Genomic DNA, 144179 nt, shown 5'->3' on the forward strand with positions numbered 1-144179 from the left:
TGCCTATTAGAATAATTACTAGTACAGTAGATTGAAATGTTTGTCTAGCAGTAACGGCTAGGTTGCAACCTTTGTAAGAGACTGATTCTTCAAATGAACTTTCATCTGATATTTGTTAGGTCTTCCCTGTTTTGTACCCAGTGAATCTGTGAGGCCGCACCCTCTCCATACCCTCATGAGCCTGTGAGCCCACACCCTTTGTATACCCTAATGAACCTGTGAGGCCACACCCTTTCATATCGTACTGCACCTGTGAGGCTGCATCCCTATCATTCCCCAGTGAAACTGTGAGGTCACACCCCTTTTGTACCTCTGGTGAACCTGCAAGACTATTCGCCCTTTACATTGATGCAAAACTATAAAGGCTCACCGCACCATACCTCTGTGAACGTGGAAAACCACTTCCTTGTTGTACCACTGTGAAACCACGACCTCATCAAATCTATGTTAACCTATATAGCCACACCCCATCATTTCTAGGTGAACCAGTGAGTTTGTGCCTCTAATACCATAGTGAACCTGCGAGACCATCCCTTGTAAGGCCACACCCCTTTTACACCATTTTGAACCTATAAAGCCAAACATCTGTCATACATGTGAGACCATTGCTGCGCTGCACCGATGTGAACCTGTGAACCCAATCCAGCCTTTGTAAACCTGTAAATGGTTGCCCTTGTTATGCTGTCAATTTTGCTGGAGACCAGCAGAAGTATGTATTGCTGAGAAGATTATTGATAAACATAATATATTTAATAAAATGTCATTGAGCTTCACATATCTACATATATTGTTAGAGTTTGTTTTGCTTTTAGACATGAAAAGATTATGCCAAGGTTAAGCAAACCACTTTGTGAAGTCAAATGCAGGTATGTTTTTTGCAGGTAAAAATACTATATATCTAGGCTAATATCATAGCAAATGAATTTTTTCTGTAATAAGAAATAAAATTTATAAGCACAGAGTTCATTTGATAAACACTATGGTCACAGCATATCCTAAAACTCACTTTACACTTCATGACATTGTTTCATCAGTAGATTTTGGAGTAACATAGAGTTGCCTGTATATTCTATGGGATTACTTTTACATAGCCTGTACAACTTGCGCAGTGATGAACCTATGCAGTTTATTCCTATAACTAATATTGTAATCAACTACAATGTTATAAAGGCTATAAAACAACATAAAAAAGCCATAAAATTGTAATGGAAAAGTTTATTCAAAATGAACTGAGATTCATTTCATAAGACAGCTTGTAAAGTCCAACTTATTATATATTAAAATTAATGCTATAAAATGGAGGTAGAAATATTATACTACAGCTATCGTATTACAGTCTGATAACTATATATATGATACACGATGCCTGATTTCTATTCACAGTTGTGTCAGATACTCAGCAAGTTGGTTTCAGATTTTACATCGACAGGGTGAGGCTCTGGGTCAGTGTTTGGTTTGGACTTCTCATGGACATTACTGTTCTCAGATTGTCGGCTGTTGGCTGAAACTTCATGTTTTAATATACTTTTCTTTTTATCATCTTTGGCTTTAGATGTTTTTGTTTGTTCTTCTACATTCTCAGACTGTTTCGTATTTGAAGATTCTGGAACATCCTTTGGTTTTTCCGTACTGAGTTGATCAAGGGAAGACGATTTACTCTTAGACTTATGTTTGTTAAGTTTATGTGGTCGCTTGTTTTTCTTCTCTTCTGATTTGAATGACTGATTTCGTTTAATCTCATCATTTCGTTTCTGAAGACGCTCCTGTCTGTCTTCTGCTGACTTTCGGAATCCGAATACATCTTCGGAACTTTGGCCGGATCCTGGACTACTTGACTCGACATCAGATGTTGCGAGAGTTTTGGTGCTGTTGTGGGAGTCGTATGCCCTGTGTCTATAATTTAAATTTTGCATGAATTGTAAAATGTGAAGCATTGTAGACCTATGCTTTAGACTGTAGGTAATCTTCTTACGAACTTCTGTTACCTACTTGATGCCTTTCTGAGAACATGTGAGAAAATTAGCTAAGTAGCCCTCCGTTCTTTGATTATATTAAAGTTGACACTTTGCACATGCACCATTATCATTAATTCAACTGTTTATAGATGTCTATTTTTTTCAAGTCTAATTTTGTGCTGACATATCAGATGAGAAAATATTGCAAGATAAAACAGCTGATTTCCAAAATTATAACTATTCAAATTTGATGAAGTAAACTATGAAATGAAATCATTCAAAGAAGTTTTTCTCCAACTATTTTTCTTTGGTAAAAAAATTCTAAATATGTTAAAATTATTTGTTATTAAGTAGTTTAACGAGAATAATTTATGTGCCATTGTTGTACATTATTGAATTCTTCTGAAGGTGCTCTTTAGCATTCATATCGGTTATATAGCCAATACTATCTTTGATAGACATTCATAGATTTATCAAATAATGCTATAATATTCTGTATACATTCATGTTTATAACTGTGATACTCATTAAGAACTATAGCTAATTGTATGATATTTAAATGTACATGTATATTAGTAACTCAAACTTTAGTGACTCTGATAGCTCTATGAGTAATGATAGCTCTATGAGTGATGATAGCTCTATGAGTGATGACCACTCTACTAACAGTAGTGCGAGTGCCGCTGAATAAAACCATCAAGTAAAAGTTATATATTTTTTACATTCTATGGTTTCTTTGATTAGCACAGTATTAGATTGCCAAGGAGTTGCTCTCTCTCTCTCTCTCTCTCTCTCTCTCTCTCTCTCTCTCTCAGTTCATGATACGCATATACTTCACCTTTTATTCCTTGTTGTACAAACAGCTATTGCAATGACAACAGCTATGATAATCGCTCCTCCTGCAATTGAGAGGCCAATCACGAGAGATAGGTCTAAAACAAAAGCCAATGAGTGTAACATTGGAGGGCTTTAGGAAGCATGATTGGCTTGTCTGGTGTACGAGTACAGTTTAAATGAGAGAGTGGCAGGTCTGTCATAGTTAAACAACAAAATAGAGTGAGTGGCAGGTCTGTCTTAGTGAATCTACAGAGTAGGGTGGCAGGTCTGTCATAGTAAAACAAAAAATAGAGTGGCAGGTCTGTCATAGGGAAATTTGAGAATAGAGTGAGTGGCAGGTCTGTCATAGTAAAACTTAAGAGCCGAAGAAGTGGCAGGTCTGTCATAGTGAAATTTGAGAATCGAGTGAGTGGCAGGTCTGTTATAGTGAAACAACAGAATAGAGTCAGTCAACTGTGTGTGCTATAGGAACTATAACTCACTAAATTAACTATACTCTCTACTATAACTATATTTGCTATATCCGTAGCAAATCATGCTATCTGGTTCAGGATGAAATAGTGTAATTTTTTGTTTGATGATTGAAGGTTTTAGTTTAATAAAATTTATTTCTTTTAATTTAACTTTTAGAACAAAGTTTTTCAATTCTAAATTTATAGTTCATATTCTCAACACATACCACTATTTTTTTCAGGCTGATTCATATCCTTTCTAGAAGTTTCTTGAATCCCACTAGTTATGCTCTCATCGACAGACGTTGTACTGGTTAGGGCTGGTGATAACGAAGTAGTTGTTAAAGCTGTTGGGCTCACAGAAGGGGAAGTAATCTCTGCAAATATTGTTATAAAATGAACAAAAGAAAGATTCATTGAGACTTGAAACATTGTTCTTGCAATAATGGAAACAGGAAACAGTGACGCCTGAATTGATAATAATATTTATTTTGTAATTCTCAAACAAATTTTGCATGTACTCAGGAGGTAACTTCTGAGATCTAATTTTTCATCAGCAAATTAAAATTTATTGCTCAACTATACAATTATAGGTATCCATAAATAGCCTACATAGTCATCTGGAACTAGTGGGAGTTATCAGCTCTTGCTGCCATGTTGAGTGATGTATTTAGAAAAAAGACTTATATGTGCTATCTTGCCATGTGAGCCCAGTTGATATATTAGAAATATTTATTTTATTATTTTATGCGCCACTCTGTATCATGTTGTTACAAAGCACCCACTTTAGTGGATTGCTATTACTGTAGTGCAACAACACTATTTCTATTATGGTAATGAAAACATATCATAGTACATTACGGTTGTTATTCAACAAGCAAGTATATCATACCAGTCCACTCCACTGTTGTTACACCAAATGATACTATATCAAAACATATTCTACATGTGAGTATATCGTCAGTTGATAATGTCCTTACAACACATGGCAGCATATCGTAAGATGCAAATGCCATCAGCCCAGTTTTATGATAAAGATGACAACACATAAAACACTGCAAATAGGTTGTAAAGGTGCCAACACATATAGCTACCTTTAAAGCTTCTTCTCTTCATGAGAAATTCTAACGCATTTATTTCAATAACAATACTATAATTATCATTAGTACTATTGTGCAGCTTTGGCCGGATGTTAAAACGTTATATGCTCACAGCCAATGAACATAGATAGACACCACCCCTTTCAAAATATTTGTTAAACCCAGCAGAGACCTTTGTTGTTGCGATATCACTGGTGGTGAGTGTACTTAGAGTTACATATCTAACAACAGTGACAAGACAACAGCACTTCATGCTGAACAACCAGAAGAGACTTAATAACATACAGCAAACTGTTATTATTGTTCTGGTGATTTACATTATCTTATTATTGTTTTATTACTGCTATCCTGGCAGTCTAGTGTAGATGTCTATGAGAGATTGTCAGTTGTTATAACTATCTGTACAATTATTCTGAGAAGAAGGAAGTTGATAGAGTTATTATTAGATACTATTATTATTATTATTATTAGTAGTAGTTATTAGAGTATTGATCTCCAAAGTCGAATGTAACGAGTTAGAGTCTCATTGCATACAATATTTTATCTCAATCTCCAACCCTGGCAGTAAATGAATAGACGGATACTACTCTTATTATCTGTCACTATTATTTATACCTATGTACATATAGATGTCAGTGTATAATTCTATGTAGCTGTTAGTGAATAACTCTATGTAGCTGTTAGTGTATAACTCTATGTAGCTGTTAGTGTATAATTTTATGTAGCTACTAGGGTGTAACTCTATGTAGCTGCTAGTGTATAACTCTATGTACCTGTTAGTATATAACTTTTTGTAGCTATTGATGTATAACTCTATGTAACTGCTAGTGTATAAATTTATATAGCTGTTAGTATATAACTCTATGTGGCTGGTAGTGTATAACTCTATGTAAATACTAGTGTATAACCCCATGTAACTGTTAGTGTATAACTCAAAGTAACTGTTAGTGTATAACTTTATGTAGCTGTTAGTATATAACTTTTTGTAGCTATTAATGTATAACTCTATGTAACTGCTAGTGTATAAATTTATGTAGCTGTTAGTATATAACTTTATGTAGCTGCTAGTGTATAACTCTATGTAGATGCTAGTGTATAACTCTATGTAACTGTTAGTGTATAGCTCTATGTAGCTGCTAGTATATAACTCTATGTAGCTGTTAGTGTATAACTCTATGTAGCTGTTAGTGTATAACTCTATGTAGCTGTTGGTGTATAACTCTATGTAGCTGCTAGTGTAAAGCTCTATGTAGCTGTTGGTGTATAACTCTATGTAGCTGTTAGTGTATAACTCTATGTAGCTATTAATATATAACTCTATGTAGCTGCTAGTGTATAATTTTATGTAGCTGTTAGTGTATAACTTTATGTAACTGTTAGTGTATAACTCTATGTAGCTGTTAGTGTATAACTCTATGTATTTCCTTTCTTGTTGCATCTTATTATAGAAAGGAAATGTCATATGTAAAACATAATGGCACATAGTTATCTTATTGTAAAACCATATTATGTCTAATAATACATTGTAATGGTATTATCATTATATATGTTTGCCCTTCCTATAATATTAGCAGCTGATGAACTTTAGTGCTATATTATGCAATATAATAAGCTATTGCCATTTTGTCCACTCTGGCAACAATTTTTAATTGTTTATAATTTTTATTGCAGTTTTTATAGCAAAAAAACACTATAAATGTGAATAATAGCTATAATATGTTTTTTTATATAATACATGTGTAGTTGTTCATTTAATTATGGCAAAGATATATATTTCACATCTTTTAAGCTTGAAGGCAAAAGATTTAATCTGGAACAAACGCTTTTGTTTTGAAGCTGTCAGCACTTACTTATGAAGGTTTGCATCCGTATTCTTATTTGCTTATAATTCAACTCACCATCTACACAACTGTAGGCAATGGATGCAAACGTAGCGTTTTTACGAGGACTTTCCGGGCACTCAATTGACTTCAATGGAATGTCTATAATGCTGGAAAGCAGGCACATCGACTGTCCATTACAGGAGTTGAGAATGGTCTCAGCCGTAGCCAGGCTCTCTGAACACAAGATGCTGTCAGGACAGCAGTCTTCTACGCAGCTCGCAGTGTTCACTCCGTAACTTATCTCATCATGCACCTAAAAATTGTTTGATAAAGTTGGATCATCTGGCTTTTCATCAGCGAACAGCTACATCAATGAACCCTGACATTTCAAACATGATCTCCATGAGTTTATTGAAAACAGAAGCTGTACATGCTGATGGCTCCCCTGTATGGAATTGCTTCAAGCTTGTTTGAACCTAATAGTGAGAGAACATTCAGGACCATGGAAATACAGTTAAATCATTTTCTTCTTAACTGGATGTCATCTTAGTTTAACTGACTCTGATGCATTTGATGACAAACAGAATCTTTTTTGAGCATACATACACTTTGTCTCCTATTAAACTGCCAGTTCATTAAAACTATTATATATATCTGCAGAAGCACCTTCACTGCTCATTGTGCCACTAAAGAGTGTCAGGTGAAATGACTACATTCACAATTAGGTATTCTGGAATAATAATGTGTGGTTGATTGGTGCAGATGTGAAGGTGAAAGTTGGGAGTTCTAATCCCAAATGATGCAATCCTTTTTTACAACCTTTTGTTGTGACTTTAGCCGGATGGGACCCCTATAATTGTAGGTAAGATTTTTCTAAACCACTAGAGTAATATCTATAATTATGTACAATTATTCCACACATTCAGTGGGTGGTGAGCTGGTGCAGCTGCTAAAATGTTGGTCTACCAAGCTGAGTGTTGTGGGTTCAATTCCCACCCTATGCAATATCTTTTTATAATTTTCAACTGTGGCGAGTATAGACACTGTTCCCATTATAGCCAATATACATCGGCCGATATACAGTTATTGTAGCTGTAGGATTAACATAATATTAACAGAAGGATAATGAATTGAACAATGACAAGTAATGCTTGTGCTCGTCTTGGTTAGAAACTGTAACCAATTTTTTGTCATTCTATTAATACATGACACTCTACTACTAGACTTATGACCCACCATGAGTAGGACTGGTCACCACTCCCTGCCCTACTTTATATGAATATATGTTTATAATTACTAGACAACCATTTGGGTGTTTGCCTTTGGAGACAGTATTAAATTGATTTGGAAGGTTATCTGTGTCTGCAGCACTTCACACATAATGCCATAAACCGAATATAGGCTTTTTCGTAGAAAGCTCTTAGCATTTATTTTCAAGTAAACATGAATTTAGCAAAATGACATTATTAAGTTCACGAACTGAATATTACTAACATTTAAATGGATAATATTTAAAATTTTTATGTCACCTCAAATTGCTGGCACAGGTAGTTTTACTGGAGTCAAAGTAAACTGTTGCATAATCAAATTTTAAAAAAATTTGTATCTCTATACTTTAAAATTTTAAAACAATATGTGCATTTTTCCGAACTGTTATTTTTTCAAGAAAGACATACTAGATACTAACAATAACTAATTAAAGTATTACTGTCTTTAAAATTAACTAACATAAAGTTTTTAGAAGACAAAAGTAACTTTTACCAAAGCAAAAATTTAAAGTTACTAAAACACTGTTTTAGAAGCAAATACTTGCCAGAAATTCTTCAGAAATGAACAAAAACAACTTACTAGAATTTTCTTTGGTGATTGGCAACTGAGTGTCTGAGCATAGACTTCTGAAGTGAGACAGATCACAAATTCTTTAGCATTTGTGGACATCAAAGCGGTAACTGCAATGAACACGATGTAGACTACCATTACTATTCATGGCTAAATTACAAACCTTCCTAGATAAAGCTGGTGATTTTCAGACATCCAGCTTTCAAAGTTTTACTGAACAGTTTTTACAGAAGCAGTTTTTTACACGAGATGACCCAAATCTGTTAATAAAGAAAACATAAAAAACTAGAAATAATATAAAATGCATGAAGTAGCAGCTCCTTTAGACTTTGTCTAGTCTAATATATATTAATATAGCCTACTTTGTCATTGTGTGTCTGTCTGTTAGTCCGTCTATTAGTCTGTCTGTTAGTCTGTCTGTTAGTCCATCCGTTAGTCCATCCATTAGTCCATCTGTTTGTCCGCCTGTTAGTCCGTCTGTTAGTCCGTCTGTTGGTTCGTCCGTTAGTCCGTCCATTGGTCCGTCTGTTTGTCCACCTGTTAGTCTGTCTATTAGTCCGTCCATTAGTCCGTCCATTAGTCCATCTGTTAGTCCGTCCATTAGTCCGTCTGTTAGTCCATCTGTTAGTCCGTCTATTAGTCTGTCTGTTAGTCCATCTGTTAATCTGTCTGTTAATCCGTCTATTAATCCGTCTGTTAGTCCGTCCGTTAGTCCACATATTTTGATCGATTTCATCCCAACTTCACACGCATATGCTCTGTACTTTGAATCAGGCCGTTAAACATTTTAGTTTTAATAATTTATCTGATTTCCGAGAATCGGTCTTTTAAACATCCACCTGCAGGCTTCCGATTAAAGCTGAAAAAAGTCGAGGGCATTACCAGGTTTACCGATCATGTTTAGTAAATTACATTGAGTATTTCTATCACTCCTAACTTTGATTCTAAGTATTGCAAAATCTACACTGTTCTTCACATGTCTTAAAAACAAAGAAAACGTTTTTATTTATTATTATTGCGCTGCTATAGTTTTTATTTTTATTTTTTTTATGCAAGGTATTTGTTTTAATGTTGAGTTAGCAGTTCTCGCTTGTCTGAAGCACACTGGCTGAGTTATTTAGCTCTCACCCTCAAACAAAAAACTCTGCAATATTTGACAAGCTACACGTGCATCGCATATAGCAAATACAACAAAACGCACAATACACAATGATGACTCAGCAGTTTCAACATTTAATGCAGAATATATTTTTGATGGAAATCCAAAACTAGTTACTTCACACGCAAAAGTGTTTTATTTGTGGCTCCTAACTTATTAACAGTCTTTGATTTAAAGGCTACTGACACATGTTGCAATGAAGCGTGTAATTATATCATAGTATGTATGGAGCCATTCCATTGAAGATCAGGAGGATGTCTGCTTAAATTACTGCAAGCAGAGGTTGTGCATGTTTTTAAGAATATTTTTGTACTACCAAAGGCTCAGTGCTCTTGGCTAGACATGCTGAGTCGAGTGGCAAGAGAGCCTCAACAACTGGAGGCATGTCCAGTTACAGAGAGCAGTTTAAGGCTGGATGTCCTTCCTGTCACCACCAGTGGCCTTTGTCAAGAATTAAACCCCAACCTGTTGTTTGTAGATCATGTGATCTAAACCACTAGACCACGGCAGCTCTCTGTTGTGGTATAAGTTGTAATACATAACAGTTGACTTCACTAATGGCCAGATAGGTTGATAAAAAACTACATCTCTAAAAATGTCCCATGTTTAATCATAAAATCTTTTGCCTCCACTAATTCTCTATAGCATCATTGGCACCACTCTTTCATACACGCACACACTTAGACCAATACGCATGGCAGATGCGGCAATATTTGAGAACTTTTAAAACTTGAAGTAGAAATGCAAAAGTTCAAACCACTAAACATCTGAACTCACTCGAGGTGTTTACCAAAATGACAGAGGGTCTGTTTACTGAGGCTTCAGCCCTCTGATGAAACACAATTAAAACTTATCTCATTCTCCTTGCCTCACTGCTCTCATTGTTATACCTGCCTCTCTTAGCTTCGATAAGCTGATTTGAAAGCTCTAGTTGTGATCATTCATAGGTATTAAGAGATTTCAAATGAGTTTGATTGAAATTGTGAGACCTCCTTTCTGCTATTTTCCCATCAGTAAAACTGATATGTAGTTTGGAAGTTAGAATAGTAAATGTTGTTATATGTTAAATACAAATCAATTTTCTGATCAGACTTTTTGATACTCTGGCAATGCCGGGTAGCACATATAGTATACATATATATATATATACATATATACCTATATATATTTTTCAAAGTTTGTCATCGTATGTGTATTTGTAGGATTGATTGTCCAGCTACAATTATAGACCCTGTTGCTATCATGTTTTCAGCTTCGCACAGCTTTGAGTTTACAAGATTCAATTCTACAAACTGGAATAGATTTAAAGTCATCTAAAGCAGGTAAAGGCCTAGGAATTGTACTAGCACTCAAAATATACCATAATAGGGTCGTGAGATCACTCCTACTGTCAGTCATTCACATTTCTTTAATTCGAGCCTATTTTGATGTGATTTACAGTGAAGGTCAAACACACTTGATAAACTATTAAAGTCAACGTTTAGTTTAATGATGGTTGAAGTTTTACAGTGCAATTCAATTATATTTGTAGATAAAAGGAATTTTCTAGAACATTTTTAGAAGGAATGAATATAACTCAAATGAATGGCTAAAACTAAATCATATGTAACGCAAAGCTGTGACACAGATGTATAGTTTTTATGTAAAACTTGAGATATCGAGAGGTCGCAGTGGCCCTCCGCATTGTCATATCGTTGTAATATTTATGTCTTTTGTTTAAACTTTGATGCGTTCCACTGAAGCTCAGGCAATACCTCTACAATAATCGAGCAGCCTGCCATTGTCATCAGTTAAATGCAGACGCATCCGTCAAAGAGTGAGAGTTGAGTCATTGTTTGTTTAATAAGCCAGTTTGAAAGGCAGGACAATCATTAAGGCTCATGCGCTGAAAAGCTTTCAAACGAGATGAATAGCATCGATAACCGCCGAGCCACCTAGTAAACTCCTTCGACTGCAAACAATATCTCTCTATTGTTAATCCAAACAAGACCTCAATTATAAACCAAGACTTTAATAATAACTCAAACAACTAAAGACTAACTAAAATTACAGAGGCTGTGTAGGGCGTCCCCTTATTGCGTTATGTGATTAACTTTGGTTTCATTGTCTAAATATTAAGCTCAAGAAGCTGACAGAAGCAGTTGTCGATCTTGTACTGATTGTATTCTTATGTATTCTCCAAACAGTAACTTAAACTTACTGAGAGTTCTACAAATAAATACCTCTGAAAGCTTGATTACTTTAGTTTGTGCATCTATTAGGTTGCCAACAGAGTGAGTTGAAAAGATACTTGCTTGAAATATGATGCTGAAAGACTTTTCAAAATTAGATCAAAAACCACAGAAAATGCATCAAGCCTTTCTACAACTTCAAATTTAGTAGGCTCCCCTATATGAAATGGTCATCTATAGCATGGGCGCCACAAAGATAGACATTATAAAGCTACCATAAATCGTCAACAAGTTCCAATCACTTTTGGTAGATAACTTTTATTCCTTATAAACTTACAGAAAAAATCAAACACTACAAAACTGCGACAACTGATAGAAATTAATTCTTAAAGCTCAGCACTGTTGACTGTAAGAATTCATTTTATGTACATTTCTTGTATAAAAAAGTATAAGAGTATGACTCAAAGAAGAGTATGCTTGTACCTGCAGTAATAGCCAAAACTAACCCTAAGAGTAAATTCAAACCATCTCTTTAACACTTGGAAGCCTTGGGCTGAAACATTTGGGGAGTTGCTTTCCCACCTGATTCTACGTCCGAGTAAACTCGGTTTTGTAGTTTCACTTTTTTTCCACATTTCTAATTTATGTAGAATTGCAAAATTTTGGTTGCTCTATGCATGACTCTATGCATAACTCTATGCATAATATGTTGCAAACTTAATTTCAAAGTTTTAAGTCAATTGGTTTATCAGTTCTAGAGATATCACTAAAATACCGAAGGAACTTCTTACTGACTGACACATGGCTGTTTATCAATTTCGATAATTTTTGGTATTGTTTCTTAACATAGAATGTTTTCGATGTTTTAAGAGCAAAACATACAAAATGTTTACTTTTGTTTGTTTTTCATCATTATAGATAGAAAATATTTTAATAAAATTAAACATGATCTATATATACCTATTTTTATTTATAGTATGCAGTATACAGTACAGTTTATGGTGTAAAATGTTAAAAAAATACTTTACCAAAACTGTTTTCTAGCCTTGGAACAGATTAAAATTTACATTTATCAATTTTAATAGGAAAAATAGTTTTGGATCTTGAACAACTCGGTTTTCGAACAACCTGCTGGAATGGATCATGTTCGAGAACCGAGGTTCCACTGTATTGCTCACATATGAAAAGCACTTCTAACTGACCGAGAAATGAAAAATGGCTGTTGACAGAAAGTTAGTTTCTAATGAATCACTGGATGAAATTCTATGTAAAAAAGGATCGAAAATAGACAAAGCTTAAAAACTTCTCCTCATCAACAAAAGCTTCACATTAAAACTGTTCGCTTTGCTATTCATAATAAGTATTACTCTCTATCAGAGTCGACGTATTGCAATCATATTTCTTCAGCTATCTCTAAAACATATCTTACATGAAAGAGTGTGAAACAAAAAACTGTTCACTCTATTTGATTTGTTTTATGGAGTTCTGCAAGCTTAGATCTTTGACGTGATATTCAGTTCAAAGGAATTTGGCTATTGCAAGTGCTTTAACCGTCGATAGAAATTTGTTAATACAGTCCGAGCCCAGGGACTCAATTGTATGTGCAAGACTGGGCTTCAAATTGTTACGATATTCTAACACTTCTGCAGCTTGCCAAATCCAGATCACATCCAATGTTTGTCAGAAATACTATTCTTCAATCTAAATACAGACTTTAGCTAGAGTTCTCTTTTTGGTCGCTTATCGCCGGTTCACACTATATCGCCGTTTGTCAGCGTTTTCCTTTCGGCGTTCATCGTCGATTATGTGAGCAGTGAATTGATGGCATCGCGGATACGTCAGAGAGGTTTGCAGCTGTCAAACTTTCCCGATAGTTCGCCGAGCATCGACAACCGCCTTTCAAATGTGAACCATTTCAGCGATGGTAATTTGCTGTCGCGGACAGAGTGATTTATTTATATCCGTTTATGATAGTCGCTGCGGGACTAGTTTTTAATTCCATCAAACAAAGAGGTTTCTTCGCAAAAATTAAAAAAGATAAATGAGAACACTATGTCATGGAGTATTTCATGATGCAAACACAGATGGGTATGTGATAGTGTGAACTTGGTTATCTTCGACGATCACCGAAGTATTGTGGCATCAACGCCAAAATACGGCGATGTAGTGTGAACCAGCCTTGACCGGCCACCAGAGCATGACTAAAACCCTGATGTAACAAGTAGTGCTGAGCTGTGGCGAGCAGGAACTGAGTCTACATGCCATATGTAAAACAACCTGGCGTCACCTTTCAATTAATGACACCTAGTAGGAGTCAGAATAATCAATATAATTACTATCCAACTCTTAGTGTAGCCTGACAAAGGTATTGTAAAGTGTTTCACTCACCTTAGCAAGTACATAATAAAACGTTGTTCATTAACCTGCTGTGCATTTACATCGCTCTAAAGTCATATTTGGTATTTACTTTCTAAACATTGCCTCTTTGCAGGACCTTTGTGTAATAGTAATTGTTTTACATAATTGTACAGTGAGAACTTAACAAAGGCTTTATCTCGTTGTTTGTCTGTTAGCTGGTTGAGTAAGACCCAAGGCTTTTTCAAATGAAAATCTTAGTATAAGCAGTTAGATTGCTGGCAAATCTTTTGGTTAAGTTTTCCTAGCAAAAAGCATTTTGAGCTTTTGTAATATACTTCTTTGGTGAACATTTTTTTCTTTTTTACAACTTATTCTTTTATCTTTCTTATTCTTATTCTTTTATCGCTGAAATAATTTTTCATATCTCCTCTATAGAATAGGGATACTATGCAAAGTAGATCAGGGTTTATCAATAGTAATTTGGGGGAGATAGATATATTGTGGCGAACGTTGCATTCACTTTATTTACTCCTATATGCCTTATACTGTCTTGTCCTTTTAAATATCGTGATTCGTCTCCCCTGTCTGCTGTATATGCTTATTTCTTATTACTCTGTACGTTTTTAATCGGCGACGCCAATAATTATTTAATCGTACTTATACTTCTTTTTATATTATTATTATATTCAGTTTCGACTGTGTGCTATGTTTTTACTTGTTTTTGTACATATCCACCTTCCTTTTATATGGTAGTAAATTGGGTGACTTGGCAAGATGGGCCAGGCTCCCAGTGGAGTTGTGAATGCTTCTGTTGTACATTGATTGTGGCGCTTACAGTCAAATACAAACTTATTCACTTTGAACTCATACACTCTTTCTTTGCCTGAAACAGGGGTGGATTGCAGTAGCCAGTTAAGGGAAGGCGCCTGACCTTGACACTATTTATACTTTCCCAAATGTAACCAAATATGTAATCTGAGCTAATACAAATGCAACAGTACAGCTTCAAATATTTCATATGTTATTTTTCAATGCCATAATAAAAATAAATTTGATACAAACTATGTGATAGTCAGCTAAAACCTTTCAAGCTATATGATAGGTGAGCATTCCAAAAGCTCCAGAAGGCATTTGTAGGATGAATGATTCTGACTGGCTTTCTGACTAAACGTGCTGACGCCCTTATATGGGATCAATGAACCATCAATGTATAGTTGTGTGTAAAATAAACTTTGATGGTAAACTAAAATTCTCATTTACAGCACTGTTACTCATTGTGAACTTCACCAATAGCAATAAATTATATATTAAATTAATTTTCATTTTGTTTTAATTTTAAGTATGCCAACCAAACAGCAGTAAAATTATTTTTTGAATGATCAAGGCTAAATTCTGAACACTCAAACGTTTAATGGTTGCAGATAATACAAGGCGTAACATATTTAGCAATGCTTACAAAACTAGACTTTGGAAATAAAAAAATTATTTTTATAAATTTTAGAAACAAGAAATCATGTCATGAAACCTGGTGATATGTAATCTAATTCTTTGTATTACCCTGGTTTGAGAAATTGCATCATAGTAGTTCAATTTGAGTGCAACTGACACATTAGTTGATGGAATATTCTGGATCTTAAAAAAAGTTTGAATTTAATGGTATATAACTTGTGTTTGCTTATAGTAACGAAGACGGGAACAACAAATTATGAATATGTTTGAGAAATTTGTTCGATAAACGGTTGGGCTCCAGTTTATATTGCATACCCCTGTATATACCCTATTTGATTAGTTTTTGATCAATACATAAAGATAAGATTATAAAACAGAACAAGGTATTCTTAACGCATGATGACAGGTTCCGTTATCGTAACGTATGAATCACCTTTGTAGTTGAACCGCTTGTCGAAAGCTTTTCTCTTTGCAAGTACAATATTTGTCTAAAAAGAACTTCTCGGAGGTGAAATGTTTGTTTAAGGGAGTAGCAGACGCCTTGACCCAAGCAACTCAGATTAATTGAGCTTCTCTTGTTCAAACGGTTTTGTTTGAACAGTGATTATTTTTTATGATACCTACTATGATAGGGTTAACATATATATATACAGCATGGTCATTTGTTTCTTTTGAAATAGTAGGTATTTTTGTAGTAGTGAAATTTTTTTTCACATTCTAGGCATTGAAGAATATCATTGCAAGATCTGAACTTGGCAACCAAAGTTTGGATTTCATTGGCTTTAAGACAGACAGCATGCCCAACATAATAATAAATGTCAAATGTTTTTCCATATCTCGCTAGTAAATAAGCTAAGATGTAACAACTTCAAAGAATTTTCACTGCTCTCTGACATTAGATTACGAATACGGATGTTCCAAGTGTATACAAGAAATAGCTGTTAAACACAAACCATTTTAGACCAACAGCATGGTGTTGTCTCTATTGAGTTTTTAACAGAGTCACTAACCTGTATATAGAACTAGCCAAGTCCATACTGCTAGCTCCATGCTGTCCCAGGTGCTGTCTGACAAACATTCGTTAGGTGATCAACTACATCAACATGGTAAAAGATTGTCCAACAGTTCGTGGAGCGAGAATTTACAATGAAGCATTCATGATCGTCCTGCGCTCGACTACATGTGAATAAAGGTTTATTCAAACTGTTAATAGCCCAAGTGTTTCTAGTCTAGAAACTTGTCATTGTGTATGACTATCACTACCTGTCCTATTGATTTACTTAGACTAAAGGATCTGATACGCTGTGAGCGTGACTACAAGCTAAATGCAATGGGCTCAGTAAATACTGCTGCAGTTGATGTACAGCTCAATATGACTCATCAGTACTTAATTCTATGACTTGCACAGTACATAATTCTATTGCTCTTACAAAGCATAGTTCTATTGCTCACACAGTGCATAAGTCTATGACTTACACAGTGTATAATTTTATGACTTATTTATTGCATAATTCTATGGCTCACATAGTACATATTTTTATGACTAACACAGTGTATAATTCTATGACTCATTCATTACATGATTCTATGGCTCACACGAGACATAATTCTATGACTCACACAATGCATAACGCTATGGCTCACATAGTACATAATTCTATGACTCAAATGGTGTTTAATTTTATGACTTATGCAGTGCATCATTCAATGACTCAAACAGAGCGCCTCAGCTCTACACAGTTATTATTATAGCCTCCTGTGATCCATAGTGGTATTTTATAATCTATACATAAGACAAGCTGTATCAACTCACACTTCCTGATCCTGTACCATCGCATAGGCTGCTTTCATCGAGATTAATCAATATGCTTGAATTATGTGCATTATTGGTTTTAATTTACTGTTAGCTTAAAGACAACTCAATCCAGCGAGTGTCAAAGTGTCTATATAGTTTTATTAGATTAAATATTTGTAGACTTTCTGAACAAAATAAGATCAAAGGCATTACTGCTCACAGTCTTTGCTTTTGTCTGAACTTTGAAATTTGATAATGTTAAACTATACCAAACTTTAATAATATCTATTTGATTATTATCTCACTAGCTCTAGCCAAACTGGTGCTCTAAATTTATTCAATGCATGCTGGAAGAAAACAGTGAGATCACGCAAAAAGTATGTGATATAAGGTATGCGACAAGAATGCTTTTAACCCTGCAAGTATTATTAGCAAGATAGCTAGCTAGCGCTTGCAAAATGTTTGAACAAATTTTTAATGACATGGGTCGGTAATATCATGGGGAGATTATTAAACACACACTGACGCACCTATACCGTACATGTGCAGTACATTATACGGTATATGTACAGTACATTGTACTTGCCAATACGTACACGCATGCACTTTCTTGGTAGTTGTTTGCACTTTACCGGCGTTTAACTCTAAGCGCGTTCTAGCTTTAGTTCTAAAATCGTAACGACTATTGGCAATATCATTATCGAAATCAAATCGTCACGCCAATGATCGCACAGTTTAGAAAACGAAACTGTCATGGCGCCGAAAACAAATCAGCTTCGCTTTGTGCAGCTTTGAATGAACGTCTGAAGTTTTTTGGAATAACTATTATTCTGAAATGGACGAAACTATACCAAAATCGGTAATTCCAATTTCAAAAAATGTTGTTCAGATGATGCAAAATAGATTAGAAGAGGTCGAAGATTCAGCCACTCAATTAACCCAGGTACTTTGTTTTTAAATATTGTTTATACCAATTATTATTACTAGCTTCCGCTTCCTTTATTAACTTATTTAAAGAAAGTCATCAAGTTTTTATTTGATTGCTGTGCTATAAGGTAATATTAATTGATACTCTGTTGAATTCCATTGAATATTTTTTTCTCCTTGTATCCATCTTTTGAACAATCCCTGTATAATTCTTCAGTATATTGACTTTACATTTACACGAAACCAAAGGTTTACCCGATGAATCTGGTATTATGTAATCTTTTAAAGTTTTGGATTGAAAGTGCTATGCCGAAATCTACTCGGCTGCCTCCAAATTGAATACTAAAACCGGTAAATCTCGGTACCAAATATAACGACCAAAACTAAGTGTGGATAAGGATGTTTAGCAGGCGTTATATCGTGCAAGAGCAACTCTTACTCTTACAAGAGCAATCAACTTACAGAGACTCTTATTCTGTTGCAGGAAATAGTTGCAGCAAAGCAGAGTAATTCTTCAGATCGTCTGTCTATTCTCCTGTCAAAGGTTTGTTACATCACAAAGTGGCTTCTAGGCTTTATGTGCCTTAACCTAAAATTAAAGTCTACAATTATAAAATGAATTAATGTGGATCAACATTATGAAATTTGTGGAAAACATTTACTATGGTAAAGAGTGATTACAAAAATGATTTATTGGTTTATGTGCATACCGTAAAACATTCATTTGAACGCCAACCCTCCCCTTATAGTGGCGCTTTATTAGAGTTGACATTCAAATAAAGGGTGGTGTCATATTTTGCAAACACCTCGTCTAAACTTTGATAAAATAAATTTAGCCCTTTCATGGGCGAACCGAATGTCGCCTAAATTTTGCACTCTCCTTCGGGCGGTGCGACATTAACCCTTTTGTATGCAAGAAATCTACCAACTCGCCTTCAATTTGTTGTAGATCTCTAAATAAATATGCATTTGGTTGCTTAGTAATACTTCTAGCAGTTGATATCTATTGCTTGCAATTAACTTATGATGATCTTATAGCCTGTGTTGCAATTTGTTGGAGCTTCAAAGTTTTTCATTTCATTTTAAATTTGAAGGCATATTTTCGTTTTATAACTACATTTAACAAGGTTGCATAAAAGCTCATTACATTCATTGATATGTTTGCTACAGTTTGCAGCCAAAACTGGCTTTTTATGTGCCATAAAAAAGGAGTTACGAGTGTCAGTTCATTGTAAGCCAAGTTCAGATTACCGCAATGATGCTATCAAATAATATGCTATAAATCTGCAAATTTACAAGTTATATAATAATAATCTATCAAAATCTACAAATAAATATTCAAAAACAAGTAGTATAAACACACCATATTTATAGGACATTCAGAAACGAAAACTAACATTTTTAAAACGAAAATATTAGTAGCATTTGCTCAGCCAGTTATTTTCTGATTGTTGTTTTCATTTGGAACCATTTCATATTTTTCTGGCGGGCTGTTCAATACCTTTCACAGTGTCGTCTGACCTCAACTCTTTTTGTGCACAACTGAGCTAGTTGATATTAGTGCCCAAACAATTTTTTTGGCAGAGCAAAACTTTTACATGATGCCATTTAGAATATACACTTCTCATGCAAATAAAGTGAAACCATGTGTAATCAAATTCGCCTCAAATGTTAACCTCAAAATATATAGTGGTGCCCATTCCATCGTAAATGCTAAACAATTTTTCACATTTGTCGAAGTATCAAGACTGTGTTAAACAAGGAAATACTATTAGCCTAGTACAGTTATTAATTATTTCTATTGTGTTGCGTTCAAAGATTTAATGAAAAACCGTAAAGCTTTAGAGTTGGAAAGCAGACTTCGACGCCAACAGAAACAACGAACAAATTAATTGTTATTGATGTAATCGAGTCATTATTAGAATGGTTTTGTGGACACTTTTCTGCTTATTACTTGCAACATTTATGGGCTCGTATGGGTTCACAAAGATCAAGAATATCAAATACTGGCAGTCAAATAGAAGGGGTGTTTAAATAAAGGGTGGTGCTCTATTTTTCAACTTTTCTCTTATAGTGGCATTCAAATAGAGGTTTTATGGTAAGTTATATAAGAGTCAATGTAATATATGAGTTTAGCTGCTCTACTGTTCCACTCTTCATTTACAGCATTAGCTTGTAATTTCTATATTTTGTATGTGATAATTGTACAATATAACATGAACTGATGATTGTGGTAACTAGTGGTGACTAAAGAACAGAGATCAGTACAAATTAATCTGCCTACAGCGCAGACACCATATCGCTTGCAGCTGTGTCTGCGAAGTGGGTATATTGCGGCCATCACGACCAAAGTGTGCTACTACTGTAAATGACCTTTTTTACAATCTACCCGACAGGCCAGGGTTGACACAACAAATCAAATGTTTAGATCATTGATTTCAATCATGATTTTTTCAGGAAAAAATCATGACTTTATTTTTTCATAATTATGCAAAAATCAGGGTTTTGTAATAAACATAGTTGTTTTGATGTGGGTGTAACAAATCTGTAAACACTCTTCTGGCAATAATTAACAAGTGTAATGGAAATGGAATGGGAATGTAATGGAAATAATTGACTGCTCATTATAACTAACTGTTCGTTCAACGGTAAGAAATTAAAGTATGCCAATTCTTGATAATGAAAAAGTTTCAACTTCTAAAGTGAGAATGGCAAGATTGCATGATGATATTAACGAAAATTGATGGTAGCCTTTATGGGATGAGTTGCTCTTTATGGGATTGTCTGCCCTTCATGGGATTGTCTGCTCTTTACGGAATGGTCTGCCTCTTATAGGGTGTTCTGCTCTTTATAGAATAATCTGTTCTTTATGGAATAATTTTCTCTTTATTGGATGTTCTGCTTTTATTGGATATTCTGCTCTTAATGGGATGTTCTGCTCTTTATGGGATGTTCTGCTCTTTATGGAATGCTCTGCCTTTTATGGGGTGTTCTGACCTGTTTGGGATGTTCTGCTCTTAAAAGTTGACTTGCAACAAAATTCACATTACAGTTATTTGGTATCAAAAGATTCACCATGTCTTACTCTGTTTTGTTGTAGGTGCCACATATGTGGAAATGTGATTACAAGCTCTTAAAAGCTCAAAAACGAAAAGCCGCCGTAGATTGGAATCTCTTTATTTCTCTGGCGTGGTCATGAAATTTGGTTATCGTCTTGTCACGTGATGTTCTCCCGTGAATTGAACGGGCAATAAAAATCTCAATATAAAACTTATCGTAGCACTAGTTTATGACAAACACTTCGGGTTTCACCGAAGACTGTATCAAATATAGATGCTCGCTACTTTACAGTTTTGTTTCAGTTTGGTCTAATCGGCAAGTCGTAATCTGATCATGTGACCCAATACTTCGCAAATAATTTCTGGAGCACTTTTCGATTGTCACAACTGGCCAACAGACTCATCATGATTATCAGACAATGATATGTAATCCTTCAAGCTAAGGCTAGAAAATTAAACAAATTTTTACGGTAAGTTATAAGATATCAGTGCTAAAAATGACAGCATTAAAATGACGATAAAACAGACGCGTAAGAACAATAGACATGGTTTTATTGAATGCGTGAAGTATATTTGTGAAAATATTTCGACGAATAAGGTTGCATGAAAGTGTAAACAGAAACCAGTCAATGTATATATATGAGTGCAGGCTATGACTGTTCCACAAGACAAAAAGTCTTTGGAATCATATTTGGGGGTTGTTGGATATCTAGCAAAATTTGTACCAAAGTTGTCTGAATTGACTGCCCCATTGTGACAGGTGTGCAAGAAAATTGTTCAGTTTTGTATATATACATACATATATATATATATATATATATATATACCCATATTTCCGAGTTAGGAGTTGAATAAATATATACCAGTTAGGAGGTTGCGGAATATAAGGGATTAGGAGTTAACGCAAATATATATGGGTAAGCCTCCTATATGGTCTAATTTATCTACATTGTAGATATATATATATATATTTATTCACCTCCTAATTATTATATATTTTTATGGAAATTTTAGGAGAATATGGTATCATACAACATATATTCATCGCCTTATCATACTTTGTATATATGCATACTAGAAAAACTGTCAAAACTTGGAGAATGTCTAGATGGTTGTTGTAAATTACATATCAATTTGAAGGTAAAATAATTCATACCTCAATGAGTAAGCAAAAATAATGATTACCAGCGCATATTGCTACAAATTACACATAAATTAGAATGTTACCATTGTAACTTATGTAATAGTTACAATGGAAACATTACATAGCTTGGCATAGCTTACATACCCTTTAGTAAGATGCCGTAACTTATATCATTTAGGAGTTTGCTATAACTTGTTTCTTTTAGAAGCTGCTCTGATTTACATATAATAAAGTATGTTGCTATAACTTATAGATCATTTGAGAAATTGATATAATTTGAATTTCACATAGTTGGTAGCAATTATCTATATATCAGTTAGGAGGCTGCTATGGATTATATATTAATTAGGAGGCAGCTGATATTTATATATCATTTAGGAGGTTGCTATAACTTACATATCATTGCAGAGGCTGCTATGAGTTACATATAATTTAGGATGTTGCTATCACTTATAGATCACCTAAGACCTTGCTATAATTTGAAATTTCCATAGTTGGTAGCTATTATTTATATATCAGTTAGGAGGCTGCTATGGATTATATATTAATCAGGAGGCTGCTGATATTTATATATCATTTAGGAGGTTGCTATAACTTACATATCATTGCAGAGGCTGCTATGAGTTACATATAATTTAGGATGTTGCTATCACTTGTAGATCACCTAAGACCTTGCTATAATTTGAATTTTCCATAGTTGATAGCTATTATTTATATATCAGTTAGGAGGCTGCTATGGATTATATATTAATTAGGAGGCTGCTGATATTTATATATCATTTAGGAGGTTGCTATAACTTACATATCATTGCAGAGGCTGGTATGAGTTACATATGATTTAAGATGATGCTGTGACTTATAGTGTAGATCACCTAAGACCTTGCTATAATTTGAATTTTCCATAGTTGATAGCTATTATTTATATATCAGTTAGGAGGCTGCTATGGATTATATATTAATTAGGAGGCTGCTGATATTTATATATCATTTAGGAGGTTGCTATATCTTACATATCATTGCAGAGGTTGCTATGAGTTACATAGAATTTAGGATGTTGCTATGACTTATAGATCACATAAGAGTTTACTAGAATTTGAATTTCACATAGTTGGTAGCTACTATTTATATATCAGTTAGGAGGCTGCAATGAATTATATATTACTTAGAAAGCTGGTGCTATTTGTATATCATTTAAGAGGTTGCTATAATTCACATATCATTGCAGAGGTGCCATGTGTTACACATAATTTGGGATGTTGCTATCACTTATAGATCAACTAAGAGTCTGCTATAATTTGAATTTCATATAGTTGGTAGCTACAGTACTATTTATATATCAGTTAAGAGGCTGCTATGAAATATATATTAATTAGGAGGCTGCTGATATTTATATATCATTTAGGAGGTTGCTATATCTTACATATCATTGCAGAGGTTGCTATGAGTTACATAGAATTTAGGATGTTGCTATGACTTATAGATCACATAAGAGTTTACTACAATTTGAATTTCATATAGTTGGTAACTACTATTTATATATCAGTTAAGAGGCTGCTATGAATTATATATTAATTAGGAGGCTGCTGCTATTCATATATCAATTAGGAGGTTGCTATAACTTACATATCATTGCAGAGGCTGCTATGGGTTACATATAATTTAGGATGTTGCTATCACTTATAGATCACCTAAGACCTTGCTATAATTTGAATTTTCCATAGTTGATAGATATTATCTATATATCATTTAGTAGGCTGCAATGAATTATATATAAATTAGGAGGCTGCTGCTATTTTTACATCATTTAGGAGGTTGCGATAACTTACATATCATTGCAGAGGTTGCTATGAGTTACATAGAATTTAGGATGCTGCTATGACTTATAGATCACATAAGAGTTTACTATAACTTGAATTTCATATAGATGGTAGCTACTATTTATATATCAGTTAGGAGGCTGCAATGAATTATATATTAATTAGGAGGCTGCTGCTATTTATATATCATTTAAGAGGTTTCTATAACTTACATATCATTGCAGAGGCTGCTATGGGTTACATATAATTTAGGATGCTGCTATCACTTATAGAACGCCTGAGAGTTTGCTATAATTTGAATTTCATATAGTTGGTAGCTACAGTACTATTTATATATCAGTTAGGAGACTGCTATGAATTATATATTAACTAGGTGGCTGCTGCTATTTATATATCATTTAGGAGGTTGCTATAACTTACATATCATTGCAGTGGTTGCTATGGGTTACATAGAATTTAGGATGTTGCTATGACTTATAGATCACAAAAAGAGTTTACTATAATTTGAATTTTATATAGTTGGTAGCTACTATTTATATATCAGTTAGGAGGCTGCAATGAATTATATAGTAATTAGGAAGCTGCTGTTATTTATATATCATTTAGGAGGTTGCTATAACTTACATATCAATGCAGAGGTACCATGGCTTACATATAATTTGGGATGTTGCTATCACTTATAGATCAACTAAGAGTCTGCTATAATCTGTACAATAAAACAACAATCTGTATAAAACAAAAATAATTGTTGTTAGAACCTACATATTGTATAGTATGTTAAACTTTAACGTAGGAATCAATAAATTTTGTATTTAAAACAACAACAGCCACCATGCTTGATACTAAAAAATTTAACTAGTCAAGTACCATAGAATGGTCGTTGCTTAGTCACCAAACGGAGTAAATTTATTCAGACGTCAAGTTTAATGCGATATTACAAACGCCTCAACAACAAGAAGACCCTGCTGCCAGTTTAATTTTGCAGCTTCTTGAGTAAGTTGTGGGCTCGGGCATAAGTCATCATTATAATTTTCAAACACCAATTTCTTTTAACAGTATACAGCTCTGGCATTTTTGGTAGTTTGCCTCAATCTTCCGATCATGGCTTTTTGAACTCTCAATTTTCTTTTAGGCTGCATAACTTTCTGCTCACTAATATAAACGAATAATGTAACTCAATATTTGTAAATATGGTCTATGTTATAGTTTCTTATTCAGTCACATATCGCTGCTGCACTGCATACAAAAACTTAAAAAAAATTAGTTGGTAACAATGCATGGACGCAACTCAGTTACTGTGATTGCTAAAATGAAACACACACATTTTTGCTTGCTGTGCATATTATCTACAGTAATAATATGAATTACTTGCACAACATACTTAGTTACTCAATCTAACATACAATAACAGCAATGTCTTTCTATTCATCTTAAGCCACTCTTAGAACGTTAAGTAAAAACATTTCCCCACTCGGGAATGGAGTGTCAGGTTGCAAAACCTGCGCAATACCACAGCACCATAAATTGGGTAGATTCCAAACAAGCCCATTGTGCCTATGTAGAATCCAGGGAAAAACTTAATGTCACATAGAGAGCCAATAAAAATACAATAACATTCTATCTTGAGGGCATTTTCGTTTTTCAAAACTTCTTTCTTACTGCAATTTATTGTTAGCAATGATCAGTCGGGCTGGACCCAGCACAGTACCAAATTTTTTCTAACTTTAGATCTCTTGACTTTGGGTGGTTTTATTGATCAATAGTAATACTGAGTGCTATTATTCACATTTTACCAGTAATAATAATGCCCTGAAATGTCAAGAAATTGATAGAACATTCTACTCAGACACATTCACTTAAATTTGGAAAATGACCCAAAAAGATATATTTCTCATTGAGTAGTGAACTTCTGATTGTTTTTAGTCAAGCACAGCGTTCTAAGTAATTTTTTGGGCTTGTCGGTTTGACAGTAAGTTGTCAGTAGACTGGCTGCTGCGGCATATTTCCTTATATTTAGTTTTTCTTTAAAAGAATTATTATAATTTATCTTAGAGCTTGTTTCTTGAATAATACATCATAGTGTACAGTGCAGTACAACAGATAATATCTATTGTCGGTATTGTATTATCTATCATAGTCATTGTTTTATGCACATTTTCTGTACATAAAATAATAGCTAAGACTGCTTGATACAAAATAACTATACAAGTGCATTACTGCGGAGTTGGTCTCTTTTAGTCTTCAAAAAGAGCACATTTATTGACAAATACAACGCAATGATAATAAGAAGGTTCAACAACATAAAAAATTCAGCTGGCATTTTTTCTCGCAGCCTTCTTTAGCAAGTTGTTGGCTCGAGCCCGAATCACTGTAACACTTCTGTTAGGCAGCGTTGAGTGTTTAGCATCCGACACTGATCTTGTTGGCAGTTTGCCTGATTTTTCAGTCCAGTACTTGTCAAATTCTGCTATTTCCTCTGCACTTTACCGTTTTCTGCTGACTGAAATAGTAAATAATGTGAATTATCATTTATAAAAATCTGATAAGCTATGGCTTTGATGAATCACATATCATTGCTCAGCTCCATTCAAAAGTTAAATAAGCTGGTTTACGTGCTGCAAGTCAAAACAGAATTGATGGTTTCTAAGATACAAGTGAACAATAAGGACATTAATGCTCGTTAGTGTAATTTCTCATTTATTAATATAATACTTAACCAATGTATTGTTATTCAAAACACACATATACTGTAGAAGGTTCTTTGATGACCACTTCTATATACTACTTTAGTAGCTAATTATGAAACTAAACGGTGTGCCACTTGCATGCATGCGATAGAGCAGTTTGGATTTCTATTTGTTTCAAATTATTAGAGAAATGATCAGGATTAACATTTATTGAGCAGTCTCAATGGCCAGTGTTCAGAACGATTGCTGCTAAGCTTAGTGTGACCTGACTGGGTAGCTATTTATTGAGTCATTAATTAGGCTAATACTTGGCCTATGGGGTCAAGCAATGTGGTTAAACACCATTGTTCAGGTGTTCATTGAAACCACTAATGCCTAGATTGCTCTAGATACCTAAATGCCTCTGACTAGGAGAGCTATGTTTTGTAACCTGACAGCAGCAGAACACAAAGACTAGTGTCAGAATTTATGTAGGCAACGAATTTGACTGAAATACTTGAAAAGTTAGACACCTTTATTTTTTCTACTGCATTTGAGCTACAGCAAAATAATCACGCTTGGTTCCCTAGTACATTGTGTTAGTTTAAAGCCACTTATCATAGCATCACCCACATTTAATCTGATGTCTGAAAATCACTCTTCGGTGTTGATAATCCATGTATGTCACTCTGCACTTATTTAAAATCAATGCATTTTTGATTAGATGCTACTACACAAAGAGAAATATACCCTTGGGTTCTTTTTTTAAATTCATGCATTAGTGATTTGCAAATATATGAAAGCAGAGCCTTTTTTAAAACTAAAATCTTGTTGCGTCAATATTTGCAAAGTTATGCTTGCTATTTTAACCTTGACCCAAAACTCCAATATTATAACATTCTGAAATACAGCTAAATTGACATAAGGTAGAATCTTAATTTGAAGGCCATGTTCATTCGAGTGCTATTCTAGAAGTGTTGAAAACTAGAGTGTCACCCTTTAATTGACAACCACATCCAGCTGACTGCGACTTCAACGTTCTTTGATCTTTGGATCCGATTTTGGACAGGATGGATAGAAAAATGTTGACAAATTTTTACTAACAATGACTCAGTTACAACAATAGCAATTAATACTTTTGTCAATGCATATTGAAGCGAGTTTTCTAACTTCTAAGCTTTACTGTGTTTTCGTTAAAGCTTTGAAAGCAGCACCGTGGAAATAATTAATAACTCTACCAGGCTGATAATAATTTTATTGTTTAAGCGGCCTTGATAGTTCGGCATATATGAAAAAACGGTTTAGCAAATATGATGAAATCTTTACTACTATTTGAGGCTAAAATTTTTTGCACATGCTACAGCATTAGAATAAGCAGTTAACGATGGCATTTTGCAAGCTCAACGCCCAGTGTATATGTTAACACTGGATCACAGCTTAGTTTGTGTGTTATATAGTTTTTATGTGTTTTTTTCAAAAGAAGTAACGTTCACTTGAACGGTGGCGTTTTATCTTTAACAGTCATCTATTATAGTACAGGTCTAGTAGAGGGGCGTTTAAATGAATGGGGATTCAATTAGAGATTACATAATATTTTATTAACCCTTTCACCGCTGCATGCACATTTAGGCGAAATCAATGGACGACCGGCATATGTGCATGTTGCGAATTTCCTGGCAATTGCGTAGTAACTTAATTTTATTATTCGTTGACAACATAACTAACAGTCTTTAAGACTTTTTATGGTATTAACAGTGTTGTCCAAAAGTTTCCCTGTGAAATTACCCTAAACTCACGAAGCAATTTTAAATTTTTGTTTAGGACTTTTCAACATAAAAAGAAACATTTGTTCTTTCTGATTTTCGAAATATTTAGTGCTATTATAGCTTTCGCAAGTACATCCAGAATTGAAAGCAGATAATTACTTATGTTGATAACATTATTGATGATTGTTGATGACTGACGGATTAAGATTTTAGTGATTACACATATAATTAAAGTAGCAGCTCCAATAGTGACTCCAATGGTGGTCAAAGTAATAGTTTTTGTAAGAGTAAGGAACATGGTAGAGCATTGTTTTTTGAGATTCGAAGGGATCGTAGCTTCACATAGCATTAGCAATGCACAAAGTAGGAATGCATTAAGTTTTTTGAATAGTACTATTTTTTAACGTGTTGGAAAAATAAAATCTATAACAAAAAGGTTTTAGATAGAGTTGAAGCTAATAAAGATTGAACATATATTATGAAGCACAATCGACAATTTTTGCCACTATAATTGGAAGGGTTAAAAAATGCAGTGCCATGGCATTCAAACATAGATTTTATAGTAATATTATTTCTTATAAATTTTTTGAAATAAAACTTTTATTAATGTGGCACGCTCTTGTGGAAACTAACCGTTAATCAGCAACATACCCCCTTCAAGAAAGCGTCCAGCTGTGCTTCGTACCATTTTCCATCTGGTGGATATAGTGCTTGGATGCGGTGACCAGGTTTCTACCAAAATAAGCAAAACAATTTTAATAGCCCAAACAGATGTTATGCAGATTAAAAAGTGATGCAAAAGATACCTGTTGTTTTTAGGTTTTTCAGCAAACCCGTGTCCCTACCTCCCATTACTAAAATTCTATGAAGCTGTAATATTTTATCTCATGCGATATTCTTCTACAAAATTGAAACATAGGTTTTAAAGCTTCAACAATTTAAAGGATTTCATTTACTCCAGTCACTTACTTATGACTCAGCCTCTAGTTTAAATCCGTATCAAATTACGACTAAAATGCATCAACTTGTTAATTACAATGAAAATAATACATTATCATAACTTTATACTGCCCTAAGCAAGCAAAACGCCCTATCTGAAAAGTTTTTCAAAATTCACTTTTTTGTGCTTATATGTAATTTAGGTTGAGATCTAACATGTCTCGAAATTTCATATATCTGAGACCACCAGAAATAGCACTTTTCACAATGTGCAAAACGCCCTATCCACATTTACCACACATAAAGTGGCAATCAAAGCGCTCTATCTGCAGATACAGCGTTTTGATTGGCCTGAACATACACAAAGTTGGACATTATGAGCAGCATTATGTAATCAAAGAGTATATAAACAAAGGGAAGCGAAACTGAAGCATATATATTTGGTTGTTTCAAGGCAGCTCATACAAGCTAGTGCACTTCTAAGTGCTCAATCTTATTGCTATATTTTTTATCATAATATATTTATTATGACAAGACGATATCTAAGTGACAAAAGTTTCGATTTAAAGATCCGACTCAGAGATTTGATGAAAAATTTGTTTTAATTACATGTCCATTTGAAGGTTTTGCTTTTTTAAAATACTAACATTATTGCACTCATTTGTTTGCTTTAAATTATTTTTAATAAAAGCGTTTGATCTTTTTTAAACTACTATTTTACTTATTCCTTTCATTTCATGACATCTGGTTTGAAGGATACCTAGATCTTTGATCATCTCTTAACTTTTGAGCTAAATATGGCTATTACAGGGTTTTAATCCATGTGTTGACTGGATGAGTAATAGGAATTGCAACATATATCATTTTGTTGACTAATTGCGGGTTAATATCAGAATTTAAACTTGTAATCCTTTGATAATCCAGTCATGACAAATGGTCTTGTGGCAAACTAACAATGAGAAACCAGTCCAATTAAGCAATCAAAAGGCCCTATCTGCAGTGATAGGGCGTTTTGATTGCCTAGTGCCAGCTTGGTAAATTGTCAATTTAAGCAAACAAAATGCCCTAAGTGAAATAACTCCTTTGATTTTAAAGTTTCACGAAAAAAAAATTCAGTAAAGATTGTTGGATATCTCACCATAATAAATAAAAAAAACAACTAAAATACTGCTAATACTGATGCCAGGCTTGACCAAAACGCGTTTGTGCTTGTGCTGAACAATTTACAAATATCAAGATACAGCGTTTTGCTTGCTCAGGGCAGTATAGTATGGGCTACTAATAGTTCTGCCTGTTTGGTGCTATCAATCAGCTAACACTACTAATCAGAATAAAAAGCATCCATAATTATTTTAATGTTTTTTAAAAAGTTACAAAAGTTAGGAGCATCGACAGAGTCACAGATATTCATCAATTGCTGGCTACTGTGCTATATGTTACCATAACTATTTAAATGTGTGTCGGTTAATCTCACAAAGCTACCCTTGTGTATAATTACAAAGTTATCATTTTATGAAAATTAGTAATAATTTCATTCTTTTAGCATTATAAAGTTGGGGTTTCTTGACCTTTTTAACTTGACAATATTACGATCTTGCAATTAAGGCAGTAAAATCCAAATCCAAATTAGCTGCGAAAACCTATGCATTGTTGTTTGCCGTCGCAATTTGATGACATGAGTAAGTTGCTTAGATATAGTATTTAAAGTGGCTCGCCCTAAAGGTCAAAAATGGCCACTACCGGTCTAACCTTTCGCATTGGTATTGAGGCGAAGTAAAATACTTTTTCATGATGCCTTTTCACCATAATATGGTACAATTAATTCAATGACAAAATTGGCAAAAATAATATAAAACAATTGTGACAAACAAATATACCAATTGTGACATGATTAGTCTGCTCTTCTGCTGCTGCAAAACCCTAAATGGCTAGACGCGTGAAAAAAGCAAAATGTTTAGCGGCTACAATCTCGCTAGAAGGTTGAACTTATGTGATAAGTCTTTAGGTTGTGTAGGAATGAGAGGTTGGCTTGTTTCTTACAATCTATTTAATCAATTGACTAGCATGCAAGAAGATAGCAAGCCATGCCACATTAGGAGAATGAGTCACTTTAAGCACAAACCACAATTGCATAAGTACATAGGTCATTTCTGCTAGTGAGAAGACCTTGGAGAATAAGACCACATTATGCAATTCTGTGAAGATTTTATTACTGCAGTTATACTTGTGCTGCAATATTTCTAATAGAGTGAAAAGCAAATGAGCTGCCCAACCACAACCTCCTTCATTATAAAGTTACAAAGAATAGGAATAACAACAATAGCTTTCATTTGGAGGCTGAGGCTATTGAGAAGTAGAAAGTGAATTAGCTAAGCAGGCAATAGTAGAACACACATAATAAGAGCATAGGCATCATGATTGATGTGTATGCAGGCAATGAATTTATGTACAATTTCACTACCAAATATTTTAGTAAAGCTAGACACCTTTGGCTAAAGAGTGCTAGATATAGGTCAAAACAAGCCAGTGACAAATCTCATGTTATGCATCCTTGTTTGGACACTTTATTTCTAAAGTGTTTAATGCATTGGAAGTTTAACATAAAAGTGTGCCAAGAATGCACAAAGAACATTGACAGCAATAACTGCATAGTACTGACAGCAATAACTGAATAGAACATGATGTTTAATTAAAATGTAACATAAAAATAAACGTTTTATTTTGTTTTGGTAAGCTTGCAGCAAAAATGTTTGCTGTGCACATAAAATATTGTTTTGCTCCAAATACTTTACAAACAAGTAATAATAACTTTATTGATGCAAATTGTACTGAAATTATATTTGCTACGAGCACCAATGGAAGTCAAAATAAGTAATACAATTCTTACAGACCTTATAAAAACAATGGCCTTTGCTGCTACAGAAAAGTGAGTAGACCCATAGGAAGAGAAGTATATGTTCTTATACTGCTAAAACTACCTTTGGTTCAGAAATGAGATTTGAAAAGAGCAATGAATTATTATAAGCATTGGCAAAATGTTTGGGATGGATAGGAAACAAAGCTGGGTATTGCACATGCTGGTAATTTAGCTAATGTAAATAGATTTCATACACTACCTAATTGAAAGCATCAATGCAAAATCTAAATACATGCAAATACTTACTAGCCATAGTACAGAGTGACCTTTTAATGTTTGTCAACATAACATCCGTACCGCTTTGAGCATCTTGAAATTATATTAAAGTTGCTTTCATTATGAGCTCCCTTTGACATTTTAAAGTATTAAAATGGGCAAATACAAGTTGCATTTTCAGAGAACTTTTAAATTCAAGTCATATGCCACAAAAAGTTCCTCTGCATTGTTTGTAGTATATTCTAAAAGTGCTAACACTACATTTGTTTTAAATTTTAAAGTTGACACAAATAATTGAGCAAATTATGTAGCTTATTAGTAAAACTTTTGTTAACATTAGCAAACAAACTGCATACATGCTGCCCGATACCGAAGGCCAAAAATAATAATATATATTGCTATTTATATTTTAACCAATAATTTTGCAGTTTTGTTATTGTACAGCAATTTGTATAAAACCTACTGTATTTCAGGTTTGAGTAACTATGAGTTTTAGTAGTGTTCTGGCCCTTCCTATCGCGTGTTTTCAACATTTTGAGGTAATAATTAAAAGCCATGAGTTGAATTGCGCAACTTCAGCAGCATCTTATATATATATATATCATTCGCCAAACTCCTTGTCTTGAATCATCAAAGTTCACTAAATCATTCAAAAGGAAATACATACACTTGTATCTCTAATTCTTTTATAGCTTTACCCTTTTACTGGCACCCATGTACAAACTACGCTACCGGCCTACTGCCAGCCATTTCACTGAAAATTGCCAATTTAGCTTCATGATATGTACATGAAGCATGTATACTATTTTGTTTCAACTTCAAAGTTTATCTATAAACTTTTTGTAATATATTTTATTTTGCTAAAATGTTAACATATAGTGCTATGCAAAAATCAATGTACCTTCACTTTGTGCATTGCTAAAGCTATGTGAAGCTACAATCGCTACGAAGCTAAAACGATGCTCTACAATGTCCCTTACACTTAAAAAAACTATTATTTTCACTATCATCAGAGTCACTGCTGCTAATTTAATTATCTGTGTAATCACAAAAATCTGAATTTGAATTGACTATAGTGTCATCAACATACATGTAAGTAATTATATGTTTTCTGACTTGCGCGATACTTAACAAAACTTACACAAAAAATGTCCATTTTTATTTTGGAAATTCTCAAAAAAAAACTTGAAACTGCTTGGTTATCTTAGACTAATCTATTAGAGAAATATTAGAACCACACTGACAATACCATCAAAGTTTTAAAATCATCTGTTATGTTTTTAACGAATAATAAAATTAGGTGACCACGCAATTGTTGGAAAATTCACAAAAATGTGCATACGGCAGTTGCTGATAGATTTAGCATAAATTCGCATACGGCAGGGTAAGAGTAAAAACCAACAAAACATTTGTCAATCTCCTGCCTCTAAACATGATATCTCAAATCTGATAATTACTCTCAGTGTTGACTGAGTAACTAAAAGTGGTAATGAGTAACCATGGAAAACTATTCATTTTATATAATTATGCAATTGCTCAGCAATTGCAACCATGACTCATAAAGACTAAGAAGAGCAATACTAAATCTCTTTGCTATACTACATTCCTTTGATTGGTGTGCGCTATTTACATTATCTCATCTGCCAATAATAGATGAATAGAACACAAAACTGGCATAATGGTTTATGTAAGCGTTTAAATAATACAATGCCTGTAAAAATTAACAACTTTTTTTACTGAAGCTATGGCTATATCAAATTATTACACTAATTTTTGGCTCGCATGTATAATGTGCTATTTTACAGCAACTTATTGCAATATCGCATACCTTTAATTTGATGTCTGCAAATCGGTCTTTGGTGTGGGCCATCAATGCTTCTCATCCAGCAGTTATCTATAACTAAAGCGTCATTGATTATTTGCAACTATACAAAGAAAAACTACTTTTGGGCATGCTGTTACATTCTTACGTCAGGTATACATTTGCTAGTTACAGTAAAACTTTGTACAGTATATTTTGTGTTGGTGAATTTAAAGTTTTGCTTATCATAGTGACTTTGCCAAAACGTCAAACTTTACTACATTTCAAAATACAACCTTACTGGTATAATGTTTTATAGTTTGTAATCTATAATTATGTATATGTTAAAAAATATTATAAATTTCGGTAGATGAAACCTTGATTATTTTGACATATTTTTTATTCAAACCAACGTGTAATTAGCAACATACCTTTTCTAGAAAAGAACATCCAACTTTGTCTAATACTCTCTGCCATCTGATATATATGCCATCTTGGCAACAATGCTTACCAAGTTTCTACAAAAATGAAAAGATAATTCAAATAGCATAAACAGATATACAAACCAAAATGAATGCAAAATACACATTTTAGTTCACTGGTTAGGTTTTTTTTGGCAAACTTGAATGTCTGCCTCCTACTACTGAAGCTCTATAAAACAGCTAAGCTCTTAATTACTACACAATTACTACACAAGATTCAAACTAAATACTAAAAGTTTCAAAATTCAAAGGCTGCATATACCCACTTACTTGCTTATGCCTATGCATGTACTACTATTACTTACAAAATCATAACTGAAATACGCAAACTCTCACTATTCATGATAACAATAATACAATTACTTTATGATCATGTTATTCTAATAACAGTTTTGACTGTTGGTAGAACCACATTAATAACGTTACTTATCATTATAAAAAACATCAAAAATTATAATAATAATAACTGAAAATAGATTAAAGTTGGAGAATTAACTGATTCACTAAAATAACTATTAATTGTCAGCTGGCGTGTCTGTGTTGATGTCACAAAACTGAACATTCGTGTAACAATAATAAAGTCAAAAATTAGGACTTTACAAAAAGTTTTGATTTTTTGCTTTTTGGTAATATAATGCTGACCTTTCTTGACTTTTCTATGCAGAACAATATCAGCAGTTGGATGACATAAACGGATGTAAAAAATATATCAAACGTGTTCTGTGCTACATTCCTTAAAAATTATAATAATTGAAACATACCTTTTTCACGCTAGTCCTATTTCAATATCAAATAAAATTTATACTGCTTTTCTACAACTGTATGTTTCAAGTAAATAAACTGTAAATTGACTAAAATAGCATGAACAACTTACCGAATGTGACTTGCTCCCTTACATGTAGTCATTCTGCTGCTACCAAGCTCTAGTAGACTACATGGGTGAAGAACTAATAGTCCTAACAGCCACAGCAACATTATAACAGCCACATCTCTCTAGCTGTTATATACTGTGGTTATACTTTTGCCACTTTACTTCAATAAATTTAAAAAATCAATTCTTCGACTAAAAAACCATCTCTCAGGTATTGCGTTTGGATGCAAAGTTTCAAAAAAAGATTTATTTTGTGGCTGGATGCAACGGCATCGAAAATATGAATTGTACTGATTATAGACTTATTTAAACTTTTACTACAGCCATGCTTAAACATCAGTTGAAACCATAATGTGCAATTATTGTGAATTTTCACAAAAAAGAGCAGATCAATGAGAAACCTTGCAAAAAAAGGGAGTGCTTAAATGGCAGTCTTGAAAACTATAAAGAGGGTCAGCAAATAAATTGTAATGTATTGTAGTTTGTTAATATACAACTTTATTTCTCAAATCTAATAAAGCTATCATGAATATTAGCAAAACTGACTGTATCCGACATAGCTGCTAATTCTTTGTATTTGCTGATGCTTAGTCATAAACTTATTGCAATGTTTTTAAATAGATTGTGTTATTACCTGAAACGATACCAAAACAGTTAAAAGTAAGAATGTTTTAAAATTGATATATGCCTCCTAGTTCCATATATAAGAGCCTCCTAGGGTTTATAATTTATTGATAGAAAATTACACATTTTTGTTGGAGTTGTCTCCTCTTTTCCATATATATGAATATAGATATATAAGGCGATTATGGGAATCATGTTTAAAATACTTCTATAGGGTTGTTAAGCACTATAAACACTGCTAGAATTAGGAGGCTCCCTGGACGCCTCCTAATTTTTCAGAGCCTCCTAACATGGATTATATATTGATAGAAGCCTCCTAGTTGGGAAATATAGTTCTATATATATATATATATATATATATATATATATATATATATATATATATATATATATATATATATATATATATATATATATATATATATATATATATATATATATATATATATATATATATACTCATGCTACAGACAGTACTGTTTCGGCTATTGAAGCCTCATCAGTGCAGCTCAGAGCTTAGGCAAGGGACACAAATCCCATTACCCATGAGAGTTGACTTCCTGCCACGAAACAACTAAGTTGCCTCGCAGACTTTAAGAAAGTCAATGTGCTGGCACCAAAGTGCTCAAATCACAAAAGTGATGTGCTTTGCACAAAGGCTAATAGTGCCGCACCTCTCACAGAGTGCTCAACCAAACCGAAGTGAGGGAGCATATACTCATGCTACAGACAGTACTGTTTCGGCTATTGAATCCTCATCAGTGCAGCTCAGAGCTTAGGCAAGGGACACAAATCCCATTACCCATGTGAGTATATATATACATATATATATATGTATATATATATATATATATATATATATATATATATATATATATATATATATATATATATATATATATATGTATATATACAAGAGCCTCTATATATAGAGGCCTTGGAATAAGGTTGCATGAAAGTGTAAACAGAAACCATCTAACACAGCTACGTCACATTTGAGCCGTTTTGGAAAGGGAATCCAAACTACGGCGGTCTCGTGTGGCTGCGATTAACTGATCATTTTTGAGCTTTTAAGAGCTTGTAATCACATTCCCACATATTTTGCACCTACAACACAACAGAGTAAGACATGGTGAATCTTTTCATATCAAATAACTGTAATGTGAATTTTGTTGCAAGTCAACCTTTAATGAGATACTATCAACATGGATCTCCTTCGGAAAGGCGAAAAACAAAGCTTGAAAAACCATTCCAACTCTTTAGTGCATATTAGTTTCCTTTATTAAGAGGGGCCACTGTAAGTCACTGTTTCTGTTGCTCAACAAGGTCAGCAAAGCTGTGGATGTACCAGGCAACATTAGCTTTTCAATAAATCAATTTGAAGGTTGGCAGCAAGGTTTTATTTGTCCCCATCTAGATGCAAGCCTTCAACACGGTGCTAAGACTATACAGGCGGTGAACACTAACCAATAGACATTGTACAGGTTCAAAAAACGGAGCGAGGAGCACTTGTGGGTGACCGTTGCAAATTGACTGAGAATATTTCTCCGAAAACCAGAAGAGACTTCTGGTTTTCAATAGAATCAATGTATGCTTTTGAGCACCTTTAAGGAGACGGTAGTGTGAATTGTCTGTGACATTGTCTTGTGTTCTTGTGTAAATTTAGATGGGTGCTAGTTTTTTGATCGTGTAGGCTGTCGAAAGAGAAAGCTCCCTTTTAGGTGATTAATTGGGACAAAGTGATAATATAAAATATATTTCGCTAAAGAACCGTGACCAGACTTTTGACCAAAAGTCACTTGGCAGAAGTACAATGGGCTGATGGACATTTGCCCTAATGAGAGTTTGGCCAAATGGACATTTAGCTGAGGGGCGCTTTGCTGAAAAAGTGTAGTTCGAGCCAATACTTTTGAATCAGTTCTCACAATCAATACAGACGGTTCCCAACTTACGAACGAGTTACGTTCCGAACGATTGTTCGTAAGGTGAATTTGTTCGTAAGTTGCTTCAGTGCTATATTTTGTATTATAATTTATGTATAAGGCCTATATAAGTATATTGAAGGTCTATATAAGTATGTTTAAGGCTTGTATAAGTAACCTGTATTGGTTTGTACTGAAAAAAAATTTAACAAAATGGAGATAATACTTTGGTGGACGCCGGGCCATGACACTGCATTTCTTATTTATTGTATGTCTTGTCCTTTTTATTATATTGTTGTTTTAATCGTTATGCTATCACTTATCATTGTTGTCTTATTTTTTGTATGTGTTGTCCGTTTATTATGTTGTTGTTTCACTCGTTATGCTATTGTTATATCTGATATACTGCCATAACACTATCACTTATCGTCACTTATATTGTTGTCATACCAACGGCGCTAGCGGTCCTATTTATTCACCTTGTTAGCCGGTGTTCTTGCCGTTAGCCGGAACGGTTGATATTATTGTATATAAATGAGTGCGCTCATTTAGTTGAGCAGAGCAGATAGCCGTACGCTCCTCGGCTAGTGAATTTTCCTTTGCTAATTAAAAGCTGAATGAAACTACACGCACTCTCTTATCTTTATTTATTAGTATAGATCGTGCCAAGTAAAGGCCGGCAAATCCCTTTACAATACGTATGTAAAGTTCAAACAACTAACTCGAAAGTTATTCGAGTTACGAACAAAATACATACGTTCGTATGTACCGTTGTTCGTAACTCGAATGTTCGTAAGTAGGGAACCGTCTGTACTTTTAAAGTATATTGTGAGAACTGATTTGATTAAGATTTTTATTGCAGAAAGGAACTTCAATAGAAAAGCAAGAGTTACTAAAATTAAATATCCATATATTCAATTTTATTGTAGTTCAATGTAGAAAAAGTAAAAAAAGCGAAAGATTTAAACATTGTGAACAATTGCTCTCAGAAATGGCATAAAACTTATATTTCTTGATAAAAGATCCAAGCCTCATATTCAAGATATTTTTGTTTAACTATTAAACAATAACTTTCCTCCTTGTGTAATCGGTATAATTTTATGGTCTGTAAATAAAAATATTCGTAAAGTCCAATGGTTATATTAAGCCAAATTTCCGTTAGGCCAAATTTTTATTGAGCCAAATAAACATCGGTCAAAAGTCCTGGTACCTAAAGAACAGTGACCGAAATGGCAATATAAATGTAAGATACCAGATCATCTAAGTATTCTTTCAAGTGTCTTAAGATTTTCAACATTATAGTTAAGCTTGCAAGATTAGACATGTGATGCAATGCTGTTAGCTGGAAACATTGTCATTAAAGTAACTCAACGTCTGTTATGTATTTACGCTCATTTTAGACGCAGAGCATGGAATCAGTTCTTCAGACTCTTAAACTTAATTTTGTAAACCTCTCAACACTCACACGGCAGCCCTCTGACCTCGAGCAGAAGCTTGTTGAGATGACTGATGTTTACACAGAAGAGCTCAAGAAGGTCACCTCAGGTCAGTAGCATGCTGAGGATACTGTGTATAAACCTTGACATATAAAGTTGTTCAGTACTGGCATGTTTCATATGCTGTGACCTTGATATGTTGAGACCTTGATATGTTGAGGCCTTCATATGTTGAGACCTTCATATGTTGAGACCTTCATATGTTGGAGCAGATGAAGAATAAATTGTATTTGTTTGACTCAACCCAGAGCTCGACAGATAATTATAAATAATTACATATAGTATTGAAGTAAACGTATATATGAAGCTACATCAAAATTAAACCATAACTGCCACGTACAACTTATATCGTATTTTCTAGGTAAATCAGACCCGCTGATTTCGATTTGTACTCAAAATAATGATTGGTCCGCTAACTTTCAAAGGCTTTTTTACAGCGTTTCAATATCTGTCTAGAAAACAACACCATCGGCACAACAAGCTCTGCCCATAAATATTTGACGTAGCCTAGCTTTTTAGGAGCGGAAGTTAGGGATGTTTAGTTTGAATTAGAATGATAGAGATGGGTGACTTAAAACCCATTATTATCTAAATTCAGCCTTCAAAATAATCTCAGTCTTGTCTAAAAGGTAGATACGCTGTTTAACATTGCATATTTAAAAATGAGCTCAAAAATGTGTGATAACGACGCTGTCAAAATCGCGCTTTTTTGAGCGCATTTTTCTCGCCGTTTAGGCTATTAAACATCCAGTAACATGCTACGAGCAATTTTAAATAGTTTATCTACCTTTCCTAAAAGACTGAGAAGATTTTGAAAGCTGAATTTAGATAATAATGGGTTTTAAGACACCCATCTCTATCATTCTAAATCGGACTAAACATCCCTAACATCCGTTCCTGAAAAGCTAGGCTACGTCAAATATTTATGGGCGGAGCTTGTTGTGCTGATGGTGTTGTTTTCTAGACGGATATTAAAACGCTGTAAAAAAGCCTTTGAAAGTTAGCGGACCAATCATTATTTTGAGTACAAATCGAAATCAGCGGGTCTGATTTACCTAGAAAATACGATATAAGTTGTACGTGGCAGTTATGGTTTAATTTTGATGTAGCTTCATATATACGTTTACTTCAATACTATATGTAATTATTTATAATTATCTGTCGAGCTCTGGGTTGAGTCAAACAAATACAATGGATTCTTCATCTGCTCCAACATATGAAGGTCTCAACATATGAAGGTCTCAACATATGAAGGTCTCAACATATGAAGGTCTCAACATATGAAGGTCTCAACATATCAAGGTCTCAACATATGAAGGTCTCAACATATCAAGGTCTCAACATATCAAGGTCTCAACATATGAAGGTCTCAACATATGAAGGTCTCAACATATGAAGGTCTCAACATATGAAGGTCTCAACATATCAAGGTCTCAACATATGAAGGTCTCAACATATGAAGGTCTCAACATATCAAGGTCTCAACATATCAAGGTCTCAACATATCAAGGTCTCAACATATCAAGGTCTCAACATATCAAGGTCTCAACATATCAAGGTCTCAACATATCAAGGTCTCAACATATCAAGGTCTCAACATATCAAGGTCTCAACATATCAAGGTCTCAACATATCAAGGTGTAGGAACTAATTCAATAAGATAATAATTAGTAAAATTTGTCACATTTCCTTACAGATATGCGAACAGAAGTGTAGGCCTGAATATGTGTGGGCTCAGTGGTAGAGTGAGTGGCAAAAGTACGTGGCAGAACTTACACTAGCATACACTTACATACACTAACATACACTTACATACACTAACATACATTGACTTACACTAATCTACACTAACATACAATAAATTGCATAGCATACACTAATTTATGCTAAATGTGATATAATTTAATTATTGTTTATTTTTATTTTCTACGAACTCGTTTGCTGACAAGACAGAATTGTTTTGAGAAATTTCTGAGAGCGTAGCCTCAGAGCCTATGCTTTAAATTATTTCCTATACTAGCTATGCTACCCGGCGTTGCCCGAGTAATAAAAAAGTCTTTGGTCAGAAATTTGATTTGTATTTAACATATAATAACATTTGCCATTCTAACTTTCAAGCTACATATCATGAGAAAAGTGCTTTCTGTAATAGAAATAAATTAAGCGAGAAAATAAAAGCAGCTGTAAAGGTTTTCAAACTTTGTCAAACAACTTTTAAACTTCATATCATGAGGAAAATGTTTCATGCAGGTCAAATAAAAAAAACGACTATAAAAGGGTTTAGATGTAAATGTGAAATAGTTAGCAAGTACTAGCTAAATTAAATCGGTTTTGCTACGATTATAATAAAAGATGATTCGGTAATGATACAATTAATACGAACTGAGAAAATAAAATAAAAATCCTGAATATGTAGAATTAATATTAGCAATTCTTGCATAGAAGTGTGTGTCTAAAAAGGTTACTGTTCTACCAGAAGCTATCCATCAAAACTTTGAATACGACGATACGGAGACAATATAATGGTCTGCGCGAGAAGAATTGGCCTTGACCCCAGATATAGTGATTGAACCTTACGAAAAATATTTCTTAATAGGGAAATCGTAAAACGTGGCCGCATCGGTAAAATAATTAGCTATATTTATAGCCGGGATAATAGACAGATCCATTTACTTTGAGAAATATATATATAGATTGAGGCAATGTGCATATGTATGTGCAGCACTATTATATTGTAACTTGTATTGCGCAGTACTTTATACACATTACATACTCTAGTTCACAGTACACCTTGGATTGTATTCATATCAGACTATGATATAGTAAATAGTTTATGTATCAATTCAACAGCGTGTGTGTGTTTGCTGTGTCTCACAAAACACAGTTAGAGGTTGAGATAAATTATTGCTATAAACACGATTTATGACTCGCAACATTTGGTTTGGTAGACCAGCGCTCAAACACCCGTGCCAATCGACCACCGTCTGGTATTTTAAAATATTTGTGCAGATTCCCTGTGCTTTATAGACACACCTTACGCTTATGGCGCACCAGACTGCAAGGGTACAAGCAAGTACGTTTGTTCACGTGTGCCACTATTCAGCAATTAGATAGGAAAAATTATAGAATCTACAAAGGCTACAAAGGCTCTATCTATACAGTTTTGGCCCAAATTTAATTAACCTTGTTTGAAAACAACAACCTACTAAATTTTTTCCTGTTCAAAAATGCTTAAAGAGTCTTCTTAGCAAATTGTTATACAATGTATTGCATCTACTGCGTTGGAATTTGCCCCAATCTTACTACTGTATTGTGTGTACAGAGAATTTTACTACTGTATTGTGTGTACAGAGACTGTTACTACTGTATTGTGTGTACAGAGAATGCACATCTGAAGACTGACAAGCAGGAGTTGAATGAAAAGCGTCAGCAGACAGAGTTAGACCTGCAGAGAGTTAGGATAACTCTGGAACAATTGAAGAGTATTCAGGTAGAGATGGATTTATTATCCTGTCTTTGTCATAAACATGTCTTAGTACTAAAATTAGTACTAGTTTTAGTACTAGTACTAGTTTTAGTACTAGTCCTAGTACTATCTCTCAGTACATAGTATTGAGACATAGTACTAGGACTTGTCTCTATCGGGAGGTGGTATTGTCTCCCCCTATGATATGACTATGATATATATATGTAGTACTATGATATATGTACTGCATATATCATAATCACAAGAGTGAACAAGAATCTCATCAATCGGCCGATTAAGATTGTTACTGCTACGTCCGCAGCAATTCATCAAGGCGCGTATGAAACGTAAAATTAAAACTCATTAAGTCAAATAATGTGTAAATATCATAGACGAATGGATAGATCTTTCAGGACAGCCTTGTATCAAGCTGCGTCCATTGTGAATCGTAGGCATCTGTCTACAATTCAACTCAGCAACCATGAGCAGGTACCGTTAACTCCGAATATGATGCTGGCAGAGAAATTGGAGGCAACACCACCTCCCCCTAGAGACTTCAACGCAGATACTGCAAGCTGCGTTGGAGACTAGTTCAAGCACATGCTGAGGAGTTTTGGAGTCGATTGAAGAGAATATTTGGACAACATTACGAGTATTCGAGTGGAAAACGTCCTGAGAGAATTTAAAAGTTGGACACGTAGTTAAGATTGTAGAATTAGACCAACCAGGAAACTGCTGGAGATCAGCAGTTTGTCATGAACAAGACGGCTCAGTAAGGAAGGCTGCAGGGAGAGTAGCCACTAGGATGTTAGATGGTGAAGGTCAGTCTATGGCAAAGCCTACAGTGCTCCAAAAGCCAGTACAGAAACTAGTCAAACTCTTGTGATAATATCTAGTTATGTATATATTTGACTTCATTTCTTTTAGTTTTTAGCAGCTTAGTGCTCAGTCATTAGAGTATGTGCTTTTGATGTATGTATTTCTTTTGATCTTCCACCATGTATTCATCTAGTTCTGTCTAGTTTAATTTGGTTGTACCGAAAATTTTCGGTACATCTTTTTATTTTAGTCAAAACGCACCTGAGGAGTGCGTTGCACGAAACAGATTTGTGGCGATTTTAAGGAAAATTTACTTTCTTAATATTTTTTCTATTATTTCATACTCCACTAATTATATTTTAGGTTTTTAGTGTGGAGTTCTCTTTTTATACGCTTTTGCACCTGCTTTTAGTTACTATTGAATAATATATATTGTATATATTCAATATTATAGCATACACCGTAACACCACTATTTGAATGCCATGGTGCTCTATTTTTCAACCCTGCACATGTAGTGGCGTTATATTAGAGGTGATGTTCAAACAGAGGGTGATGTTGTATTTTTCAAATAGCTCGTCAAAAATTTGGTAAGCAAAATTTAACACATTTGCGGGCGAAGCAAATGCCACCTATATTTTACACTCTCCTTCGAGTGGAGCGACACTTACCCTTTTGGATGCGATAAATCTGCTATAACTTACCTTAAACTTGTCGTAGATCTCTAAGTAAATATTCATTAAAAAGCTGAAAAATATCTCTACCGGTTCATATCTATTGCTTGCAATTAACAACACTGTTACATAAAAGCTCATTGCATTCATTGATATGTTTACTATAGTTGCTTTTTATGTGCAATAAAAGAGTAGTTATGAGTGTCAATCCATTGTAAGCCGAGAGAAGATAACCATAAAGTGCTTTTAAATAATATGCTATAAATCTGCAAATTTATAAGTTATGTAATAATAATCTATCAAATGCTTCAGATATATTCAAAGACCAGTGACATAAACGAACCATACTTATATTACATGCAGAAACAAAAATGAACATTTTTGAAACAAGAATATTTGCATCGTTTGCTCGGCCAGTTGCGTTCTGATCGTTGCTTTCGATGAAACGAAGATTTTCTGGCTGTTTAATACCTTCCACAATGTTTTCTGACCTCAATACTTTTTCTGCACTGCTGAACTAGTCGATATTAGTGTCTAAAGAATATTATTAGCAGAGCAAAGCTCAAATGTGTTGCAATTTGCACAAATAATGATAAGCTTTCAGCTACATGTGCACTATACACAACATTTAGCTACATGTGCACTATACACAACATTTAGCTACATGTGCACTATACACAACATTTAGCTACATGTGCACTGTACACAACATTTAGCTACATGTGCACTGTACACATCATTTAGCTACATGTGCACTATACACAACATTTAGCTACATGTGCACTGTACACAACATTTAGCTACATGTGCATTATACACAACATTTAGCCACATGTGCACTGTACACAACATTTAGCTACATGTACACTGTACACAACATTTAGCCAAAAACTAGTCATTCATATACCATCGTAAATGTAAACCATTTTTCACATATGTCAAAGTATCACGACCGTGTTCAACGAGGACCTACTATTAGTCTGATACAGTTATTAATTATTTCTATGGCCTTGTTTTCAAAGTTTTAATGAAACGCTTTGAAGTTGGAAAATGTACTTCGATAGGACAGAAACAACGAAAGTATTAATTGTTATTGATGTAACTGAGGCATTATTAGTAGGATTTTGTGGACACTTTTTTGCTGATAACTTTCTATTGTGGGTTCGTAAAAATCAAAGATTGTGAAAGTGGTGGTCTAATAGAGGTGGGGTTCGATTAAAGGCGGCGTTCAATTAGAGGTTTTACAGTGTATGCCAATTTAGGTAAGACATGTGCTTTGATGTGAGCTTTTTAAGGGAATCTTATCCTAAATTATAAAATTATTGCGAAAATGAAATTATTCAAGAATGGGAGATATTTTTGTTGATTAATGTTGTGGTATTTCCATTAGAGCTTATATATAAATAGTGAGCGGGGCTGTTTGCTTGGAAACTAGCGAACTGAGAAAACGAAGTGTATAAGGGAGCTTGCCAAGCTCCCTTATACACTTCCGTCGGTCCCGGGACTCTGTGCACTATACAGCTTTAGCTAGCAAACATGCAATTAGCTGGTGTTATGGCATAGTGCCGTGACCATGGCCGGCGAGGTCGACCCTACGAGCGCCGGCCGATATGAGTCTACCAAGTCACGCTAGAAGATTCGGCTGACTCGACAGACCGAAGGAAACAAAGAGATCGCGGGAACTGATAGAGAAGGGGATATATATACGTATATACATATATATTTATAATTAAATAAATATCTTATTGTGGCTAAACACTCAGTGTGTTTATTTGTGTTGCTGTCTTGTGGAGAGTAAAAGAACGTGCAGTTTCCTTTACAGTTGCTCAGTCAAAATGGATCTGTTCACTTTACTTGCTGCTGATCATGTATTTGATTACTAAAAGAATTCTTGCAAAGTATCAAAGTTATTTACCAGGAGGCAAAAGTTATGAACTTTATATTATATTTTAAATCTATATGTTGTTAAACTTTCATTTGCCTGATTGTATTGCCCAAACCTGGTGATGTTGTTATTCATTCAACTAGTTTTGAACTTTTGTATTGATTACTTGCATTTTTAAAAAACTTCAGGTAGTGTTGTGGTTGAAAGTCAAGTCTCAAAGTGAATAAGGTTTATTACAACCACACACATCAGTAAAGTCATAACCTCTCTAAAGTTCAAAGTCCTAGCAATGTTTTCACATTGCTAGGAAATGAAAATGTTTCATTTCATGAAAATGTTTCCTAGCAATGTTTTCACATTGCTAAAATACATATAGAAGGCGTGTTCTGTACGCAATTCAAATTAGAAATCTTAAATTTGAACTCTCCAAGAGAATTTAAGCCTTCGAAGTGGTTTTTGTTAATGTGCTAAGCCTTTTTGCTAGACAGAAAAGGATGATGCGATTCAAGCTGAGAGAAAGAGAGTGGAGAGTCTATTGAAAAAAGTTGCGGAACTTGATCTTCAACTCGCCGAGGAAAGACAACTCAGGTATGTATTATCTGCCGGTGGATGTTACGGTATTTCTCCTTACTGACTATAATGCATTCGTTTACTCTATCCACTTGAGCCTGCTATAGAGTTTCCTGTAGGATATTTTACTTGTTATTTTGTTATGCAGTCGTCATTCATCCTTATTCAGCAACTATGATACTAAATTTGATGGTTTTTATATGTAGGGGTGATAAAGGTTTTATAAACTTTACACAGCAATACTTTTTTATACTTCTATTTAGTCCAATGTCGTATTTAGATTTGTGTTTCTGTGTCTGCCCTCTATGGGATTGTCTGCCCTTTATGCAATAGTATGCCCTTTATGGGATGGTCTGTCCTTTATGGGATTGTCTGCTCTTTATGGGGTGATATGTCCATAGTGAGATGCCTTGCTTTTTATATAGTAAATCATTAAAACATGCACTATTTTCGTGCACGATTCGTATGCATTCATATGTACCGATGTATGACCTGCAGCTTTTTGTTAAACCTTTTATATTGCATGGTAGAAACATTTTTTTAAATATAACGTAATATGCTGAAAGTTTAGTACTGTAAGTCGAGGATTGACTGTATTCACACAACTTTGTTACAGAAACTAAGAATTGTGCAGTAATTAACTTGGCTGACTTTTGAACTATTGCAGTAAGGATAGTATATTGCTTGTATTGATGGAATGGGATGTGTACTTGACTTAAATTCATTAGCCCTATGTTCCTGCAAGATGAGATGTGGTAACTATGTACCCAACCATTTTTGTCGTATTTATTATTTCATAACAAATACTAGGCTATTTTGAGCAAAGCTCTACAGGAGCCATAAATACAAGAGAATGATGCGATCCTCATGCATTGCTGGTAGCATAAAGTTTTCGTTTAGCTGGCTCTGTCACTTTTCTGTTCCGATGACCTGCGATACTCCTCATATGTAAGCATGCTGAATAATTGTTGATCATCCATCAGCAACTTGCTCGCTCGGGAGTAAAATGAATAGTTATAAAATTGTATATTGTATTATAAAATATGTTTAGACTGTACTGTTGTCACACCTCCTATATTTTTAAAGTTATATTACTGCTTTTAAAAATGATGGTCAGATAGTGTAGAACAGGAACTGCTACTCAACAATAGACCACAGAACTTGTGCAAACAAATTTCCTACGAAAGTTATTAACCTTCATACTTGCCTTTGTGTAGTCATTTTTAATTACTAACTTCTTGTCACTGCTATTCTGTGCAAAGGAATAATAAGTCTAACGCAATAACCTTTCCTATTAACTACTGTGTACTAGTCTATCATATTTACTACTGTATACTAGTCCATCATATTTACTACTGTATACTAGTCCATCATATTTATTACTGTATACTAGTCTATAATATTTATTACTGTATACTAGTCTATAATATTTACTACTGTATACTAGTCCATCATATTTACTACTGTGTACTAGTCTATCATATTTACTACTGTATACTAGTGTATCATATTTACTACTGTATACTAGTCTGTAATATTTATTACTGTATACTAGTCTATCATATTTACTACTGTATACTAGTCTATTATATTTACTACTGTATACTAGTCTATCATGTTTACTACTGTGTACTAGTATATCATATTTACTATTGTGTACTAGTCTATCATATTTACTAAAACCTACTTTGTTGCAGATTTGGTTTAGATCGAGCGAATTCAGAACTTGGTCAGAAATTGGATGAGATGGGTTTGCTTCTGAAACAAGAACATTTAGAGGTATTACCCATACAATCCTTGTCTTTAAACTAATTCAGTTGTATCATCTCTTATATTAAACAAAGACTCACTCTATCTGTGTTTACACTGCAGCTCCACTGGTCACAAGTTTACGAACTCACTTTATTACTAGAATTTATGTATTGTTCGCTATTCAACAGTATTACCACCTTTATACCCACTAACTGTTCATCAAGTTCCCATGTTTCTCGCTCAAATAGCTGCTATCTGTCTAACATTGGTAGTAGCTCATCTATTTACCTATTCACCATGGCAACCATTGAACGAAGGGCTCACCGCAGAAAACAATTCTTTAGGGGACAGATGCTAAGTCCTCCATAGTAACTGTTCTGCTTTACTGTATCATGTTCTAATATAGCTGATATCATTATTCAATCTTTTCATCGGCTCCAATTACTGCATTTTTAGACTCAAAACTTCACTGGCGACTTTATTAAAATGAAAAAAGATTATACCAAGAAGTGTGAAGAACTGAAAGAGGAGAGAAACAAACAAAAGGAGATGGAGACTGAGATGATTACAGTCTGTCAAGAGCTTGGTATTTCTATGAACTCTTTATTCTGAATAACTTGGTTGCATGTTCTGTGTGTTGTTTTTGGGAGTCTACCCTTTATATCAACACTAGCTAAATGTACCGCGCTGCATGGGTAATAAATAAAGTTTTGCATGGGAAATCAACATTTATTTACCATCTAACATATAAATGAACGTGTTTATTTCTGTGTTTGCTATAAGTTTAATTAAATTTATGTTATATACACATATATTTATAGCACTTTGGGGAAGTCCGGGCAGGTATTTTTCGTGTACTAAAATCTTTCTTTTAATAAGTTAGTTTAACCGTGGAGCGAAGGTATTTCAACCAATCGCAGTTAAAGATTGGCAGGTGTAATGACTACGTGTACAATTAATCCATTATATCGCAAGTGGTTGGGTTGCTTAGTGGATAGAACGTTTGCTTGCAGACCTGGAGATTCAGAGTTCAAATCCAGCACGAAGTGAATTTTTCATTCCTAAATATTTATTGCTCCAACTGCACACATGAACGGCATACCAACAAACAGACAAACAGATTTATATATAGTAGGCGCTCCTACAATGTAAATATTCCGTTACAGGAACATTTACGCAATATGGATTTTATGTTATAAGAACAGTAAAATACATGTAAATTGCCTAATCCGGTTTATCCATTGACCACCCCAGGCCTGTATTCACTGGTTGCAAGTTAGGGCGGCTAATCTTAGGTGACTAGTTATGAACACCTGGGGGTGTGGAGAGGGCGGTGTAAGCCCCTAACAGGTTTTTCTTATGTAGGGCCTCAGTCGGGCCTCTCATGTGAAGTTTTAAAAATTTTTATGGGAAAGTATCAACATTTTTCTATTTTTTGAGATTTGTTTGTTTTAGGTGATGTGACTGACGAGACGTTTTTAAATTAAAATAGGCAAAACTTGACCGCAGTTAAAACGCTCAGAAAAAAGACATATTTTTCTTTTAAGCGTTTTAACAAAGATAAATTTTGCCGATTTTATTTTAAGTCCATACGAAGGTTTCCATGCTTTCGATGGGACATGGCCAAGCGGATGTTTGGTAAAACTTGATATTTTGCAAACCTTTATAAAAGTCGTTAACAAGAATATTTTGCAACTGGTGATGATAATAATGACGCCTAAGAACTACTAAAAGTTGATGTTTGTCTCTATGGCTTGGAATAAAGTAATATTCTACAGCGATAAAAACCGTCTCCATAGCCGTTGGGCAAATAACTTTTCGAATAAATGATGTTGAGGTCGAGTTATCTGAAGCAATTTATCATTGCGTGGGAACGGACCAAACAAATCCATTTGAGTTAACCTTGTGTTTGAGATGAAATGTTACATTTTATCCGAGGGCGAGTTGTCCGAGTTAGACTGTACTTAGCTGCGGAAAGTTCCTAAAAAGTTGGCGCGGCTCAGCTGGCCAGCCGCCCCAGGGAATACGGGCCTGGACCACCCCTTTGACCATACAACAAGAAAAAACTTGATGTAACTTCCTATCAATTTATCAACGTCACTTCTTATCAATTTCACTACTTTTATAAACTATGATTGCGATAATTTTACAATAAGTTGATGGAAAATGCACATCTTTGACATTTATTTACAATGGTTTGCTTATTTTTTATAAACAGCAAAGTCTATTCTGCGAAGTAAAACTACTAACAAAACGTTTATACATCTTCAATAGAGCGGAACAACAAAATATTTTTGCTATAAAAAGCGGTACTACCTGTCCGTTATTCATTTATATCCAAGGTTAGGATTAAAAAGAACTTTTGACGATACTCCAACTCGTGATATTTAGATTGGTGGACCGATGCTGTAACACCTGCACCAATTGATCGCCTTTAAGTATTTATGAACAATCGTGCAGTTACCATGTTTTCTGTTTTTTCAACACATCTGATGATTTATCATGACGAACTAGAATGTCATAAAGTTTGTATATATATTAGATATAACGCTAGATGCATATTGTTTTTTCTTTCAAAAGAGCGCCGAATTAGATTAACATTTAAAACAAATTTGAAAACTCGCCTGACTTGACACTTTACGTTATATGGAAATTTTTTACGTAGTACGAAGCAACAACTTTACCCAAATTCTTTATGTTATCTGAAATTTATGTTATAGGAGCGTCTGCTGTACAGTACATAGATAATACATTAAATCACTATTGTTTAGCAGTGTAAGCGGTCATCATTACCAGTTTGAACCATACAATATCCAGTCGCTCTCCCATTGATGACTAAACTTGTTAAACCTTCACAAGGTGATTGCTGAGTTAGGCTAAGACGTTGGCTAACCACCAGAGTTTAAGACAGTAATAAAAACAACAGTCGCTGAATAAACTTACTGGTAAAGCTGTAAAGATATTGTTAGTCTAAACGTTCGAATTGAACAGCGAAAGGCTTCAAGAGTCGCTGTTCAATATGTATAAATACTAGAATTGAACAATGTTGAAAGTCTTTACTATAGAGCTGTGTCCGTTACTGAGCTATTGCTATAGTCAGGGCAGAGAAAGTCTCACTGTGTGTTAATTTAAAAACTAGAATTTTTTTTCTTGCTAGCATCCGAATGTTTATCTTTGCGCAAAAATGAAGGTGTCAGTTTGCAAAATATTGTGTCTACAGAGTGTTGATTGTTGACTGGTACTACCATTAAATTATTTTGAAATTCATTATGATTCCTTCCATTTTTCTTTTACGGTTTATTCATTTAGAGAAAATACTGCTATTCCATTTATATTCATTTATATCCACTCCATTTAATGCCACTTTTCTTTTTACATGTGGCATTAAATTGTTTTTACATGTGGCATTAAATTGTTTTTACATGTGGCATTAAATTGTTTTTACATGTGGCATTAAATTGTTTTTACATGTGGCATTAAATTGTTTTTACATGTGGCATTAAATTGTTTTTACATATGGCAACTCTCAACAGGTATTCTTTTTGAGAGTTGACTTGTCTGTAGACAGGAAACTCTCTCGTTAGTCCGCTTAAATAAATTCAAAATTAGGGTACGTGTATAAGTTGTCTGCTAAGGGTATTTATTTTTATCTGTGTTGTTTGGGAAACTCTGTGAAAGCCATTTACATGTTCCTTTCTGGTAGCGCCATCACATCTGGTGGAGTTTTCCGTAGTAGAATTACATCGGTAACAAGGAGACTTCCTGCTGTTCTTGTCTATATGAACGTTCTACAGAGGTCGTATTGTATGAATGGAACTATATACTTTTCAACGTAACTCCTCAGTTATTAGCTATTTAGCCTTTGTAAATATTCAGATGCAAAACTCACCGAGCTCGAAGCCATGAGAGAAGAAAAGAGGAAGATAACTTCAACCATGTCTACAGTTCATGAAAAATACAAACAGCTAAACTCTCAGTTGGAGACCATGCAAAACCTTTTCACAGACTACCAGGTATCAACCGTTAGATGAAGTGCATGATTTTCACTCACTCATAATTAGCCTTGGAACTTCACTTTTCTATTTCTGGTCATATTTGAAGGAAAGTTCATGGTCTATTCATTGCGCACTTGCTTCAAGCAACTTTTTAGCATTTTAGTTTGCACAAAGGTTTATGTTAGTTCAAGGACCTATGGTGACATACTTTATCATAAGCTGTTTGTTCTCTCTCTAATTATGGTCAGAACAAGAGAGACAATTCTTACTTTCAATCTAAGAAAGGGACAGTTTTTCTGATACACTCATGATCTGTTCATCAAAGCGTTATGTACACCTAAGTTTGCTGCAAAAACATTCACCAACTATTTAAGGAATTTTCCTATTAAAAATAGTTTTTCAAATTTAATTGTCTGAATGATTTTTTATTTATAACACATCGTGGCACAAGATTTTATTAACTCTGTTGCTAGACATTGATTCAGGTAATTTTGTTATATAAAGCTCAACTCCCTTGTTTATAGCATAGAGTTAGATAAAGCCATGGTAATTGTTCTTTTCTTTCTTGGTTCTTGAAGTTTTCCTTCCTCAGCTCATCTCAAATTGAAATATTTAATCAGCCAGTTTAATGCTCTAACTCTGCGTTTATTTCTCTCTGTTTTGTTTAAATAATAGATTATAGTTTGTCATCATATAATGTTAGACCCTGTGAGGTGAAATCTCAGTTGTGATCTCTGATGTCATGTCTGCTCTAACAATTCAGTATAATAGCTTTCTCTTTTTCGTAATTTAAATTTTAAATTTAATTTAAATTCAATTTCCCGATTTAAACGGAAGAACTGTTAAAGTTGGATCGTTTATCTTTTGTAATCAAGAACAATAAGATTTGACAAACCTTTTACACGCATATTAGCATTTCTGATATTTATTTATTTATGAGGATATAATATTAGTGTGGATATATTGTAAAAAAAGTTTGACAATATCTATATGCTCGCATGTCCACCTAATTTTTTTCATCACTGTGCATATGCTAGTTTACGTCTCTGATTAACTCTATGATTAGAAAGAGAAACAAATGATGGAGGGAGAGATTGTGAAGATACAAACAAAGATGGAGGAGTTGGAGTTGGAGAATGCTGATCTCCGGCAGCAGCTATTAAGAGCTCAGAAAAATGATGAAAGCGCAAGACTAATAGATGTGAGACAGCAGCTGAGGCATATGACTAAGGAGCGAGATGGGCTCATTGCTGACAAGTATGTATCCTCTATTCCTATTCGTTATTCCTGGTGTTAATTGAGATGGGCTCATTACTGACAAGTGTGTATCCTCTATTCCTATTGGTTGATGCTGGTGATAGTTGAGATGGATTTATTACCTACAAACGTGTATCCTCTGTTCCTATTGGTTGTTGCTGGTGTTAATTGAGATGGGCTCATTACTGACAAGTGTGTATCCTCTATTCCTATTGGTTAATGCTGGTGTTAATTGAGATGAGTTCATTACCTACAAATGTATATTCTCTATTCTTATTGGTTAAAGCTGGTGTATATTGAGACGGGCTGATTACTGACAAGTGTGTATCCTCTATTCCTATTGGTCAATGCTGGTGTTAGTTGTGTGCATTGTTCTTTCTATTCAGTAAATCATCTGATATAAGAACATTTAATATTATTCACTATTTATACTTGATGAAGCCTTGATATATTTGTACTCTATTGTAATAGACTTCTTCTAGTTTAGTGATTCAACATCTGCATGTGTGTTCAATTATATTTATAAACTGATGACTGTGACACCATGGTATGCACTACTATGACACATGATTTGTGACACTATGACATATAATACATGACACATGATTCGTGACCCTATGACATAATACATGATTCGTGACACTACGACATATAATACATGACACATGATTCGTGACACTATGACATATAATACATGACACATGATTCGTGACACTATGACATATAATACATGACACATGATTCGTGACACTATGACATATAATACATGGCACATGATTTGTGACACTATGACATAATACATAACGCATGATTCGTGACACTGCGACATATAATACATGACACATGATTCGTGACACTATGACATATAATACATGGCACATGATTTGTGACACTTTGACATAATACATAACGCATGATTCGTGACACTGCGACATATAATACATGACACATGATTCGTGACACTATGACATATAATACATAACACATGATTCGTGACACTATGACATATAATACATGACACATGATTTGTGACACTATGACATAATACATGACACATGATTCGTGACACTATGACATAATACATGACACATGATTCGTGACGCTATGACATATAATACATGACACAATGACTCATGACATTTGAGGATTTACACCGATATAGGGTGCATGACACTTTAAAGTGCCGCCTACACATTGCAGGTACTTATATGAATATGCTCATGTGGTAATCATGAGGACTCTTTTTTATTTCGACTAGCTATGCTATTGCGTATTATGGGCTTCATCACTCTTCCAGCTTTTTCCTTTTGCTTAACTAATTTTGTTGATGAAAATAAATCACAAATCACAAAACTATTTCACTGCATCTACAGTTTCAAAGCATCCTCCACAAGTTTAAAATGAAAAATATTTTACTCATAAAACTAAAAATTGCATCAGCATAATCTAAATAAACACTAAAATATTTTGTTTTGTCAAAATCAGATTATTAGAGTACAGTGTTAGTTTTTACGACAACTCACAGCAGGTGTTCTGTAAAACTTTAACGAGCCATTCATTTTACTCAATCCTTAGGAATGCCTAACTTTGGTCACTATCTGCCTTCAAGTAATTCATGACATTCAACACTTATCCTGTGTAAAAAGCTGTGGTGCTGCCACTTACAAACTATTACCTTAGTACCTTTAGCCTGGTTCCCAGATTGAATGTGGGACCCCAATTACTGACCTTCACATGTACAGTGCATTTTAGGGAGGTTTTGCCTGCGGCTCTTCGCGAAAGTTGACCAGCGCTGAACTCTTGCGTTGACTGCTGGTAACTACCAGCGGTATTTGGCGCGTAGGTTCACATTTCACAGCTGATATTCCTGCGGTGCTGTCGTCGGTGCTTGTCGCGTATATGGGAACAAGGCTTTAGCAATACTTCAATGAACAAGGTCATTATGACAACTCAAGATCATGCTTGAACTTTAGACAATGTAAGGAAAGCTCTCGTGACAAGCACCTGTAACGCATGTCAATGGCTCAACATGTTTACATATCAGTGCTTTAATTTCAGCCGATGTCATTTATGTTGGTTCATGAATGCCGAGTTATTTTACCTTATTTAGAGAGAGAATAACTCCTGATATAATAGAGTTGATGTTGATATTTATGAAAAGGAGCTCATGTGTAGTTTAATTTTCTATAATCTTGTAATGAATTGATGAAATTTTGGTATAACAGTTCATTTTTAATTTCCAAATGGCGCAACAAATACTTTGTCCCTGCCAATGTCGTATATATTATATAATTACTATATTCCGTCACAAGTCAAGGATTTATAATACTTTAACATTGACAGTCAGTTTGTGCTAAGTATAATTTAACATTTTTGAATGTTGCACAGCGAGTTGCTGACAGAAAGGGTGACCTCTCTGGAGGTCACGTGTCAGCAATTGGACAAAGAGCTCGAAGAATTCAAAAGGAATGCTGACAAAGAGACAGAATCAAAGTTTGCAGTCATTGGAGGACTTCAAGAGCGGCTCTCGGGTCTAAAAGCAGAACTTATGTCCCTCGAGGGTGAAAAAGAAAGTCTTCTAACAGAGGTATGGTTGATGGTAGGAGGGTTGAAGGTAACACGTTAGATGGGGATAGATAGATGTGTTCATTTTTGGGTAGAGGGAGCAGGTAAAGGGTGCAGGTAAAGGGAGCAGGATAAAGGTGCAGGTAGAGGGAGCAGGTAAAAGGTGCCGGTAGAGGGAGCAGGTAAAAGGTGCAAGTAGAGGGAGCAGGTAAAAGGTGCAGGTAGAGGGAGCAGGTAAAAGGTGCAGGTAGAGGGAGCAGGTAAAAGGTGCAGGTAGAGGGAGCAGGTAAAAGCAGCAGGTAAACTGAGGATTAGCTAGTTCAAGCAGTAAAAATGTAATGGAATCACTAGTCTGAGTGCTGGTATGCAGGTAAATGGAGCGGTGGATGCAATGGATGGAGAGAGGACTGCCTTGCAGGCTGAGTTGGAGTCTCTCAGAGAGCAACTTTCAACTGCACTTGAAGAACTTGAAGAGGAAAAATCAAAATCAAGAGATCTAGAAAAGAAAATGACTTCTTTTGGACTAAAGGTAAGAAACCTTGTGTCAGCGTATCACTCATGTAAGTAGTTGCTGCTTTTAGATGTCGAGTGACGGGAGGCTTAAGAAAATTTTGAAAGATGATCACTTTTTTATCTTTCCATGTGCAAGTTGACCTGTTTACTTGCTGCTGACCATCTATATTGACTGCTGCCTATGTAATAGGGGTAGAGGTAGTCTGTTTTCATACTTGTGCTTCAGCCGACTATGGGAAGTTCCATCGTTTGTATTTTCCTTGTGTTGAACCAATCTTTTTTGCCAAGTAATCAAATAACTGTTCAGTTTTCCTGATTTTTAAAATGCTGTCATAGTTATATGATTTGGTCGGTGACAAAGCATTATATCTGAATTATTCAGTAATAAAACATTGAATAAATTTGATGAAAATGATCTGCTAGCTGGTATTCATAGATAAAACTAAAATGGACAGAATTAAAAAAAGCTGTGCATGATTCCAAATTAAAATGAAACTTTCTGTTCTATAATAGTTTTTGGAAAATGTATAAACTTTACTACTTTCACATCTCCTTTAATCTCCAGAGATAAGGTAATCCCAGTGATTCTGTCTTTTTTGTGTATGTATGTTTAGTTTGAGTTCTGTTTGCTGCGATGTTCCTTAATCAGTTATTTTGGATTTAAAGACTTCATTAAGCTTATTTTCAAAGCTATTTTCAGAATTTAAAACGTTGAAACCTAGATCCTTAGTCTTTGGTTTTCTATAAAGTCATAGATGTACACATAGATACACACGTATCTATCTATTTGTATCACACATAGATGCATACATGTATATCTATAGAAATGATACACATGTATATACTTCAGGCAATTGTAATTATTTTAGTTTAGAATGTCTTTCTTGAGAAGCAGGCACAATCAGATGTTCAGCTTGCCATTCTTATGGCCTATAATAACTTATAATGACCTATGATAACTTAAAATGACATATAATAACTTAAACTGACCTATGATGACTTTGCCAGAATTACCAAAATTTGATTAAAAAGTACATCTTTAACTTTTAAATAAAAAAACTGTAAACAAAAATACATTGTAGTCCATGATGTGAAGTTGTAGACAAAAGTACCATAAGCATATTCATAAGTTGAAATTTGAGTTTTGTCTTGTCATCTAGTCATGGTTGTTGATGACAACAATCTATTACAGCCTGATTTCATGCACTTTGACCGGCGGCTCTCAGAGCTGACTGAACAAAAGAATACTCTCTCATATGAGAATGGGAAATTGCAGTCTCAGTTGGAGCAGGTACAAGGTCAATTAGAGGCCATGGCTAGTGACCAGAAGCGGTACGAGAAAGTGAACAAGAAACTGGGTCATGCAGAAAACAAGATAAAAAAGGTGAGATTGTTTACTTGCTGTTCTTTCTCATTGCTCATTGCTGGTACAGGTCTGTGGTGCTCCTGTTGCTGGTACAGGTCTGTGGTGCTCCTGTTGCTGGTACAGGTCTGTGGTGCTCCTGTGAAGTCCTCTATCCAACAAGCCCTTTCCAACATCTACTGATTTTTATATTTTGAGAATTGGTCTTTTTTTTAGCATTCTTTGATAATGAAAACAAAAATATATACATTATAATATATTTTATGATCACAAAAAGCTTTTTTGTTTATCCGATAAAAAATGGGCCTTTGTTGCAAACAAATGATTGTTTTCAAGTTTCTACTGCTACCATTGATATCCAGTTTGTAGTCAAGAATGTGAGGTGTGCTATATGTGAGCTAATTGATGTCAGTTTCATATAATGAAATTTAATTCAAATTCAATTTACAACTGAAAACCCACACTATTGGTCTGTGAAGTATAAAATATAAAAAGGCTAAAAAATGATCCCTGCTTTTGTCTATTTAAATTATGGGGCTCATTATGAGCTGTGAATTTAATGTGTCTCTGGTACGTCAATAATTTCTATTTTACGATCTTTTTTGGTCATACAGGGACAAACTGGAGTGATTAGCTCTTTAAATATGAACTTTACACAAAACTTTAGAATGTTTTATTAGAAAGTATCGGTATGTTTCTATCATTTGCAATTTTTTATGTTTGAGGTGATCTGACTGCCAGGATGTTTTAAGATTAAAATCAACAAAACTTAATGGCTGTTAAAACGCTCAGAAGAAAAATATGGGCCGAAATTACATCACTAGTTGTGCGGCTGCCTGGCTCTCTTGTTATTCATATCAGCTTATTGCATTCAAGTTGCAGTATTATGCGTCTCTATTCTGTTGGTCTCTTTACCAAAGTTCAACGATAGATGCTATAATCTGATCTTAATCTGAGCGGTTTAACCAAGATCAAGTTTGTTGATTTTAATCTTAAAACATCCTGGCAGTCAGATGTCAAAAACAATTGCAAATGATAGAAACATACCGTTCTGATAAAATTTTCTAAAATTTTGTGGGTACTCATCTTCTAAGGTGTAACAACTCCTACAGGTATGAAGGTTATCTTCAATGCATGGAAGCACAGGGATTGTCACATATAAAATATCTGAATAACCCACAACACGCACTTCATTTGCATTGTCTAGAGAATTGACAGAGGTACGAAGATATCAGTTTGAAACTGATGAAGGCATCTCATTCACTTCTCAACTGTATTTACAGGAATTTTGTGACTATCTTCAAAAGATTTAAGATTCTATGCAACCCAAATTAGCTAAAAAGGCCTGGCTACACACCTTGTTCTACATGAGAACGTGGAACTGCACTTGATCTGCCCTGATGGGCTGTCACAATCACACAATTATTTGTCTTTCAAACCAATTCAAACTATGGATTGGCCAATTATTTGAAACATTTCTAATTGGCCCTATAAATTTATTTTGAAATTTACCTGCTGATCAGGTTTTTAACAAAATTAGCTTGATTATCAGCTAGTGTGCAGCATGCTTTAATGTTAGACGCATCAGGGTTCCAATGGAATACAACTCCTCATATATTCCCATTGATGCTCAGTTCACACGATCACAAATATCCAATGAAACCTAGGATATTCATTTGGGCGGTCACACTTTTTTAAAATCACTGAAATCACTCACTAAAAACGTTCAATGTTATCCACTGATTCAGCCATTGCTAACGCAAGCTATATTCTATTGAAGCCTGAACATGACCTTTGTGTGAATTATTATTAAGACTAGCACAGATCTTGCTTTAACCAATAGGGAAGCGACAAAAGCTTATAACTACCTAATCATATCAATTGTCTTTAGTAAATTTAAGAAACCTAACATTGCTTTTTCGACAAGAAACCTTGATGTCTCCGTTGTTTTGTTCCAAACAAATTTCGTTATAAGGTTTCGCCAGAGATTTGTTTTCATTTGAACCGTACCTTCCTCTGTCAGGTCTATCTATTCATTCATGGTCCATAACCCATGCTACCATTAATCTTTGACAGCTTTCTCATGAACTGCGCTCCTGCAAGCAAACTCTCAGCCAATCAGAGTCGACCTGCCAACAGCTGCAGACAAGCTGTGAGACACGAGAGACAGACTTTAACTCTATGAAGCAGTCGAGAGACGCAGCACAAAAGGATGCAAGACTGCTCACTGCCAGACTTGAGGCTCTAGAAGAAGCATTGCAGCAGCAGGTGGGTCAGCAGCATTGACAGCGCAAAAGGTTGGTCTGCTTAATAAGTACAGTAAACACCTCCATAAGGTAAAACATCCGTTCGGTGAACATTTACGTTATAGTGATTTTATGTTATACGGAGTGTGAAATACATGTAAATAGCCTAATTTGTTTTAAGAACTTTCCAAACTCACCTTTTTAACCCTTCAAAATGAAAAAAAAAACTTGTTTTCTTAATTTAGTGACTGTACAGTAACTGTGGTATTATTGGTTTGTATCGACAACTTTACTCTTTTTTTCTTATCACTGTCACTTGGTTTACGGTTCATTATTATGGTTGTTTTACATTATGGAAATGCACACCTTCAACGTTAATTTAAATCGATTGTTTTTTCACATATTTGCTCTACAGTAAGGTCTATGCTGCAAGAAAAAAAGACAAAATGCTGTATGTCTAAAATACAAAAGAGAATATAATGGATATATGCCATTTTCTCTCCTAAATGCAAAAAAAATGATACATTTAAAGCTAGTTATAAAACTCCCGTTTGTCAAATTCAATTTTAGAACATGCACCAACTCGATGCTTTACTTTGTATAGAGTTTATATTTTACAGTTACATGGAATTATGTCGTACGAAGCAAAAACTACATAAATTTATTACGTTTAATAGAATTTAAATAAAAGGAGATTAATGCTATAGGAGCTGCATAGGTCCCTTTTAACGTATGGAGTTTTCTTCCCTTGTTTTGAAAAAATTTATAAGTAGAACTGTTTATACTGCATAATTGACTGTATCAGAGCGATCAATATTAGCAGCCGAATAACCATCAATCCTGCATGATTCGATAAACCTTGTAATGTGCGATTTGACTTTGATTATAACGGCAATTTGACTCCCTCCCACAGCGTACAATAGACTGTCATGTTGTGGAATATGATGATGATTGTTAGGAACATTCCAATAGAAATTGCTCAGTTTCTCTAAAATTTAAGAACAATTTTTTTACAGATATCATGAGTTGATGTTTGACGGTACAGAATTAACTTTGTGTATGATAAAAGTAATACAGTCAAACCTTGACTGGCCTTCACCTCAACACATGACATTTGTGACATACAACGTAAAATCTGATTAGATAGTTTTTCTGCATTTCACCATTGCAAAGAATTGTGTTCTCTTGGATTCACTTGCCACATTTTGTTCAATGTTAATTTTTATTTTTTGTTGCTAATGGTATTCTATTTCAAGTAATTTTGCAGTAGCATACTGAAACAAATTTTCGCTCATTTAAGGCTACAAAGGTGGGAATAGTTGGGAAATGTTTGTAGATTTTTTTGGGCATTCATTGTATTATTGAATTATTATTGTAGTATTATTAGTGTCTTTCTGTATAGAATTGGCATGAACTATGAATTGGTGTGTTAATACAGATATCACTTGCACAGCTTAATTCTACTCTCCATTACTTCAGCCCCTCTTGTTCAACCATACTGTGTTTTGAACTGATAGGAAGAAATTAAAGCTGAGGTGGAAGACCAGCTGAAGGAAGACAACTCCAAAGTCACAGAGTCTTTGGAAAATATGATGGCATTACATACAGACTTGCAGTGCAAATATGAGTCGCTGCAGATAGAGCTTGGTAAAAAGGACACGCAATTAACTGAACATAAGAAGGAGAGGTAAGCATTTAAAAGTTTTGGACCTTAGAAACGGTAGAATGGGTTCCATTATTCAGGAAGGTACCATGCTAAAACATAGTACTTTAATGCAATCCAAAGAAACATGTTGATATAGTTGTCTGTAGGTATATATGTATATAGGACAGACAGTTGGTAGCGTGTCTGCCTGGTGACCAACAGGTCCCAAGTTCGATCCTGTATACCTGGGACAAGACCCTTGTATAATATAATGTCCACAGCCTCTACTGTGAGTGCAAAAACTGATGCCATGCTGTCTCAGACATCGCCTAGTCAAACAAGGTCTGTAGTTAAATCAGTCAGGACAAGGCTGTGAAGAATAGGCTACTGATTCGAATTGTATGGAATAGACTTGTACTGACACCGCAAACCTCATGCAGTGCTAATTTATGGACAAATCTCAGAAATGGTGTTATATTGAAAGATGCAACAACTGTTGATAGAGATGCACCCTGAATCTTTCTGACTACTGAACAACTTCTGGCACAGAAAAGGATATCAGAACTTGAGGTAGATGAAATCAGATGACATATATCCAAAGTGAAGTTCAGAAAAATGTGGAAGGCTATCATCAAAAAAGGCTGTACTGTGTACCCAAATGGCTTGGAAATGCTAACTGGTGCCACAAACGATATGGAAGAAGAGTATAAATACTTGGAAATTCTGCAAATCAGCATCAAGCCTGAAACTGAAGTCCGTCACAAGGCTTTTACCAAATACAAAAAATGCATTCGACAAGTCCTACAAAGCAACCTCAATGCCAGGAAACAAGTTGTGGCAATAAATACCTACACACTTTCTGTAATAAGGTACTTTACAGGCATAATAAGGTGGACTGGGGAAGCCATCAAGAAAACAGACATAACAAGCCACTAACCATGCATTTCCAATACTGCTAGGTTATACCTTAGGTAGGAAAGATGGAGCAGAGGGCTTAAAAGTGTACAGCAGGCAGTAAAATAAGAACAGAGCAGAAAGCCTATGCATCCCTCATGGCCATCGTAGACAGGCTGCTCTCAACCCCAAACCACACACTAATGATAATGAACCTGAATGGCACACCAATCCTCCCCATGGTGACTACCGCTGACAAGTATCTGATGTGGGGACCTCCACCAGACATGTATGTGTCTGAACAAAGGTGGCTTAGCTGTCAACATGGAAGTGCTAGTCATGGCACCACAGTAACCGGTGCTCCCAACTAAGCAAATTCAAATACAGATCTATCACATTAGAAGTGATGGTAGATGCAAGCTCTGCAAGGATGCAACAGAGGCTATTCAACACACCGTCAGTGGATGCAAGCAGTTATTCGGAAATGCATACACTGAGTGACATAATCATGTTGCATGTGTAGTGTACTGAAGCCTATGCGATGGGGCCTCAATAAACTTCAGCACTGTTGAAAAGCTCATGATAAGGTTAATGAAAATTAATGTGCCAAGCTTCTGGGACTGCTACATCCAGTCTGACAAGCATGTCTTGGCAAACCAACCAGAGAGGGTAGTGGTGGATAAGGAGTGTCCGAGGGCCCTACTAGAATAGATTTGGCAGTACCCAATGACTACAACATGGCCGACTAAGACGAGGTGAAAGTTGAGAAAGATCTCCCACTTGGAGAGTAGATTAAAAGTTGCTAGCTTAGAAGAACAACGGTAATTTCGATCATTATTTGAGCATTGGATGCTATAACGCATGCGCATCCAATGTGGCTTCCTCAAACATTGGCCACAATCAACGCAAGTGAGTTGCAGAAATGTGCGCTATTAAGAACGGCTAAGATCTTGAGGCGAGTGCTTAAACTCTCATGTATCTAGTAAGAGACCCGAGCTTGAGTAGACTTCATCAACTACTTAGAAATACTTCTACATACATGAATATATGTTTCCCGCAACCTAAAGGATTAGCTGCATGTCTCATTATTATACAACTCATTGTATAATAATGAATTGTATAAGGATAATTATAATAATGTATAATAATACTTATTGTCTCAACTATATTATTTATGTCAAGTCTCGAATGACTTACAATAATTTCCTTTTTTGTGAATAGAGAGCATGAATAAACTTGTGTGAAAAAATGATGTGGCAGTTGTATTTGCTAATACAGTGGAACCTCGGTTCTCGAAGGCTTCGGTTCTCGACCAACTCGGTTTTTGACAAAAGAGTTTGAGATTTGTTCGTCTCGGATCTCGACTATAAATTCGGTTCTCGACCAAACCGAATAAGCATTTGAATTAAACGTTCGGAACAGCTCCGGAAACAGCATGTTTATATGTTTAGCGGCGTTGTTGAGAGCCACTTTCGGAAGGTTATCAAAAAAGGGAGAAGTTTCGCGTCATTAATTCTTTTCAAAAAAGAGCCATCTGGGAGGACGTCGCCTCTACCGAAGAAACTTTCTAGGGACACAACTCCTCCAGTCGAGTTACCTTAAATTGTTTTGGAGGAGGATTTTTCTTCAAAGATGTGAAGTAAACGTGCCGTGCAATTGCTGTTTCAATTTTCTTTTCTACCCGATTTTTGATGTAATTGATCTGTTGCATTTTTATGCTGTTTCATTATCAATTTCTGCAATTTTTGGTAATGTACCGTAACCTTTAATGTTTTCGATGCATTAAGAGCAAAGCATACGAAATGTTTACTTTTTGTTTTCTTTTTTCATCATCATAGATAGAAAATATTTTATTAAAGTTAAACACGATCTATATTTACCCGTTTTTATTTATAGTATATAGTATACAGTACAGTTTATGGTGTAAACTGTTAAGAAATACTTTACCGAAGTCGTTAAATCGACTTGGAACGAATTAAAGTTTACATATATTAATTCTAATGGGAAAACCTGTTTCGGATCTCGAACAACTCGATTTTCGACCAACCTTCTGGGACAGATTGTGTTCGAAAACCGAAGTTCCACTGTGTATGATTATCCAATCAGACTCAAAGATAGGTTGTCCTGAATGAAAGAAAATTGAAGATGACTGATGATGCTCTTTGTCAAGATTTTTTGCTGCAGCTCAGTGGCTCATCTTTGACACCCCTTCTGCTCATGTCAGTAACTTCTCTTGTGTCAGCTTGTAGCTGCCCATTAACACATAAGTATGATTGACATGTCATTAGCTTCTGTGAAAAAATCCTATCTTATATCCTGGAAGTGATTTTATTTTTTTACTGGCTAGAAATGAACAGTAAACGCAGGAAGTGATTCAATATTCATGTAGTGAGCTGTTGTCATATAGGAAGAGGCAGCAGGATAAGCTATCTAGGGTAGAGAATCAGTTGGAGGTGCTCTCAGAGAAGTTGACTGATGTCGAAGGCAAACAAAGCAACCAGGTACCTTTTTTAACTTCACTCTCTACTATGATGTGTCATTCTATTTCATGCTAGGTACCCTGTTGGTCTTTGACTAGCTGTAACTATGAAATGTATATTGTTGTTGTCTTCTCTGTATGCCGTCTCATAATAGACAGCCTATCGGGTCTGTTATGAGTGTTCAATTGGATTATTGCATGCAGAGCATAGCTTTCGAGACTGGACTATTCTCAGCTGCTCTTCACCAATTGTCTGGTCTAATGTCATGGAACTTCAAGTTCATGGCATGTCCTGAGCATAGGATACATATATGAATACCTTGTAAGGCCTTTTGAATGAATTAATTAGCTAGTTATAAGCTTATTTAAGGCAGAAAAGAGAAAAAGCTAGCAGAAGAGAGCTCTATCTCTCACTGAAAGCTCCTTTCAATCTTGCTTTTAAGTGTCCATCTTGCGCCTGATGATGAGTTAAAATACATAGTCTCAGCCAATCAGCTTCAGTCAACTAAATGCAGGTTGAAGTGAAGCTTTTACAGAAGGGCTTCATGAGCTCGTAATATACAGGCAGATGAACAGACAAGATAGACATGTTTTATATACAATATTTCAGGCTGTATATTGCTTTATGTATCATTTTTAAAACTATATCTTTAGGCAAAAAACTTACAGCGAGAAATAAAAACAGTCAAGATAGACAACTCAAAGTTGGTTCGGACTCTGCAAGATACTCTAGAGCTCAATGAGCAGCTGAGAGCTCAGGTTGCATTACTTGAGGAGACGCTGTGCAAGCAGAGAGTTGAGTGTGACAAGCTGAAAGTTCAGAGGTCAGCTTTCTCATAATATTTATCATTTCTAGTATGTATGTTATATCTACCCTATCACTATCTCTACTTACACAGATTTTAAGTGAATTTTTGCGAATGCAATTTCTCGAAAGTCAAATTCTTGAAATCAATAGCTCGAAAAAGAATTTGTTGCTATAATAATATCAGCAAAATTTAGCAATGAAAAATCCACATTGCACTAAATGTGATCTTGGAACCCTTAATTTCAAGCCTTCTACAAATTGCCGCGTCTAACCATTAGGTTAGACGTCATTATCGTTCCTAACTGTCTTATTTATCTTTATCGCTATTGCAGGTTATGAGCTAAATATGTACTTTTTTAGCATTAATTTTATCACATGTGCCGTTTCAATTTCAATGTGCCATTATAATGCCTTCGATTTCCGGTTCTTCCTAAGAACAATCGCTAAAAAGTTTAAACACTAAAAACCGATATCGAGAGGTACCAGTAACGTGGTATTCAAAGTTTGGATTAATAGCTTCTGCTGCAACAGTAACTTTTTATACACACACTTCCATGCACTAATTGTTATTAATAATTCAACATATTCGCGATTTGTATTTTGTTTTATCAGTTTATTTTAATTGTATCAGTATAATATTACTTTTCATTGTAATAAAACATACTTTATTTAGCCATTACTTGCTAATTATTTTACATTTAAACACATTTACAGTTGTTTTAGTTTGTGTTTCAATTTATTGGGACCGCACAAAACACTTTTCTCATGATATGAAGTATAATAGCTAGAATGGTAACAGTTGTATATGTTGCCAGGCAACAATCAATGCCGGGCATTCAGCTAGTCCTTGTATAGACTTTTATATGGATGGATGACACGCACTCAACTGCTGCTTGAAACCGTAATGCCAGCTCGCGACTGCATTGCTTTTTTTGGCATTTTTTCTTTATCATAGTCCAAACAGTTTTATAAGTCATGTGTAGATGAAGATGCACGTCATCGGTTATTTCAATGCGGCTTTTTTATCCTAGATATTTATATAGTGCAGTTAACAACTTTACCTCCTATGATTACTATCTTGGTGGATGTAGTTATATGTAGCCTCCTTCAGTATAACGCTCATCTGCCGTTGTAATTGTTAGTAAGTTCAATAGTCTATTCGAAAAAGAAGAAAAAAGAGAAAGTAAAAATAATTGTGAGTATAAATTTCAGTTTTATGCAGAAATAGTAATATTGATAATAATATTATATCAATAATATATTATTATAAACAATTATAATTATTATATAATTAATGTAAATTCTTATAAATAATAGTATTATATATTATTATATTAATTAATATAAATAATTAATATAATTATACATTATATTACTTATAATAATATAATAATAATTATTATAAATAATAATAATTGCTGTGCAAAATAAAGAGTAGCTAAAAAAACTTGCAACCCAATTTAATTATTAATAACCGGCATCGCAGTGTTTATATGTCAAGATAGTATTGTTCAGTTTAGTTGGCTATTCCTTAAGCAGCTTCTCTTTATTAGCATAAGATAGTCCATAAGATTATATTATCCTTAGCTCTCTGTTTTTAGCAAAGACATAGACAGCAAGTTGAGGCAGCAGGACTTATCATATGCTGCCAGAATTGCTGAGCTGGAAGCTCAGCTTAGCCAAGAGTGGGATAAAGCGTCTCAACATGTTCAAGTCAAATCAGTAAATATAAACATAAATATATAATATAAATAAATAATATATATTAATAATATATATTAGCTGAATGCCCTGCTTTGCATTGATGATAACAGCTTATAAACATTACATTACCTTCATTACCTTACCTACTATATTACCTTTACACTACCTTACCTGCAACAGCTTATACGCTGTTTTTATTACCCGAGCAATGCTGGGCATTCATCTAGTGAGGCCGTGAGGTCAGTTGGTAATCGTTACATTTGACGCAACGTCATTATACATATTTTAATTGATGTAATGAATATCCTCACTGTTATTGTTCGCTCATCAAGCCAGCGATCAATAATAGTGAAGATTATTAGAATTGGAGGGTCCGAAATTGAATCTAGTGCAAAGTGGAATTTTTGTTGCTAGACTTCAATCGCTATAACTGGACATACACACAACACACAAACTTTGAGATATATATGTAAATCTCAAAGTCAAATCTCAAACATAAATAATATAAATTATAAATATAAAAATGAATCTCCTAATTATTTGCTTCTATGTCATCTGATTAGGTTTGTAGAAATATTTTTCATTACCAAAGAAGCAATGGTGTTGGAGCCACGAGATTTCAACTAAGTTATGTAGTGGTAACTTCTTCATTCTCGGATAACAAAATGATGGAAGGTGTTTGTGTCAATTCTATGTAGATAAAGGAGAAATGGTCAAATTCTATTCAGTAGCTAAAAAGTGTATCGAACTATTCTTTGTAGAGTTCCATTTTTATCACTGACATCAAACAGCTCATTGCTAGAGTACTTTCACATCAATAGAATATGTGCCCTATTCATGCCTTAGTGATGAGACTGACAATTTATCGCTATATAAATACAAATGAAGGTCACGAAAAGTGAAGTTATTTATGATTATATGTAGCTGCTAAAACAGGAACTGTCCTTGACTTGTTCTGTAGTCTGAAAATGCAGAACTAAGCAAAAAAAATGATGACCTCAAGATCAAGGTGAAATCGTTGAAAGCTGATGTTTGCAAACTCAAGGGAGAGATAAAGCATAAGACACAGAAAATTCACAAGTTACAGGTATGCATAATAAATTTCAAATAAGTACAATGGAATGTAGGCATACACTATAGAATAGTTATGTACCATAGACTATAGGTGTGTTTCATAGACTGTAGGTATGTACCGCTGACTGTAAGTATTCATTATAAACTCCATTAACTGGACTTACTGTACTAGTTCCTGATATTTCACGGAGAGTTGTCTTCTCATAATTATTCTTTTCTGTTTGCAATCTGAAAGTTCTGCTACTTTCGAAGCATAGAATGAAATAGAGTAAGGACATTAGCTTAAAATGCTGCCCTTCAGAACCGTCTGCTCCGAAGACAATTTTTATTAACTTGAGTGTTCATCTGCAGATAGTTCTATGGATGTCTAATTGTTAGAACAAGGCTAAGTAACCTGGCTCCATGTTCTAAGTATCTGTTGGTAGCTAGAGGGAACTCTGGTTTATTATCTGCCTTTTTTATTTATTTAAATGCGATAATCAAAGTGCTTTTAAATTGGTTAAAGTGATTATTGACGTACTTTTAAATTGGTTACTTGGTGATTATCGATGTACTTTTAAATTGTTTTTTTTTTAATGTTTGCAACAATTTCAAATAGATTGATCAACAATCTCTAGTTTCAATTACAAGCTAGGCAGACTTGTCAGAGTACTCACCCTTTATAACATTGATTCTTGATGCTACGTTTTTTCACTGACTAGCTTTCACATTCTATATTTCTCATGGTTTTGTCTTTAGGATCTATGCGCAGATGTCATTGCTTTTTCTATTAAGGCTTTTTTAGTCATTAACTTTTTATTTCTGAACAAGCTCTTGTCTGTTTGTAGGATACAGAAAAAGAAATGAAAAGACTCTACACCAGTAATGAGGAGTTGTCATCTCACTGTAGAGTTCAAGAAAAGACAATTAGCAAGTTTGTATCACAGTTCAAGGAGGTGCAGAGTGAAATGAGAGAACTAGCTACTCTGCATTCTGAGCAGACAGAGGTGTGTCATTGTAGCTGTGGTCAGGGGCTTCTGTTTTATAGACTTCCTCTAGTCACAGGTATTCATTACTGGTGGCTGCCCAAAACTCATTTAGTGTAAAATAACATAATTTAGTCTATCATTACACAGATGAGGCTGTAATGGGTTTTGAGTTTGTTTTTAGTATTTTCATAGACTTCATTTACATCTCGCCCCAGAATTTTATTTGACAAAAGGCTAAGATTAGTTGAAATGTAAAGATTTTCACTAGCATAAGGCAAAGATTATTGTTGCTATGGTGATTGCTATAAAGTGTGCTTCCTGTTGGGACTAGTAGGTACATATATATTGTAAGTAAGTATATATTGTAGTTGATTGTTGCCAGAGCTACCATATTCCATCATTCTGTTAATCTTTAAACTTAGAGAGCAGCCCATCCTAGTTGGACTTTCAGATGTGTTTTTTATTTTAAAATATGGATCCTGTTATGTTTGTAAATACAATTACTATATATATTTTTTTATATTTTATATTCAGCCACACTATGACAGTCATGCAGGGTGTTCAGGTATCATTCAAAATAATATGATTCACATTGCAATAAAGCACTTTAGAGATATTTGATGAATGCTTGATCTCTCAACTCCTTCCATGGATGTTTAAGTCTCTTAACTCTTTGTGTGTATTTTGTGGACACTTTTCTACTGATCACTTGATATTATGGGTTCGTAAAGATCAAAGAATGTAAAAGTAGCGGTTAAATGGAGGTGGCGGTCAAATGGAGGTGGCATTCAATTAAAGGGTGGGCACTCTATTCTTCAACCCTTCTCTTATAGTGGCAGTCAAATAGAGGTGGCGTTCAAATAAAGATGGCGTTCAAATAGAGGTGGCATTCAATTAGAGGTTTTATTGTAACTTAATTAGCCCTAATTCAATTGATGCACTTAATATTTGATGAAGATTTCTTCAGTTGGATTAAGTGAACTGTTCCTTGTGGAAACTTCCTGTTTGTTTATAGAGTCTTGAGGAAACAAAGAGACTGCTGGATGCAGAGAAGATGAGATGTGATGAGCTGAGAAGGAAGTATCATGAATGCAAAAAGGAGGTAATTACTTTGTACTTCATCTACTGACAACTCCAAAATAGAAAATTGTCTGTATTGCAGTAATGTGTTTCCCATATGCTGTAGTCTTGCGCAGCCAGTGTTGTAGTATCATGTAGCTTGTGTAGCATTACTGTGTGACCTATGTTGTACTACTGTGTAGCCTATGTTGTATTACTGTGTAGCCTATGTTGTATTACTGTGTAGATTATGTTGGATTACTGTTTGGTCCATGTTGTTCTCTTTCACCCAATCCCATAGTCCTTGAATTCATTTGTAGGTTGCCTCCCTGCAAGAACTTCTCAGAGCTACAGAGGTGAAACTGGTCGAAGCAAACAATGACACACAAATAGTAAGTAGTGTGGCCACCTGCAGAGATGGTTCATTTCTTAATATGTGACTTTTTATGGCCACTTTGTATAACTAGTAATTAAAACTGTCGTCAAAATTGTAGTAAGTTCATATGTTTTGTCAACCTTTGAGACTGAACATCCATATGGAAGAACTGCTCGGAAGGATTTACCTTAGAGCAAGTGTTTTGTTATAAAACAAGTAAACCTAATGGAATGTTAGACTTGCAGTAATCTACGCTGTATCAGTGTCTCGAGGTATTAACTAACTTGGATCATTATATTCCAAGATGTTTCCTGAAAATGAAAAACGCATTTGATTAGTCAAGTCCCATAATCATAAAGAAAACAACCACGGGGAAAATTTTCAAAATATAGAAATGAAAAGAAGATGGTTTTCTATGCAGTCTCAATCAGAGTAGAGATTGTTTAAATTATAAATAGTACATTTATTACTCAGGCCACTGAGACACTGGAGGATACTAACAGGTATTTTAAAGAGAGATTTTCAGCGCTCTCAGGGGAACTGAGCTCCGCGAAAAAGCAGCATCTAGACCTTGAGTGGAAGAACATGGACAAACAGCATCGGCTATTGATTGAACGACAGCGAGCTGATGAGACAACCTCAAAAGCTAGGGATATGATCAAAGTAGGTTGTACAGTACAGTACAAGTATGGATGTTTGCTATATATAGACCTAGTTTACTAGTATGGATGTTTGCTATATATTGACCTAGTTTACAAATATGGATGTGTACTGTATATGGACTTAATTTACTAGTATGGATGTTTACTATATATTGACCTAGTTTACTAGTATGGATGTTTACTATATATTGACCTAGTTTACAAATATGGATGTGTACTGTATATGGACTTAGTTTACTAGTATGGATGTTTACTATATATTGACCTAGTTTACTAGTATGGATGTTTACTATATATTGACCTAGTTTACAAATATGGATGTGTACTGTATATGGACTTAGTTTACTAGTATGGATGTTTACTATATATTGACCTAGTTTACTAGTATGGATGTTTGCTATATATAGACCTAGTTTGCTAGTATGGATGTTTACTATATATGGACCTAGTTTACTAGTATGTATGTTTGCTATATATGGACCTAGTTTACTAGTATGTATGTTTACTATATATGGACCTAGTTTACTAGTATGGATGTTTACTACATATGGACCTAGTTTACAAATATGGATGGGTACTATATATGGACCTAGTTGATCGAGTTGCTGTCTGCTAGTAATGACATGTTATGAAGGTGCCCCTTTGTTGTAGTTTAGCTGTATCATTGTCAGTTTAGGAATAATTTTCCATAATTTTTCTTACACTAGCCAAATGCCCGACGTTGCTTGGGTAATAAAAAACAGCTTATAAACACTGGCAGGTAATGTAATTGTCTGCCACTTGCCATTACCCTGGCACATTTCCAATGACTAATTTGAGTAAGCTACTACTATCTGTATTGCTAAACTTATTAATAAGAGCCGTGAGAGCAAGCCTAAGTGACGTTGCATAACGCAAAGTGCTATGCGTATATTTAACAGACATAATGACTCATATTGCCTAACAAATCAATAGCATCTCGCGTAGCTTAATTGATTAGGTTATCGCCTGGTGAATAGAAGGTCCGAGATCAAATCTAACGCAAAGCAAATCTTTTATTCCTAGATTTTAATAGCTCTAGGTAGAAAGACCAAATGGCAGACTGAGATTTATATAGCTTAATGGGCAAACAGTGAAGTCACAAAGAAATTTACAACATACTAGAGTCTATCTGTAAATCTAATAGTTGTACAAGTCTTTCTGTAACTAAGTGCTTCAAAGATTCTTTTTGGTGAGCCCACTTTTTCAACATTTTACACATGTTGAGCCAAGATACATCATGAAATCATTTACTTATACACTCGATTTTTACACTGTATTAGAACTCACTCATTTCATAGCTGTTCCACTTTTTTAAAAGGTTGCACGAAAGCATCTGACAAACATGGCTGACAGAACGGACTTTGATCAATCCACTAGAGAGGATCATAGCCGACTCACACTGACACCCACAGCATATGAATCCACTCTGTCTAACACAAGGTACGATGTATATGTTTATTGACAATCTCTCTCAAGTCATGGAAATACTAACTGATGACATCATACTAATGCTTCCATGTTAAATCATGTACGCTAGTGTCTGCCTCACCCTACCTTATGTACACCTGCTAGCACCTGCTGATATATTATTGTGGATGCAAGTACATCCATTACCTGTCACCTCAGGTTAGCCTGAGCTCTCTCTGTTAGATGCACTCCACATCCTCAGCTCATTCACTTTTTGTGTTTTCTTAAAAAGTAGCCAACTACCTACAGGTAACTCATAGCAACCTAAATGCTATCTGACACTCAGTCTTCAATGTAACTAGTGTTGATCATTAACAGTCTAAAACTGACTCCCATTCAATGTTCTTTCACATAAAAATTGATGAACTTTGGATACCTCTCAGTTCCCTGTGTTACTCTGAAGGGCCAAGCGGCAAGTAATGTGAAGTTTTCATTGTCGTAAGGTTGGGCTAAAATAAGTAAGTCAGCCAATAAGCAGCCAGAGCAACGGAAGGGTAAATGCTTACAGCTAAACAGATTCAGTCGAGCTCATCTTGGTTCAGCTACGTGTAATTGAAGCTCTTGTTTCCTTAGACAACATATCATTAGCATATTTCAGTTAATTTTATTTTCATCGTCAATTAGTAAATTACAATAATCTTATCTTAATTATGATAGGCTAAGTAAATATAAAATAATATAAATGAAATCAATTAATATATGAAAATATGAAAATAATATAAATAAATATAGATTAAAATAAATATAGAATAAAATAACAGGAAGGGAACCACACAACAGTAGAACAAGAAATAACAGGAATGACGATAACATCTGAAGTTCATTTTGGAGTCGTGTCGTTGCCAAGATTTATGGTCTTTAAAAACTTTAGTTGCTGGTGTAGCCGCGGCTTAATTGTTGAACAAGCTGTAACTAATTCTGTCTGATATGTATTCATGAGGAAAAGTCCGTTTTTTTTCAGTTCTCTGTGGTACTTTGAAGCCCGAGTCACGCGGCAAGTAAAGTGAAGTTTTCATTGTTGTGAGGTTTGGCTAAAATAAGCAGCCAAAGCAACCAAAGGGTAAAAGCTTGCAGCCGAACAGAATCAGTCGCGCTCATCTTGGTTCAGCTAGATGTAATTGAAGCTCTCGTTTCCTTAGATAACATATCATTAGCAATATTAAGTTAATTTCATTTTCATCGTAAAGTGCTAAGTTACGATAATTTTATTGTCACACATGATGTTACAGGCTAGGTGAATGTAAAATAATATACATGGAATCAAATAATATATGGAAATATTAAAATAATATGCAATAAAATAAATATGGAATAAAATAACATAAAGGGAATCACACAACAGTAGAACAAGAATTAACTGGAATGGCTTTAACATCTGAAGTTCATTTTGGAGTTGTGTCGCTGCCGAGATTTATGCTCGTTAAAAGCTTTCGTTGCTGGTCTGGTCGCGGCTTAATAGTTGAACAAGCTGTAACTACTTCTGTCTGGTACGTATGCATGAGGAAAAGTCTGTTTTTGTCATTTTTACGGTGTAACTACAGCTGATAGACTCTCTGTTATGGCTGAACTGTGTTGCTAATATTTGAGCGTTGATCTTGCTGGTTATCTGATTTTTATTAGAATATGTAAAGTGCTCTTGTTAACTAGACAATCAATAGCTACGTGTAGAGGTTGGCCTGCTCTCTCTTGTCTCTGTCAGATAAGTTTGATACAGCATTGTTCTAGTAATTCACAGACGTCATTTATTCACAGATATCTTTTGTTCAATCAGTAGGCCAACATATGCTCTAGTTTTATATTGCAGGAGGAATGATAGCATGGAAGGTAATTCCTCTTTAGAGCAGATTCTTAGCGTATCACAGAGAAGATATCAAACTAGCAATCATCCAGCTCAGCCACTTTCTCCTGTACGTACTGGAGAATGCTCCTTATCTAATCTAACACGTTCCTCCGTTGGTTCTATACGCTGTACCAGAGATAGTAATACACTAGCTCTGGGTTGTATTTGATTATATAATTATTCATCTTTCCTCTTTTTATAGTTCACATCAAGCAGCCAAAAGTTGGATGCCATCATAGGAGAGATGGAAAAGCGACGGCTTATATCTTGATGCTAACTTCCGCTCTCAGCCAATCACTGATGTTTTTACACAGTTTCTTCCGTCCACAGCTCTCCTGATCACAGCTTACATCTAGACTAGCTTTACTGAATGATTACCATGGAGTTTTATTTTGTGGAGTCGCATTTCCTTGCTTGCATAGCTTAGTTTATATAATAAATAAAAAAACTGAGTAAACTTCGTTGGAAGTAAAAGCTATAGAATAATTACAAGTTTTTTTCTTTCAAGTATATAATGTGCCAAAGAAGAGCGACCTCTTTTCTTCATAGGAAGCAAGCAAAACATCTCTCTCTCTCCAATAGATGTTTATTAGCAATTCAATGGAGGGGACAAACCTTTATCTAAGAACATGTTTTTATGGAAGATGCCAATAGGGGACAACTTCTCTCTTTAGTAGACATTTGTTAGTAATACACCAGAAGAGACCAACTTCTCCCACATGTAGATGCTTGTAAATAAAATAATTTCTCTATTAAGCAGACATTTGTATGAAATACACTGAAAATAACAACTTCACTTATCAGTAAGTATTCAGATGTAATACACAAAAAGAGAATAACCTGTTTTCAGCCGGCTTTCACACCAACATAGAGAAAGGATAACTTCCCTCTTCAATAGAGGTTTCAAGTATTCCATGGATTACTTAATCATGAAAGAAATGAAAATCATTTCATAAAATGTAATGATAAAGGATAGGGCATTGTTTTCATGAATGTACTGTTATCACATCATACTGTACATGTTAGGTGGTAACTCTATGGCTAAATCACTGATAAACTGCTCATGAAGGGGTTTGTTGACAATTGGCCAAAAGTATTTGGAGAAAGATAATCATTTAATCTAAATTGAATGCTAGCATTGTCTTGTATGTAATCAGTCTTATAGTATTTCTGGTTTATAACCAGAATATTTGCATGTCTGTAGATTACTAAATTGAATGCTAGCGTTGTCTTGTATGTAATCAAAGTCTTATGGTATTTCTTGTTAATATCCAGAATGTTTGCGTGTCTGTAGATTACTAAATTGAATGCTAGCGTTGTCTTGTATGTAATCAAAGTCTTATGGTATTTCTTGTTTATACCCAGAATATTTGCATGTCTGTAGATTATTAAATTGAATACTAGCGTTGTCTTGTATGTAATCAAAGTCTTATGGTATTTCTTATTTATAACCAGAACGTTTGCATGTCCGTGGATTACGGGACCACAAGATAAAACCTATTTTTGCTTTATTCAAAGTGTAACCACTGTTTATTCTATGCAAAATACATCACAGGCTAAACGCAACAAGTGAGCTTAGGAGAAATATTCGTGTAGGCTCAATCTCATCAGGGAAAATTAAATCTGTTTTAGTCAACAAGATGATCAATCCCTTCTAATAAGCTTTGTTTGTTTGGTATGTATGGTTTTTAAGGAATTTACTTACTTGAACATCACACTAACATCAATGATTAAAAACTACTATGTTCTCGCTTCATTTCCGACTGCTATTTATGGTTGATTGCTCAAAGGCAATCACTATAACCACAACGATAACAAACCTTGTTTGTTATCGTTGTAAAGCGTGAAGTCTAATTATGCTAATTCTCAGATGTTAAAGTAGCAATAGAAATATTCTTTATTCTTATAAGCCCAAAACCTAATACACAAGTAGCAAAATTTTAGAATAAAACAAAGATTATCACAAGCAGTAAAAGCTAAGTAATATAAAATATATCTAATGTCAAAAGCTGTATCTTAAGCTGCTCTTAAGCTTGGTCTTGTACGTCTACAATGGGTCAATATCAAAAAGGATGAGCTATTAAAATTGTTCTCTTTTATAGGCATTCTGGATAGCCTGAGGGCAGGTACATAAATGTTCAGCATTATGTCATAGGAGTTAGTCCATTGAAGGGAACACTGTCTTTAAGTACGTTATCTGAAGAACGTTGATCTTGCAGGTTGGGATGCCATCATTGCATAAAATTGCTACTGTGGGCGCTTGTATACGTCAGGGGAAAGTACCGGGTTAGGGTGATGGTAAGTTCAGTTATTTTTGGTGGTGCTTGGGTGTGTTTGGTAGATTTAATTGCTTCCACATCCTTTTGGCTGCTTCTGCAGGTGGTGTTGAAGCAGTTTCTATGATTGATTTCTTCAATTTTGAAGTTTCTAAGTTTCTTTTGACGTTTCAAATTATCGAATTTTTTGATGTCTTTTAGGTGTTTTGCTGCTTTTAGGATTTATTTGCTTATCCTGTGGTCTGGCTGCATTGCCTGTCGGTATGTTGTTTTCGCAATATCTCCATTCAACAAAGGAACACTGTCTTTAGGTACGTTGTCTGAAGAACTCCGATCTTGCAGGTTGGGCTGCCATGATTGCATAAAATTACTACTGTGGGCGCTTGTATACGTCAGGGGAAAGTACCGGGTTAGGGTGATGGTAAGTTCAGTTATTTTTGGTGGTGCTTGGGTGTGTTTGGTAGATTTAATTGTTTCCACCTCCTTTTGGCTGCTTCTGCAGGTGGTGTTGAAGCAGTTTCTATGATTGATTTCTTCAATTTTGAAGTTTCTACTTTTCTTTTGATGTTTCCAATTATCGAATCTTTTGGTGTCTTTCAGGCGTCTTGCTGCTTGTAGGTGTTATATGCTTATCCTGTGGTCTGGTTGCATTCCCTGTTGGTATGTTGTTGTTTTCAATATTTCCATATAACAAGGGAACACTGTTTTTAGGTACGTCATCTGAAGAACGTTGATCTTGCAGGTTGGGATGCTATGATTGCATAACATTGCTACTGTGGGCGCTTGTATACGTCAGGGGAAAGTACCGGGTTAGGGTGATGGTAAGTTCAGTTATTTTTGGTGGTGCTTGGGTGTGTTTGGTAGATTTAATTGTTTCCACCTCCTTTTGGCTGCTTCTGCAGGTGGTGTTGAAGCAGTTTCTATGATTGATTTCTTCAATTTTGAAGTTTCTAAGTTTCTTTTGACGTTTCAAATTATCGAATCTTTTGATGTCTTTTAGGTGTTTTGCTGCTTTTAGGATTTATTTGCTTATCCTGTGGTCTGGCTGCATTGCCTGTCGGTATGTTGTTTTCGCAATATCTCCATTCAACAAAGGAACACTGTCTTTAGGTACGTTGTCTGAAGAACTCCGATCTTGCAGGTTGGGCTGCCATGATTGCATAAAATTACTACTGTGGGCGCTTGTATACGTCAGGGGAAAGTACCGGGTTAGGGTGATGGTAAGTTCAGTTATTTTTGGTGGTGCTTGGGTGTGTTTGGTAGATTTAATTGTTTCCACCTCCTTTTGGCTGCTTCTGCAGGTGGTGTTGAAGCAGTTTCTATGATTGATTTCTTCAATTTTGAAGTTTCTACTTTTCTTTTGATGTTTCCAATTATCGAATCTTTTGGTGTCTTTCAGGCGTCTTGCTGCTTGTAGGTGTTATATGCTTATCCTGTGGTCTGGTTGCATTCCCTGTTGGTATGTTGTTTTCAATATTTCCATATAACAAGGGAACACTGTTTTTAGGTACGTCATCTGAAGAACGTTGATCTTGCAGGTTGGGATGCTATGATTGCATAACATTGCTACTGTGGGCGCTTGTATACGTCAGGGGAAAGTACCGGGTTAGGGTGATGGTAAGTTCAGTTATTTTTGGTGGTGCTTGGGTGTGTTTGGTAGATTTAATTGTTTCCACCTCCTTTTGGCTGCTTCTGCAGGTGGTGTTGAAGCAGTTTCTATGATTGATTTCTTCAATTTTGAAGTTTCTAAGTTTCTTTTGACGTTTCAAATTATCGAATCTTTTGATGTCTTTTAGGTGTTTTGCTGCTTTTAGGATTTATTTGCTTATCCTGTGGTCTGGCTGCATTGCCTGTCGGTATGTTGTTTTCGCAATATCTCCATTCAACAAAGGAACACTGTCTTTAGGTACGTTGTCTGAAGAACTCCGATCTTGCAGGTTGGGCTGCCATGATTGCATAAAATTACTACTGTGGGCGCTTGTATACGTCAGGGGAAAGTACCGGGTTAGGGTGATGGTAAGTTCAGTTATTTTTGGTGGTGCTTGGGTGTGTTTGGTAGATTTAATTGTTTCCACCTCCTTTTGGCTGCTTCTGCAGGTGGTGTTGAAGCAGTTTCTATGATTGATTTCTTCAATTTTGAAGTTTCTACTTTTCTTTTGATGTTTCCGATTATCGAATCTTTTGGTGTCTTTCAGGCGTCTTGCTGCTTGTAGGTGTTATATGCTTATCCTGTGGTCTGGTTGCATTCCCTGTTGGTATGTTGTTGTTTTCAATATTTCCATATAACAAGGGAACACTGTTTTTAGGTACGTCATCTGAAGAACGTTGATCTTGCAGGTTGGGTTGCTATGATTGCATAACATTGCTACTGTTGGCCCTTGTGTACGTCAGGGGAAAATACCGGGTTAGGGTGATGGTAAGTTCGGTTATCTTTGGTGACGCTATTCAATAGGTTCATCTACATGTATCTACTTTGAAACTTGTGTGTAGAATCGAATACCTGAAACATATGGTATAAATTAGATTAGCATAGTCATTCCATAAATGAGTTTGTTTTTTATATTTTGTTCACATTTATTTAATAATAGCCAGCGCAATATATTATCATGCTTGCTTATTTGATAGACCATCAGTTAAAACACCTTTTAAAAGTAATATTTGCTTAATTTTAAGCAATACTCACCATTATCATGTTCGAAGCTTCCAACTAACGAACCCAACGGTTACAGCTGCTAAAAAAGAATTGGCTGCTGTGAATCTTACCTTAGCAGTAAAGCCTGGTTCAGACCCACGTCGCGAGAGGCGCTGCACCCTGCTATACAAGCTTATGCAGGTGTGTGATGGATGTGAACCCTGATAGCTATGATATCGCAGGATGTCACAACTAATTAGTCCTGCGCGTACTCCACAAAAGCATTGTCTTGCGTGGTCAATCATAGTCGTAGTACACTAGGCTAGGGTTGATGTGAATCGAGTGAACAACATAATCTCAGACTCATTATGCATCTCGTGAATGGAAAGTAAACACAAATTGTGTAGCTATCAGTTGGGCCAGTAACGACATTTCATTCTGAAAGATGTAACAGCTGTGTGATTGTAGAGTGTGCAGGATAGCTTGCATAGCAGGGTGCAGCACCTCGTACTCCATACATATGACACTGACTTTCGTCTGAACCAGGCTTAGTTACTAGTTAGTTACTAACGCAACACTTCAAAGTAGATTGTGTCAAAAAGAATAACTGGGATAGCTATCTATAATCCGAGTTTATTTCAACTTGCTAAAGCTTATCTCCAGACTTCCATCTTTTAGACCCACCAAAGAAGAGTAAAAACATGCTGATGGAGATGAAACTATCTGGCCATTTTATCAACAAAAGAGTGGAACTAGCTAGAGCTACAAGGTTACTATTTTACAACTGCATATATCTATGGAATGTACTATATGAATTTACCATGCTATATAAAGTACTTATCTGAAATAAAATTGAATAATGAAAGGTGATGTCATGTTGTGACACACAAACATGTGTTTTATTATAACTGGGTCATACCTGCGAGTGCACCAAATCCTATCATAGCCATGTCTCTGGAAGAGAGCCAAGCATGTGTTCCCTTGTTATCAATCTCTAATAGAGCGCTCTTATTGTCTAAAGAATTTTAGCACAGCATCAACAAAATGTTTAACTCTGAGAAACATAGGTTACTAGGTACCATAAAAAGCAATAAAATGTGCTTGAAAAAACGTTTTCAGCTTTCACATTTGACTCAAACAACAATGCTTACAGGTTTTTTACTTATATTGCCAACTACTGTGGCAAAATCACGGATAGCATAAACACAACTCTCTGCCACAGCCAATTTGTACAGAGGTTCCAGGTTCCCTGCATTAATTAACAGGAAACATCTGAGTGGTTACAATTAATCCACAATAAAAAGGATTACTGAAAACCAAAAAATATAACTAATCTTGTAGATCTGAAGTCATACTTTAATTATTACTTACAGTATTAATTAGGACACCAAAATATACACCAGGCTAAGGGCAAAATAATTTCCTTTTTCGTGTGTTCAAATTACATTCAACACTGGTGTAACAGAGCAGAGATAGGTTCATTATAGTTATTGTTATTCTCTTGACACAAACCTTCCTACTTTAACCCTTTGAAGCCTTCACCCGAGATAACTCGGAATTAGGTTTTTCCATGTGGTTCTACACGCAAGTATTTTCACACTACACACCTTCACACTACACACCTCGATTTTCGAACGCTTCGGTTCTCGACCAACTCGGTTTTCGACCAAAAATTTTGAGATTTGTTCGTCTCGGATCTCAAACATGAATTCGGTTCTCGACCTAACCGGAGCATGCGCGTTGAAATTAAACATTCGGAACAGCTCTGGAAACAGTATCGAAACATTCGTTACTATGGCTCCAAAAACAAAAAAAGATGCTGAGGACAAAGAAAAATAATTCGCAAAAATATTGAATTTAAAAAGGAATTGATAGCTAAATATGAATCTGGTGTGGGTGTTTCTATGTTGGCTAAGGAGTTTGGCATAGCGAAATCGGCCATAAGTACTATCGTAAAAAACCAAGACCAGCTTAAAGCAAGTGATGTCGCTGAAGGATCTAGTATTTTTTAGCAAACAAAGGCCGCAGGTATTGGAAGAAGTGGATAAAACTTTTACTTATTTTCGTAAACGAAAAACTGTTATCAGGGAACCCTCTGAGTGAAGATACGATTTGTGCAAAAGCAAAACTTTTGTATAAAAATTCGATAAAAAAAGATTCTACCATTATTTCTTAAGGGTTTGATTTTAAAGCGAGCAGAGGGTAGTTTGAAAGGTTTAAAAAAGAAGTGGTATACACTCTGTTGTTCATTATGGGGAGGCAGCAAGTTTAGACAAAACAGCTGCAGATGACTTTAAAAAGGAATTCGAGCAATATGTCGATGCCGAGCAATATTCTCTTCAACAAGTGTTCAATATGGATGAAACTGAACTTTTTTTTGGAAGAAATTGCCACGAAGAACATACATCATTTGGGAGGAAATGCCGAGGCCAAGCCACAAACCAATGAAAGATAGATTAACTCTCTTGTTGTGTGGAAATGCTAGTGGTGACTTCAAAGTAAAGCCTCTGCTCATTTACCATTCCGAGATTCCCAGGGCTTTCAAAGCTAATAGTTTTATTAAAGGGAGGTTGCTTGTTATGTGGAAGTCAAATACAAAGGCTTCGCTGACCAGGCAAATTTGTACTGAGTGGCCACCATGAGATATTTGGTCAAGCCGTAAAAAAAACAAATTTGGGGAAAAGAAATTGCCACTACACTGCTGTCTTCTTATGGACAATGCTCCTGCCCACCCTCCATGTTTGCAAGAAGATTTGACAGAGGAATTGTATTTTATCAAGATAAAGTTTCTCCCTGCAAATACAACACTTCTGGTTCAACCTATGGACCAGCAAATCATTTCAAATTTTAAGAAGTTGTACACTAAATTCTTGTTTCAATGATGCTTCAATGTGACTGGTGACACAAACCTAATCCTTCGAGATTTTTGGAAAAGTCATTTCAATGTTTATCACTGCATCTGCATCATTGACAAAGCGTGGAACCAAGTGTCATACAAGGCTATGAACACGGAATTGAAAAATTTGTGGCTCAATTGTGAGGCTAGACCAGGGTTGGAAGGGCTAGACAGTGTTGCTGGTACCAGCACAGCTGCTGACGTCGATGAAGGACTGCTAGAAGTCGTTCAACTGATTGATGAAATTGTCAGTATGGGCCAAAATGTGGGTTTAGAAATGGACTGCGGCGATGTCAGAGCACCTCAACAAACATTGTGGCGTGCTCACCACTGAAGAACAGAGGTGTCTTCTGATGAGAATGACGTTAGGAATGATGCCTCTATTGCGGATATGAAACAATTTGCGCAAGATGGAATGATATCTAAAGTTTTGTGGAACTTTACCATCTAGTTAAAGCCGCAAGCAGTAGAGCTGTTTATACGTTTAACGGCGTTGTTATAAGACACTTTTGGAAGGTTCTAAACAAAGAGAGAAGCAAGTTACGCTTTATAAATTTTTTACCAGATAAGGAATCATCTGGGAGGACGTTTTTTCTACCAAAGCGAGTTGCTAGTGAGACAACTTCTCCGGTTGAGTTACCAGAAATTGTTTTGAAGGAGCAAATGTGCCATTGCTATTTATATTTTATATTTTACATAATTTTCAATGTAACTGATCTGTTGCATTTTTTGTTTCGTTATAAATTTCTGCAATTTTCTTTATTGTTTTTTAACCTTCAATGTTTTTGTTGTTTCAATAGCAAAACATACGAAATGTTTACCTTTTGTTTTCTTTTTTGTCATCAAAAAAAGTTTTTTTAAATAAAATTAAACACGATCTATATCTACTCATTTTATTTATAGTATGCAGTATGGAGTACAGTTTAAGGTGTAAAGCGTTAAAAAATATTTTACCGAAGTTGCTTTTTCGACTTGGAATGGATTAAAGTTTGCATATATAAATTCTAGTAGGAAAGATTGTTTCGGATCTCGAACAACTCAGTTTTCAAACAACTTTCTGAAACAGATTGTGTTCGAGAACCGAGGTTCCGCTGTATATAGTTTACATGTGCATGTAACAATCGTAGGATGTGAAACGTTTAAAATTAGATAGAAAAGGAATTTTGACTTTACCACTGACATTCTAAATCACGGCAAAATAATTATGATAAAAAATTGCAATTCTGATGCTTCTATGGAATGAATCTTATTTACAGGGGAGATAAATCTTAAAATATAATTTCAAGTATAGCGAGTATAAGGTTTCAATGTATAGCAAAAATACCAACAAATTTCTTTCCAAACAAGAAATGAAAAATAACTGCAGACAGAACACTAGTTTTTATGCATTTTCGTACTTCCGATTTACACTGAAATACAAAATACGATCTCTTTGCGCAGTATATGCTTTTAGTATATTCTGAAAGTTTAAAATTGATTGTACCATTATTTTTTGATACATTGCCAAAATAAAGAGAGCACTTATAATAGACCGAGAGATGAAATACGGCTGCCAACAAAACACTAGTTCTTTTTGTTTGATGTTTGAAAAGTTTAAACGTTTAAAGTTTAAAGTTTGAATGCTTTGCGCAGTATATGTTTTTAACATATTCCAAAAGCATATCAAAACATCACTTATTTGAACGAGTGTGAAAAAAAACTATATGATATATTTAGTTTAGGTTTTTTGTGATAAAGTTCTGCAAGATTGAAGCTTCAACATGATAATCAGTTCAAGTATTTGTGCTATCATAAGTACTTTCACAGTTGATCAAACGTTGTTAATATGGTCTAGGATCAGGAGGTTTGCTTGTGTGTACAAGGGCCGGCTTCATACTGTCAACTATAACTACACTTTTCTATTGCTGATATTATACTATGTACTCACTGTTATCTCTATGTCTGTTTAGGCAGTCTGCACCTCCTTCGTCTGATCTTTCATCAGACTCTTTTTTCTCCTCAACTGATAACTTCTCACGATCTTTTGTATCCGCAGTTTTTACCAAATTGGAACCAGATTTATATTTTTGTTTGGGAGAAATTCGACCTATCTTTGTTTTATGTATAACGTTATCACAGCAAATCGAAACAGTGTGACCTTCATTTATTATCGGGTTGTTTGGCAAAATACTCGTAGTTTCCTTCAAAAGTCTAATATTTGACTTTGAAATTATTTGATCTTTGCGTTTAAATGATCCATCATGCGTATCAGACCGAGTGTCATCATCTCTTGTGGCATTTTGAGAACATAGAGTAAGGCTATGAATAGCCGATCTGTCAGTATAAAAAAATCGGACATCGCATGCTTTGGTTTTTGGATTAGAAAGTCTTTTTGGATCTTTCTGTACCAATATCATACTATGTGTATCAACGAATGTGTCAGCTTGGTTTATAGTTTTCGTATTAGAAAATCCTTTTGGATCGTTCTGTACCAATATCATAATATGTGTATCAACGAATGTGTCAGCTTGGTTTATAGTTTTCGTATTAGAAAGTCCTTTTGGATCGTTCTGTACCAATATCATACTATGTGTATCAACGAATGTGTCAGCTTGGTTTATAGTTTTCGTATTAGAAAATCCTTTTGGATCGTTCTGTACCAATATCATACTATGTGTATCAACGAATGTGTCAGCTTGGTTTATAGTTTTCGTATTAAAAAGTCCTTTTGGACCGTTCTGTACCAATATCATACTATGTGTATCAACGAATGTGTCAGCTTGGTTTATAGTTTTCGTATTAGAAAGTCCTTTTGGATCGTTCTGTACCAATATCATATTATGTGTATTAACGAATGTGTCAGCTTGGTTTATAGTTTTCATATTAGAAAATCTTTTTGGATCTTCATGAAAAGTGTAGTAATTATTTATTTGTAATACAATATTTTGAGCAAATATTGAATTTTGTTTACCGCTGTTATTAGTTTGACCTGGTTTGGGTGGTTTACTGATGAGAACCTAAAAAAACAAGAAATAAAACATTTGAAATCTCTCAAATGCTTCTCTTTTGCTCGGTATATCATATAATACACTCTTCTTTGTTAGGTATGTCATATGTTACACTATACTTTGTTAGGTATGTCGTATGTTACACTCTTCTTTGTTAGGCATGTCATATGTTACACTCTTCTTTGTTAGGTATGTCGTATGTTACACTCTTCTTTGTTAGGCATGTCATACGTTACACTCTTCTTTGCTAGGTATATCATATGTTACACTCTTCTTTGCTAGGTATATTGTATGCTAAACTTATTATCAACTTGTTAGACATTGCCAACTGACCTCTAATAGTAATAATTCATGTCCACACTAAGCCTGATAGTACTTCACAAACAGAACTCATTTGTGATAAATAGTAAATATATACAGAAGTTTATTTATACCCACCTTTTTAGGAGCCATCTCACTTACACTGCTGAACTCTCGGGTGCAGAGCGAGAATTGACAAGCATTGTCAATTCTCAGATTGGCATTTGATAAGCTGGCACTAAACCTATTGCTTATCAGTAGGTAGTAAGTGATAAGCATGCTCAAAGGTTAGTTATTGTCTGCTAAAGTGTCACGTATGCATTCAGTGTGGTCAATTTACATGCCCTCCTTGTCTGCTTACTTTCACATCCATAACCATGTGGCAAGGTGTCACCCTTTACATAGACCAGTCCTTGAATGAGGTAAATAGAAGCCATTTACACTGCTTGTGGAGTATCACTTCTACCACCTCATGCTTGCTCTCTGGTACTTGTAAGTTATGTTTTTTTAAAGTTAGCAGAGACTCACTAATATAAAATTGGCACCTCTTTTCACACAAGAGCATCACCGGTCATCAGTGATCTATGTCGTAGAATAACCAAGATGTCTGACCTAACAAGTAAATATGAACAGTGGTAATTAAAGCAAAGAAGGAGATGTTGGTGATGTGGTACAAGCTGGGTAGCTGCACACGCTTGTGCAGCAAACTTTTTTAAAATTGGAGAATTGTGGGGCTGGCTAGAATTTGCAATATTAGTTACCTTTGTTCCATTATGTGAGTTTTTTTATTTCAAGACAGCACATGCACACTAACATGCGTTTATATGTATAGAGTGCATTATACACGTAAATACCTGGCGTTCTGTTACATATTAAAAATCTTGCTGGGTATTGTTGAAGTTTATTTTAATCTATCAATACGCTCTATAATTAATAGTTTCAGATATCAGATAGAACCTAATCTAGGTTGAAAACCTAATTGGCTTGAATCCACAAACTACTATACCCAATAATAATAATAACAATATTTGCAGAAAGAAAGTGTAATTACATGTATTTATCTTTGGCACAACACATCAAACCACCTAGAGGATGTCAGATATCAATTGGACAGGAGAACCACAAATCACCGTATCTCACCACAATACATACATCAACATGTACTTATTCAAATTATATACTTATTCAAATTCAACATAATAAATCAAGATACAGTATATACAAAGGCAGAAGACGTGTACACAGAATAGACACCCAACTCAACAAACATTCTATACAGAGTAGAAAACAGCTCCCATGCATACATTCTCAAACTGCAACAAAAGAGTGAGTATTCAACCAAACAAGATTTTCATTGCTTGAGACACACTTTACTACTGTACTTAGTGTTAATTTTACTTTTATTGTAGACTCACAATATCAAGGTAGTTTTTAACAACTACCAAACTCGTGACAAACAGTTCGTTTCACTTCAGTAGGGTTCCATTTAGTTGTGAACGTTTCCAAGGCACTGGCTTCTGGCGAGAAATACTGTAAGATTGCATAAGGGTTTATAACTGATGCTCGATAGAGGCTATGTTATGAGGGGTTGGAGAATTATGTTATTTACAATTCTTCTGCATCCTCACATATGCATATCATTGTTAATTTTGTTTTTTCATTGTATTTTATTTTTGGGTTATGTTGAGCTCATATGCTTCTCTTAGATGGTATGAGCTAATTGGTTGATATTGATTCAGGCACTTGTTAAAGTGTTAAGCTGTAATTAATACTAATATTAGTACATAATACGTCTTTATTTCTATAACCCTAACACTCTGAGTACACAAGCTTTAAGCATTTTAAATAAATGTTAATTTTACATCAATTAAAAGTTACAATGTCTTCCATGGTTTGTATCCTGTCACTTCAACTAATGAACAAATTGCATACAGCATCTAACTATTATTTTGAAAATACCATTGCTAGTTGTTTTAACAATCTACTTAATAATCGTTCTATTAGTAGAGAAAGCCATTTTAAACACTATTTATTTGATTTTAGTGGGTGACTGTAGCCTTTTTTCCTTTTTTTATGTTATGCTTTTTGTATGGCATAATTCAGAAAACATTTCTGGTCGATATAAAAAAATTGCCAATAAAGTAATATTTATATATATTGTATATATATATATATAAAATTGTTTCCTCACCACGGATACCCCGTATGGGTGATAAATTCTGCTCTAACTCGGGTCTCCTACCAGAAACCTGGGAGTTTGAGCACTCGCCTCAAGATCTTAGCTTTTCCCAATAGCGCACTTTTCTGCAACTCACCTGAGTTGATTGTTGTTGGTATTTGGGCAAGCCACAATTTATGCGTCGGTGTTATTGCGCCCAGTGCCCTAATGACTACTGGGATTACAGTTGTTCTTACATTCCAGCATTTTTCAATCTCTTCTCCAAGCGGAAGATATTTCTCTACCTTTTCTTTTTCTTTGCTGGCTATATTGTAGTCATTGGGTACTGCTCTATCTATTATAGTAGCCCTCTTGTTCTCCTTGTCTACCACTACTATATCTGGTTGGTTTGCTAGGACATGCTTGTTAGTTCGGATGTAGAAGTCCCAGAGGATCTTAGCGTGGTTATTTTCATTGACCTTACCAGGAGCTTCCCACCAGTGTTGTGGTTTATTAATGCTATACTCATCACATAGACTTCTATACACAACACCTGCGACATGATTATGCCGCTCAGTGTATGCATTTCCTGCTAACTGCTTGCATCCACTGATGATGTGTTGGATGGTCTCAGGTGCATCTTTGCACAGTCTGCATCTAGGATCGTCTATAGTGTGATAGATTTTCGTTTGGAGTTGCCTTGTTGGGAGCACTTGCTCCTGGGCTGCCATGATTAGTGACTCTGTATTGGCCGTTAGGTTTCCTTTGTTCAGCCACATATATGTCTGGTGAAGATCGCTAACCTTAGATATTTGTTGGTGGTAAGCACCATGAAGAGGTTTCGTGTGCCAGTCAATTTCCTCGTCATCAGCGTGTAGGTCCGTTGTAAGAGCAGCCAATTGAAAGTCAGCTAGCAACTTATCTGAAGTGGCCATGGAGGCTGCATATGCTTTGATGCTTTGCTCCTCCTCTTTCACTGTCTGCTGTACACTTTTAAGTCTCCTGCCGCCATCTTTCCTATCGAGATACAATCTAGTATTATCAGATTTTGGTCGGAGTGCTCCATGCATGGTCAGCAGTATACGAGTTGCTATATCTGTTTCTTTGATGGCTTTCTCAGTACACTTTATTATGCCTGCTGGATATCTTATTACTGGCAGTGAGTAGGTATTTATTGCCATGCTTGGTTCTTGGCATTGAGCTGGCTCCGTAAGACCTGCCAAAGGCGTTTCTTGTATTCGGTAATGGCTTTGTGACGTACCTCGGCTTCGTGGTTGATGTTGCTTTGCATATAGCACTTGAGGTTGATGTTGCTTTGATTATGCACTTGAGGCATAATCCCCAAGTACTTGTACCCTTCTTCTATATCTTTGATGATACCATTTGGCATTCTTAGGCCATCTGTGAGCATAGAATGGCCTTTCTTAAGAATTAGCCTTCCACATTTCTCAATACCGAAGGTTATTCCAATGTCCTTGCTGTATACCTGAGTGAGGTGTATTAGCGAATCAATGTCCCTTTCTTTGATAGCGTACAGCTTGATGTCATCCATGTAGAAGAGGTGGTTTATCTTGGTGCCACTCTTAAACTGGTACCCATATTGAGTCTCCTCCAGCATATTGCTTAAAGGGTTTAGGCATATGCAGAAAAGCAGCGGTGATAAGGAGTCACCTTGATAGATGCCTCGCTTAGTTTTTACACTCGCCAGCTTTTTGCCATTAGCCTCCAGTTCCGTCTTCCATTTGGTCATTGACATCTTGATGAATGCCACAAGAGCAGGGTGAACATTGTACATACTGAGGCACTCAAGTATCCAACTATGGGGAATTGAGTCATAGGTCTTTTTGTAGTCAATCCAAGCTATGGCAAGATTGGTTTGCCTTTTCCTGCTGTCTTGACAAATCGTCCGATCCACCAGTAACTGATGTTTGGCTCCTCGGGTGTTGCGCCCAATTCCTTTCTGAGCATTGGTCATATAGTGACTCATGTGCTCTTCCAGTTTGTCTGTAACTATTCTTGAGAGCAGTTTCCAGGTGGTGGGCAAGCACGTTATTGGTCGATAGTTTTTGGGAATCGGCCCCTGCTTTGGATCTTTTATCAGAAGTACAGTTCATCCTTTGGTCAGCCATTCCGGATGGTCACCTTGTTCTATTAGGCATTCCATCTGCTTAGCCATTTTAGTGTGAAGTGATGTCAATTTCTTTAACCAGAAGGCTTGAATAATGTCATGGCCAGGTGCTGCCCAGTTTTTCATGCGCTGCACTCTGGACTTGATGTCCTCTTCGCTGATGGTGAGTCCTTGTTGAGCCACAGTGTGTTGACGGCTCTCTTTAAGCCTCTTCAGCCAATTTGCAGTGGTGTTATGAGCAGTCTCTTTCTCCCAGATGTCCTTCCAGAACTTTGAAGTGCTAGATCGGGGAGGCTCAGACATTGGCCTCTGCAGTTCACCTTTGAACTGGGAAATACACTCTAGATGGATTATTGATGAACAGTTTGTTCATTCTTTTGTTATCTCGCTCTTTGGTGTACCGCTCCAGTCGTGCCGAGAGTGCTACTAGCCGTTGTTTGGCAGATTCTAGAGCTTCTATTGTGGCTTCCCTTTTTGGACGCTCCAAACTGTGGTTAGATCTCTCACTGAGCCTACTAACTTTCTTATGCAAGTCCTTGATCTTATTTTGTAGCCTCAGCTGCTGGGATGGAATGGCTTGAAGCCTTGTTGGCACTGGCTTAATACCCATCTCCTCCAAGATGACGGTTGCTGTACTGCGGATTAAAGCAATAGTCTCACTGATTGATCCAGTTGAGATCGCCTCCAGTGCCAAGATAATGTCTTCTAACAGCTTCTTAGGTATAGCCTTGCTAACTCTTCGTAGTGGTACCCTGCCTCCATAGTCATTAGCAGCTGGCATCTTGTTGATGATATTTTCCGCAAGCTCTTTCACCCTTGGGTCAAGGTCCAAGTGCATGTTTTCTTCAACCCGTGAGTCAACACATGATCGTGTATGCATGACAGTGTGTGTTGATATGCACTCCTCATTGGTCGAGGCTACCTGGGTGAACTGTTCCCTACCTTCATCTACCTCAAGTTCCGATATGAGGTGCCGCTTGATTATGTTACTCCTCTGAGCTACAAGTTGCTTAGCGGTTAGTGGCAATTCAAGGCGCATGTTTATCCACAGTTGATACATCCTTCCCATGTAGCCCCACTTTTGAGGCTCACTCATAAAGTAGCACTGCATGAGGTTCGTGTTATCAGTCCAAGTCTATTTCATCCGTTTTGAACCAGTAGCCCATTTTTCACTGCCTTGTCCTGGTTCAGCTACAGGCAGCGCGGACCGAGCGACGTTCGAGCCAGCATGGCTTTGGTTATTGCACTCATCATAGAGGTTGTAGACGTTATACAAGCAAGGGTCTTGTCTAAGGACCACCAGAAAAGTGCAGTTGTTGGGGTTTGAACCGAGGTCCCGATACCTTACCAACTGCACTATCTGTCCTGTACATATATACATATATATATATATATATATATATATATATATATATATATATATATATATATATATATATATATATATATGTTCCAAAGTAGTGTGTTAAAGCTGCCAAATAGTGCTCAATGAGTGATCAGAGCTTAAATATAAAATTTATTCATGTAAAACCTTAGATAAAAAACAACTTCATTACTATTAGTTTCATGTCTGTTACGCAGACAATCATCAGATAAAATTGTTTTGGTCCAACTGAGTTATATATGTAAGAGAGGTGTAATTACTATAACGACTGATAGCTATGTAATTGCATTTCGTAGTGTGTATTTAGCAGAATGTCGGCATGTGGAAGCTAGCTCATTACGCTTGTTGAGTGAGCTCATTTCTGGCTTTGTGAGGATGATGTACTTTTTCTGATATGCACAGGTTACAACGCTTGTAACGTTGTAACCAAGCGTTGTAACCTGTGCATATCAGAAAAGTACATCATCCTCACAAAGCCAGAAATGAGCTCACTCAACAAGCGTAACGAGCTAGCTTCCACATGCCGACATTCTGTTAAATACACACTACGAAATGCAATTACATAGCTACCAGTCGTTATAGTAATTACACCTCTCTTACATATATAACTCAGTTGGACCAAAACAATTTTATCTGATGATTGTCTGCGTAACAGACATGAAACTAATAGTAATGAAGTTGTTTTTTATCTAAGGTTTTACATGAATAAATTATATATATATATATATATATAAATATATATATATATATATATATATATATATATATATATATATATATATATATATATATATATATATATATACGTATATATTTTAGCTGTACAACCCAGCGTTGCTCAGGTAATATAAGTCTTTGAACAGAAAGTTGATTTGTATTTAACATACATAACAACATTTGCCATCCTAACTTTCAAACAACATATCATGAGAAAAGTGTACTGGTGGAATTGAAATAAATTAAGAGAGAAAATAAAAACAACTGTAAAGGTTGTCAAACTTTGTCTAACAACTTTTAAACTTCATATCATGATGAAAATGTTTTGTGCAGGTCAAATAAATTAAAAAAATTAACACTACTATACAAGGGTTTAAATGTAAATGTGAAATAATTAGCAAGTAATAGCTAAATTATGTCTGTTTTGTTTCGATTAGAAAAAGATATGATTTTTTAATGATACAATTAATATGAATTGAGAAGACAAAATAAAAATCCTAAATATGATGAATTAATAACAACAATTCTTGCATAGAACGCCACCTCTATTTGAACGCCACCTCCAATTGACCGCCACCCTGAGAGATGGGTTGAAAAATAGACCGCCACTCTCCAATTGAACGCCACTTCTATTCGCCAGCCACTTTGACATTATTTGATCTTTTCGAGCCCATATTATCAACCGATCAGTAGAAATGTACACAAAATCGTATTAATAATGAATTGTTTATATCAATATCAGTTAATTCTCTTGTTGTTCAATTCCAAAGCTTTTCGTTTTTTTGTTAAAACTTTGAAAGCAACACCGCAGCAACAATAAATAACGATCTCAGGCTAGTAGTAGCTCTCTTTCTAACGCGGTCTTTCTACTTTGAAGTAGCCTACATTTATAAAAAACGGCTTAAGTTTACGATGGTAGACGAACTTTCAAAGCAACGCTATAGAAATAATTACTGTCTCAGGCTAATAGCGGTTTTTTGTTAAACGCGGTCCTAATACTTCGAAGTACATGTACATGTAAAAACCAGATTAAATTTAAATAAAAATGTCATCCTTGCGGCTATCTTAACACAGCTTACAATGGATCGATGCTCATAACTTCTCTTCTATTGCACATAAAAAGTTAGTTTTGGCTGCAAACTGTAGCAAACATATCAGTGAGTGCAATGAGCCTTTATTCAACAATGTTAAATATAAATATAAAATACAAATATCTCTTCAAATTTTAAATGCAATAAAATTTGAAAATTCCAACAAATAGCAAAGAAGGACACAGGCTATAATATCATTGCAGGTCAATTGCAAGCAATATATATCAACTGGTAGAGATATTTCTCGGTTTCTCGATGCATTTTTATTAATAGATATTTGACAAGTTAGAGGTAAGTTAGCAGATTTATTGCATTCAAAATGTTTAATATCGTTAAATGTAGGCGACATCCGCTTCGCTCGTAATAGGGCTAAATTTATTTTTTTGAAAATTCAGATGAACTGTTTGAAAAATAGACCGCCAGCCTCTATTTGAACGCCACCTTCAATTGACCGCCACCATAGAAAAGAGGTTGAAAAATAGAGCGCTATCCCATTCAATTAGAGGTTTTACTGTAACTTGAAACAGATACTAATTGTTTATTGACAATCTCTCCCAAATCTTGGAAATACTAATTGATGTTTTGGTGTACTGATGATTAGTGAGTTACATCATACTAATGCTTCCATGTTAAATCATGTACGCTAGTGTCTGCTTCACCCTACCTTATGCACACTTGCTAGCAAGAACCTGCTAATATATTATTGTGGATGCAAGTACATCCATGATCTGTCACCTCAAGTTAGCCTGAGCTCTTTCTGTTAGATGCACTCTGCATCCTCATCTCATTCACCTTTAGTGTTTTCTTAAAAAGTAGCCAACTACCTACAGGTAACTCATAGCAACCTAAATGCTATCTGACACCCAGTCTTCAATGTAACTAGAATTGGTGATTAACAGTCTAAAAGTGGCTCTTATTCACTGTTCTTTTACATGAAAACTGATGAACTTTGGATAGAAAATGCTTTTCAGTTTTCTGTGGTACTCTGAAGCGTTGGCCACGCAGCAAGTAAAGTGAAGTTTTCATTGTCATAAAGTTTGGCTAAAATAAGCAACCAAAACAACCAAAGGACAAAAGCTTGCAGCCAAACAGAGTCAATCGCAATCATTTTGGTTGATGTAATTGAAGCTCTTCTTTCCTTAGTCAGCATATCATTAGCAATTTTTCAGTTAATTTCATTTTCATCATATCAAAAAGTAGTAAATTGCAATAATCTTATCTTAATTATAAAAGGCTAGGTAAATGTAAAATAGTATAAATGAAATAAAATCATTTATGGAAATATCAAAATAATATGGAATAAAATGAATATGGAATAAAAAAATATAAAGTGAATCACACAACAGTAGAACAAGAAATAACTGGAATGACTTTAATATCAGAAGTTCATTTTGGAGTTGTCTCGCTGCTGAGATTTATGCTCTAAATTTTTTTAACAAATTTAAGAACAAACTGTAACTATTTCTGTCTGGTAAGTATGCATGAGGAAACATCTGTTTTTGCAATTTTAACAGTGTAACTACAGCTGACAGCCTGTCTGCTATGGCTGAACTGTGTTGCTAATATTTGAGCATTGATCTTGCTGGTTGTCTGATTTTTATTTGAATATGAAAAATGCTCTTGTTAACTAGACAAACAATAGCTACATGTAGAGGTTGGCCTACTTTCTCTTGTCTCTGTCAGTTATAAGTTTGGTAAAGCATTGTCCTTGTAATTCATAGACGTCTTTTGTTCAATCAGTAGGCAAACATATGCTCTAGTTTTATATTGCAGAAGGAATGATAGCATGGAAGGTAATTTCTTTTTAGAGCACTCTCATCGTATCACAGGGAAGATATCAAAGTAGCAATCATCCAGCTCAGTCACTTTCTCCTGTACGTACTGGAGAATGCTCCTTATCTAATTTAACACATTCCTCTGCTGGTTCTCTACGCTGTACCAGAGATTACACTAGCTCTGGGTTGTATTTGATTATATAATTATTCATCTTTCTTCTTTTTATAGTTCACATCAAGCAGCCAAAAATTGGATGCCATCATAGGAGAGATGGAAAAGCGACGGCTTATATCTTGATGCTTGCTTCCACTCTCAGCCAATCCCTGATGTTTTTACAGAGTTTCTTCTGTCCACAGCTTTGCTGATCACAATTTACATCTAGACTAGCTTTACCAAACGGTTATCTTTGAGTTTTATTTTGTGGAGTTGCATTTCCTTGCTTGCATGACATAGTTTATATAATAAATAGAAAAACTGAGTAAATTTTGTTGGAAGTAGAAGCTATAGAATAATTACCAGCCTTTTTTCCTTGCTTTTCTTTGTATATAATGTGCCAAAAAAGAACAAGCCTTTTTTTCATAAGAAGAAAGCAAAACATCTCTCTCCAATAGATGTTTGTTAGTAATTCAATGCAGGAGGAAAACCTTTTTAATGGAAGATGCCAATACTCTTTAGTAGAAATTTGTTAGTAATACACCAGAAGAGACCAAATTCTCCCACATGCTCATGTAGATGCTTCTCCCTTGAATAGATGCTTGTAAATAAAATGATTTCTCTATCAAGTATACATTGGCATGAAATTCACTAAAAATAACAACTTGACTTATCAGTAAGTATTCAGATGTAATACACAAAAAGAGAATAATCTGTCTTCAGCACGCTTTCACACCAACATAGGGAGAGGATAACTTCCCTTTTCAATAGAAGTTTCAAGTATTCCATAAATTAGTTAATCATGGAAGGAAAGAAAAGCATTTAAAAAATGTAATGATAAAGGATAAGGCATCGTTTTTATAGATGTACTCATATAACATCATACTGTACATGTTAGGTGGTAACTCTATGGCTAAATCAGTGATAAGCTGCTCGTGAAGGGGCTTGTTGACAATTGGCCAAAATTATTTGGTGAAAGATAATCATTTTATCTAAAGTGAATGCTAGCATTGTCTTGTATGTAATCAAAGTCTTTTAGTATTTCTGGTTTATAACCAGAACATTTGCATGTCTGTAGATTACTAAATTGAATGCTAGAATTGTCTTGTATGTAATCAAAGTCTTATGGTATTTCTGGATTATAACCAGAATGTTTGCATGTCTGTAGATTACTAAACCAAAAGATAAAACCCATTTTCGCTTCATTCAAAACGTAACCGCTGTTTATTCTTTGCAAAATACAACACAGATTAAACACAACAAACGAGCTTAGGAGAGCTATTTGAGCACGCTCCATCTCATCAGGGAAACTTGAATCTGTTTTATTCAACAAGATGATCGATCACTTCTAATAAGCTCTGTTGGTTCATCTACGTGTATCTACTTTGAAACTTGTGTGTGGAATAGAATACCTGAAATATATGGTATGAATTAGATTAGCCATAAATAAGCTTGTTCTTTATATTTTGTTCACATTCATTCAATAATATCCAGCGCAATATATTATCATGCTTGCTCATTTGATAGACCATTAAGTAGAACACCTTTTAAAGGTAATATTTGCTCTATTCTAAGCAATACTCACCATTATCATGTTCGAACCTTCCAACTAACGAACCCACAGTTACGGCTCCTGAAAAAGAGTTGAATGCTGTGAATCTTGCCTTAGCAGTAAAGCCTGGTTAAGACCAATGTCGTGCAAGGACCTGCACCATGTTATACGAGCTTATGCAGGCGTGTGAACCCTGATAGCTATGATATCGCAGGATGATGCTACTAAATTCTGCGCCACACTTCTCAAGAGCCCTGCACTAGACTAAGATTTATGGGAATCGAGTGCATTATCTCAGGCTCAGTATATGTCCCGCCAGTGGAAAGTAAACATACATTGTGTAACTATCAGTTGAGCCAGTAACGAGATGACGAAATGACATTTCATTCTGTAGGATATAACAGTTGCATGATTGTAGAGTGTGCACCCGGGTATGCAACCCTGGTGAGTTGCATAGCATGGTGCAGCACCTCGAACTCCAGACATATGACACGGACTTTCGTCTAAACCAGGCTAAGTAGTTACTAACGCTTCAATGTAGATTGAGCCAAAAAAGAATAACTGGGATAGCTATCTATAATCCTTGTTTAAGGCAACTTACTAAAACTTATTACCTGACTTCCATCTTTTAGACCCACCAAAGAAGAGTAAAACATACTGTTGGAGGCAAAACTATTTGTTCATTTTACTAACAAAAGAGTGGAATTAGCTAGAGCTGCAAGGCTACTGTTTCACAACTGCATATCACCATAGAATGTACAATATAAATTTACCATACTACATGTATATAAAGTTCTCATTTAAAATAAAGTTGATTAATGAAAGATGATGCCATGTTGTTACACACAAACACGCGTTTTATTACAACTGAGTCATACCTGCGAGTGCACCAAATCCTATCATTGCCATGTCTCTGGGAGAGAGCCAAGCATGTGTTCCCTTGTTATCAAGCTCTAATGGGACACTCTCATTCTTGTCTAAAAAATTCTAGCACAGCATCAACAAAATGTTTAACTCTAAGCAACATTATACAGTCTAAGAAGAGAGTAGGTCACATAACTAGGTACCATAAAAAGCAACAAAATGTGCTTGGAAAATTTTTTTATAGCTTTCACATGTGACTCAAACAACAAATAATGCTTACAACTGTTTTACTTATAGGCCATTGCCAACTACTGTGGCAAATCATGAATATCATAAACACAACTCTCTGCTGCAGCTAATTTGTACAGAGGCTTCAGGTTCCCTGCATTAATTAACAGGAAAACGTTTGAGTGATTGCAAAATAAAAAGAGCACTTATAACAGACTGAGAAATGAAATATGGCTGCCAACCAAACATTATTTCTTTGTGCACTTTCGTTTTAAGTAGAATCATAAAATTTTGATCATTTTTTGCAAAATTTTTTTAGCTTATTTCAAAAGTTCCAAGTTGCTTAGGCTATTAATTCCAGAGTACAGTGGAACCTGTACTCAAACCTGTACCAGTGGTTCTCGAATGCTTCGGTTCTCGAATGCTTCGGTTCTCAAATGCTTCGGTTCTCGAATGCTTCGGTTCTCGAATGCTTCGGTTGTCGAATGCTTCGGTTCTCGAATGCTTCGGTTCTCGAATGCTTCGGTTCTCGAATGCTTCGGTTCTCGAATGCTTCGGTTTTCAACCAAAAAAATTGAGATTTGTTTTTCTCAGATCTCGAACATACAGCTGTACAGTAAGTTTGGTTCTAGACCAAACCGGAGCATGTGCATTGAATTAACAACAGTTGGAACAGCTCCAGAAACAACATGGATGAAAGCTGTAGAGCTGTTTATACGTTTAACGGCGTTGTTATTAGACACTTTTGGAAGGGTCTCAAACAAAGGTAGAAGCAAGTTGCGCTTTATAAATTCGTTACAAAAAGGAAGGAACCATTTGGGATGAGGTCTCTTCTACCGAAGAGACTTGCTAGGGGGGACAACTCCTCCAGTTGAGTTACACTAAATTAAGTAAATGTGTCGTTGCTGTTTATTTATATTTTCTTTTTCACAGGATTTTCGATGTAACTGATCGGTTGCATTTTTTTGCTGTTTTATTCTCAATTTTTATAACTTTTGGTATTGTTTCCTAACATAGAATGTTTTTGATGTTTTAAGAGCAAAACATACAAAATGTTTACTTTTGTTTTTTTTCATCATCATAGATAAAAAATCTTTTAATAAAATTAAACACGATCTATATATACCCATTTTTATATATAGTATGCAGTATACAGTACAGTTTTTGGTGTAAAATGTTAAAAAAATACTGAAACTGTTTTCTCACCTTGAAACGGATTAAATTTACATTTATTAATTCTAATAAGAAAAATAGTTTTGGATCTCAAACAACTTGTTTTTCGAACAACCTGCTGGAATAGATCATGTTCGAGAACCGAGGTTCTACTGTAATGCCCACATATTAAAAGCACTTCTAAGTGACCAAGAAATGATAAATGGCTGCCGTCAGATCATTAGTTTTTAATGAAATACTGATTGAAATTCTGTGTAAAGAAGATAAAAACTGGGCAAGCTAACTAAAAACCAAACTAGAAAGATTCTTCTCCTCAGCAACAAGAGCTTTACACTAAACTATTTGTTTTTCTATTCTTAAAGATATGTACATTTTATCAGGCTCAGTTAAAAACAACTACTATGTTTCTTCAGTTACATCTAAAACATCACTTCTTTGAGAGAATGTAAAAAACTACATGCTATATTCAGTTTAAGTTTGTTGTGATTACGTTCTAAAAAATTGAAGCTTCAACATAATACTCAGATCAAAAGTATATGCTCTACTATAAGTACAATGTACTTTCACAGTGGATCAAACGTTGTTAATATGGACTAAGATCAGGAGGTTTGCTTGTGTGTACAAGGGCCGGCTTCATACTGTCAACTATAACTACACGTTAGTAGCGCTGCTATTATTTGTACTCACGATTATCTCTGTGTCTGTTTAGGGAGTCTGCACCTCCTTCATCTGATCCTTCATCAGATTCTTTTCTGTTATCAATTATTAACTCCTTACAAACTTTTGTATCTGCAGTCTTCACCAAATTGGAACCAGATTGTTGTTTAAAAGAAATTCGACTTTTTTTGGTTTTATGTATAACGTTATCACAATCATTTAAAACGGTGTGACCTTCATTTACTATCGGGTTGTTTGACGAAATGCTCGTAGATTCATTCAAAAGTCTAATATGTGACTTTGAAATTATTTGATCTTCGCGTTTAAATGATCCATCATGCGTATCAGACCTGGTGTCATCATCTTTTGTAGAATTTTGATGACATAGAATAAAGCGATGAATAACTGATTTGTCAGTATAAAAAAATTGGACGTCGCATGTTTTTGTTTTTGGATTAGAAAGTCTTTTTGAATCTTTCTGTAGAAATATTGAGCGATAACTATCAACAAGTGTGTCGTCTTGTTTTATAGTTTTAGTATTAGAAAGTTCTTTTGAATCTTTCTGTAGGAATATTGAGCGATAACTATCAACAAGTGTGTCGTCTTGTTTTATAGTTTTAGTATTAGAAAGTCTTTTTGGATCTTTCTGTAGAAATATTGAGCGATAACTATCAACAAGTGTGTCGTCTTGTTTTATAGTTTTAGTATTAGAAAGTTCTTTTGAATCTTTCTGTAGGAATATTGAGCGATAACTATCAACAAGTGTGTCGTCTTGTTTTATAGTTTTAGTATTAGAAAGTCTTTTTGAATCTTTCTGTAGGAACATTGAGCGATAACTATCAACAAGTGTGTCATCTTGTTTTATAGTTTTAGTATTAGAAAATCTTTTTGGATCGTCAAGAGAAGTGTGGTAATTATTTATTTGTAATGCAGCATTTTGAGCCAAAATTGAGTTTTGTTTACAGCTGTTGATATTTTGAACTGGTTTGGTGGGTTCACTGATGATGACCTAAACAAACAAGAAATAAAACATCTGCAATCTCTCAAATACTTTTCTTTTGCTTGGTATAACATATGTTACACTTTTCTTTGTTAGGTGTATCATATATTACACTCTTCTTTGTTAGGTATATCATATGTTACACTTTTCTTTGTTAGGTACATCATATGTTACACTCTTCTTTATTAGGTATATCATATGTTACACTCTTCTTTGTTAGGTATATCATATGTTATACTCTTCTTTATTAGGTATATCATATGTTACACTCTTCTTTGTTAGGTATAACATATGTTATACTCTTTTTGTTAGGTATATCATATGTTACACTTTTCTTTGTTAGGTACATCATATGTTACACTCTTCTTTATTAGGTATATCATATGTTACACTCTTCTTTGTTAGGTATATCATATGCTACACTCTTCTTTGTTAGGTACATCATATGTTACACTCTTCTTTATTAGGTATATCATATGTTACACTCTTCTTTGTTAGGTATAACATATGTTATACTCTTTTTGTTAGGTATATCATATGTTACACTTTTCTTTGTTAGGTACATCATATGTTACACTCTTCTTTATTAGGTATATCATATGTTACACTCTTCTTTGTTAGGTATATCATATGCTACACTCTTCTTTGTTAGGTACATCATATGTTACACTCTTCTTTATTAGGTATATCATATGTTACACTCTTCTTTGTTAGGTATAACATATGTTATACTCTTTTTGTTAGGTATATCATATGTTACACTCTTCTTTGTTAGGTATATCATATGTTACACTCTTCTTTTTTAGGTACATCATATGTTACACTGTTCTTTGTAAGGTACATCATATGTTACACTCTTCTTTATTAAGTATATCATATGTTACACTCTTCTTTGTTAGGTATAACATATGTTATACTCTTCTTTGTTAGGTACATCATATGTTACACTGTTCTTTGTAAGGTATATCATATGTTACACTCTACTTTGTCAGGTATATCATATGTTACACTCTTCTTTGTAAGGTATATCATATGTTACACTCTTCATTGTTAAGTATAGCATATGTTACACTCTTTCTTGTTAGGTATATTACACTCTTTTTTTTGCTAGGAGCAGCATATGCTACACTTAGTATCAACTTGTTATACATATACATTGTCAACTGGCTTCTAATAGTAATAGTTCATGTCCACACTAAGCATGATCATCCTTTACAAGCTGACCTCATTTGTAATAAATAGTAAATATATACAGACGTTTATACCCACCTCTTTGGGAGCCATCACACTCATTCTGCTGAATCCTCGGGTGCAGAGCGAGAACTGATGGACATTTGATAAGCTGGTAATAAACTTATTGCTTATCAGTGGGCGATACATGATGAGCATGCTCAAGGTTAGTTATTGTTTGCTATGTTTGTTGAGTCACCTATGCATTCAGTGATGTCAATATACATGCCTTCCTTGTCTGCTTCCTTTATATCTATAACCGTATGTCAAGGCACCACCCTTTACTTGGACCAGTCATTGAAGAGGCAAATAGGAACCAGTTTCACTGTTAGTAGAGTATTATCTGCTACTCTCCCAAGAGTGCTCTCTGGTATTTGTACATGTAAGTTGTCTGTTTTTAAAGGTAGTAGAGACTGCTAATATAACATTGACCCCTCCTTTACACAAAAGCATCAGCGACCATCACTGAGCTATATCATAAAATAACCAGTGTCTGACCTATTAATGCTTAATTTATAGTTTAGTAGATGATTTAATTTACGGGTTATTAAATGGATAACTACTAGGTGTGATAAACTAGTCTATTCCTTAAGTGTTCAGGGCTGGGTACTTAATGATTGACACATGGTATTGGGATTTAAGGATTTTTGGCACATGATAGCAGGTTATCACAATACTTTATGGAACTATAATCTGAACTATAATTTGAAGCCATTATAATCTGAACTGTTAGCCTTTTATTCAGAGCCAAATTATGGTTTTATTGATATTTTCCTAGTGGTAGCAAGTCATTTTTTGATGGGTGAACGATACCTTATACAAAAGAAGGAATATATTGAACACAGAATAAATAAAATATAATTAATAAAATAAAAAGGAATAGATGTACATACATATAGAAAGTCATAAATTTGTGACATTTTATTGATTGATATTAGTATTCATGGAGAGGAGTAATAAATCTCAATGTCAGCTGCTGATGCCACTATTGCTGCCTTAATTATACAAAGTACAATATAAACAATACAATAAAAAGGAATATAGGTATATATATATAGAGAAAGTCATAAATACATGACATTTTATTAAATAATATTAGTATTCATGGAGAGGAGTAATAAATCTCAGTGTCAGCTGCTGATGCCACTATCGCTGCCTTAATTATACAAAGTGCCATTATAACAATCAACACTATTTTTCCTACTGGCTTATGTGAATGATAAATAGCTTTTTCATTTTCCACGTAGTCAACTGTAGTGATACACAATCTGCTATCTCTGCTTAGTTTTGAATATTTCAGCTAAATGTGATTGTTGCGAGGGGATTAGGAGTTGTCTATGCTTGCTCTAAGAGTTGTCTTTTCTATGATGTAGCACCTGATTAGCAGTTTTAAAACACTCAATCTGTCCAGTATCAAATGTACATGTAGGTATGTTTTCATATCTCTAGCTTGCTCAGTGTATGAACACATGAATGTACTTGGTAGTTACACGAATGTAAAGGCATAATTGGATATTATTGACACGTATTTTTAATCATTACTTTTCGATGTATCTTGGAACTCACTGAACTTATTCATTTCTATTAACACTCTTTGATTGGCCCAAACTTAATAATACTAAAATCTTAAAGGTTGACTTGTAACAAAATTTACATGACAGCTATTTGGTATCAAAAGATTCACCATGTCTTACTCTATTGTGTTGTAGGTGTCAAATATGTGGAAATGTGATAACAAGCTCTTAAAAGCTCAAAAATGAAAAGCCGCCGTAGATCGAAATCTGTTTCTTTCTCTGACCTAGTCATTACAGTTTGGTTATTGTCTTGTCACTTGTCTTGTTGTATTTCATGCAACCTCATTAGGCAAAATATTTTCACAAGCATACTTCACGCATTCAATAAAACCATGTCTATTGTTCTTACACGTCTGTTTTATTGTCATTGTAATGCTGTCACTTTTAGCACTGATATCTTATAACTTAACGTAAAAATTCGTTTAATTTTTTAACTTTAGCTCGAAGGAGTACATATCATTGTTTGATAATCATAACGAACCTGTTGGTCACCTGTGATAATCGAAAAATGCTGCAGAAACTGTTTGCGAAGTAGTGTCACATGATCAGATTACAACTTGAGGATTAGATCAAGCCGAAACAAAACCGTAAAGTAGCGAGCATCTATATTTAATACAAGGTCTTTGGTAAAACCCGAAGTGTTTGTCATAAACTAGTGCTAGGATAAGTCTATATTGAGTTTTTTTGGCTTTTCATTTCACAAGAGAACATCACGTGACAAGACGATAACCAAACTGTAATGACTAGGTCAGAGAAAGAAACAGATTTCGATCTACGGCGGCTTTTCATTTTTGAGCTTTTAAGAGCTTGTTATCACATTTCCACATATTTGACACCTACAACACAACAGAGTAAGACATGGTGAATCTTTTGGTACCAAATAACTGTAATGTGAATTTTGTTGCAAGTCAACATATAATAATCCTAAACCAAGGACTTTGACAGTTTGCACAGGTTCTTCTGTTCAATTCATACACTACCTATTCTTACCTGTCTATAGTCACAATCTGCGCAGGTACTCTCTGTTCAAGCCATAACTACCTATTCCCACCTGTCTCTGGCGACAGCCTGTACAGATGCTTTGTTATGTGATCTTTTTTTAAAAACAACAAAACTTTTTGATAAGAGGTTGCCTCTGAATCTGTCAGTTAGACTCCCAGCCTAGCAGTTATTCCGTATGCTTCATGAAGTTGTCTCCCAGTGGTGAGTATTCTCTCCTTGCTTGTTTGTAGTCCTTGTTCAATTTATCTGTGACCTGGTTATTGATGCAATACCCGCTTTACAAAAAAACTTTGCTATTCTGTTAATCACAAAATTTCAAGCATTTGACATACAATCTCTGTCTAAGTATGGGAGTTATCTCCACCATAATTGTTACCTTGCTTAGATATTTAACTACCATTAATTTGTGATAGAAGCAATAGGAAAAATCAAAGGTCTAGCTGAATTTTTAAGAACTAATATATTATTATAACACGGAAATGCTAACATTACAATTTATTACTATATTATTAACAAGATAACTATGGCAACTAGTGACCGTGTCCGTTGGGCACTTGGAACTTCTCTAAAGCTTGATGGCAGTAGTATTAAGATACGATAGGAAGATATAGAGATTATCCTCTCATGCAGGAAAAACAAGAGTCAATCAGATAGAGTCAGAGAAAGTGCTCAGAACATTGCAGATGCCGCCTTAACATCTACGGATTGTATCACAGGTTGGTTGCTGTTTGTATGTCAATGTTCAGCTCCAACTGTTTTGCTTGTTGAGTTAACGTACGTATTATTTCCATAAGCTCGCACTTGTCTTTTTTCAACTGTATGTTCTCTTCTGTCAGCTTTTGTACCTTCTACAAAATATAAGGAGTGTCATTAAGCTGGGTCTCAAATCTCGTAAATCCCTGTGTCTTCCTAGAGTATTATGGTTGTGAGTCATCCATCCTAAAGTACAGTCATACCACAAATTAATAACCTAGCAGCGAGTAGTAATGATGGGATAGAGCTATCTTGCTTTCTAATGGTGCAAATTTCCACAGGTGGATTCTAATGCTAGCCAAGCTAGACGTGAAATGTTGGTAAATCACCTTTTCGCTTATTTGAATGACTGAATGTAGGAACAATCATCATATGATGAGAAGTTCATGTAATTTAAATATGTTAACTTTTATAGAATAATTATTGTATAAAATAATAAAACGATGAAGCTATTCGATGACATTCAACTTCACAAAGTTAACGAGTGCATCAGACAGTCTTTCTGATTGGCTAGAGAATTAACCACTAGATATACACGAGTGGAACAGTTTTCATCAGTGTCTTTCCGCTTAAGTGTATGTTGACCTACGACCTAAAGCATAGCTTACAGTTCTTGTCTTACAATAACCTGCAAGAGGGGGTAAGCAGAATGCCATTCCTATTTCTTTCAAACCTGCTATGTAATGTAGGAATATGGAGACTGTTGCTACTACACTACTGAATTAGTTCTCCCTTCTTGTCTACTTACTGAATTTAAGGCAGCGATACTGTCTGACTGAGATGCCTCTGTCGATGCGTTCCCTTGTCTGCCACAATAATCTCTGCTACCCTCTTGATTTTGTTGATTTTGTTCACACTATAAATAAACTCAACAGGGTTTCGTCTAGATTTGGGTCAACTCTATGGCAAATGCATTTACTTTTCACATAACTAGAGCTTTTTATATATATTCAGTTTCTATGTAAACATAAGCTAACAAAACTGGATTCTCCCATGGTTTATGAAAGTGGCTAGAAAGGGTGAAATCTTAAATTTTGCAGAAAGCTTGGTAACATGAACTCGCGTTGTTAATGTATTATTGCTACCCGATTCATAACAGACCGAAAAACAAAAATAACACAAAATTGACCTTGACCTACGATTTACTTACGAAATTGATGTTGTTATTTGATGCAGAATTAGCTGGAGAGGCTATCATAGGTTTCTTAGAGTCTATTGCTTCAATGATATCCTGTTCGGTCGTTCTATTTATTTCATCCTACCAATAAACTTCATGGTCAGTAAATACAAAAATCAACTGTGAAGTAGGAATATTCCTATAGCTGTTAAACATCTTCATGTAGGGATGGTCTTTGCTAACATGAGGCTCTACTGTTTGTGTAAATACAAACATTATTATGACTAAGATTAAATTGCGAAAATGAAAAACTAATCATCAGAGGTACATCATGTCTATGAAACCAATCATCAAATGTACATCATGTCTATGAAACTAATCATCAAAGGTACATCATGTCTATGAAACTAATCATCAAAGGTACATCACGTTTATGAAACTAATCATCAAAGGTACATCATTTCTAGAGGATTTACTAGACGCGTAAATGGTCAGCCAAGCAATGCCAGAGTTCCCTTAATAATAATCTACAGATAAAGGCAGCCATTTAAAACAGGCAAATATAAGCAGGTAGCCATTTTAAAAATTGTGGTTCAAATAACATTGTATTCAAATGTAACATTTATTTTTTAAGGAAGAGTCGGAAATTTTACCGAATAAATTGAAGGTATTTCAGGATTGAAATGAGATACTAACAATTCACAGCATGCTACAGATTCTAGTCAGTCATAGTTACTGCTGTGTCGGAATTCCACAGTAGGGTGTGCTTATCGTATGCAGTCAAAAGTACAGAATATTACCGACCTAACACACAAAATATGAGATACTGGATATTGAGAGAATATGGATGAATAGAGAATATGGATACTACTCACTCTTTCGTCAGTTTGGTTAGGGAAAAAACACCTTGTGACCAATCTAGTTACCTGCAAGACAGATGATCCGGTGAAATGTTTGTTGGAAACATAAAATAATAAAAGATGAATTTTCAATGAAACGAATAGATATCTACATATGAATGACTCGCTTTGCTACATTTTCCTCATTACAATTCATTAAGATGTTTTTTTCATGTAATCAAACAGACCTAATGTAGTACATTACATATAATATCACTGAACATTTTGTATCTAGAAATGAGTGATAAAATATGAAGAGTGTGCAATCAAATTTCCCACAAGTTCACTGTTTTGTATGCATAGTAAGGAAGTACTAGCAATGTTACCAATTCATTTAAGTTGTGTCACAACAATTATATATATGTAGGTTTCACAACAAAGCAATTTAAAAGTTTGTTTGAAGATTTTCGGACCCAATGTTTAAAAATCTAGAGAACATTTTGAAATTACTAGCTGCTATTACAGAAACCACTAAAAACTAAGGATATACTTGAAAGCTTTTTAAACTTCTGCTTACTCTATTCCATGCCTTTGCTAGCTCAAAGCCAACATTCCTTCATCTTTTGCCTTTCAACTTCTTTTTGTTTACTCGATGGAACTCTTTTTCTTTTTGCGTATCTTCTGTTTGGTCACACCCATCCATCACAGCCTCCTTCTGATACTTTCCTTCTAACTGTTTATGCGTGTCTGAATGCAGTTCTGCATACCCGCCATCATCACTATTCTTTTCATTTTCGTGTTGTCTATTTGGCTTTATTTTACCATTATTTTCTTCCTCTTTTCTTCCTCCTATTTCTGGAAAAACACTTTCTTTATTGACACGCAATGCAACCGATTCATTTGCATAATCTTTTTCTGTTTGGCTTCCTGCCCTAGTTTCCTTGCCGATGTCTCCTCTCTGTATACCTCTGGCAATATTAAATTGAACTGTTTCATTCTCATTTGCTTCTGTCTGCCTCCCTGATTCAGCTGATTCAGCTACTTTTTGGGTGTTTTCTCTCTGTATGCCTCCTGCAGCTTGTTCCTTACTATTTTCTTCCTCGCTTTCCTGTTCGATTCCCATCCCTGAAAAAACTTCATTCATATCAACTTTTAATTGAACTGTTTCATCTTCATGTTCTTCTGTCTGACTCCCTGATCCAACTTCATTTTTAGTATCTTCTCTCTTTGAATCTTCAGCAACTTGCTCCTTACTATTTACCTCCTTGTTTGTATGTTCAATTCCAATCTCTGAGAAAACTTCAATCATATCAACATTTAAATGAACTATTTCATTCTCACTTTCTGTTTGGCTCAATGATTCAACTAAATTTTTGAGATCTTCTCTATGTGTACCTTCAGCATCTTGCTCTTTATTATTTACCTCATTTTTTTGTTTGATTCCTATTCCTGAGAAAGCTTCGGTCATATTAGCACTTAAACGAACTGTTTCCATCTTATTTTCTTCTGTCTGACTCATTGATCCAATTAATTTTTCGGTATCGTCTCTCTGTATACTTCCTGCAACTTGCTCTTTGCTATTTCCCTCCTCGCTTTCCTGTTCGATTCTCATCTCTGAGAAAACTTCAATCATATCAACATTTAAATGAACTATTTCATTCTCACTTTCTGTTTGGCTCAATGATTCAACTAAATTTTTGAGATCTTCTCTATGTGTATCTTCAGCAACTTGATCTTTATTATCTCCCTCCTCGCATTCCTGTTCGCTTCTTATCCCTGAGAAAACTTTGTTCATATCAAAATTAAAATGAACTGTTTCATTCTCATTTGCTTCTGTCTGTCTCACTGATTCAGCTATACTCTGGGTGTCTTCTCTCTCTGTACCTCCTACAACTTGATCCTTACTATTTCTCTCCTCGCTTTCCTGTTCGATTCTCATCTCTGAGAAAACTTTGTTCATATCAAAATGTAAATGAACTGTTTTATTCTCATTTGCTTCTGTCTGCCTCCCTGATTCAGCTACACTCTGGGTGTCTTCTCTCTGTATACCTCCTACAACTTGATCCTTACTATTTCTCTCCTCGCTTTCTTGTTCGATTTTTATCCCTGAGAAAACTTTGTTCATATCAAAATTTAAATGAACTGTTTTATTCTCATTTGCTTCTGTCTGCCTCCCTGATTCAGCTACACTCTGGGTGTCTTCTCTCTGTATACCTCCTACAACTTGATCCTTACTATTTCTTTCCTCGCTTTCTTGTTCGATTTTTATCCCTGAGAAAACTTTGTTCATATCAAAATTTAAATGAACTGTTTTATTATCATTTGCTTCTGTCTGCCTCCCTGATTCAGCTATACTCTGAGTGTCTTCTCTCTCTGTACCTCCTACAACTTGATCCTTACTATTTCCCTCCTCGCTTTCCTGTTCAATTCCCATCTCTGAGAAAACTTTGTTCATATCAAAATTTAAATGAACTGTTTCATTCTCATTTGCTTCTGTCTGCCTCTCTGATTCAGCTACACTCTGGGTGTCTTCTCTCTGTACCTCCTACAACTTGCTCCTTACTATTTCTCTCCTCGCTTTCCTGTTCGATTCCCGTCTCTAAGAAAACTTCAACCACACCAACTTTCAACTGAACTTTTTCATCCTCATTTTCTTCTGTCGAACTTTCTAATCCAACTACATTTTTGGTATTTTTTCTCTGTGTATCTTCAGCAACTTGATCCTTACTATCTCCCTCCTCGCTTTCCTGTTCGATGCTCATCTCTGAGAAAACTTTGTTCATATCAAAATTAAAATGAACTGTTTCATTCTCATTTGCTTCTGTCTGTCTCACTGATTCAGCTACACTCTGGGTGTCTTCTCTCTCTGTACCTCCTACAACTTGCTCCTTACTATTTCTCTCCTCGCTTTCCTGTTCGATTCCCGTCTCTAAGAAAACTTCAACCACACCAACTTTCAACTGAACTTTTTCATCCTCATTTTCTTCTGTCGAACTTTCTAATCCAACTACATTTTTGGTATTTTTTCTCTGTGTATCTTCAGCAACTTGATCCTTACTATCTCCCTCCTCGCTTTCCTGTTCGATGCTCATCTCTGAGAAAACTTTGTTCATATCAAAATTAAAATGAACTGTTTCATTCTCATTTGCTTCTGTCTGTCTCACTGATTCAGCTACACTCTGGGTGTCTTCTCTCTCTGTACCTCCTACAACTTGCTCCTTACTATAATTTCTCTCCTCGCTTTCCTGGTCGATTCCCATCTCTGAGAGAACTTTAACCATATCAATTTTTAACTTAACTTTTTCATCCTCATTGTTTTCTGTCGAACTTTCTAATCCAACTACATTTTTGGTATCTTCTCTACGTGTATCTTCAGCAACTTGATCCTTACTATCTCCCTCCTCGCATTCCTGTTCGCTTCTTATCCCTGAGAAAGCTTTGTTCATATCAAAATTTAAATGAACTGTTTCATTCTCATTTGCTTCTGTCTGTCTCACTGATTCAGCTACACTCTGGGTGTCTTCTCTCTCTGTACCTCCTACAACTTGCTCCTTACTATAATTTCTCTCCTCGCTTTCCTGGTCGATTCCCATCTCTGAGAGAACTTTAACCATATCAATTTTTAACTTAACTTTTTCATCCTCATTGTTTTCTGTCGAACTTTCTAATCGAACTACATTTTTGGTATCTTCTCTACGTGTATCTTCAGCAACTTGATCCTTACTATCTCCCTCCTCGCATTCCTGTTCGCTTCTTATCCTTAAGAAAACTTTGTTCATATCAAAATTTAAATGAACTGTTTCATTCTCATTTGCTTCTGTCTGTCTCACTGATTCAGCTACACTCTGGGTGTCTTCTCTCTCTGTACCTCCTACAACTTGCTCCTTACTATTTCTCTCCTCGCTTTCCTGTTCGATTCCCGTCTCTGAGAAAACTTCAACCACACCAACTTTCAACTGAACTTTTTCATCCTCATTTTCTTCTGTCGGACTCCCTGATCCAACTACATTTTTGGTATTTTTTCTCTGTGTATCTTCAGCAACTTGATCCTTACTATCTCCCTCCTCGCTTTCCTGTTCGATGCTCATCTCTGAGAAAACTTGGTTCATATCAAAATTAAAATGAACTGTTTCATTCTCATTTGCTTCTGTCTGTCTCACTGATTCAGCTACACTCTGGGTGTCTTCTCTCTCTGTACCTCCTACAACTTGCTCCTTACTATAATTTCTCTCCTCGCTTTCCTAGTCGATTCCCATCTCTGAGAGAACTTTAACCATATCAATTTTTAACTTAACTTTTTCATCCTCATTGTTTTCTGTCGAACTTTCTAATCCAACTACATTTTTGGTATCTTCTCTACGTGTATCTTCAGCAACTTGATCCTTACTATCTCCCTCCTCGCATTCCTGTTCGCTTCTTATTCCTGAGAAAGCTTTGTTCATATCAAAATTTAAATGAACTGTTTCATTCTCATTTGCTTCTGTCTGTCTCACTGATTCAGCTACACTCTGGGTGTCTTCTCTCTCTGTACCTCCTACAACTTGCTCCTTACTATAATTTCTCTCCTCGCTTTCCTGGTCGATTCCCATCTCTGAGAGAACTTTAACCATATCAATTTTTAACTTAACTTTTTCATCCTCATTGTTTTCTGTCGAACTTTCTAATCCAACTACATTTTTGGTATCTTCTCTACGTGTATCTTCAGCAACTTGATCCTTACTATCTCCCTCCTCGCATTCCTGTTCGCTTCTTATCCTTAAGAAAACTTTGTTCATATCAAAATTAAAATGAACTGTTTCATTCTCATTTGCTTCTGTCTGTTTCACTGATTCAGCTACACTCTGAGTGTCTTCTCTCTCTGTACCTCCTACAACTTGATCCTTACTATTTCTCTCCTCGCTTTCCTGTTCGATTCTCATCTCTGAGAAAACTTGGTTCATATCAAAATTAAAATGAACTGTTTCATTCTCATTTTCTTCTGTCTGCCTCACTGATTCAGCTATACTCTGGGTGTCTTCTCTCTGTATGCCTCCCGCAACTTGTTTCTTACTATCTCCCTCCTCGCATTCCTGTTCGCTTCTTATTCCTGAGAAAGCTTTGTTCATATCAACTTTTAAATGAACTGTTTCATTCTCATTTGCTTCTGTTTGCCTCCCTGATTCAGCTACACTCTGAGTGTCTTCTCTCTCTGTACCTCCTACAACTTGCTCCTTACTATTTCTCTCCTCGCTTTCCTGTTCGATTCCCGTCTCTGAGAAAACTTCAACCACAGCAACTTTCAACTGAACTTTTTCATCCTCATTTTCTTCTGTCGGACTCCCTGATCCAACTACATCTTTGGTATTTTTTCTCTGTGTATCTTCAGCAACTTGATCCTTACTATCTCCCTCCTCGCTTTCCTGTTCGATTCTCATCCCTGAAAAAACTTCAACCATATCAACTTTAAACTGAGCTATTTCTTGCTTATCTTTTTCTGTCTGGCTTCCTGATCCAACTGCTTTTGCTGTATCTTCTTTCTGGACACCTCCGGCAACTTTTTCGAATTCAGTTTCTTGCTGATACCCCTCATTGCTGTTTTGGCAATTTTTCCATCTCTCTAAAATTTAATCTATTGTAAGTTTTTTTCTAAGAACATAACCTAATAAACACACAGTTTTGTTTGTCCTTTAGGTTTCCTAAAGTGTTCTGGAGTCAATAAGAATAATACATATGGTATCAAAAAGGTTTACAAATTTTTCAATCTTAATGTTATGTTAACTTTTCAATGAATTGAACTTGATTGCAATCGTTTTATTTCCCACAAATTATTATAACTACTTACATTTTAAAGATGCGGTTGCGTCAAAAAATTCCATTTAATGAATTTAAGACCCATAAAAGGCTAAAACATCAGCTACAATTTGATGCCATTTTTGTTTTTGTAGACCAACCCTGTCCAGAGATACATGCGTTTGAATGAGGCCCTCTTTTAAAAAGCTCACTTTCCAGCGGGTGCTTCTTTCGTGACGTCACAAGCAAATTATAAATCTGAAAAGAAACCACGAGCGATAAATATGAGGTTGCTTCCTTAGCCAATCATCAGCGCAAAATTTTTATATAGGCCGTAATAAATGTTATCACTCGTAAAACGCGTTGTCTCTGATCTCAATTTTAGAAATTTTACTCTATTATTAAATCGCATGGACATCGATATTTACTATATTACTTAATATCGTTACTTTAATGAATTACTCGATCAACACGTTTTATTGGAGAACAACATAATTGGAAAAATTTCTGTGACGGTGACTCCGAGTTTTCTTGGCATCAGGTAGTTAAAGTTCTACGGAGGAAGATCGGAGAATGGAGGTAAATTTATCCTTTACTTTGAGTCTCATATAGAGTTTCCTATTGAGTTTACATTCAGATTATATTTCTCTGTTTGAGGCTAAAATGTAATTTCCTGTGCATGCGAGATACGTATGTACAGTGAGTTCTTGACGGTTTCTTTTTAATCTTTAGCATCTAGCAATACAATGGCTTAGATTAATGAATATACTAAAGGTAATATTTTAGTACTCATTAATACATGTACTAATTAATAAAATTATAACTTTTGCCATCACTAATCATCGTTTAATATTTTTTTATCGGTTCACCTAGCTACATTTGCTTCAAATTTTCTGTGGCAGCTTTATCTAGTAAATTAGATTTATGATTTGACTTTAGATGTTCACTTTTCACTTATAGAAAGTGAAGAAAATTGATTGATCAATGCAAATCTTTAACTTCCAGAACCAAAGCTTCGAATCGTTGGCTTGGCGTACTTGTGCCTTTGTTAAACATTTATTCGTTTTTAAAATTACACTCGCAATCTATCAAACTCACAATTTGAAAGCTTACAGTAGATACGCTTTAGAATGACATATCTATGAATGACATATATTTATTGCATTTGTTTTACTGATTACAGGATGTTTATGTGGTCCCACCAGCGAAGCAGCTTTGTAAGTGTAGAAACTGCCATAAAGGGAAAAGAGAGACTTGAATGTGTGCTGCATAAACCATGATGTTTGTTTGAGTTTGTTGCAGTAGATGAATTTGTCTTATTGTATCAGCTAAAACCATGTGAGTGGCCACTACTTGATGAATATTTTTAATAAAAGTTTTAGGCCGAGATGAAAATCTTTTTGCTTGTAAAAATTATATAATAAAATTATATTGTTGAAGATAATGCAAAACATGATTTGCAGAATATTGTAGTGAATTGGATACGGTATATGGATGTTCGCAGAACTGGAGAATGTGAGTTCAAATCCAGTTTGCAGCAGACTTCTCATCCCAGACTTTTCTCTCCCTACGTATATTCTTTTCAAAGACGCAGCTGCTTATTTTACTTACGGTAGTAAGCAACTACTTTTTGGCGTGGGCTATGATATACAGCCCCGCCCCAAGGATAGGCAATGGACATAACGTGGGCGGGGCTTTTGAGAGGCTGTATATCGTTAGTGTGGGTAGCGGCAGAACTGTGCTGATACAAAGACCTTATACTACATAGTTTGCTTGACAATTACCGTAGACCATTAGAATTGGTAGTTGGTTCTCAAATGTTTACACAGCATTTGGAGAAAGTGAGTAAGACAAATTTTCAATTTTCGTTGTTTGAGGCCTTTGAAACATTCAAAATAATGCATCTGTAGCTGGATTTAAAATTTTATTTTATCCAACATAAGCAAATACAAAATAAGATATTTGCCAATAGAGCCGCATAGGACTAGAATTTTATCGCAAATAGCCGATGTGAATACGAGATATATTGACAGATAAATACCGTGTGACATCATTTTGGGCAAGTCTGGGCATGTTATTTTGGCCCGAGCGTTTTTACGGCGATAATATTTTTTCGATTTTAATCTTCAAATATCTTGGCAATGAGATTGCCTAACACAACAAACAACATATCAACTGATAGAGAAAAAATTCTTTCTTTTAATATCAACTAAAATATGACGCAACCACATCTTTAAACATGGCTGTCGAGATTAGAGTTCATTCTTTATAAAATTGATCAAGTAATTGTTCACTTTCAAAATGTTAAACTAGTCTTATACCATTTGACTACAATGTTTTAAAACAATTTGAAACTCTCATGTTTGTCTTAAGCCTCATAAGGTTTTTATGAAGAACCAAATGTGAGTCCTATACATATTCCTTATTTCACTTCTTATGCTCGTCGGGTCTTTAGTAGTGAATAGAAATATGCAACAAGTTGTTAAGAGATACTGTATCACTATTATCCACATGTCACCTATCAAACAAGTCATGAAGTCGGTCAAAATTATCTGAAATTCATTTTTAACAAGGTCATTTTCTCTTCTCTTTTGCTAAGATATTTTTCTGGTGCCAAAAAGCACAAAAGAGCAGATTAGCAAAGCCTTTTTTTATCACTGTCACTAATGCATATTAGTAGAGGCCTTTATTATGTTGATAATCACAATGCTATCACATGACACTTAATTTGCCTGTGATTCCCTACAGGTTATACTATGTAATAATCAGCTTAAAACTTAATAAAAATACAAGCTACTTCTGTAATTACCCACATGCACTACTTACTTTCAAAACTCATGTTTAGGAGTTGTCTCATCTCCTCTTCCTGGGCCATGTCCTCTGGCATTTCCCCGTCGTTATTGAGGATGTCCCTGGCTGCCCCTTGGCTTAGCAAATAGCTAAAAATTATTCCATTACAAGCCCTCAACCCTTAGCTATAAATATGATCAAAATGCTCGAACGTAGCTCAAACACATTATTCAAAATATATTTGCTTTTTTTGTTAATAAAAATTGAAACGACCATGTATAAGGTACAAGGAAGTGAAATGAAATTGTGTCAGAATACGCGCTGAAATTTATTTCAACTGCAATGCGTGATAGCTAGATATAGAGAGAGTGCTATAAATTTTCTTACTAGTTTCACCTTATATAATAATGTCATCATTTGTCATGCTGTACACAAACTGTACTGCGTGAAAGCCTGTCAACATGTTCAAGCTGATCAATTTTGTTATCAATATTTTCATAGTTGTTATAATTCACTCATCAATCGGGCGGTTCAAGCAACTGACTAAATGAATTGACTTCTGTTTAAATTGTAAAAAACAAAACATTCACAGACACTTTGGTATGAACTAAGTTATACATTTTAACAACCTGGCTGATGAGAGTTTACCTATTCTTACCAGGTGACATCGAGGAAGCCACTTGAGATGGCTGCGTGGAGTGGGGCCCATCCTTCGCAGTCCTGTGCATTGATATTTGCACCACTTTCAACAAGAACTTCGGCAAGCCCTAAATGGCCATCGATGCTTGCCTGCAAACCATACATGGTAAGAATTAAAAAGGCAATCTATTTTTATAACTCAGCTTATGATAGTATCACAATATATTAATTTGTGCGCACAGGAAAGCTCATGTTCTCGCGAGACTTCAAAGTTACAACAAACTAGTGACTAGAGGCCCAATAAGCACCTTTTATTGACTGTCTGCAGTTGAGAGGTATTTTATAAGTCTCAGCAAATACATAGAGTTCTGGTTACTTAGTAGATCTGACTCCCATACACACACCTGCAGGTTTCACACAATGTTGTCATAGTTACCACTGAGCAAGTAGGTATATTACTGACCAGTAGCATACCTGTTTACTGTCTAAGTATATGAGCTTCAGATCTGACCGGGGTAAAAACCTAAATGCACAGGTTGCTATTTTGCACTGAAGAATTTGTCACTAATTCTTGCAGTCATTTTTGTAGATCTGCCCTTCCTGTATTTCATTGGCTAGCAAACTCTTGTTGTGGAGTCACTTAGTAGAATCATTAATACTTTCGACTTCAGATTGTTGTATAAAACTGGTCACCTTTTCTTACTAACCTAATCTTCTCATTAAAAATTTGGGAATGCAGGATCCCTGAATGAGTCATTTTCTGTTATGATTAATTTGCAAATGAGTTTTGCAAATCTTCTCAAGTGTTATCAAACAGAAGAAACCTGTTCCATGAGTAACTTTTTGTCAAGTTTTTACTAAATACTTACTATCTACATGATGTTTATACATTAGAGAAAGAAAGATCAAGGGGAAGTTTAGCTATTAATGCAAGGGTCATATTACACGACCCTCTTAAATGCTCAACCATAATTTCTAGCCTCTCACAACTCTTAAAGCTTTTTTTAGTAATGCTGTCATAAATCAATTGTTCTGACATAAATTTATATCTGTATATTTCTCAAAGTTTGTGGTCTGTTTTCTGTATGTCCAGCTATAACTATCAAAATTTTGAAATAAAATTTTGCATTCTGCTTGATTTGAACGCACAAAGAGTGCAACCGCAGCTTGGCAATTCTATTCTCTAATCACGAGACTACGAAAGCTCTTACAATTCATAGCGCTTACTATATAAAATATACATCTTTTTTCCGTTTTCACATTAATTGAAACTCTATGAACTATTTCAGTTCTCTGAAACATGGTGCTTTTTCATGTTTGTTGGTTTCTCGCTTCATATATTTTCGGTTTTTCGTAAGGTTCAACTGCTAAATCCACGGTCAAGTCTAATTCTTTTCATGCAAACAATGGTATTATCTTAAGTAGGAATCTTGAGAAGTCCATTTTCTCTCCGTTCGATCAGACAAAGGCAACCCGATATCTCATTTCCACATTTGTACCAGTATCGAGAGGTACCAGTTTAGTCGAACGCAAAGTTTTGATGGATAGCTTCTGCTGAAACAGTAACCTTTTTTATACAAGCACTTCTATGCGCAAATTGTTGTATTAATTAAAAAAAAGTCAGGACTTTTATTTTGTTTTCTCAGTTTGTATCAATTGTATCAGAACACTGGTACATGTTCTGTAAATAACAAATATATAATATATTTAGCCGTGAAACGTGAATCAACTTCTCACTAGCAGCTAGTAAATACGCAACGCAACTCAATGAATGATTGCTATGTACAAGACAAATTGGTAGCTCATCAAGTACACGATAAGTGATGATGTCATTATTACTAGTGCTGATTATTCAAACTATATTTAGATACAATAAATACATCATTACCAAATCATATTTTATTGTAATCCTAGCAAAACAGACTCAATTTAGCTCTTACTCTTACTTGCTAATTATTTCAAATTTACATTTAAACCCTTTCATAGTTGTTTCAATTTCTTCTAATTTATTTGACCTGCATAAAACATTTTTCTCATAATACGACGTTTGAAAGTTACGGTTGTTTGACAAAGTTTGACAACCTGCACAGTTGTTTTTATTTTTTCTCTTGATTTATTTCAACTACATTAAACACTTTTCTCATGATATGAAGTTTGAAAGTTAGAGTGGTAACTGTTGTGATGTGTTAAACAAAAATCAATTTTTTTTTGCAAAAACTGTTATTACTTGGGCAACGCCGAGCATTCAGTTAGTGTAGAAATAAAGACCAACATCAGCTATGCTATTGCCAAAAGGTCAGTTACTTCTGAGTAATACAACCAACTATATTGTAGTGTGACAGCAGCCATAAAAAATTTTTGAAATAGGATCTCAGGCTAAATTTCATTCTTTCGATGCACACAAATAAACCTTGCACACTGGCCTATCATAGCACCCGTTTGTTAATGTTGACTTTTTAAAAAGCATCTGGTTGAACATGTTTAGGTAAGCACTAGATAGAAATAGCAAAGCAAATCTACCAGGTGAAGGACTGTGATCCCTAGGTAATTGGAGAAGTTCACGTCAGCACCCTCTTTCAGCAACTGCCTTATTTCTTCGAGGTTTTTCTCCTCACAGGCAGATAATAGTTTTGTTTTCACATCAAACGAAACTTTGCTCGTAGATCTTATCTCTTCCTCATCAACCATTGAGTCCATATACATGTACTTTTCTATTTGCTCTTTCCTTCGCCAGGCAGCTGGCCTCCGCTCGTTCGGGTCAGCAGGTTGCAGCATGTTCCTAGCTTTAAGAGCAAAGAGATATGGTACACAATTAAATATGTCTAAACTTATTAAAACAACAGTTCATAAACAATATATTTAGTATACACTTTCCATATTTAATATTTTGAGGTACAATTAGTTTGGTTTTAAAATTCGTATTCTAATGAAAAAATATATATGATGTTAAAGTTTGTCAAATACTTTCTTGTCAAATATTATTTTTAGCATTTTTTTAAGTCAACTATTTCAGTAATATCCTCCTCGCTTCGACTATTCTCAGCAGATATTGATCTGAAGAAGGCAGTCATATCACCCTTTTGAATTTGTAGATTACAGTAATGTAACGGATAATTTATTCAATAAGGTAACAGATACTACTCGGGACTCAATACACTATGAACCTACAATATGTAACTAACTTACCCAAACCCTTCTGAACAAGAATTAACTGCTACGTATTCTGTGAATTGCAAATATATAATATTTTAGCCGTGAAACATGAATCAACTAGCAGCTAGTAAATACGCAATGCAACTCAATGAATGATTGCTATGTACAAGACAAGTTGGTAGCTCATCAAGTACACGATAAGTGATGATGTCATTATTACTAGTGCTGATTACTCAAACTATATTTAGATACAATAAATATAAGCTAAAATATAGATAAGAATTCGTTTTCTTTAAAGGATGACTTGCAACAAAATTCACATTACAGTTATTTAGTATCAAAAGATTCACCATGTCTTACACTGTTGTGTTGTAGGTGCCAAATGTGTGGAAAAGTGATTACAAGCTCTTAAAAGCTCAAAAACGAAAAGCCCCTGTAGATTGGAATCTATTTATTTCTCTGACGTAGTTTGGTTATCGTCTTGTCAAGTATGTTCTCACGTGAATTGAAAGGCCAATACAAAGCTCAATATAAAACTTATCGTAGCACTAGTTTATGACAAACACTTTGGGTGTTACCGAAGACCCCGTATCAAATATAGATGCTCGCACTTTACAGTTTTGTTTTGGCTTGGACTAATCGTCAAGTCGTAATCTGATCATGTAATCCAATACTTCGCAAATAATTTCTGCAGCACTTTTCGATTATCACAAGTGACCAACAGGCTCGTCCTGATTATCAGACAATGATATGTACTTCTTTCAAGCTAAGGCTAAAAAATTAAACGAATTTTTACTGTAAGTTATAAGATATCACTGCTAAAAGTGACAGCATTACGATGACGATAAAACAGACGCGTAAGAACAATAGACATAGTTTTATTGAATGCGTGAAGTATATTTGTGAAAATATTTCGACGAATAAGGTTGCAATAAAGCGTAAACGGAAACCATATCTCACAACTACATCACATTTGAGCCGCTTCGGAAAGGAAATCCAAACTACGGCGGACTCAAGTGGCTGCGATTTTTTGTTTGTTTTTGAGCTTTTAAGAGCTTGTAATCACCTTTCCACATATTTTGCATCGATAACACAACAGAGTGAGACACGGTGAATCTTTTCATATCAAATATCGGTAATGTGAATTTTGTTGCAAGTCAATCTTTAAGCCCGGATATGATGTGGTTACAGATCTAGATGGTCCTTTAAATTTGGTGTTGCAGCATCATGAACACTGATGATTTCCTATGACCTATATCTAATCATTGTCATAATATGTTATTATTATCAAATGCTCAAAATGTAATTGTATATATATTTTAGTTTTAAAGTTCAAAACTCATAATTAGATCACATGTTTCAAAACTGACAGTTTCCAAAAGGTCTGCAACTGTTCAAATTCAATTCATCATATCAACTCATACGTTACGTTTGTTACTAATATAATTCATCAAATCAACTCAGACGTCACATTTGTTACTAATTCTGTAGATATGCGTTAGTACTTCCTATTTGTTGTCAATCTTTTGATTTTTTTACCTGAGATTAGGAGGCCTTTCCATGCCTTATTAAAATGTGTATAATCTCTAAACATTGTGTAATTAGTGGTTTATCCACAAAACTCGGACAATGAGTACAAATGCAAGATTTTGTCTCTAAGATATGAATGCTGACAAGGAGGTAGCGGACAGACACGTATTTATGTAGCTTTTTTTGTAAAAATGGTACCTGCACTCACTTGTTATCAAGTTTCAGGTTTAACTTTTGGCACAGGTTACCAACCATGACTCCTGGGTAGGATAACAGTGACTTTGGATCTCAAGTAGCCACAGCAAATATGTTTAGCTCACGATTTTGTTCATCTGGTGTGATAAGGTTGGTGTAAACAATTGTATGGTTTGTTGCTTTACCCGTATTCTCTGCCCATATCTTTGTATCCTCAAAATCTGGAATGTTCAATTGAAATGTCTAGAAAAGCAATTTTAAATCATTGCAGACTCATGTCTGAAATCAATTGTTTTACTACAGTGACAGACACATCATGGACTGAATCTCTTTCAGAGAAAGAAAAACTGTGATTTATATCTATGTAACTATGTTGCTGAAAAGGGCGGGCAGCCTAGAGCCATGGTTCAAGGTCAACTGTTCAGAGCTATGGTTTAAGGTCAACTGTTCAGACCAACAATATAAATGTAATAACACCATGAATGTAATAACAATATAAATTTAAAATCAATATGGATATAATAACAATATGAATGTAATAATAATTTGTATGTAATAACAATATAAATGTAATAAAAATATGAATTTAATAGCAATTTGTATGTAATAACAATATAAATGTAATAACAATATGAATGTAATAATAATATGAATTTAAAAACAATATGAATGTAATAACAATATAAATGTAATAACAATATGAATGTAATAATAATATGAATGTAATAACAATAGGAATGTAATAACAATATGAATGCCATAATAAGAGTGCGATAACACTTAATATAATAAGTACAGCGGATGCTTCCATAACGTGAATAATCTATTCTGGGAATGTTTACGTTATATGATAGGGATAATGTTCGTTAACCGTAACGTAAAGTAGGCTATATAAATTAATAGAATGAAATACATGCAATAATAATATGAATGCAATATAATATGAATAGAATGAAAACAAAATGTAAAAATTAGTAGTTAAAATAATGGCATGTATCAATTTATACTTGAGTCTTGATCGTTTCTCTTTTATTCTAAACTCAGTTGAATCTTGGTGGTTTCTCTTTTATTCTAAATTCAGTTGAATCATGGTGGTTTTTCCTTCATTCTAAAGTCAGTTGGATGTTGATGGTCTCTCTTTAAATCTAAACTCAGTTGGATCTTGGTGGTTTTTCTTTTATTCTAAACTCAGTTGAATCTTGGGCGTTTCTCTTTTATTCTAAACTCAGTTGAATTTTGGTGGTTTCTCTTTAATTCTAAACTCAGTTGAACCTTGGTGGTTTCTCTTTTAATCTAAACTCAGTTGAATCATGGTAATTTCTCTTTTATTCTAAAGTCAGTTGGATTTTGATGGTTTCTCCTTTTTTCTAAACTCATTTGGATCTTGATGGTTTCTCTTTTATTCTAAACTCAGTTGAATCTTGATGGTTTCTCTTTTATTCTAAACTCAGTTTGATCTTGATGGTTTCTCTTTTATTTGAACTCAGTTAACCATTGGTGGTCTCTCCTTTATTTAAACTCAGTTTGATCTTGGTGTCTTTTTTTAATTTAAACTCAGTTTGATCTTGGTGTCTTTTTTTAATTTAAACTCAGTTGGAGCTTGGTGGTTTCTCTTTTGTTCTAAACTCAGTTGGATCTTGATGGTTTATCTTTTATTCTGAACTGAGTTGGATTTTGGTGGTTTCTCTTTTATTCTACACTCAGTTAAATCTTGGTGGTTTCTCTTTTATTCTAAACTCAGTTGAATCATGGTGGTTTCTCTTTTATTCTAAAGTCAGTTGGATTTTGATGGTTTCTCTTTTATTCTACACTCAGTTAAATCTTAGTGGTTTCTCTTTTATTCTAAACTCATTCGGATCTTGATGGTTTTTCTTTTATTCTAAACCCACTTGAATCTTGATGGTTTTTCTTTTATTCTAAACTCAGTTTGATCTTGATGGTTTCCCTTTTATTTGAACTCAGTTAAGCTTTGGTGGTCTCTCCTTTATTTAAACTCAGTTTGATCTTGGTGTTTTTTTTAATTTAAACTCAGTTGGAGCTTGGTGGTTTCTCTTTTATTTTTTTGCCAAACCAAACCCCTTATCAAAGTGCAGACTAATTAGTAAAAGTTATTGAATGTTAGATGCTATTTTTATCTCCACCAATGTGGCCTTACTAAAAATTGCGCCCCAACCACCGAAATCACTTGGTCAAAGGGGCTTCCTTGGTGAGATAGATTATTATTATTAACAAAAGTTCTCTGACCTTTATTATGACATAACATTCTCAAATGTACATAGGGTTTCATCCAATACAGAGAATAACTGCCATTGAAACGCTACCTGAGTGTCGGGCTTGTAGGTGGCAATGGTTCTCATGGCTCTTCAAGTAGTTCACAAAACTTAGTGAAACAAACATCCGTGATATTAAAAGACAGTGAGTCCATCATTACCATCTTTAGCAAGCATTTAATAATTTCCACATATTCCTATATATAAATTAAAGTGTGAATGATTGTAACTAAACAATCCCAACCCTAAAACTAATGTGACTGAAATATTTAAAACATTCTTCTGGAAAGAGCATTGACCACTTCAACCTTGGTAATCTTAACACTCTGAAATCTTACAGACATACGGACTTGAATTACATAAATTAGTTGGTTTCACAAAGTTGTCATGGTAAGAACTTTCTGACCCCAAGCACACTTTAGCAAAAATTTACATCTACATCATTTCATGGTGTCCTGTAACCCCGTTAAACCTAACAAACTCTTTTCAGATGGTGAGCTTGTCAACCAGTGTATGGTGACCATGCAAATGCATATCCTGACGCAAAAAGTATATTTGAAATATATCAGTGGAAAACTCACAGAACAGCCAAGTACTGTGAGCAATGATTATGCTGGGTGTTCTCTTGCAGATAACAACGACACAGCACAGTTACTCATCTTCATCCATGTAATTAGTTACTACTTTGCTACCATAGAGGAATTACTTGACCTAGAACTGATGACAGGCACAGCATTTGGTCAAGAATGTGATCTGTGTGGATAAAATGACTTGCTCTATTTAGAATGACAAGTATTACAACAGATTGAACCAAAGATTTTACTGGAGAAAATGAGGGTGTGGTTCGACCTTTAAAATACAACCTTCAAGCGCAAGGCACAGTCAGTGATATATTTTATTTGCATTGCATACGAGGAAAGCCTATGTAAAAGTGTGCTAACTTAAAACATGTTGTATCCTACTGTAAGAGTAGTTAACACATTGAGAGCAATGACACTGAACCATCAGCAGGTTAAATACCTACTTAAGGATATAGATACAAAGTATGAAAATGTCATCTACCACAACAGTGTGAGGTGGTTGAGTCTGGACTAAATACAGAGAGGAGTCTGAGAGTTAAAAGATGGAATCCTGTTATTTCTAGACATGAAGAGCAATTCATGTGATTTTGTTAAAGGTTGACTTGCAACAAAATTCACATTGCTGTTATTTGGTATCAAAAGATTCACCATGTCTTACTCTGTTGTGTTGTAGGTGCAAAATATATGGGAATGTGATTACAAGCTCTTAAAAGATAAAAAACGAACAGTTAACTGCAGCCACACGAGACCGCCGTAGTTTGGATTTGCTTTCCAAAACTCAAATGGCTCAAATGGGACATAGTTGTTACAGGATGGTTTCTGTTTACACTTTCATGCAATCTCATTCGTCGAAATATTTTCACAAATATACTTCACACATTCAATAAAACCATTTCTATTGTTCTTACACGTCTATTTTAACGTCATTGTAATGCTGTCACTTTTAGCACTGATACCTTTTAACTTACCGTAAAAAATAAAAAATTGTTAAACTAGTACATATCATTGTCTGATAATCATGACGATCCTGTTGGTTACCGGTGATAATCGCAAAGTGCTGCAAAAATTATTTTCGAAGTATTGGGTCACATGATCAGATTACGACTTGACGATTGAATAATGCCAAAACAAAACTGTAAAGTAGCGAGCATCTATATTTGATACGGGGTCTTCGGTAAAACCCCAAGTGTATGTCATAAACTAGTACTACGATAAGTTTTATATTGAGCTTTTTATTGGCCTGTCAATTCACGTGAGAACATCATGTGACAAGACGATAACCAAACTGTAATGAATACGTCAGATAAATAAAGAGATTCCAATCTACAGCGGCTTTTCATTTTTGAGCTTTTAAGATCTTCTAATCACATTTTCACGTATTTGGCACCTACAACACAACAGAGTAAGACATGGTGAATCTTTTGATACCAAATAACTGTAATGTGAATTTTGTTGCAAGTCAACCTTTAAGATAATGTGATGAGAGGAGTGGATGTATGAGATGATGTTTGCAACAAAAATCTTTAAAAAATTGAGTTAACCAAATGTGATGTTTGTAACAAAACTATTTGAAAAATTGCTTGATCTGAAATTGATAGAGCAGGGAATTTCGCTGTTCGCATATAAAATGGGCAAACATTCAAAACCACCTCATGACAAAGACATGATAAAGTACCAAGCACTTAAGTGAGTTTGCACAGAAATGCAAATAATTTGTTTTCTTTAGTTGAATATAATCAACTTTGTTCAAAAACCCACTTTTTTGTGTCTGGTGGAGGCAACTGTGAAAAAACCACTGATAGTTTTGAAGACAAAACTTTGAAAATTCGGTGCTAACAGACAGATTCTAGACAAATATAACAACTGGCATAGCCTAACAATTAACTAATAACTTCAATTACAGTGCTCAAAAACAATTTTTGGACGAACAAAACATTTTTCAAGTGATACCAGATTCACTCACTGAAAAACTAAGTTCAGTGTAAGTAAATCTGTTTAATAAAAATAATGATTAATTTCTTATCCGGACATACACAATGTATAACCAATGATAAAGAACAATCTATGACATATCTACCCGTACTGGTGTACCTCAAGGTACTGTACTTGGGCCAACTCTGAGGAATATTTATGTATCTGACCCGGCTGGATGTGACTTTTTTGGTGTTACAAAGGCTTAAGCCTGGTTCCCATACGATTGCGATACTCCGGCAGTAATATTGCGCAGCAAAACACTCGCGGTGCTAGGTGCAGTTTTATGTTCACATAAAACTGTGTCACAGGTGACCGCATGACCAGGCAACCTCCGCATGTCTTCTTAAAAATGGCCGCTCTCAGGGGAAGGTTAAAATTACTCGTACTACTTCATTTGAGATAAAAAGCAAGGAAAAGATAGCCACAATCGCAGAGCTTTTGGGTTCAAAGTATATTTAAACGTTGAAAAACATGGACACTTCGTTTTCTGTTTAGAGAACTGGCAACAGAGAGTATTTTTTTAGGTATGTAGGACATAGATGAATACATACAAAAAAGTTTGGTCCCTTCGTTATTTGTGAAACTAGCTTTTTGATAGCAATTAATTGTTTATTATTCAACATTTAAATGGTCGTTCGTATCATCAAAGCCCCCTGACTATGCGACACTATATAAATGTTTGGCTTCTTGACTCTGGGCCAGCCAAGAGCCAACTCATATAACCAAAATGCGTATTTTACAGTTTAATACTAAAAACAACCAAAGATATGCGAACATTTTAATAGATGCTTGTACGAGTCTGATGGTCTCTACTTCTACCTACATGTGTTGTAGGGACTCTATTTTAACTTGAACTGTACTTATATCCACCGTACTTGTAAATATATGCAGATGTCACTAGAACGGTTCGAGCATTTGCTCAGTTTAGTATCACCTCATATGAAAGAAAGGCGATGCCGAAGTCGAGAGGTGAGCTCGCACAAGGAACGACTTGCCCTTACCATCCGGTATCTAGCAACAGGTAGCCATATTTACTATTTTTCTTCAACCAGTTTCTATTAAGGTGGTTTGTTTTATGTATTGCTTTGCTCCTTATGTGAACAGATTTTATCACCAAAGCAATCGGTACCATTGATAATATATCAGGTATATCAGTTGGGTCGTCAACATAAAACTTACTGTTGCAAATTCTTTTGCAGATGATTCATGACAGTCGCAGTCATTCAATGTTCGAATTGGACGTAGCACTGTGTGCAAAATAATCAAAGAGGTTGGCCAAGCCATATGGGATGGTCTTTATTCAACATACTTTTGTACGCCAAAGACCAAGGAAAAATGGGCCACCATCGGTGAACATTTTACAGAAATATGGCACTCCCCTAATGTGGTGGGGGCAATAAATGGACAACTCATTATGATAGATTGCCCTAAATTGGGCGAATCGCCATATTACAATTACAAACATTTTCATAGTACTGTTTTGCTGGCAATGTGTGATGGCAGTTATCTTTTGACATATGTGAGCATTGGCAGTTTTGGGAGAGATAACGACGCCGCCATTTTTAGCCAGTCATCATTTTTCCACGACTTCAATGATGCGAAACACGACCTCCCTTCAGCGGTGAATGGGACATTGCTACCATACACACTAGTAGGTGATGACATCTTTCCACTGAAACCATGGCTGAAGAAGCCATATCCAGGTCAAATTCTCACACAAGAGTAGAATGCGTATAATTATGGTCTGTTGGCGTCGAGGCGCACTATCGAAAACTCTTTTGGCATTATATCTGCTCGCTGGCGGATTTTTCGCAGGCTAATCAGGGCAGCCATAGAAACAATCGACAAAATTGTGCAGGCTTGCGTTTGTCTGCACAATTACGTAGGCTTAACTGACAATGCCACCTACATACTGACCGGGTTTGTTGACAGTTATTATAGCACTGGCGATGTAGTCCCAGGAGACTGAATAGAAGTGAAACAGACCGCACTAGTCAACCTAGCTTGCATAGCTGGCCCTAATTACACAACCAATGCAAAATTTGTAAGGGAGCCGTTCAAAATTATTTCAACAGCGCTGAAGGCAGCCTTAGCTGGCAAGTGGAATACATAAGTAGTTGTGGGAGAAAGCTTGACTAACAACATATTTTATATTTAGTTATTACATTTATGTATTATGATACCAAAATATAGTAATGCAAATATTATTTTCCATTTATTATGATACCAAAATACAGTAATGCAAAGTGTCAGTTAAGATGGTTATGGTTAAAATTATATATGAAGTGGAGAGGTAAATGATTGCTGAGGCGGTTCTCGGTGTGGTTGATGCTGTTCAGCATTTAGCTCTGCATCGGCAACAAGTGTCAATATGTCCAGATGGCATTTGGATTTGGTTTGCCCTTTTAACTTTCGCAGCTTCAGAACTAGTGCCATGCAGAAGAGCATGTCTTCATCCCTGTCATTCTGCTGTTGCTCTTTTATTGTGGCAAGTATAGCCTGATCAATCTGGTAAATAAATTGCTCATCTGATTAATATTTGTTAGCTAGAAAAGACTAACAAAGTATTCTGTGAGCATTTTGCAACTGTGAAGAACTAACACAATATGCACTGTCAAATAGTTTATATTACCTCTTGACTATCTGTATAGTTTTTGCCTGTTCTTTTTCTGGCTTGAGCTGGTGAAAACACGGTAGATGAAATTGATGTTGAACGAAGGCGTGTCTCTGCCGGCGCAGAGTCTGTCGTCGCAGGGTCTGTCGTTGCAGGTTCTGCCATCGCAGGGTCTGTCGTCGCAGGGTCAAGCAAGAAGGGGTCATCAGACTCTGTTGCCAATAACTGTGCAACAGCCTTCAACTTTACAGCTGAATTTGATTTGGGCTCTCGGTGTTTGATGTGTGTTATGAGAAACCTTGCCACCTCAAACTCCGGCTTTAGTGCCCCCACATCTGCTGCTCCACATCCAGAAGCACCTAAAGGTATTCAAAATTCAGCTGGTTAATATTTAGCTTTAAAATCAACATTGGAAATGCTTCAAGTTAAAGAATGAATGCTAGTCCACACACTCAATTACCTTTTCTATCTTTCAAATATTTAAAGAACTGTCCTGAAGTTTGTAAATTTCACTTTGCACTCTTGCGCGCTCAAAGCCAACTGCTCTGGGATTTCTTGCCAGGCATTTGCCTTTATATTTGGTCTTTTGTAGAACTTGTCTGCAATAAGAAATTCAAGTCACAAAAATTTCCCATACTAAACACACATATTCAGCAAATACTTCTACATACATACACTATAGAATGTATATACATGTACAGTGAAACTCGGATAACTCAAACTTCAATTGATCGAGCAAAAGTGTTCGAGTTATTAGAGCGTTCAAGTTATCAGGACAGTCATAAGTGCACGTATTTATCAGTAGATACATGTACATATATAAACTATATATGTATAAATCAAAAGCATAGATTGCTTGTTGCGAGTTAAAGGGTCTCTTGTGTGAAATTTTAAATGTTTTTAATCAGAAAGTATAGATATTTTTCTATCACTTGACATTTGTTTGCTGTTTTACGTGATGTGACTGCCAGAACGTTCTCAGATTAAAATTGGCAAAACTTGATCGCAGTTAAAACGCTCAGAAAAAATACATACGTATTTTTCTACCGAGCATTTTAACCAAGATAAATTTTGCAGTAAGTCAGTTATTACAAAACTGCTTTACTGTTAAAAGCCCAATATCAATTAAAAATTCAATTTTCCGATTTTACTTTAAATTTATCCGAATTTTACTTCGATTTTCTTGCTTTCAGAGGGTTATCGCTAAGCGGATGTTTGGTAAAATTTGATTTTTGCAAACCTTTAGAAAAGTCGTTAATGAAAATATTTTGCCGATGTTGGTGATAACGAGGCCTAAGAACTACTAAAAGTCTATGTTTATTTATATGGCTTGGAATAAAGTGATATTCTAAAGCGATAGTAACAACCGTCTCGGTAGCCGTTTGGCAAAAAACGGTTCGAGTTAACGGAGTTTCGGTCGAGTTATCTAAAGCCATTTATCATTGCGTGGGAACGGACGAAACAAATACATTGAGTTAACCGTGTTCTCGAGTTATCCGAGGGCGAGTTATCCGAGTTTCACTGTATATGTAACTTAAAATGTAGTTATATATAATAACATATGCAAGTATTTTTAATTAATAATACATAGCAGTATTATTATAGTGCGCGTATATATATATATATATACATGTATATATATATACATGTATATATATATATATATACATATATATACATGTATATATATATATATATATAGAGGACTGCGCTATACAGGACAGATAGCGCAGTTGGTAAGGTATCGGGACCATGATCATTAGGTCCTCGGTTCAAACACCAACAACTGCACTTTTCTGGTGGTCCTTAGACAAGACCTTTGCTTGTATAATGTCTACAACCTCTATGATGAGTGCAATAACCAAAGCCATGCCGGCTCGGACGTTGCCTGGTCAAACAAGGTCCGCGCTGCCTGTAGACAAAGCAGTGAAAAATGGGCTACTGGTTCAAAACGGATGAAATGGACTCGGACTGATAACACGGACCTCACGCAGTGCTACTTTATGAGTGAACCTCAAAAGTGGGGCTACATGGGAAGAATGCGTCAACTGTGGATAAAAATGCGCCCTGAATTGCCACTAACTGCTAAGCAACTTGTAGCTCAGAGGAGTAACATAATCAAGCGGCACCTCATATCAGAACTTGAGGTAGATGAAATTAGGGAAAAGTTCACCCAAGTAACCTCAACCAATGAGGAGTGCATATCAACACACACTGTCATGGATACACGATCATGTGTTGACTCATGGGTTGAAGAAGACATGCACTTGGACCTTGACCCAAGAGTGAGAGAGCTTGCGGAAAATATCATCAACAAGGTGTCAGCTGCTAATGATTATGGAAGTAGGGTACCACTACGAAGAGTTAGCAAGGCCATACCTAAGAAGCTGTTAGAAGACATTAACTTGGCACTGGAGTCGATCTCAACTGGATAGTGAGACTAATGCCTTAATCTACAGTACAGCAACCGTCAACTTGGAGGAGATGGATATTAAGCCACTGCCAACAAGGCTTCAAGTCATTCCATCCTGGCAGCTGAGGCTACAAAATAAGATCAAGGACTTGCGCAAGAAAGTTAGTAGGCTCAGTGAGAGATCTAACCACAGTTGGGAGCATCCAAAAAGGGAAGCCACAATAGAAGCTCTAGAATCTGCCAAACAGCAGCTAGTAGCACTCTCGGCACGACTGAAGCGGTACACCAAAGAGCGGGATAACAAGAGAATGAACAAACTGTTCATCAATAATCTATCTAGAGTGTATTCCCAGTTCAAAGGTGAACTGCAGAGGCCAATGTTTGAGCCTCCCCAATCTAGCACTTCAAAGTTCTGGAAGGACATCTGGGAGAAAGAGACTACTCATAACACTACTGCAAATTGGCTGAAGAGGCTTAAAGAGAGCCACCAACATACTGTGGCTCAGCAAGGACTCACCATCAGCAAAGAGGACATCAAGTGCAGAGTGCAGCGTATGAAGAACTGGGCAGCACCTGGCCATGACATGATTCAAGCTTTCTGGTTAAAGAAATTGACATCACTTCACACTAGAATGGCTAAGCAGATGGAATACCTAATAGAACAAGGTGACCATACAGAATGGCTGACCAAAGGACGAACTGTACTTCTGATAAAAGATCCAAAGCAAGGGCCGATTCCCAAAAACTATCGACCAATAACGTGCTTGCCCACCACTTGGAAACTGCTCTCAGGAATAGTTGCAGACAAACTGGAAGAGCACATGAGTCACTATATGACCAGTGCTCAGAAAGGAATTGGGCGCAACACCCGAGGAGCTAAACATCAGTTACTGGTGGATCGGACGGTCTGTCAAGACAGCAGGAGAAGGCAAAACAATCTTGCCATGGCTTGGATTGACTACAAAAAGGCCTATGACTCAATTTCCCATAGTTGGATACTTGAGTGCCTCAGTATGTACAATGTTCACCCTGCTCTTGTGGCATTCATCAAGATGTCAATGACCAAATGGAAGACGGAACTGGAGGCTAATGGCAAAAAGCTGGCAAGTGTAAAAATTAAGCGAGGCATCTATCAAGGTGACTCCTTATCACCGCTGCTCTTCTGCATATGCCTAAACCCTCTAAGCAATATGCTGGAGGAGACTCAATATGGGTACCAGTTTAAGAGTGGCACCAAAATTAACCACCTCTTCTACATGGATGACATCAAGCTGTACGCTAACAAAGAAAGGGACATTGATTCGCTAATACACCTCACTCGGGTATACAGCAAAGACATCGGAACGACCTTCGGTATTGAGAAATGTGGAAAGCTAATTCTCAAGAAAGGCCATTCTATGCTCACAGATGGTCTAAGAATGCCAAATGGTATCATCAAAGATATAGAAGAAGGGTACAAGTACTTGGGGATTATGCAAAGCAACATCAACCACGAAGCCGAGGTACACGTAGGTCACAAAGCCATTACCGAATACAAGAAACGCCTTCGGCAGGTCTTACGGAGCCAGCTTAATGCCAAGAACCAAGTCATGGCAATAAATACCTACGCACTGCTAGTAATAAGATATCCAGCAGGCATAACAAAGTGGACTGACTAAGCCATCAAAGAAACAGATATAGCAACTCCTAAACTGCTGACCATGCATGGAGCACTCCACCCAAAATCTGATACTACTAGATTGTATCTTGATAGGAAAGATGGGGGTAGGGGGCTCAAAAGTGTCCATCAGACAGTGAAAGAGGAGGAGCAAAGCATCAAAGCATATGCAGCCTCCATGGCCATTTCAGATATGTTGCTAGCTGAATTTCAATCGGCTGCTCTTACAACGGACCTACGCCCTGATGATGAGGAAATTGACTGGCACACGAAACCTCTTCATGGTGCTTACCACCAACAAATATCTAAGGTTGGCGATCTTCACCAGACGTATATGTGGCTGAACAAAGGAAACCTAACGGCTAATACAGAGTCGCTAATCATGGCAGCCCAGGAGCAAGTGCTCCCAACAAGGCAACTCCAAACGAAAATCTATCACACTAGAGACGATCCTAGATGCAGACTGTGCAAAGATGCACCTGAGACCATCCAACACATCATCAGTGGATGCAAGCAGCTAGCAGGGAAGGCATATACTGAGTGACATAATCATGTCGCAGGTGTTGTGTATAGAAGTCTATGTGATGAGTATGGCCTTAATAAACCACAACACTGGTGGGAAGCTCCTGGTTAGGTCAATGAAAATGACCGTGCTAAGATCCTCTGGGACTTCTACATCCAAACTGACAAGCATGTCTTAGCAAACCAACCAGATATAGTGGTGGTAGACAAGGAGAACAAGAGGGCTACTATAATAGATATAACAGTACCCAATGACTACAATATAGCCAGCAAAAAAAAGAAAAGGTAGAGAAATATCTCCCTCTTGGAGAAGAGATTGAAAAATGCTGGAATGTAAGAACAACTGTAATCCCAGCAGTCATTGGGGCACTGGGCGCAATAACACCGGCGCATAAAATGTGGCTTGCCCAACTACCAACAACAATCAACTCAGGTGAGTTGCAGAAAAGTGCGCTATTGGGAAAAGCTAAGATCTTGAGGCAAGTGCTCTAACTCCCAGGTCTCTGGTAGGAGACCCGAGTTAGAGCAGAATTTACCACCCATACGGAGTATCCGGGGTGAGGAAACAATTTATATATATATATATATATATATGAGTGCATACTACATCAGTAAATTTGGCACTCCCAGATATTCCGTCGAATATGTTGTGCATACATCATTGGAATGGTTAAAATAAATACACTATTGAATTAAAAATAACCAATGTATACTCGAATATAAATATATATAATAAACGAATAATTATTATTATTGTAATAAACAAATATAAAATATATATAATAAACGATTAATTTTTTTAAAATGAATAAGCTTTATTATAAATTGTACACATTACCGAGTTTTATATCCCAAGTACATATTACCGCACCGAGTTATATAGTGTTGCAGAAAGCTATATCACCAATTTAAGTACCGTTTAATAAATACATACTAATTTACTTTTTACCACTACGATAAATTAATCAAAATAGTATTATAATAATTTAAATTCACCTTGTCTGTCGTATAAAGCTGGGTACTTCTGAACCAATGATATCAATTAGAATTCCTCGTTGGCCATGCTGCGTCACTTTGCTACGACGTCTTAAAATGACTGACCTTCACCTGTACAGTGCATTTTGGGTCGGATTTTGTGTGCGACTCTGCGAAATTTTAACAGCGCTAAACTCTTGCGTTGACCGCCGGTAGATGCCGGCGGTCAACGCAAGATTAACCGCAAAGATTATTACACAGCGATATTTGGCGTGTACGTTCTCATTTTAACACAATAGCCTGCAGTGCTGTCGCTGGGTCTTTGCGGCGTATATGGGAACCAGGCTTTACCATCGCAGTTTGCAACAAAATTTTTCATCCCAGTTCATGTAGAATATCTTTTTCATCAATGTTGTCGTGCAGCGCCCACGCAGTTCAAGATGGTGGTAAACCTACCAAAGGTCTGCGTGGTGTCATTATTCCTATCAATAATTGAGCAAAATGTGCTACAGACTGTCTGATTGATAACTACCCTCATGACTTTTTTCAGAACAACCATCTGTTTGCAAGGTAAGTGCAGTGCAGTACTTGTGATGGAAACCACTTGATTTTTGAGTGTAATTTGGCAACATCGGGTTTTTGAAATTTTGTACAAATTGCTAAAAGTAAATTACAACCTGGATTAGAATTGGATATAAACGTCAAATATGTTTTATTAGATGATTGTATAACCTTGATTAGCCTCATTGCATGAAAAATTAGTGGGCCATTTTATTGGTTTTGCAGATGTCCTTATATTTGCTGTCTTTCATGTATCATTCAAGGATTGCCGACTTTCTGGTTTTAGTAGCCTGCAAGTGAAAGACATTTTGATGGAACAAAAGTCTTGAAAGAAATGGCCTATGCTCAGGGCTACAATATCTTAGAGGATACACTCCAGGAAGACTAAGAAATTTGTAGTCACTTTTTGTCAGGTGAGTGAATATATCTATCTAGGTTGGTAAATGTGTTGTGTTGGTATCACCAATGTGCTGTGAAACCGGGTGGGTAGTTATCCAATTCTTATTTTTCTCTAGACGTGCTTGTAGCTCTAACATGCTCAAGAATGTCCTCATTCTCATTTGATTTCAATTTGCCTATGTGCCGTTGACCCATGTATTAAAGATAGTGCTTTAATAATTCTGGCCTTGCAGATATCCTCTTTTTGAATTAAAACATCTTTTGAGCGACCTTCAGTCTTGTTAGTCTTCTACATTGTTTACCTGATGTCATAGATATAGAGTAGTACAAATAGCTTTATGCACATCAACGAACTGCTAAGTCCTACTTATTTATGATCACGAGTAGAAACCTGGTCTGTGTGAGGAAAGAAGTCCAGTAGGATTTTATCTAAGACAACACCAAAGAGTTGATAATTTTCCACATTTCTATGTAATTTTCATCCGATGTAATGTGGGTTGGTTTTGGCCACTTGCTTTTGTGGATAATAAAAATGTTGAGTAATACTTGTTGTATATGCGTGTGTCTGCTTCGTGCCCATTCGTAATGCAGAACCTTAGGTTACGCATGCCAGCATGGCATTGAGAGGTCGCACCACAACTACGAAGGACCTTTTAATAGGAGTCGACCATGTGGTCGGCTATGAAGCTTTATAAGCATGTGATAAACTGCAAACAGGTCTTTTCCCTTGTGGAATATTTGGTGAGTGCATATATTTAACATGGCGCAGTAAAAAGAATTGCCGCTGTGTCTTTGTTAAAAGTGATTCGCGTTCCTGCTGTGATACTTGTGGTGTGTAATGTTTTGCAGGTACTACCTATATCTCGCGATACTTTACTGGTAACCGATAATGATGTCTGTTGCCTCTAGTAAAAGTGGACTCAAAGACGGAATCGGCCTGGAGACAGGAACGGAGTAGACAGCCACAAAAGCCAACAAGCAGACTAAGAAGTCTAAGGGAAATGCCAAAAGGATCTATGGCAAGGAATGTAGATTGTTTTACTGGTTTTGTGGTTGTTTTAGGGATCAGTATGCAATTGATTACCCTGGCAACTATTGTAGGAAATGTGGCGGTAAGAGGCACTGGTCGATGGAGTGCACGATTTAATTCTGCAGTTACTGCGACAAAGTGGGACATCTAAAACGCCAGTTTGGCGAAGTGGGACGTCAGTGTTCGCCTGAAAGAGCCCCTTTCACCCGGAATGGAAGGAAGCTGCTAGAGGAGAAGAGAGTCAGCATCAGCTCAGACGGAAGAGCTAACACCAGCTCTGATGACGCCTGGGCAGCGCCTAAATACAAGGCAACCAACCGTGTCACCAGCTACGTGGCTGCGGCAGGCAGTTCCAAGGTAAGGCGACCTGTGGTCGATAAAGGTCCAGTCTTCCCTGGATAAAATAAGGTCAGATTTTATGTCACAGGAAGAGGTTGATGCCAAACGAGCTGACATCAACAGGAGAAAAAAGGAGGTCAAAGCTACCTACGACAGAGCTATAATTAAGCTCAAGAAAAGGGAGACGAACTTCGTAGACAAGTCACGGCAGATTGTTAGACGTACGATGCTTTGGCTAGCTTGCACGAGCTTTCCGAGAGTCTCGGGCACTGCGGTCGGAAGTAAGGGCTCTAGAGGCAAACTGGCGAGTTCAAGTGGTAACATGGGCAAGCGTCAGGCGCCAACTAATAAGGCCGATGAAACAAATGTTCTCAGAGGCAGTAAGGCTGTGAGTGACACTGGCAGCAACGTGTATGAGGCCGATGAAACCAATGACTCAGGCATTAGTGTACCTAAGGATTGGTTCGATGAGGTTGAAACTAAGGAGGTAGAAGTAATTGAGACGGAGGTAGACACTGCGCAGGATTACATGTAGAAAATACCTGTGACTGCCAGCGGTAGTGAACTGGACATAGTGCCAGTTCACAAGGACTCTCACACTAGTGAAACTATGAAGGTTTTGCTTATCGCACTGCTTAAAGGGCCAAGCTTCGCCAAAATTTGACAAGTTGTAGCAGTGGCAGTAGTGACATAACAGGTGATGAGGAACGAGGAGATTCGAGCATAAACACTGATGCTGGTGGAGGAGAATAGCTCCTGAACCATGAACATCGGTTTTCAGGTGATGATGAGTTTCTGTGAGATCGACAATGAAGACCTGATGGATGACGATAGCCTCGGTGAAGATTCCTTGCCAAGAGAACTGGTTTATGTGTAAGCAAGGGTTTCGATACATCACAATAGAAGATTTGTAAACAAATGGCAGGTTCTTTATATTTACAATTTCTCATCTTTGAAAATGTTTAGATTCTGTGGTCCACTATCTGTTATTCGAGTGCTCCCCATTATATCAGATGCTGAATTTACTGTGTGTGATATAAAAAATGAGAAATGCGGTAGATGTCAATGTGGAAATGCAGTGTAGAAAGCTTATTTGACAACATCAATTCACCTGAGGAAATGACATGATAGTGAAGCAATGGAGACCGCGACCATGAATGCTATCTAAATTCGTTGCAGGAGAGGATGAAAGTGAATGATGTGATTAAGAAGTTTACAGATGTGCTAAAATCACTTGTCAATCATGAGTATGGGAAAAACCGACACCTAGGAAAAATTGCTAATTTAAAGGAGGAATTGCCTGCTGACCATATCATTATACAGGAGGACTTCAGCGAGAACTATACCTGTAAACAGCAAGTTGAAATCCAGAGTGCGTACTACTACACCATATCAGTAACTCTATTCATTGCTGTTGTCTGGTACAAGCCGTCTGATGGTGTGGTCACTACGCGTAGCTATGTTATCGTATCCGATAGTCTGGCACACAACAAAGATTCCGTTTACACTTTTGACAAGGCCTTTATAGCTGATCTAAGGATCAGAGATGGTGTGATCAATCACATTCATTACTTCAGTGATGGTGCAGCTTCACAATTTAAAAACTGTTTCACAGAAGAAAACTTGGGTCTGTCATGAAGAGGAACTTGGGTGCAATGCTGACTGGTCTTTTTTCAAACAGGACATGGCAAAGGACCCGTAGATGTAGTTGGTAAGACTGTCAAACAGAAGGTACTGAGAAATGTCTTTCAACGCCATTCTGTTGTGAATTCTGCCCAGTCATTTGCTGATGTGGCCAAGAGATTGTTTCCCCACACGATAACAGTGCTTTTGGTGCTGGATGAAGAGATCAGCCTCCTTGAAAGGTGGAATAAAACAAGAGCCATCCCTGGCATCCAATCTGCTCACCTCAACAAAGTTGTAGAAAACAAAGCAGTCTTGGAATCATGGAGCCCATTTACCATACCAGCAGACAACAACCAAACAACTCTAAGTTAAATCTTAGAGAAGGCGACTTACATTGGTCTTACTAGATTAGGTTAGATAACGGTGTATTTTGTTTGGTTGGTACATTTCATTAGTTAAAATATTATTTTAACCTTTGTAGCATGATATCAGGGCAGAGGAGCAAGAAAGCATGACAGATAAAATAGAAGCTATGAATGAAGAGGAAGAAGTTAGAGAAAGTAGTGAGAAGAGTCATCAGCTAGGAGATAAATTGGCAGTCGCTTATGATATAGATGGAATGCATGTTGGAGGGCTTGTTGAGAAAGTATCAGATAATGAATATGCCATAAGGTTTATGATCAGAGAGGGCAAGACTTTAAAATGGCCAAGTTAGCCTGATATACATCCTTTCCACAAAATTTTTGTAGTTGCAGTTAAACCAATTTCAAGACCCTGTTCGGCAAACCTTATGGATCATTCATAGTTGAGAATTTTGATGAGGTATTATCTGCTTTTGATGATTATGCAGCCAAATTCTTCAACTGAACCAAACAACTATACTATAAGCTACTATAATTTATGCAATGATGTGCTTAACATCATTAATTTCAATAAATTTGTGAAGTTATTTCAATAAAAACAATTATTTTCATTTTATCCCGAAACTAACAAACTATTTCACACTCAACTACCAACTAAAGTAAAACCCTATAGATTGGCAATGAAAATAGTCCCTTTTTGAACTGAGAACAACCTAACTTATGTTAGAAAACTCAAACTGCAAACTTCAAACAATATACTTCATAGCAATTGGCCAATAAAAATGAACCAAAAAAGCGGGTAATCAAAACCTGTCCCAAATCTGACTCAAAATTCCATACCACTGTTTGAGAATGATCCTTTGTTGAAAGGAATATTTCAGTTGCGTTTGACAATAGTAACCTAAAGTTTGTACGGACAATTATTTACTGATATCTCATTCACCTACTAGACTGGCAGGTACATTGACACACCTTTTGTCCCGAAACTGACAACTGCGACTGTGTCAGTTGTCCCAAAACTGACTCAAAATTCCAACCCACTGTTTGAGAACGATCCTTTGTTGAAAGGAACATTTCAGTTGCGTTTGACGATAGTAACCAAAAGTTTGTACGAACAATTATTTACTGATATCTCATTCACCTACTAGACTGGCAGCTACATTGACACCCTTCGACCCGAAACTGACAACTGTGATTGTGCCCATTAGCTGTCTGGCTCAATGGCTATGACATAAAGCTTTTCAATTTTTTGTATACCTTGACATAGAAATTACCACAACAGTAACAATTTCTAGGTTTCTATACTTTTGGTAAGTCTTTAGGTTTCCACGTCTTGCACTATGGCGAGTCTACCCACTGCCACAAACTTTAACACAAGAACACCATGAGCTCTACTTGAATTTGTAACAGAGACAATATATTTGCTTATCAGTCTACTTACAAGTCTGTAAAAGCTCTGATCTTGTTCACAGTTAGTTGTAATGTATTATTTTTAATATGGCACTACCTTGCAGGAAGTAAATCAGAGATTGCAGAGCTATGATAGGAAAAAGAGGAACTGTTATGTAAGCTCAAACAACAAATAATCTCAGCCAGTAAGTCTGAACGAAATCTCCAAACCACTCAATGGTAAGTTCAGATAAGATAAATGGCTGATTAATTTTTCAGAGCTGACATAATTAAATGGATATTTAACTGATCTACCTACTAATTACCATATAATACACTCTTTTACCTTTGCAGCGATTTAATACTTTGGTAACAAAATCTATTCAAGGTTTCACCATATGCTAATAATACATGTCATTACTAGATATTGAGTCATTAAAAAAAACTAGAACAGAACATCCACTGAGGATTATTGAAAACTCAACTCAAGTACCTCATCAACTTGTGACCTTGACAAAGCAAAGAAAAGCGTTGACGGCAAACGAAACATCACTTTCATCCATGAAAGAAGCAGTTTAGAGAAACCAATAGCAAATGAAGAACCTAACAGGCCTACAAGTTTGGGTAAGTATAATATAATCAAACTTGACTATAGCTAGATAATATCTTGAAAACTTTGACATAATCTCAAAAAAGAATAGAAATTCTCGCAGAAAGCAGTCATCAGACAAGTTTGAGTAAGTTTTGGTTTCTGCTGACTTATGTACTTGCAGTGGAACGCTATAAAAAAGTAAGCTGTAGGTGCTTGCTCCAACATAATCTACCTTTAGCCATAATTTAACATCAAACTTCCTGCGACTGTATTTAATGATCAAGTACAATCCAACACAGCACTTGGTACAATTCAAGATTGCCACACAGTAGTGTACTGATATGTATCCATATAACATATCCATAAAACGAAATGTGTGTGTCAGTATCTTGACTGCATATATGCGACTAGTTCTCATGTACAAGAGTCATTTGATAAGACAAGATAATAATTTTATAAGTTTAATTATTATTATAGTACTTGTATAATTTATGAAGCTGTGTTCATCAAGTGTAGACTTTTTTGAAGACCACTTTCTATTATTTTGCATAATTTGTTCACAAGATATTGAACAACATATTGCTTGAATTAAATACAATATTGTTGTTATGCATTATTATGAATATGGTACTAGCTTTTAGGAAACAGAGACATATTTTAAGAAAGTGAAAAGCTAATTAATAAGCCTTAACAAGGGGTATTCTCAGCCAGCTCCAGTCTTAACAAAATCTCTAATCACTCTAAATAATAACTTATTTTATCAGCTTTACGAATATTTAGGGTGTCAGGTGGCTTAGTGATATCATCTTTCACTCTCAACCATGGGGTTGGTGGTTTGAGCCCTGCTTAATACCAATCTGACAAAAAGCTCTCAGCAAGCTTTCAACCCTAAATTGCTGGGTCTTTCGGATCTAGACCTTAACTTGGAGGCCTCGTGTACCACACTGACAATGTGGGCACATTAAAGATCCACCTCTGTCCTTTGCACATTGGACAAGTGAAATGGCTACCTTGCTCTGTCAGACTGGACGACGTGTTGCAAAAATGTATTCCTTCAGGTTAATCTGACAGTTCCAGAAGAAGCCCTTGATAAGTGTTAGGACCACCCAAGGTAGCTTATAAAAAACTTAGTCTTGGCGGTGTGTTTCTCTACTAGAGAACACTACCAAGCATTGTCACCACATGACAGAAGCATGCCATTATTATTATTATTACGATTATTTACATGCCCTGCTGAATCGGCCATCTAGATATAGCCTTGTATAACTCAGGCTATGTTCTATTGAGTTATGTTCTCATCACATGTTTGTCTGACTGTTATAAAGCCATATTTAGATTACAGGCTAGCATTGATGGCCATCTCGGACTAGTTGAAATATTGATGGACCATAAAGCAAATATTAACGCCCAAGATGTTGATGGGTGGACACAGCTCCATGATGCAGTGTCAAGTGGCCATCTTGACGTCACCTGCTAAGGATAGTTAAAATCCTATTTGGTTCTTATCACTTGTCTACCTGGCTATTATAAAAGATATCCTCGACTGCATAGTTCATACTGAAATATAACTAAACGGTTTGTTCTTACAAGCTAAAAGAACTCATTTCATTTAGGCAGATGCCTTTATAGGCCTGATTGATAGGTCATTCATAACAACTATGCAGATATTGGTGGCAAAATTGAACAGCCTGAAAACATTACCAGACTTTTTACAGATTACAGTTTTTGTAAATACATTAATAATAACGAGATTTCCTCAAGAACAAAAACTAAAAAAGACCTTTGCACCCTTCTTCACATTTATGCTTTTGGTATTTGTTTTGGTAAACATTCATTACACATCCAAAAGTTTACTAAACCCTTTGACTGGAGAAACGACCAAAATGTCGTTTACTGGTTGCGTGGGGAAACGACATTTATGTCCCTTTCGGTAGGCGTTTATAAAGCTGTCGCCTAGTAACGTTAAACAAAGGATATGAACACTAGTAAGTTTTAATTATCATCAAAAAGACATCGTTCGATAATTTACAATATAAAACGATTATCTGAGAGGCGTTGCTTTGTGATAAAAGTGAAACAAATCGCGCCTCCTTGAAAAAAAAAGCTGGAAAAAACAATCAACATTGGCTCGACTTTCACAACGGTAAAATAAAAGATTATTTGATCTTGCGATCGTTAGTAATTTTTCGTCTGATCAGAATAAAAATAATTCAAATTATAAAAGTGATGTAAACTTCTTGGACTTTTAATATACTTGGAATATACAGAGAAAACGATCGTTATGGTGGCTCGCACGGCTAAGTTATAGCGTTTGACTTTACCGAAAAAAACTGCTTCAAGCATTTCATTGCACAATTGCACATGGTTATATTTTTTCAGTAATAGATATATAAATGAATGTTTCTGTACAAAAATTTTTGTTCATAGAAATAAATTTAAGATTTGAGCCGTGCATGTTCATAAAATATCGATTTCATTGAATTTTCGAAAATAAATTACACGAGTTTCGGTTGTTTTTGGGGGCTTATACCCGGTCAAAGAGTTAAGTCGTTATTTGTAGCTTGAGTATGCTTGTTTATATTGTCATTAACCAAATTACCAGCAAAAATAATTTAAAAAATGCCTT

General features: G+C 35.4%; 2 protein-coding genes and 1 long non-coding RNA gene across 3 annotated transcripts; 1 reads left to right on the top strand and 2 right to left on the bottom strand.

The window, feature by feature from the left end:
• Window positions 1–1206: 1206 nt before the first annotated feature.
• On the bottom strand, window positions 1207–16302 carry LOC137404433 (uncharacterized protein DDB_G0284459-like). Its single transcript, XM_068090633.1, has 6 exons — window positions 16154–16302; window positions 8016–8116; window positions 6243–6480; window positions 3472–3621; window positions 2794–2887; window positions 1207–1893 (listed from the first exon to the last, which is right to left on the bottom strand). Exons 1-6 carry the CDS (start codon window positions 16191–16193, stop codon window positions 1389–1391), a joined length of 1128 nt encoding a protein of 375 aa, XP_067946734.1. The 5' UTR covers window positions 16194–16302; the 3' UTR covers window positions 1207–1388.
• Window positions 16303–17714: 1412 nt separating this feature from the next.
• LOC137403964 (coiled-coil domain-containing protein 150-like) lies at window positions 17715–76367 on the top strand. Its single transcript, XM_068090106.1, has 25 exons — window positions 17715–17881; window positions 18350–18409; window positions 39490–39634; window positions 42966–43075; window positions 46913–47016; window positions 48696–48777; window positions 49207–49336; window positions 52627–52763; window positions 53812–54002; window positions 56391–56589; window positions 56938–57096; window positions 58273–58464; window positions 60520–60711; window positions 62207–62376; window positions 65636–65729; window positions 66362–66531; window positions 68117–68237; window positions 69181–69306; window positions 70121–70279; window positions 71277–71363; window positions 71641–71712; window positions 72171–72359; window positions 73698–73819; window positions 75651–75753; window positions 75889–76367. Exons 1-25 carry the CDS (start codon window positions 17774–17776, stop codon window positions 75955–75957), a joined length of 3291 nt encoding a protein of 1096 aa, XP_067946207.1. The 5' UTR covers window positions 17715–17773; the 3' UTR covers window positions 75958–76367.
• A 4276-nt stretch (window positions 76368–80643) lies between these two features.
• LOC137403780 (uncharacterized) lies at window positions 80644–85854 on the bottom strand. Its single transcript, XR_010979616.1, has 3 exons — window positions 85407–85854; window positions 81514–81601; window positions 80644–80694 (listed from the first exon to the last, which is right to left on the bottom strand). It is a non-coding gene; the product is annotated as an uncharacterized lncRNA (long non-coding RNA).
• Window positions 85855–144179: the final 58325 nt, after the last annotated feature.

This window comes from Watersipora subatra, chromosome 9, assembly GCF_963576615.1.
Source record: "Watersipora subatra chromosome 9, tzWatSuba1.1, whole genome shotgun sequence".
Classification (NCBI taxonomy): Eukaryota; Metazoa; Bryozoa; class Gymnolaemata; order Cheilostomatida; family Watersiporidae; genus Watersipora; species Watersipora subatra.

What these genes read in the sequence shown, in the direction of transcription:
- LOC137404433 (XM_068090633.1), bottom strand. Translation starts at nt 16,193, where the DNA reads ATGGAGCTAGCAGTATGGACTTGGCTAGTTCTATATACAG. An exon ending in AATCACCAAAGAAAATTCTA is followed by an intron (nt 6,481 to 8,015) that starts GTAAGTTGTTTT and finishes AACAATTTTTAG; the next exon opens with GTGCATGATGAGATAAGTTA. An exon ending in TGCCTACAGTTGTGTAGATG is followed by an intron (nt 3,622 to 6,242) that starts GTGAGTTGAATT and finishes CAATATTTGCAG; the next exon opens with AGATTACTTCCCCTTCTGTG.
- LOC137403964 (XM_068090106.1), top strand. Translation starts at nt 17,774, where the DNA reads ATGGACGAAACTATACCAAAATCGGTAATTCCAATTTCAAAAAATGTT. An exon ending in AGAAAATTCACAAGTTACAG is followed by an intron (nt 69,307 to 70,120) that starts GTATGCATAATA and finishes GTCTGTTTGTAG; the next exon opens with GATACAGAAAAAGAAATGAA. An exon ending in TCCACTCTGTCTAACACAAG is followed by an intron (nt 73,820 to 75,650) that starts GTACGATGTATA and finishes TTTATATTGCAG; the next exon opens with GAGGAATGATAGCATGGAAG.